Source organism: Apteryx mantelli, chromosome 5, assembly GCF_036417845.1.
Source record: "Apteryx mantelli isolate bAptMan1 chromosome 5, bAptMan1.hap1, whole genome shotgun sequence".
In the NCBI taxonomy this organism is placed as follows: Eukaryota; Metazoa; Chordata; class Aves; order Apterygiformes; family Apterygidae; genus Apteryx; species Apteryx mantelli.
The window spans coordinates 70,550,243-70,694,421 of record NC_089982.1 but is presented as its reverse complement, the minus strand read 5'-3'; the positions used below and the strand labels follow the sequence as shown (position 1 = coordinate 70,694,421).

At 38.2% G+C, this 144,179-nt stretch overlaps 2 protein-coding genes across 10 annotated transcripts in view; both read right to left on the bottom strand.

Moving 5' to 3' along the window:
• The window catches only part of PROM1 (prominin 1), a 64,025-nt gene extending 9,217 nt beyond the window's left edge, over positions 1-54,808 (bottom strand). For 5 of the 6 annotated variants that reach the window (XR_010884463.1, XM_067298204.1, XM_067298206.1 and 2 more), the window contains exons 1-19: positions 54,722-54,808; positions 48,442-48,853; positions 33,236-33,294; positions 28,551-28,756; positions 22,592-22,712; positions 19,953-20,016; positions 17,464-17,553; positions 15,591-15,808; positions 15,098-15,172; positions 13,880-13,943; positions 11,959-12,118; positions 9,713-9,865; positions 8,732-8,855; positions 8,199-8,302; positions 7,680-7,764; positions 6,148-6,294; positions 5,806-5,877; positions 1,618-1,710; positions 228-281 (exon numbers count right to left, since the gene is read on the bottom strand). Coding sequence is in view for 5 of the 6 variants with exons in the window: in XM_067298204.1 (XP_067154305.1) it covers positions 228-281; positions 1,618-1,710; positions 5,806-5,877; positions 6,148-6,294; positions 7,680-7,764; positions 8,199-8,302; positions 8,732-8,855; positions 9,713-9,865; positions 11,959-12,118; positions 13,880-13,943; positions 15,098-15,172; positions 15,591-15,808; positions 17,464-17,553; positions 19,953-20,016; positions 22,592-22,712; positions 28,551-28,756; positions 33,236-33,294; positions 48,442-48,661 (2,109 nt within the window). In the remaining variant the exon portion in view is untranslated. The remainder of the gene's footprint in view (positions 1-227; positions 282-1,617; positions 1,711-5,805; positions 5,878-6,147; positions 6,295-7,679; positions 7,765-8,198; positions 8,303-8,731; positions 8,856-9,712; positions 9,866-11,958; positions 12,119-13,879; positions 13,944-15,097; positions 15,173-15,590; positions 15,809-17,463; positions 17,554-19,952; positions 20,017-22,591; positions 22,713-28,550; positions 28,757-33,235; positions 33,295-48,441; positions 48,854-54,721) is intronic. The other variant, XM_067298208.1, reaches the window with a different exon arrangement.
• Positions 54,809-86,683: 31,875 nt separating this feature from the next.
• Positions 86,684-138,627, bottom strand: TAPT1 (transmembrane anterior posterior transformation 1). Of its 4 annotated transcripts, none has more exons than XM_067298200.1 (14): positions 138,294-138,627; positions 132,511-132,641; positions 128,677-128,795; positions 114,791-114,953; positions 111,137-111,272; positions 108,740-108,837; positions 108,393-108,462; positions 101,297-101,377; positions 100,291-100,400; positions 98,577-98,636; positions 97,084-97,152; positions 95,532-95,608; positions 91,631-91,791; positions 86,684-88,848 (listed from the first exon to the last, which is right to left on the bottom strand). In XM_067298200.1, the coding sequence occupies exons 1-14, from the start codon at positions 138,625-138,627 to the stop codon at positions 88,619-88,621; spliced, it is 1,839 nt and encodes a 612-aa protein (XP_067154301.1). In that variant the 3' UTR covers positions 86,684-88,618. The 4 variants fall into 4 exon arrangements, with proteins under 4 accessions (XP_067154301.1, XP_067154302.1, XP_067154303.1 ...); XM_067298201.1 differs by having other exon boundaries at positions 111,176-111,272; XM_067298202.1 differs by lacking the exons at positions 132,511-132,641; positions 138,294-138,627 and adding exons at positions 124,114-124,137; positions 124,826-124,892 and having other exon boundaries at positions 128,677-128,708.
• Positions 138,628-144,179: the final 5,552 nt, after the last annotated feature.

Here is a 144,179-nt window from a genome sequence, read left to right as displayed (position 1 = left end):
ATAAATTATGCATGGAGAGCTCTACATAGTGAAAGTCAAGATAGAGGAAGCTGTGCAGAACAAAACAGGTCTCTAAATCCCCGTTACTACCTCAGTGTATTACAGTCTTTTTCTAATAACAGAACAGCTAGAAATAGAAAAAGCTGTATTGAAAATATATGCCATGCACACACAGGAGATAGATTTAAATCACAAAAATGCTCCTGTTACCAGAAGGAAAAGCTTACCATAAGTTCAGATGATGTCCTCTTCAGTAATCTAATGCTGTGATTTAAAGTGCTCTATTAGAAAGGTAAAAAAAAAAAAAAAACAAAAAAAAAACAAAAAAAACACCACTTAAATCTTCACTACAGGTAAAAGCCAACTTGATTTAACACTGTGTGCATGCTTAGAAACCAAAATCATCTATAGAAAATCAGATATAACTTATCACTTATATAGTAGCAACAGTTGTGTTAACTTAAAACTAACATTTACTGTTTTTATCCATTAATTCAGTATTTCCCATACAGCACTAAAAGTTATAAATTGTGCACGTAGAAAACTTCAAATTAACTAAAATTAGTAGCAATAAATTGAGTAAAATGTATTTGGGAAAAAAGAGAACAATTAAAATGAGAGCTGTGTTCAGAATACTTCATCGGAGAATTATATTTTGTGCAATTTCAGAAAGGAAGCAGCACTTACCCTAGCTTTAACATATTTCTTGACAGTCAGTTTTGTAAAAGGAAAGAGAGATGAGAATAATTAGGAATTAATTAGGAAAGAACAGCATAGAATCAACAGAGTGGAACAGAAGACCTAATGCTTTTCTACAAAAGGTATTTGATAGGGGCACAAATATAGTGCAATTTTGAAAATGTTAGAATGCTAAATTAGAGCTCAATTGTGAGATATATGGAAAACCTCCAGAAAGAGGTTAAGTACACAACATTCCTAAAAATTTCAGAGGAACACTCAGCACTTTCCAAAATACATGCTTGTTCAATTATCAGAACTATCTTACATACTAAGATAAATTGAAAATCTTCACATTATATAGCGGGAAAAACAATACCTGGCCTGTATGAGATATATCACAGCTTGACACTATACAAATCAGTGCCTGGCAAAACCAGTCAGAAAAATCACTTTCACGTTTTTCATAGCATCAATAAAAAAAATTTTTTTTTCCTTTGGCTGTAAACACTATTGTCAGGAGTTTCCAACTCCAATACTGTCAGGCAATTGCTTACTCCACAACATAAAATGTGAAAGTGATGGCTGTTTTTATTACTGAAGAAAAATGAAAAGGAAGAAGGAAAATGTGTGATAGAGGGTTAGAAACTTGGAAAGTTCTCCCCTGCTTTCTCTTTTATTTCTATATAATTGCTAGCATAATATATAATTGCTAGTAGAAAAAATGGGGAAGAAAAAAGGTCATAATTCTAGAGAGTATTACAAAGTACAATAAAAATTGATTAAATACATATTTAACCAGATGACTCTTCAGTGACACAATGCATATGCAATCTGTTCTTAGATAATGACAATAGTTTAGCTTTCTAAACAGTATTTAAGAAGTTTATAAATTCATATTCCTTACAAATATGTTTTAATAGTGCTTTAATATTTTACCATAGCTTGCTCCAGTGGAACAACTTGCTGGTTATGAATCATTCGAATGTTGTTTGCATGTCCCTTTAAAGCGTTTTCCAGGGCTCCTTTTGGCTGCAAAAAACCAAAACTATTCAGTATTGCTGTTCAATAGTTTTAAAGCTTTCAAACAGAGCAAAGAAAAATGAATTGCAATGAAAGTGTAAGAGTACATTTTACTCATATACTGCAGAGCAACTGATGCTAACAATAGGACGTGGCAAATTGAACTTCCTAACACAAGAGGAAAAAAACACCATAATAATTCAAGCCTCAGTAACCAAAACAGATATATAATATGGCTTCTCCAACAATTACAATATCAGCACCTATTTAATAGAACAGAATTTTCACATAGTGCGCTAAAGTCATTTTCAATACAGAAAAGCGAATACCTCCATCTTTCTCTCTACCCTCTTGGAAAGGCTGATTTCAGCACAAGAATCCTGTTTATTTAAGCACATGGCAGCTAGGTGCAATGGCGCCCTCCGATGGGATGATCATTTTTCATTTACAGATATTGATGATTTTGTTTTACACAGTGTGGACGTAATTATGAAGCCATCTCTGCTTCCAGAGATAGCAGAAGAAAGTGTGGATAGTGTAAAATTTTGAATATTTTCCAGTCAGTAACTTGGAAATGAGACTGGGATGGGAAAGAGACATTTTGTCATTTTTACTGGCTCCCTCTTATCAGAAGACATGAGTTTGTGCTCTAATTTTTAAGTCTGAATGCCTGTCTACAGCTCACTCTTGTTGCAAAATACTGTCAAATTTTATTTTATTTCCGCAAATATATTTCTTTTCCTTTTTTTTTTTGTGGCAAATCACTTGGCACCCTGAATACACACTATTAACTCTAGTGGAAGTAGAACAATTTTACTCACAAAAAAAGCATTTGCTTACACCATCTTTCTCACAGAAAACAGGATTTGTTTTTGCATCAGCCCATCTGTTCGTACCCCACACCGCTTGAGTAGTTAACCATTTTGCTTGCCTTTTTTCCTCAGTAACCTCTTTTGCTCCTTTAGGATTACAGCCCATGGGAAATGTACGCACCTCTATCAAATCACGGGCTACTAAGCAGGCACATGTCAGGCATCAGCATGGTCTTGCATTAATGCCCTTGACTTCCTTGCCCTCTGGGAACAGAAGCCCATCTGGGCCATCTAAATCCTCACCCACACAATGAGGCAACACAGCAGCAGTTACCTGACCACACGAAGAAAAGAGCATAAACTGGTCCCAGGCCAGCGCCATACTTGGAGGAGTGCTCTAGATGGAATTTAATTCCATGCAGGAGATGTCCTCCACCTCTGGGTGACTTTGCAGAGCTAGCAGCTACATTGCAGGGCCTGCTACCTAACCCCTGCATTTCTGGGAAACTGTTAAAAATTAAGGATGGTGGCCAGGTAACTCTGGGCCCATTTCCACAGTTGTAAAGACTCAGAAACTGATGGGATCCTAGGAAGAATTAGCACAAGCAGAAGACCAGACTAGAGAGGAGATCTCTTTCAGGAAAGCAGGATTCAAGATGTTTAATTTGGGGTACCATAATAGTACAATTGTTACTAAAAAAAGCTTCTGCAGATACTTTTTATTGTACTGGCAAATACAGAACAGAAAGAGCCATTGTTTCATTTTGTTGGAAACATGCTTTTTCTCAGCATGAAGCATTACAAGATTATCTCGGGAAAAGATGTGCTAGTCAAATACTGGAGGAAATAAAAGAAACTGTGAAAGGCCACAAATCCTGCTTCCCTGCTTCTGTACATTGAAAATTACTTATTTTGCAAGGTGTGTTTTAACAGTCTCTGTGCACTGGGAAAGAGAATAAATCCAAAGGCAGCACTGTAGTTAGTAGCATCTCTCACAGTACTGGTTCCCCTCCATTGTTGCCATCTATTCTGAGAGCACCATCTTGGCAAACAGCGGCAAAACCTTTTCCTGAGTAGCCCCATGCTTTTTTAAGGGAAATTTATCTTTAGGGTGCGCACTTCTGCAACATTCTTCCAGGTTATCCCTCCAGCTCTTCCCAACTTTGCCTATTCCTTTGATAACCAGCCCTTGTCATATCTACCCATTTTATAGGTACGGTGACGAAATGCTAAGAAATATACGTATTATAAAGCCAAACAGCAAAAGAATGTCATTTTTAGCTGTGTGTCATGCAGGCCCTGATGCTCAGAGACCCATTTGCCTCCTGTAGTGTTCATAAAAGTGGTCATTTCATATTCTCACTTCTGAAAGATAAATATGCTTAATGCTGTTGGTAAGGCACTGTGCAACTTCAGGATGCTTTGTCTCCTGTACAAGCTGAATCCACCTACCTAACAACACTTGGGGGAAACATTGTTCCCCCCTCCGTACTCTGACCTCTTGGTTTGATGCAGTTTTATTCCATTTGCTCCTCCAGCGTTAAAACATACTTTTAATTCTGCATAGGGTGCCAGAAAATGCAAACTATACACTCAAAGTCAATTAACTCCAGAAGTTCCTTTTTGTTTATTCTTTAAATGATTGTACTTGTGAATTTGAAGAGCTATCGCTAATCATAAAGTATGAGTATAAAACACTCGTGGAAACTAGTATAAATTTTAAAACAATCTAACTTTTGCAATACATTGTGCTGTTTTATTAGGCATTTCATAGAGCAGAATCACAAGGAAGAACTGAATACATATACTGTGTCAAGGAACATACTCAATATTGTATTTTTCTTGGCCCTTTATATGAAGAAATGCCTTCGCCTGATCTGTTCTCACTTAGAAAGCTTCCTTTAGATTTCATTACAAATAATAATGAAAAACCAACATATCAGCACAGTATATCTTCTTTAAAGGTACATTTTACATAGCTCCGTAAAAGAGACATCTTGCATATAATTTTATGAAAGATACAGCATGTTTGAGGAAGCTCAGTTTTTAAACATAGAAAATAACCCCCAAACAGCAACAAAACACCTCCATCTGTGCAACCTTCAAAGTGGCAAAGGAAAAAAAAAAAAAAAAAAAGAGAAGTGTGACCAAAGCTATTGGTATCTGTCCAAGTTAGCAGACAACCTTAATCAGTAAACAGACAATGTGTAACTTGCCCAAGGTGCTTTAAAAGGATGCTAACTACAATACAAAAAAAACCATGACCAGCCTACCCTGGACACACGAGTGCACCTCTGGCAGGAAAAAACTGCAACTTATGCAAACAGCGGGACTAAACACCAGGGAGCTCTGCTGGTGTGCTTCTCTCCTTCAGGGGATGGAGATTTGATAATTTCCAAAGAGCATAGTCTCATTCTGCTGTCTGTGCCTCTTTGTGACCTGAGTGATGGTCCTGCATGTGCAGAGCTCCCACTGCCATGCTGCAATGCAGGAATCGTTCTCAGGCTAGAGTATGGCAACCTAGTGCCCAAGCTACAACTTCCAGTTTTGAAAAATAAACAGGACATGACTTTGACATACATACAAACATAGCACATACTGAATATTCAGTTGATAACACAGCTGTGTCATTCAGCAGATTCACTTGCTGGCACGTTGTAGCTATACCCTCTGACCATTGTCCACGTGTCTGCATTCAGCAAGCCCTTCAGAACAGGATCTCGTTTGTGTACTGCTCCTTCCACAACAGAGCTGCAGGCCTCACTAGAGCCTTTAAGAGCTGCCACAGTAAAAAAATTTATTGCTAATTGTAAAATCTTCTGCTCACTAACTGAAAGAAAATTAATTCAAATCCTTTTGTCCATCATGATCTAATCAATTTGTCTTCCAAATAGGGCCCAAAAATGTAGGCAGCACCACAGGAAATAGAGTCAGCAGGCAAACTGATTTCTTAATCAGTGGAACACAATAAATTACACTTCAGAAGCAGAAATTATACCATTGTCGCAAGCAAAATCAAGAATTAGCAATTTTTAAAATACAGCTCATATGCAATGTTGCTCTTGAAAGTTTTTCTTTATATGACAGTGCATACAAGTGTCTGAAATGGAAGAGCTTTCCCACAGAAAGTCTAAATACTTAGCATGAAATGCTGACTAAGCAAAGCAATGCACATAATGTATACAAACCACTGAAATCTTTCTAGAATTCTGGAAATGGGAGCAAACGTGTTTATTAAAAAACCACTGGCAGTACTGCATTAGGTATTATTATATTGGTCAATTAAACTTACCAGCTGGTCTGCTCTTGCTTCTAAGTCATTAGCAAATGATAAGAGATCAGCCTTGGTAACGCTTTTACTGATCTAAAACAAGATGTGAATAGCACAGAAAGAAAAGAGTATGTTACTATTGCATTTACAGACTGTTTACATTTAATCACACTACTTAAGCTACCCTTTATTTCTTCAAGTGTTTATCGACTTTTATTTCTGAAGTGCTTTTGTTCGTTTTGTGACTCTTCAAAATACATCCTCCTGCACAAAACCATATTTTTCTCTATTTTGCCTGTTGTTCAAGAAACATTTGATATTATACTTTCTTCCAGCTGTGCCTCCAGATTACTACAGTCTCACCTCCATCAAATATGCTGCAAAGTTTATCCCTTCTATTCCTGAAGAGCTGAAATTCAGAAGATTCTCCTTCCCAATTTCATCCAACAGAATGATTTTGCTGAGATTTATCTGAATATGTTCAATTTTAAGTGCTACATCTTCTGTATACTGAGAGGAAAAAAACAAAACAAAAAAAACAAAAGCAGTTGCATCCAGTGCATATTCCTTTATATCCCTCCTCTCATACAAAAGCATCCGGCTTTTGCTAACTCATAATCATTTAAACATACAAAGAAGCGCACAACCAATTTGATTGTCTTTTACATCAGGGCAACATGATTGACTTGGACAGAATCCAGGTAGTTTTTCCCTTTCCTGCAGTATCCACGCAGTCTAACCATGCAATGATCTCACCTACCTATGCATCTTTCACACGAACGGATTACTTGCCTTCCATTACCTGTTTAAGCAGGTTTCTCTTTGGAGGGAACTACCTCCATTCACAGGAGACAGAGAGCTAAACAAAGAATTCTCTTTCCCCTCCAGGGAAGGCTGTCCTTAAAAATGGTAAATTTTACTACTGGCATTAAGAAAAACACAAAACTCAGCATCTCAGCCAGGCAGACACTGTCTACCATACTAGCTAAAGTCATCACCACAGGACCAGATGAGAACTCTCTAAATTTGTTCAGAAGTGACTAAAGAAGACTTGCTTATTGTGGGCTGAAGTTTTCCTGCACTGCAGCCAAATCTGAAACGTTAACTGTTCTGCACTGGAGGCAAGGCAACAGACAAGGAATTCTGAAGCATGACTTCCTTTCCAACCACTGGGCTGTTGCAGAAACTCAAAGTAATTTTCCTTCTTGGTGAATCTTCCTTGTTGATTTTAATTGTGTATTATTTGGGACAGGAGCTGTACCTATTAAATGCAAATACAATGCCTGGCACAATGGAACATGGATCTCCTAGGGGTTGCTATAATACAGATTTGTATTACAGATAACCAAAATATTATTAGTCACGCAGCCAATTCTAAAAACCTTAGCTGAAAGGATTTTATCTTGTTTCCCCTCCGAAATCGGAAGCGTTTTTAGGAGCACAGCATATCATATACTGGACCAACATAAGCCTGTTAGGGATCAGAATTGAACACACAAAGGCAGGCATTTATATAAAGAGCAAAACTCGCTATTAACACTATTAACAATGTTAACACTGTCAGCAGCCTTTGGAAGATGTTAGACTTCATTCTTCTACATAAGTCTCAAAATTAAAAAAAAAAAACAAAATTATTTCAACATCCATAATTCAAAACATTAGTAATCCTTACAAAGGTCTCTCTACAATCCACTGAGATTGATAAAGCATGTCTTATTTGGAGAATAGAATCCTTTATTTCAAATTAGCCTGGACAGTTCTTGTCTCCTAGCAGGATGTATTGTATATAAAAAATAAAATCCCATAAAACACACATGCTATACAGTTTAAGAGCAGCAAACACCTCTCCAGCCTTCAAAAATAACCACGAACTCATTAATATTTTCTTTACTTACCATACTAATGTTTAGAAACTCATTGATATTGAACAGGTTTTCTAGGTGAAGGGAAGTATAAATTCCTTTGTTTTCCTTGCAATCACTATATATATAAAAAAAAAAACAACAAAACACACAATCTGAAAACTGCTCTGGGAACCAAGTACTAAGAGAATGATTAATGTTTTCATATTTTAGGAAAATCAGCCCTTTTAAAAAAACGCTTTCTTACAGACTGAGCTTCAAAAAGTAAGTATTTAACTATTTCTGATGGTCTCAAAGATGCAAAGCAGTTTTTCAGAGAGCTCAGCTGGTGCTGTTATACAATAATATGCAAGATTACCTCTAATAACTCATATATCTGAGAGAGAATCACTTTTGCTACTGATTCACTAGAAAACCAAAATGTTGTCTTCAGGAACACATGAGATTTCTGAAAGTGTTGGAAATCTGAAATATGGAAGGTATCACAAAAACAAGGTGTACAAATTTCAATTAAATCTTAACACTTAAATCTTAACAATTACTTTTTTTTACCTGTAAACTTTTTCAAAAGTCAAGTTAATATTTGGATTTTTAAACAGAATGCCAGAAAGGTAGTTTTTCCAGTGCTGATTTAGTAAGTAGGGAGTATCCAAAACCTAGAATACAAAATTCAGTGATGTTACCATAATTCTGCATTTTCAATTCATAAATTTATTCATATGCAATCTTTTGACACATATCCACATCTAAGCTCATCACCCACTGATGGAAATACTGGCAAAACACTGAATTTAACCTCTCTGGTGCAGAAAGTGAATATTAAAGTTCTACATGTCACCAAGAAATGCTGAACTGCAGAAAAATTTATCTCCAAAGGAAGACAGGCATGCAGTATTTATACTGCAAAGCAAATTAAACCAAGAAAGGATGACTGTCTCTATGCGTAAGTGGAAAGTAAGACCACATCCAAACTCACTTGAGGTGCCTCATAAAAAAATAATAAGCCATACATAACTGACAAAGACCTTCAAGGACTCATAGAGATTTTATTCATTGTTTAATATCTTAAATATGAATAATTTCACCTTGAATAAAGTTTTATCTTCAAATGGCTCACAGACCAGTTTTTCTACATTTCCACCTGTGACAAAAGTGAGCACCACTACAATCATCAGCACCCAGGAGAAAAGGAAACTGAATCCAACACCACTGAAAAAGAAAGAAGTCAGATCATTTTTTAAGAATGAAGTAGACTTCAGGTAATAGTGAAGCCAGTTAGTAGCTATAGCAATGACAAAGATATAAAACTTGTTTGATGGCTAAAATACCACCCTTTTCCCCACAATGTTCTTGCACTGTGAATTATCTTGTATGTTTCAGCCATGTAAAATTTTCAATGAAAGTACTGCTATAATGGGAAACTCACATTTGCAGTTGGCACACAACCCTATTTAGAGATAAATCTAAGATGAACAAACAAACAAATAAATAAATAAATACAATTTTCTTTTTTAAAATCCAAGTCACTAGACTTGTGTTCTCAAAAGAGTTTAACACATTTCAGATGAATCTTCTCTTGCACCCAAAAAAAATGACACTAAAGCACCACTGGGAACTCCAGAGACCATCCCCAAACCTCAAAGTGCTCTGAGGAAGTCATATGTGTCTATTTTTCTCATATGGTGATTTTTAGTTTTTTTTTAAATATATTTGAGCACTCTCTCAAAAAGACTCACAAATTCCCTTTATACTTTCAACTGACACAGTTCCCCATTTTTGCAATTTCCAAATGAGTTTACACAGATATCCATTGGCTACAACACTCCCCTAACAACAATAATTAAGATGTTTTATCTTCAGCTACGATCCTCGATAAAGGAGCAGTCTAAAGTCCATGAGTGCCTCAGCGGAAGTATATTAAGTTAATATTTATTTTATTCAATTTTTTTCAGCACATACAGTAGGTAACAAAACAAATCCTCTTCATATATATGTCCTTCAAAATCAATAGAAAAATCTCTAGGTACCTGTACGTGTTTCATTTTTCATAAATAAGAGAAACTCACGCCATGAGAAAGTTTCCTCCAGTGTTGGAAATGCAGCCTCTCGTCGTTGGAGAAGCATGCTTATCATAACCACAGGTACCACACAGCAACCCAAGGTAGTAAAAGAGCAGAATCAGGATGACCATGCAGCACAGAATGAGACAAGCCAGCCATCTAAGGAATAGAGCCAAAGTGCTTGGTTATTAGCATGCAAGGAACACACTAGAGACCGGCAGAGCAAGCCAGGCAACAGCATATTCCCAGCTGGCCCATTTGTGGCTCAGGTTCACAACCAATGTGAGCAGTGAAAAAACTCCTCTCCTACACCAGCATATATTTTGGGCCATAATACAGCTGCTGTTGGAGCAGCGGCAGCTGCTGCTGAAGGGTTGGGAAACAAATCCTGCAGGAACAGGGTGTCCCAAAATCCAAGACCCAGTTACTGCAGGTGGACTGTATTAAAGCATCAAAAACTTCATGTGAAGCAAGCAATGATTCAGAAGGGGCAGATTCCAAAACAGCAACTTTTGCAAGTAGCAACAGAGAAGTTTACGAACGTGGATTGGACATTGGTTGTGAAGTTCAAAACTGCTCTTGCTGTAACACTTACTACTTTTCTGACCTGCACACAGTACATTAGGCCTGAAATTGCAAACAACTGTATTTAAGGCTGTTAAAACCTAGGTTATGAGTATTTGTGCTAGAACATTTTTAATGTATCGGGCAGTTAATGGAAGTTGATCAGGAGAAAGATTTTTGACAGAAATTGAATTTTCATTCTTATTAATAACACCATATAACAGTTCTATCTGTCCACATATATTGTCCACATATCCATTTACTCAAACAGCCTTCATATTTCTTTCTGACCTTTCACCTTCTCCCAATTCTCTCTCCCCTTGCATTTCCCTTGGTCTGTCCTCCCTTCTCCCAGCTTATCTTTTTTATCTTCCCTTTCCTCCTCCCTGCACTTTTGTACTGAGTGAGCAGGAAGGAGAAAACAGATAAAGGAATATCGGAGTGAATAAGCACAGCCAACAAGGGGAAAGAAAAACATTAATGCTGACAGGTTCATAGCAAAAGAACACTTATTCAGAGCTACAAATGATGCGTCTGTAATAAAGAAAGGGATGGAGAGAATAATTTGGACAGTTACCGGCTTTTAGTTTCAGTAGTAAAGTACTAGGTTAGAGTTCAGAACAATGTCTTTTTAAATGCTATGGAGATAGATTTTTTAAAAAGTGGAGAAATATAATACAAGATTAACAGAGGCATATTGTAGCTGAATGAAGCAGTATATATTATTTGATTAAAGCAATCTGAGCTTCAAAGAAAGTGTTAATAAACTTAACAAATAAAGGCTCAACACAAAAACTGTCTGGCAGGTAAGAAATGGGCTAAAGGGAAAGTTACGAGTACAGAAAGAGTTCCTTGAAATTCAGTCTTCTGCTCACTCTTATTTAACATGGCACTAAAGCCACTCGCATATTTAGTTTATAGCAGTAAAACTGATGACTCAAAGATGGAAACAGTTATCAATATAAGGACAAGAACATCATATCAAAATGTAGGGAGAATTTGATGAGCTTGAGGATTGAAATAACACAAACTGGGCAAAATTAAATGGTCTGAAATGAAAAGTTTTATGCTTCAAAATATGAGATTATTAGTCAGTTACAGGAGTCCCATGAGTCTCAAACAGGAAGTTTTTTTCTGGAGGTGTAAGTGAGCCATGCATGCCCGAGGGCCAGTACAACACCTGCAGGAACAAGCACAGGTGCGCAAAGCTTAGCACAGTGCACAGCAGAATCCCTGCTGCTTATTCTCGGTGGCAGAAAGGCCTGCAATAAAAACAGACTGGCTTCAGGGCCCCCTCCACTCCTATGCTCTTGAAGTGCCTTATCTGCAACCCAAAACAAACAAGCCCCAAATGAGGAAATAACCCCGGCTTTGTGAAACAACCCATTTCTTTGTGCATTACATCTTTGGCATCTGCCTACTTCTATCCTGCCTGAAAAGGCTTGAAAGGCTGCAGGGCAGATACCACCCCTCAGTCCACACCGGAGCAGCACGCAGCTTGATGAGCTGCAGTTCTGACCAGGACATTCACCAAAACGCCAGTAAAAAACTGTTGCCTCATAGTATCTTTGTTTCACTACCGTACATCATTATTAGTTTTAGTGCCTTTATAAAACAAAAATATTACAAAGTATTAACAATAGGTAGCACTTCCCTCCTGCCTTATTTGCTAAATAATATGTACATACCTGTAGAAATCATACTGCTCCACTACTGGGAAATAATCTTGAACATATGTTTCACTCTGTGTAAGATATATTGTCAAATCAGCTAAAATCTTCTCAACAGGGAGCGTTTTTGTGAAGCTACTGATATTTGCACCAATGGATTCCAACACACTTTTGATATCTAAAACAGCAAACATGGGGTTACGTTGTTACAGAGTCATAGTAGAAACATGCTCCATGTATGCACTATAAAATGCTATTAAGCCATTTTGCATATGTAACAAGGCAAGCCATGAAGACGACAAGTGTGAGGAAGAGACAGGCAAGCAACAAAGCACTTAGCTTCCAAAGTAACACAATGGCATTTTAAGACACACGCACTTTATTTTTAGCATTCAGTTTAATGGTGAATGATGTAGATGTCAAGCCAGAGTTTTCTTTCTTTTTGTCATAATGAATGTGTCACTTTTTATCTAGCCAGTTTAAATCTTGCTTTTCATGCAATATAGCAAATGATAATACTTGGCAAGACAGTGAGCCACTGGTTTTATGAAGCAGTTCAGAATCTATTTAAACTCCACCACTTGGGAATACAACACTGTGAAAGAAATTAGACTGCCTATATTAAGAATTTATAATAGTTGTTTTCAATCTTATTAGAAAGGATTATTTAAATAAATTACTTCCAATTAGTTAGCAGCACTCTTGAGATAATGATCATTTAAGCCAGATTTTCTCTTTCTCAAATTATGAACAAACCTGCTGCCCTATATATACAATTCCTACTTAGATACACAAAGACATGTTGTATTCACTTATTATACCTGTATTTATAAACTGCAGTTTCTATTTATTCTTCTCCTTAACTTTGAAAATACTTGAAACAGCAGCATGTATGACTACAGGTTGCTATTTGGTAGCAGGTGGCACCTTCCTCCTCCTCTAATCCAATTAGAAGGATTTTTGTTTGTTTATTTTGGTGTTTACTCTTCCAAAGAGGTTTAACCAGGTACAAAAACGTTCATCTTTTAAAAGTTTACAAATAAACATGAAATTGCTCTATTAGAATTTTTTAAATTCTATTTGTAACTCATACTCAATTTTTATAAAAATTAAGAAGCAGAGACCTAATGAACAAATAAATTCTGATGGCCTGCCTGTGTTTATGCACTGGGAATGAGTAAATCTGCACTGGAATTCCTAATGAAAAACAACATCACAGTTTTAGAAAACTCATTTTAGGCAAGTTCACACAGTATACTATGCTTGTATAAATACTGTGTTTCATTTTGCCAAAAACAACCCCCAAAACTTACAAGGAACAGCTGTTTATATAGGCAGAACAGGTCCACAATGCAAGAACAAAAATTAGAACAGATTAGTATACATACATTATGCTATGTTTCAATGTAAAGTGTCCAGGTATTGCTAAAGAATAACAGTTTAATGCCGGAGTAACAAAACAATTAAAGACAAAAATTTAAGTAATCCTTAAGGGATGTCGTTTTCCTCCCCTCCCCCATCTACTAAATTTTAATAGAGCAACAGATAGGGTCAGTTTTTTAATGTCACCTTCCTAAAAACGTCATAGACAAATCCATCAAGCATAATTAGCCTTTCAGACACATAAAGCATCAATGTGCAGTTGGGAATCCTAAGATTTCTCATTACTCTACTTATTTCTCATTACAAAAGCCCTCCATAAAATGCTATATAGTCTATTTTTAGATTTAATTTTGGGTCTTCATTAAGACATACTTGCTTTGTATGTTTATTTATGGCACCAAATCTTAAAAGCTTGTAAACTTTACATTTCATTTTTAATGATCTTTAGGATAGAAAATACATTAACAATAATGGAAAACAAAAACATCAGTAAGACTGACGTAAAAACATAAGCAGTAAACAACCAAAATGAAAAAGTAGTTTCTGCCAGCCTCACCTGACAAAATGTTCCTGGTTTGATTCACCACTAAGTCTGGAGTATCATTAAATGATGCATAACCCTAAGAATAAAAAAGTTGAAAAAGTTAAAATAAGTAAGTTTTTCATTGCCAAATTACTTGCAATTTTTTTCCCTTTTATACAAGGTCTAGAAGTATATAAATGGTAACATATGCATTATGAAAAATATATTTTATTATTTCACATTAAGAAAGATCAAAGCAAAATGGGAAGTTGAGTGTATTTCAGATTTGGTTTGCTCTCCAGAATACTCCTTGAAAAATATATAAAATTAAATACACATGCATCAGTCACAGTCATCTCAAACTTTATAGTACTTTTGCCTGACACATCTAACTTGGAGAAAACTGAGAATGCACATATGAGTACTCAAGAAATGGAGTTACTGAATACAAATAAGCTAACACATGCTAACACAAAATGCATGTTAAAAACAACAAAATTCAACCACCTCTCAAGATATGTTTCCTTCAGGGAGAAGGGAGGGAGACCAGTTCAGGACAGTGGGGACCAAGCTTAGCAGATCATCAGGACAGCAAGCAGGAGCCACTGCACTTGAAGTTTTCTTTCCTGCAAGCCTGATCACTTCAAAAGCAGGCAGGGGTCTAGGCTCACTACATACAGCCTTTGGTTCCAGAAAGTGCCCTTCTATTCCTAGGAAGCATTTTTCAAAATGCTGGGGTTTTTAACTGCTCAAACTAAGCTGTTTGTTCCCAAGTGAAAGTCATGGTATTCTGTGGATAGTCTTGCAAAAATATTAAGTCATTACTTCCATTGCACCAGATTTAATATCAAATAGGCACTTAAAGAATTTGAAGAACATATTTCAAGATAGCTGGAATACAATACAACTAATTAGGAGAGAGTGGATGTTTTTCTTTAATTTGAACTGAAAATACAGAGCATGCTAGCAGATCCCTGTTTCTGCCTCTTTGATTTTTAAGGATATTTCCTTCAAAGAGGCAATTAGCATTACATTTGTGATATGTAGTATCCTGGGGATGTAAATGACTACACTCATATTTTTAGATATTAACCTTGGCCAAACAACAGACCAATAAAGAGAGATATCCACTATGAGGCAGCATGTGGTAGGCACAGGAGATTCCTACTGTCTTGAGAAAGCCATGGCAAAATGAGTGATACGCAAGTAGCCCAGTTTATTAACACTTTATGAGCCTGTCAAGAAACATACCTTTTGAACCAGACTAGAAAGGTCTATTTTAAGGACATCATTGACCTTGGCAAGCTGCGAGCTCACTCCCGGCAACTAGGAAACAAAAAGCATTATTGAGTCAGATCAAAGTAGTAGCCTTGCTACTTTACTAAATATTTCAAAGATGGGAGAGAGGATAAAGAGAAACTAGAAAGAGCATTTTTAACATAATCTTTCTAGCACCCTCCTGAAACCTTTGTTGTACAAAAGCAAAACTTAACCTCAGCATTTTTGGGAGGGCACATTATTTCACTGCCCAGAGCAGCACTTCAATGTAACTACTTGACACACATCTTATTCTCTTACACATTCAAAGTGAAAACAGTGACTGCAATTGCCCAGAAACACAGAATGAGGGAAATGCACTTTTATCTCACAAGTGACTGCACAAACTGAGCTATTAAATTGCACAGATACTACTGGGCTTATCCAAGACAATCACACTGTAAGAGTCTGAAAAATATTCTCTTACCCCAGTAAAATTGGCATTGATGTTCAGTTGATTTAATGAATTCTTGATGATATTGCAAGTTGAAGCAGCCTGAACTGCAGAGCATGCAGAATCATTGAGGGTGTTGCTCAGGTGCATTTTAACATCTGTCAAATTTGCATGAAGCCTCTCGGTGCCTTCCTGCAAAACCTCTACAGAGACGCTCACGTTTTCCAGTGCCTCCTTCGTTTCTCTGATTGCTGCAAGGATGTGAGTTTTTTTTTAAAAAAATTTACTTAGAAACCAGTCTATAGATACAGATATGGAGAGAGAAAGTGCATGTACACATGTGCAAATGCTGAGCCTCTTAAAGATACTGATTTAAATATAATCCCTTCCCCCCCTCAGAAATACACTCTAGCACAAAATATTTTACATTTATTGCACATATAAACACATCACTTATGTCTTCCTACCAAAAAATGAATATATTCAAGCTATTTTTATTGAGATTCTACCTGTTTCCCAAATTACTCTTTGGTACTCTTTCCCTACTTCTCTTGACTCAGTGCTTTCAAAAGAGAACTTTAAGTGTACATAATCATTACAAATTATAAAGAAAATCCACATCCACAAAACAGTATTTTCAACAATAGTATTATAATCCAAGTCACAAATTATACAGCTGCAAGATGAAAGTGAAAGAGATCATGTTGTATTGGCCAAGCATTAGCATGTGTTCAGTACTGCCTGCCTTTAGATTTCATCCCAATCACACAAAACAACATAACACAGACAGGTGATTAGTAGACAAAAAAAAACAACACACAGATACAGCTAAAAATGCACAAGTGTACAAAAATAAAGCACACTTCACACAACACAAGGTTTTGTCACATCTTTTACCTTTGATAGCCCTTTCCACTTTGACTTCAAGACAAATAGAGAAATAAAGCAAAAAGGAGAATGATGACGAGTGAATAAGAAAGAATTCTAGTGATGGATGAATAGTTTCATGTTTATGGGCAAAAAAAAAAAAAAAAAAAAAAGAAGCGACTCAAGTTCACAGATGCCTTTCACTTTGCTCTGTAATCTGTACCTAATTCCTTAAAAAACCCTTTCTTCAATAGAATAAAGAATAACAGAATCTTTTCTTTAAAGACAGACACAGAACCAAGACACGAGCAATGCTAAGCTCAAAGACACAGTCAAGAAATGCTAGTTGTTGGCACTCTCATGACAGACTAGGTAGCAATGAGGCCAGTCTATGTTCATTGCCTGACCTGTCTGAAGAGCAGTAATACTATTCAGACAGTCTCCAAAAAACTGAGCATCTCCATCAGTCTCTACAAAGAACAAAATCTGTCTGACAGATAAAATATTAAAAAATATGAAATCCTCAAAAAAGTGAATCCATCTTCATCCAAAGAAATTATAAAGCTGTGGGTCTAATTTCATGTTTCATGGACCAATTTTCACATTTCTGCAAGCTCACTATTTGTACAAATTCAGTAAACTATTGATACTTAAAGAAGAGATAGGGATAAGAAGATTACTTCACAAAGATCCATGGACAGATCTTATCAGTGTTTAAGAGCACAGTTTTCCTAGGCTCCCTTATATGGAAAGGGAAAACCACCTGGAGCAGGGCATTCAGATTTCACCTCTCTTCAACGACTATTGAAACTAGATACTAACATTAGCACTTAAATCTTGTCTTATTTTTTTAGATACATTTATGTGTTTCAAAATACCTGATATCCTCAGTTTAAAAGAAATATCATGGCATACAGAAAAATGGTAAGTTGAATTATGGCACTGCATAAAGCCATTCTGTGCTGTGCTCTAGAAAGACAATGCCTGTCTTAACATGACAACAGAACATTAACTAATGCAAAAATATACACAACTTTACCTCCTGCCATTGTCAGAGCTGCATCAAGTGCAGGACATACTTCTTTCCCCAGTTGTTCTTGAACTCTGCTACCAAGCAAAGGTCCCACATCTGTAGTACAAAGAGATGAAAAAACATTACATACCAGTTCAATCTAAAATACCTCTCAGCAGAGGTGCTATCAGACTCTTGCTTAACAAAATATATGTAAATTATTAAAATTTCTGTAAGGCCTGACAGTCAAAACTTAGTGACAGAAGAGGATGTGGAAAGAAAATTCTGGTTTAGCTAACTACAGACTTATAAAAGAAAGCAGTAAACCAAAATATGGTGCAGAGTATTCACTAGTATTTGACCACATAGGTAAGGATACATAACATTCCAAAAGACTCCAAAACACATACTTCATCGCATCTGAAAAGAGATTTTTTCCACAATCCATCTTAAAAAGGTCCAACATCTGGACAAGAATTTTGTGCCATACACTCTTTCATTACAAGCTATGTTTTTGTAGTGCAAGAGTAAAAAAGGAAATGGATTCTTCGCCTTCCTTCCATTCCCCATCTATCCAGCAGTGTCAAAGTCACCCACAACCCAGACCTGCCAATGATCTCCACTGAAATCCCTTAAGCACGTTTAGCACGTCTGCCAGACCTTACTGCCTCGTGCAATGCATTCAGCACTGATGCCCACAGCACCGGCTTCAAACCCAGGAAGCTTACCCATAGCTATCCCCAATAAGCCCTCCCGTCTCACTGCCCACAAACAGAAATGAATCTGAGTTCAGCAAAAATGAGAACAGGTGTGCGTGGAAGAGACAAATGCAGGGAAGGGTTTAGCATCTTAATGTAAATATTATCCTTCAGGTAGTCCCTAGGTCCTCTCCATTTTCAGATTACAGCAAACAGTTAATGTAGAGGTTTGGGGGGGGGGGTTGGGTTTTTTGGGTTTTTTTTTGCTTTTGAGGAGATGAGAATAGCAGCACATTACAGAAAAATCCATTACTGTCAACACTGTCATTTCAACTTGGGATGGAAATTTTTAATCAAGCAGAAAAGACTTTTCAGCATTTCCTTAGGGTTGGCAGACTGAACTCATCTACATTTCTCTAGAGGTTTATTCTACTGTTGATCCCCTTAGAATGAAATCCTTTGTCCCCAGGTGTCACAAACTTAATTCTAGTCTTTCAATACTATACAAGATAATAAAAGCTATCTTTATTTATTGATGGGCACTCATATCACAGATCCAACTATGTCCCTGTTAACTAACCAACAAATTAAATTACCATTGAAAATGAATAAATATTTTATTTGGATGTTCAGTTTTCAGTAGCAGGGCAGCTACAAACTAGTGCTTGAAATGCAGATGTCAATTCAGTTTTTTTTAAGACTTAAACCTGACACACAGCTTTTGGGACCAGAGTGTTCTTGTCTAGAATTAATTGGGAAGATGTGATATGGCTACTTTGGCAACGGTGTTTTATGTGCTTTAGTAGTCTCACATAGACAAGACACACTGACCTCAGGGTAATGCCAAGCTGGTTACACTGAAAAATCAGTTTTAAAATATTTTTTAAACATACATTGAAGCACAGATTCTAGTAACCATAAGTCAATCCATGATAAGCACCATGCTGCCATAATTACATAGCTTTCTTCCAGCAGCAATACTATTTAAAATTAGTTTTGGTATTTCTACATTTCACTTCATTCTGCAATGCAGACCTGTACATGAGTCAACATGTTCATTAACACATGCTAACAATGCACCTTGAACTCTAACTGTACTGTACATGGTTTGCCTTTTTTATTATAATTTGTTTTAAAAAGTGAAGCGTAAGTTCTGAAAAAATTCAGTAATTTGTATGTTTTTGAGAGGTTTAAAAAGATGATGCCTTGTACCGTAACTGTGCTGAAGGGTAAAGTGCAGCAAAGTGCAGCAGTTGTTTTTCAAGTTTTGTTATCTCATGCTCTTCAGTTGCTCATTCTGAAATGCCAAATACCTTAAGCAGCTTCAGAAAGATGATAAATTTTTATCTCAACTTCTAGCTGAGTAGAGGATAAAGGTACAACAATAACAAAAACAAATACAGGGGAGTTACCAGTCATTGCAACAGTGGCAACAGCTAGCGACTTTGTTCCTTGACATTTGTCTTCATAGTTAAAAACTGAAAAATAATATTCTAAAAAAGCATTAAGTACTACTGGTTACCGATCTATAAAAAGGAAAATAAAATATTAGCCTGACTTATAAGTCTTTTGTTAAATCACTTGTAGTATATTTCAGAAAATAGTATGCATTACACCAATCCTGACACATTTTATGAGAAGAAAATCTTAGGTTTTAGTTGCAGTTACCACTGAGAACAGCAATTCTTCTTGAAAACCATATTCTCATAAACCATATTTTCATAACTAAAATTTCACTTTGCATTATGAGCTATTTGCATCATCTTATTACAGGTTTTAAACACACATCATTAACTGCTTTTAAATCAAAGTACTTACTATTTAGGTCGGAGAGTGCTTTATCCTTGGTTGTATTGTACTTGCTTACCAAGTAGTCAATTTGCTGAAAAAAGATAATTTTTAAAAAAGCTATTTACAATAATTGGAAAAAAAAGTTTTTTTTTATAATGAGACAGAAATCACCACACTTTGAAACAATTCAAATATTTGTGCAAACCCCCCAAATCCTGGAACTCTACTGTTTTCAGCTAACAAAATATTTTAAATCCTTGCTCAGCACAACTGCACATACAAAGAGATATTTAATTGGGAAATCTACTTAATTGGAACATCACTGGGAAAAGATTAAACTCAAAATAGTTAAGTAGCAGGGACTGTGGCTTTATGAAGACTTCAGGTTGGTCAGTCATAACAGGTTTTTGCACGTCTGTCTCTACTATTTGATTTTCTAGGGGTATTAGTTCCTCTCTCATTGGGAGACATGCAGCAAATTGATGGACTGGTAATTCTGATGCAATTCTACCAATGAGGTTAGCTCGCACTGGGGGCAGCCTCTGCAAGGCTCCACTGCAGAAGGGAGCTGGCTGGGCTGTCTTAACGCAAACGGGTTTCTTTACCCCCAAATGGATTTGGCCCAGTCACAACTTGGGCTGCACCAGGAAACAGAAATAATAGAAAACACCGACTTAGCTATCACCAGTTTCTGGTTTTGGACAAAAGGCTATCAAAAAGCCATCTTAAGTGGAAATCTTGCTTTACTGTATTTGAAGAGACATTAAGCAACCTACATGGATTTCTGCATGTTTAAAAGAATGTACTATGATCCTAATCCCAACTCAGCTAAAGGAACGTAGAGGTTAATACAGTTGACAAATGGGGTTCCAGTTCCAATAAGTGACTCAAATGTGCACCAAAAAGCATGGCTTGCATTTTCAGGTTTTCAGTGGGATTAAAAAAAAAAAAAAAAAAAAAAAAAGCAGAATGGCAGATGTCATTAAATGACAAATTTAGTATTGGGCAGATTCTCTTTTTTAACAAAGGAGGGGGAAAAAAAGAGCCTTTCTTACCAGGAAGGTTGTAGGGCTATTTTGGTTTTCTAGGCTAACCTGGGGACTAATACTTTGTAGGGCTGCAAGTTTTGCTTTGTCTCCAGCAATGTCATGGACAAAATGCGATTCAGTATAACTAATAGTGTTATCACTCAATACTCGCACAGTCTGCAAATCTTCTATGACAAGAACTCTAAACATGTGACTTCTTTTTTCAAATCCTCTTATATGTTATACACCTCATCCTGATGAGACAAGGACAGTTGGACACCAGCTAGGATTTCAGAGTTTTATAGCCAATGAATTGGATTCTGCAGCTTTTGCAAGAAACTGAAGGCTTTCTCTTATTCTCAAGAAATTCTTATACATGATATAAACGTATCTTGTCTGTCAAAAATAAGATATATCTGATGACTCTGCAATTAAATGTCTAGCCTGAGAAGGAAAACATAATAATCATGCACAGAAACTAAAAACTCACTACATAATTGAGAAGAATATTCAAGTCCTAACACTACTTTTAATTTCAAAAATTCAGTGTTTGTTTGCTTTTTAGCTAGTATCAAACTTTCTCTCTAAGATAGTTACTTTTACAGAAAAAATTTTCTACTTTGACATTTCCTATCACAAGCACTCAGCAGGCTGCAAAGAGGAATCCAGTGGCGTCTGACGCAACTGGTTTACATTTTTCAATGCCAACTTCCCTTCCGTGCCCCGAGTCAGGCAGACTCACGAAAGGCTCTAGATTTCAAGACAAAGACTCATGACACGACTGCTTCCTGCCATACACCTGCATCACCAGACCGTCCCGATGCCATGCATACAGGAATAATGGTAACTGGAACAACTCCAGATATGGAAAGATTTAATGACAATCCCCAGATGCCTCCTCTTCTCATATAGTTTTGTCAGCAGAAAAACAGCTCATAGGTTATGGCAGCCCAAAGCTACTGTGATGGGGACGTGGCCACAGTCATGGATCCCACAGAGTCATGTGAATTCTGTTTCAAGTTTCAGTGACACCGAAGAAAAACACATAGATACCGTACTAACAAGTTAATTAAAGACAACATAACTGGACAGTAGGGCTTTTTTTCCCCCAATCTAGAAAGAGTAAAATTTGTATAGGGGAAAGTACACAAGACTTCCATAGTCTTTTTTTTTTTTTTTTTTTTAATGCAAAAAAATATGCAGAGGAGTCCTTCCACAACTTTAAGGAAAGTCTGAAATTAGAAAGGACAGAATCTTTCCTGTTCACTATGGCCCAAAATGTTTAGAGAAGAATCTTATGCAGTCAAAACATTTCTAGAAAAAAATTACTGTAGCTCAGTCCTAGGAACACAAGCTCAAAAGACAAAGAAACAAGAGTGCAATGAGGAATCCAAGTTTCCACGTATGCTGATTCATCCGAATAACTCAAACATTTTTTATTATGTGAAAAATTCTTACCTTGCATTTTTTACTCTAATTCATGAGATCGACACCCAAAGAATTAAAAAAAAAAAAGCGCAGCATGCTGCAGGTATGATTCATATCAAATAGAAAGAAATAATTATTTTCTGCAATATTTCTTACTTATACTTCACACACACACACACACACACACCATAAAGAAAAAAAATTCTTTACCGCTGGAGTGTCGTTAAGGAAAATTTTCAGATCTTTAAAATTACTGTTAACCAGTTTCTTTGCCCCTCGAACTTGACTCGTTAAGTGCTGGTTGGCAGCATATGCACAAAGCACTCCAACACTACAAAAAATACAAATAATGGATATTACTTTATCACTGTTAGTACCCATTCTGACATTTTAAAACAGAAAAAAAAATACAGTAAAGTCAAAATTATCAAAATAAAAGCCTCCATGAATTTACACTTTCTCTTTCTTACTCCAAGTTCTTATATTCACCACTAGGTGGAGTAGAGGAATTAGCTGTATGGGCCAATATTGTACTACAAATAAAAAAAAATGAAGTCTTCAGAAATTATTAACATACAGTTACTTAGAGATTTGCACTTATGCTGTCAGAAAATGCGTATAGCCTATGTGAATGGTATAAATGACTAAAATGTTAGCCTCTTTCACAGGTATCATTAACCCTGACATATCTACAAGCAAATGCTCATTAAATAACTATGAAAAGGAATGATTTACATCTGAAAACTTCAGCAACGTTTATTGAAAATGGCCCCATTCATTTACATAATTACAGATATCTTTTAAAAGCACGTGAATAGTCCCTATTGACTCTAAAAATACATAAACATTTGCTGATAGTAAAGCAAAAGGTGGAAAGCAAGAGAGATTACCAAGCAGCACCACTGGTAATTTTCTGTTTGATCATTCCCACTGCACAATTCTAATCATAACATGGTAGATTTGCACAAGCATTAAGTAAAAAGGTAATTATAAGCCCCATGAGAAGCTTTCACAAGCTCTCAGCATACAGGAGACTTCTTTCTTTGTTTAGTTCAGGGGAGAAATAGACTTATGGTAAATAGAAAGATGAATTTTTGTCTTTAAACATCTCTCACATTCACAACGGCTAAACATGCAGTTAGATAAAAATTTCTACAGTTACAGGCACCAGAAGATCAACATGGTAACTTCATGTAGGAATGCAGCGGTAATAACCTCAAAGGAGGCTTTAACCCACTTCATGGGTTAAACCCACACTTCGCTCAGATGCTGACCGGGAGCCAGTTGAGATGCACACGCCATGAGCAGGATGCACCTGCAGCAGGAAACACCGCCGGCAGGCTGCAGTTCGTGGCGTTGCAGGCAGTTTCTGGACAGCACATGTGTTCAGTTTCTCAGTTTGTACTAAGTAAAGCAGCACAAAATTAGGAACAAGAAAGGCAGTATCCTGAAGAGGCCATTATGGCCATCCGAATGCCAGGACATGGGAATTGACCACTAACACAAATGGTGCCATACTCTTCCCAAACTGACAAACTTTGTCAGTCGGGGTAAAGAAGACCTAAGCACTAGTATTTTTAAATAGCCAAGCACTTGGAGAAAACCCATACCAGGCTCCCTACTTGACAAAATACATACAGTAAGTATAACTCTTGCTCCAAGAATGTATGCTTGCAGGAAGCCATCATATAGCCATACAAATGAGAAACGAGATGGTGGAGAGCAGATGGGTAACTAGAATAATTTAATAGGCACATCCTAGCAAAAGAGGAGCAAACACCCTGACAAGGCTCATCACCTCTTATGAGGGGTCCAGAAATTAACCTTGTCTTTATTTTGACAGTTTTTCCCCATTCTTACCTTCCCCAACCAAGGTAAAGACTTGTCCTCCTAATAAGACCAGTCTCAAGTACAAAAATCTTTGCTACTCTGACAAATGCTCTCTGCAGAAGAGGTCCGGTTTGGGAGCACGATACAGAAGCTGATGACACTATATGCTACTCGTCTATCAGAATTGCTTCATTCTAGAATTGCTAACATTTTTCTCAATCTCCTAAAGTAGAATTAGGAACAGGACGACAGAGTTTGACATCAAGAGATTGTTTCTCAATCAAAAATTTCACAACTGTTTCCCTAAAGCAGGCTATCATCTACTTTCCCAGAAGTCACTATCGAAAGAAGGGGCACCAGCACCCACTTTTCTCACTGTTTACTTAACTAACAAAGGGCATAGTTTTGTTTCCATTAAGGCCAAATGCTCCTTAAGGATCCATTATCATCAGCTACTACCCAAGGAAAGGGAACTTAAAAGCAAAAAGTTCCAAGAAACTGAGCAGCTTTTAACAAAAATAAGCTATCTGCATTTTGGACACATGCAATATATTATTTCTTTTCAGCCTATAGTGATGGCAGTTGTTTTGAAAACATTTTTTCTATCAAGGTAGTCAAAGAAAAAAAATTTTTTTTTTTTATTTTTTTAACAGTGAAAAACAAAATAGCTCAAACCATCAAGAAAAGTAAATATCCATATGTCACTCTGGGGCCCGAGTTTATAACATCCTCTTTGTTCTTTGGACAGTCAGAGTTTTTCTATCTTCTCAGCGTTATGCTGACCGACCAGAAAGGTCAATTGCAATCCAACAAAACGGCACTTTGTAAGATTTGAGCATGATCATTTTTCTCTTCAGTCTGCTAAATGGAAGGAGCGGGAGGAAACAAGATATGGGAGATGCTTTAAACAGACAGTGCACTCAAAACAAGCACGCCTATATTCTGAATGTGGCTAAGCAAATACACAACATCAGAGAGGAAAGTTCTATTCATTCTATAACTGAACCTCGAGCCAACGCTCAATAAGCGGCTACAAGGAGAAAGGAATAAAGCAGTACTAAAAAGGACATGCCTTTCCTACAACAGATGAGACAAACAGTCTCCCCAGGAGTGAGATATTCCATATGCAAATTATTGTGAGATTTCACAATTTGATGTAAATTTTATTAAACCAGTTGCAGGGGGGAAGGGGGCAGCAGACCTAAGCTTTTTGTTTCGCTGTGTTTGCAGAAATTTCAAATCACAGTACATAAACACTGAACAGATCTACATACTGGGGAAATGCCACTCTCCTCACTACTAGAAAAATGAATTTAAAAAAATAATGGGTTTTCTGTACAAACCTTTTCACCAATTCCTTTAACTGATGCTGGTTCCCAGATTCTCAACAATACCCAAGAGACCCTCTATGATGCCTGAATGAGGTACTTGCAAGATACCAAATATAATTTCTTCTCCTTTGGACATAGCTTTCCCTAGCTAATAGGCACTTCATACATAGTAACATCCATAACTTCAAAAAAGAGCTTGCAACACAAGCTCACTTGGAAGGACAGAAAACTGGCTGTGTGCTTTTCCACCTAAAAGCAAAGACACTTTCTGTGAACAGTATTAGAATTGGTATTGCAATGTACAGTTTCTTAGAACAAAATGCCCCTCCCTTGTTCTTATGATGCAGAAGAATTAATAAAGTTACATTCCTTCCACAGAGAAAATGTGCATTTGCCTAAGCTTGCAGATGACTAGGAAATAAAGTGAAATAGTAGGTCTCTGTCCCTCAACTATCAGTGAACCTCTGAAGAAAAGCACATAATCATTTTAATAATAAATTTAGCTAAGTAGGCTGATTTGATATGGACACAACTTAGGTAGAATGTATTTACATCCTGTGCTCTTTAGCAACAGAATCCTACTTTGCATGAAAATATTCCTATACCAGAACTGTTAATTACAAGAAACGCTACATGTATTTCTGACTCAATCTACCAAAAGAAACATTTTAAAACAGAAATACATCTACTGGAAAAATATATGCTTAAGGCCTATTCACTTTAAGATAAACAACCGTGTACATAATCACAAGACTGTTGACCTGTTTCCTTATATCTCTCCTTGAGAAAAGCATACCTAGCAATTATCCTGTTCCTTCAGAAAGCAGAGATTTAGGGAGAACTTTTTTTTTTAAGCTGTCATCTTTATACATCCTTTACACATCTTTCTAATCAACTTAATATTATGAACTTATCCCAATAATAAGAGCATTCTATCAGTGGAAAAGTGAGAAGAAATCATGTTCTACTAACTAAAATCTTCTTCTAAAATCTACATTAACAGTATATATATCTCAGTGTGAACTTGCATGCTGAAACACAGAAAAGTAGGCCATCCCCCTGTAACTACAGTCTTCAGGGGATATTGGCTATATGCACAATCTAGTGCAAGCTCAGTGTCTTTCCTCTAGTAATCTTATCATGCAGAGAAAGAGTTACAAGAAAATTTCAGGTTGCCTCCAATTTTTTTTTGCTGAGGCAATGGCTACCAAGTAGCCTGTCCTTTTGCATTTCAGAGCAGTAGCAAGCAAGCTGTCACGAGTTTAAATAGATCCGGGCATGGCATCTTCTCCTCCCTGTGAAAGATGATCTCAGAAGGGCAGCAGAGTTCTGCTTTGCACTGATGTGATCCAGGAACCAGGCCTGCCTCACTCGGGCTGGGGTCAGTAATACTAGTGGTGTAAAGTCCCACCTTGCTTTGCACAGCACTTGCAGCATTAGCGACTTAGGAAGTCATAGAAGATTATCTCCGCCTGTGGGAAGCTGCGGACAGAGCTCAGGCCAACCCCTCCAGTAAAAGGTCTGATACTCCTTCTAGATGACTTATACAAAACAAAAAAGGATGAGTTCCAGAGGCAATTTTCCTAGTCCTTCCCAGGCATGTTCTAGGGAAAGGATCACAGATCTCCCATTTATGATTTGGGGAGATGCACCTGCCAATTGTGGGTATGCTTAAGACCACAGGAATAGCTGACAGCACATGTCCAAGTTAAAGAAACCAACAAGGAGGAAGACGTCTTAATCCACTTTCTACTAACAGATAACATCCACCATCAAATATAACCAGAACGTAGTGTCCTAAAACATGATGTAGAGGTCCCTGGCAAGCTCTGTGAACTACCTTCAGCTTCAGGATGCTGACAGGTACATAACTTGCTTTCTCTGAGGCACTACTGTACTTGGAAGAACTTCTGTCCTGTCATCATAGCAGGCATATATCTACTACCAATCTATACCATTCGGTTTTCTGGTCTTCAGACTACTTAAGTGACATGTTTGTTAGCGATGACTTAGAGAGAAGAACATGATCCTATATTTGATATTAGCATGTCTACATTTGAGCATAAGAAAGGCCTCAATTTGTCATGACAGAAAGTAGTCAAAAACCAGAAAGTCTGGGTTACAGTGAAGTGACAAAGCAAGTCTCACTTGACTGAACATTCATACATTACAGATCAAAAGACAACATTTTGTTGAAGAATAATCACAAACTAAGAAAGTAGGCAGGTGAAGAACCAAAGTTGAAGATGGAAAATAGAAAAAAAATAAGAGCAAACAATGTATTTTGAACCATCAATGGGATAACAAAACTAAACTAAACCCAACAGTGTGGATAAAACAGCAGGAGCACTGCCCTGAGCCATCATAGCTGAGCAAAACTATGGAGTGTGAAGAACAAATCGACCATTATACACCCAGGACAGAACATGGTGTGCTCTTAATACTACTAGTGCAAAAACATCTCCAAACTCAAGTAATTTACAGTGAGTGCACACATGGTTTAAACAACTCAATCGGTGTCCAGAAGAAAACCCCTTATTTTGAACATACAAGAAATCTGAAGGACAAAAAAAAAATACACAAGGAGGTCACACAGAATTGCTTTTCTCACCACCACTACACTATCAAGAACAAAACAGTACCTTGTACCCTAAATACTCTGTGGAATGGTAATTGAACACAAAACACAGTATCTTCTGTTCATGAGTTTAACGTAACAATCTAATTGCCATTTCAATACTGGCAAAAGCCTCATTTGCTAAACTCTAGTTTAATAATATTTCATGTTTCACAACTCAAAGCCTCTCAAGAAAGTATATAATGACCACTGAACATCAACAGTAGCATTTTTATAATGCAGTCATATTTTCTTTAATAAGCATGTATATTAGTCTAAAAAAATAATTTCTGCACCTGCAGGCTAATACAGTAAATGAAACATTATGTCATGTAACACTGCAAAATTAGGGCTATACCAATCTTAGAATTGTTCTCTTTATTACACTTGCCTTATTATTAAAGAAGCAACAAAAAGAAATGTTGCAAAACAGCTCCTCTGACAGTCAGCATTTTTCTTCTGTCTTTGATGCATTTCCCCACCACAGTTGTCACAGCAACGACACATACAGAAGCAAAGTCCCACAAGAGGCAGTAACAAAATAAATAGCAGTCCCAAGGCTGCGGAGACTATAAAACCGATTTCATAGTAGATGGCCTGTAATTCAGACAAAAATAGTGGTAATAGATATCACACAGTAACTGCAATCAATATAGAGGAAATAATTAAGAAAAAAAATCATATTAAAGACTAAAGCATCTACTAAGTTACTGAGGTTATGGACTTGGTGCTTTTTCAATAATCAACAATTTTTCTAACAAAAAGATACATAACATTGTAGATACTGATAGCTAATAATTATTTAACTAGAATATTAGATAGGCAAACTGCAGGAATGAATTCTAAGAGAGAAATATGCTCAAAGGAAATGAATGCAAACTGATGCAACTGAAACAGATTAGAAATGAACACACTGGATTTCCCGGACCACAGATCTATTGTTTCTCATGTCTGGTTCCAGCAAGCCTGACTAGAGCAGTACTTCGCCAGGGTGGGGGTCACTCGTTTATGCAGTTGTGGGCAGAGAGATTATTATGAACAGTAAAGGGAAGGTCTTCACTGGGACACAGATTGCGCTGGTGGAGTTTTCTCCAGAAAGCAACACTACTCAAGGACTGGAAAAGAAAGGAGTGGATTTTCAGCCATCTCAGGTAAAAACACTTATTCTGTTGCCAAATAATAAAACAGCAGCAACTAGAAGACGGCTGTCAAGAGCATGAAAGCACAAAGCAGGCTGGGGCAACGCGACAGCCTTGCTGGCGTCTCCGCCGGCAGCAGCACGGGCACCGGGGGCCCAGCGGCCAGTCTGCCAGCCCCAGTCCCTTCGCTTCACACACCTGCCAGCGCAGGGGCAACCTGGCAGTAGCCAGACGCCACGAAGGCAGCACATCATCCTGCTAAATGGGCTTTGGTTCCTCACAAGCTCTGGATCGTGCTCCAGTTCCAGCCTTCCCGACGCCCTTCCTCACAATCCCTCGTGACCAGCTGATCCAAGTACAGCAGCCATCACCATTAGCAGAGCTGCAAATTTCTGACCTAATTACCAATTCTGGGGTGAAGCCTAGTTTTATTATTAACCGCTGCTTAATAACTGTTATGCCTTCTGAAGAATATGAATTAGATGCTTTGGCAGAAGAATTTGGCTAGATTTTGCAAAATAATTACATAGTAACCCACAAAAAAATATACTTATTCTCTTTTCTAGTTAACTGAGCCCTTAAGAAATTTTTGGTCAGCATAGATTTTAAAATACGTTAGATGAAAAAACACTATTTAAAATAACATTAAAACCGGTTATGGATGTTTTAATAGGAGTAGTGCATATAGATGTTAGGTTTTTTTCAAAGCTATACATCTACCAGATACACCGTAAGACATTACCTGAAGAGTCAGGACAACATTTTCTGGCTGTGGAAGTCAAAACAGACGGAGAATGTGTACAATGCACAGGCAGCACGCACAAAAACAAATCATGAGAGCAATGAACAATTAACTGTAACTGAAAATTAAAAATACAGAAATAATAATAATAAAAAAATAAAAAGCTACTAAAGTAAAATAACACATAGAAGCGCCACTAAGTAAGGAAAATTATTCACAATAAAATATATAGCAGAGGATTTCTGGTTTGCTTGGTAAGTGAAAGGAATCTAGGATTTGTCCAACATAAATATTTCCAACTTAAAGCAACAAAAGACCAATTATTTCTGTACTGAAAATCTGTTTCTTATAATTCCCAAGACATCTCACAGAAGAGAAGGCCAGAGATTGAATTACTTTGCAGTTTAACAATTTCTTTGTGAAATCCACCTGTCATAACTGTTCCATTATACTCCTGACTAACTTTGTAATTCTAATTTTATTTTGGCATAAGAAGGATGAGCTGTTCCAACAGCAGTTTTGGAACACACAGCAGTTTTTAAAACATATTACATACAAAATTCACCTACACTTTTAAGAAATTACATAGGGGTTTCCTTTGAATTATTCAAAAGTAACAAAGAAAAGGCATTCAAGAAAGACCTAAGAAGTCTATTTAGCAGGTTCCTAACTGATTTCCTCATCTGTATTTTCAGAAAAAAAAAATGAAAGCACAGTTTTCAATGACAGGAATTTCAGAAGAGCCTCATTTCCCTTTGCTTTCACAATAAAAATAGAATTTATTGCATTTTTCCCATTCATCTCTATATGACAAGTTCACACCTCATAACAATTTCCCTTTTCTTATAAGTGGAAGAGAAAAGGGAAGCAGAATAGCGAAAAACTGAGAGAACCCTCAACCCAAAGTCTGATGTGTTAATGTGTGAGAATCAGAAGTTTTACCAAGTTTTAGGAGATATTTTTCTCAAGTATCACATATATCTTTATGAAACTTCTACTGTACAATATAATTAAGACATTCAAAAATCATATTTGGTATCATACTTTTATGGGAGGAATATAAATATTCTCATATAAAAATATGGTACCAAGTATGATTCTGACTGTTTTAAGCAAGCACGTGTCCCAGCAGCACTAAGCAGGGCAGCAGCAGCGAGCTGTCTGCCTTGGAGGACACACAGCAGCTGCACTCAGCTGCCAGCTCATCCCAGCAGATTTCTATCCCTGACAGAGGCTGTGAAAGCAGCTACGGTGCAGTCCCATTGAGAAAGGCCTCCTGGATCACTCGCACAATCCAACAAATAAGTAAAATGATAAGGAGAAATGACAGCAGAAATTTAACAGAATAAATATTAAATGCAGTTAAATTTCTTGTTCTCGCTATTGAAGGGTTGTTCCTAGCAGTCAGTGAGTTAGCAAGTCTGTTCCTCTGACATGTATTTACACATGGCCTGTTTCTGCCCTTTTCTTTCTATGCTAATACCATCTTTTGCCCAAATAGTTGTCCTTTCTTCCTGGTGTTTCCCCTCCACATATATAATGAGTAATCACATCCCCTCTTCAATTTTTCACTTAAGCTAAGCAAACTCTTCCAGTGTCCTCTTAAAAACTTTATTTCCAAAATCATCCTAACAGATATTCTCTGAATATGTCCTAGTCTGAGTTCATTCTTCCTGAATCTAAGTGACCAAAACCACATGCAACATTTCCAATTACTTATCAGCACCCTACAGTGACATTCTTATTTCCCTATCCACATTAGAAATTCCTCAAATGATACATCTGCAACCATACTTACCTCTACAAACATATTTATCTCCTTATGGCCACCTCTCACTGATGCTTCAGTCTTATGATGCACTTTTTATGTTCTGAAGTATTTTCTTTTTTCAAATTTGTTTTAAAGTGTTGCATTGTATTCATGTCAGAACTCGGACCTGTAAATGGCCTGCCACTTTTCTTAAGTAAAGCCAATATTGTATTTGCCACTCTATACTCATACAGTAGTTTAACAAGTGCTTTTACTACACAAGATTATAGCTTTCACTGGTCTCAAAGTTCCCACGACTTTTGTACTAGTTACTACAGTATTATACTCACAGTACTGGATAGTACATATGGTCTAATAGTTTTGTCCAAAGACTCTGCCAACCAACTTATCCTCCGTCCCACCTGAGGTGGGCAGACACAAACTGTGATGCATCACTATCACAAAGCCTCACCAAACAAGCACACATGATTAGGAAAAGTCTTGACACAGCATGAGGACAAGGCCCATGCACTCGGATGTCATGAAGAGGACATCAAACTACTGGAGTGATAGGCTGGTTATCAGAAGAACATGGTAGCCCAAGGCCTTCCACTTTCAAATCCCAAGATTATTCAGGTTATCCTGATCCAAGGCAAGAGCTTAGTGACTGTATACCAAATTCCATAATCGTCTACCTGACATGTACAGCATATTGAAGGGACTGCAAGCAAATAGCTCACACCAAGTAACTTGTCCATTGTTTGGTCCTGCTTAATGTTCCTACTGCAGGACCTCGACCAGCGGCACTGCCTGAAGGATGGGGGTACTGTCCTTGAGAAAGCCCTAAAATTACATCCATGCTAGATTCTGCCTTCTCCTGCTATCAGATATCATGAGAATTTCAACTGTTACAGGATAATCACAAACCTAAAGAGAGAATGGAAAATGTACTTGATATGAATTTGCACATTACATAAACTAAAATATACTTGATAGCAGGCTATGGAAACTCAGTTTTACAAAGGCATCAGAACCAGCATATGAATTCAGCTTTTAGAGGGCAGTAGCCGAAAGCCACATGAGAACTGAGCCACATGAGAACTCTCTCTTTAAGCAATTTTTGTGCTGAAAAATATTGCTTTTATCTAAGAGCCTTCAATCTTTGTGCAACAGACACTACAATCAAATTACAGCTGGAGTTTATAATGGAACTTTAATTATGCACAGAGTTCCTTTAGACTGGCTTATGAAATTTCCTTTGTTACTCCTCTTGAAAGGTTTTGGTTCCAAGTTTTATATGAAACCATCAAACTTGTTACAAATTTCACTCTTGCATCTAGTTGTTCTAGGTTTAAAATATTATTTGCTACTTCAGGTAAAAAAAAACCCTGAATTTCAAAGTCAATACTTCTGTTATTTTATGCAGATATACATAAACAATTTACCTTTTGATAATCGCCCTGTGTATTCCCAAACTTCTGCTGTGCTAGTTTTCTGATGAGATCTGAAAATAAGCAAGAATATTCCAGAGTTTTAAACTGTACAAATTAGAAAACATGGGGAGAGAGGTTGGTGTGAATTCTACCTTTAAATAGGCACGATGAAATTAAGAACAAACATCAACAGGATAGGCAAGCACATTAGTGTTTCCATAAACTTGTTTAGTACCAACATTTTCAATTTAACTGTATATTTTATGAGAAACCTGGAAGATAACCAGGTTATTAGTACTGTTAATCAGTTCCCACTGAAATGCAGTAAAGGTTTTTCAAGGTCACCCTCTGTATATTAAGCATTATATTTGAAAAGTTCATCATGAGTTTATCAAATCACCTGGACAGATCTGGGTAGCAGTTTTGCTTCATCATGTTTATGACAGGTGCATAGATATGAAATTATATACATAATGTGCAAAATCAGTATATTAACAGTAACTTCTTGACTGAATGGTACAAGGAAGAAGGTCCTTATCTTTCCAACATTACCCTAATTTCTCTTCTTATCAAGCAAACTTGTGCTCTCTCTGGGACCAACAGATCTTGTATGAGAGTATGGAACACAGCCAAAACAAATCAGGAAGCCTAAGACATGCCAAGTTACTGTGAATGCAGCTCCATCCAACAAGCTCATTTCTACCTCATTCACAATATAGACATAGTACAGCCACCACTAAAAAATAAAGTAAGGGCTTAACACAAATAGTGCCACTTAACATTACAAATAACATTTCACCACACTAGTTTCTTTCAGTAAATCCCAGAAGCTGCAAAGAAGGGATCCCAGTTTTGGGACACTACCAGCCTGCCCTTACAGAGCCTTCATTAACACTGATGGCAATGCTGGCAACTGTGGCTCCTGGCCATGCCTGTGAGACCCTGCACTTCAAAAGGGCCCCTGCAGCTCTGCAAACCCTCTGCCACAGAGGGGGCATCAGCAGGTCCAAGTCATACACAGCCTAGGATGGAGCAAAGCAGCAACATCTGGGCATTTGGGAGAGATGACTGACTGAGCCTCTCGCCTCCTATTGGGGAAAAGGAGCGGATTAGGTGGGAGCACTCTGTCCCCCCGCCCATCATGTTCGTACAGAGCTGGGCTTGGTGGTGCTACTGCCCTATCACTAGACTGGCAAAGGACTTTTTTGAGGAAACCTGAAGTTACCCGTCCTGTGCATCAAAAAAGGACCCACAGATTCAAAAATAGTTATTTACCACCTAAAACAAAATCCAAACCCTCTAACAAGTTGTAGCACTCATGAAATATGTTCAGTGAGTTCACAGGGGATGTGATCTTACTCTGCTCCTCTAGTTCTACACAAGTCTCACAATAATAACCACCCAAGCAAATAGCTTCTCTGGTCTTCTACTCCATCTCCCACCCCAAAGGAATATTTACTTGACAGATCTGTAGTTTGAACAAACTCTGGTTGTGAGAAATCCTCACAGAAAACTGTTTTGAAGGAAATAAAACACGCAAAGAACTGTAGCCACCAAGACTGTAAATTAAAAAAGAAAAATAATCTGTTAACATATCACAGGACTGTCAAGCCACAAGTCATCAACAGAAGGGAAGTGTATTCTAAGATGCAGAAAGGATGCTAACAGTAGATGACCAAGGACTCTCTGTAGTGAGGCAACCTCAGTTTGGGAAGACTATACACATGCTAGAAGATAAGGCTGAATCCCTCACTAGCAGAAATCAGACTAAAACATATGTAAAATAGCCATTCTGTAAGAACAGAAGAGTTACAATCCTTGCAAATATTCTGAAGCACTGCTATTAAGCATCTTGAATATCAAGAGATCACTGAAAGAAAGGGCACACAACCTCACGGGCAACACACACCTGATCCACAGCTGCAGTTCTCAGGTGTCTCACACACAGGGACCAACCAAGTCCTCCCTGCATCGAGGGCAGAGGGAGGCCATGGTACCTCACAGCATGGGCATTTCGCAGGGGGGGTTCAGCAGCAAAGTATGTAATCAAATGAGGCAGTGTTGCACAAACTCAAAAAGTGTAATTTGCACCAACTGTGTTAGGCAATTTCTTCAGCAGAAATCAAATTTCTTTCTTCTTTTTGTTTAAATCTATATACCTCCCAAATGAGTAAGTTTAAGAAACATTTGGTGCACAGGATATATAATGCAATGAATTTTCTCTACAGCTAGATGTCTTTTAACAATAGGAAAAGGGCTAAAAAAACAACCCTGGGTTTACATATTCATTCAACCATTTAGCATTGTATAATAATACACTGCAGAAGAGTCACTAGAGAGCTACTTCTACAAATTTAAATCAAAATTTGATGGGAAGGAGGAAAAGGAAATAGCTTCTACGATCCTCAGCTGCATAAGCTGGCACCGACCTGCTGTGTGAAGGTAGTCAAATACTGGTGCCAGTTGCCCAGAGAAGCTAAGGAAAAGTCCTAAGCAACCTAACTTCCACATTGTATCTAGCTTTGAAGCTGGCCTGGCTTTGAGAAGGATTTGGATGACAAGACCTCCAGAGGTCCCTTTGAATCTAAATTATTCTAAAATATTCTATAATTATGCTTACTGTTTATTTAAAAATAAATTATTTAATAGGGAAATGAAAACATCACCAGGAGGCACGTAAGAAAGCTAATTTTTGTTATTGACAAAACCTTCAACACATTTGCCATGCAAACACAAGCATCAGGTTGTGACACTGCTCACTGTAGCACAGGGAGGAGACACCTCAGCTAGCATTTAATTCACTCCTCTTCCCGAGATCTTGGTTTGCTTTTATGGATCTCCTTTCTTCCTTAGCTAGAACAGCTCCAGTATTAAAATAAGTTTTTATTTAAACTTGAACTAAGGTAACTCCCCACGACTCTATTCTGCATTACTGGCAGAGTACCTCATAGCTGATTCACCACCTCGAGTCCGATTTCCCTTTCAAATATAAAAAGGCTAGGCAGGTGTAGACAAAGAGTGGTGTCCTCTATTTCCAAATTAACTGGATTACTTCTCAAATCTGTGATTGGCCAGCTGCACACATTGTTTCAGAGGACCAGTAATCCAAGGCTTTAGAGCAGAGCACATTTTGTCACTAGGGTTAAACAGATTTACCTTGTGAGGCTCATTTACAAGGCTAATTACATTACTGCTTTACTCTGTCTCCTTCTTGCTCTCATCGCACATGCAAAATGCCATCTGGCCTAGTAAAACTAACTAGCCAGATGAACTGTTAATTTACCAGTGCAATTTGTGGCGAAATACTAAGCACCTCCCTGAGGAGCTCCGTTAAGAAAACATCATCACCAACTGCTTGATAGCATGAGTACTGTGCAAACACACTCCATATTGTATTACTCAGGCAAGAAAATGAGGTCACTACTAGGCTTCCTTCTTAGAACCACTTTACAGAAAGGAATAGCAAAAATAGAGTTTTAAAAATAAGCTGTCTGGCTATTAAGTACCAAGATAAATTAGTTATAAAATCTGCCAAGAAAGCTTTTCAAATCTAGGTGACAGGAAAACAGTTGGAATAAAACCTTTGGGAATGCTACACTTGATCTTCACTCAAACAATTCCACTGAGTCAGTTCAGTCATAGTGTAACTCCAGTATTATTCAAATTATAACTGAAATTAATTTATCCTTTTATGCATAATACAACATATTACGCTTTTATTATGAAAAAGCCTTCAAGCAAACCAGTAACTACCAGGACTGAAGCATTCAACTCATACTGAATGGAGATCTTTGTAACAGCAGTGGAGAATTAAATAGATAATACACATAAGTTAATAATCATTTTAATACCATCTCATTCTAACTCACATCACAGTATTTCATCCCATTTCCCTTCACCTATTATAGAGTCAACAGACTATGCACACACTTAACAGTTCAGTGTTTCTCTGAATATGGGTCAGTTTGACCACATTTAGTGTCCTAAATAAATAGCAATATTGGAAACTATCTATTAGTCTGAAATTAATGAGTTAAAATGGTTTCAAGCTTGTTTTTTTTCCTCTCTAATTATGACTTAGATGTATAAACAACTGCAAGTCCTGTAAAAACGTACACCAGAAAAGCTGTATGGCATGTAGTTCAGATTCCTCAGAGACAACAAAATCTTTTGGGCATCTTAGAACAAGTTTTACTTAAGTTCAGTTTAATGATATTTTAAAATGCTTCATTTGACTTCAGTGTGGCTTTGGTTGCTACCCCCCAAACTTAGAAAGCCTCTTGCCATTAACTTTAATCTATGGTCAGATTTAACACCCATTGAAGAGGTGTCTCCTCCAGCAGGTGACCTAGGCTCCTGCCCTTTACTGCCACATAATTACTTAATGCTTCTGCTCATACTGTCCCTAATCCTAGAGCTATCATTCGGCTCCAGTTCTACTGCAGAGCTAGGTGGGAGCTCAGTCACGTTGACGGCAGAAGAATCCAACATGCACATTAATGCAGAGAGCGCAGAGTGGGTCCTGTTGCGTTGCTCACCCCATGAGGAGGATCCTTGCCTCCTTCCACAGAGCAAGAAGGAAACTCACTCTGTAGGCCAGATGGGAAGTCTCAGAGCTGAGGAGGTCTTCCCACTTATTGCACAATAGGAGACCACTTCAGCCTACAGATGAGGAGTCTAGTCCATGCATTCCCTTCTACAGTCTATATCATTCCTCTCCACCTCCAAATTCAAGCTGTTTAAGAGCTCTATTAATGGTCAGAAGAGTTCACTCCCTTCTTTACAAGGTCTCCTTCAGGCAGACTGGGGCCACAATCCCTGTCTCCGAACTAAGAGGGGAAAAATTGGCCTTCTCTGACAGCTTGCCAAAATGTTGAGGGAAGAAGTTTTCTCCCTATGCAATTCCCAGGTTTTCTTCTCTGAGTTACCAGAAACATCAAATTGCTTCAGCTTCCATCCTTTGCCTCTCTCTGGAGAACAGTGGGTCCCTCTTCTCTCCGAGCAGAACTCCTGAGCTGCGTCTCCACTCCCCCTGCTCTGAAGCTCTCGCATAAGACCACCTACTTGTATTACAGAGATGGTAAAAGAAAATTCTCTGTTCAACTGCATGTTTATTCATCTGCATTAAAGAAATACTTGAACCTCATGTTCAAAACCCAAAATCTTAGGCCATCAGCCATTTCTTTGCGTAAGGAAAAAAAGGAGCCTGGCAATTGTTCCTCCCTGCTGACACGCAAAATGATGTCCCAGAACCTGTTATTCTAACAAAGGCTAGGAGAACTTGTTTGAATGGAGGTTAAACATGACAAATGCATACTAAATTGCTGAAGCATTTTTACTTCTCATCTGCTATGGTAATCTGCCCTTTCACCCTCTTCTGCCTTTACTATGCTATTTCCTCTCCCCAGCATGACCATCTTCCATTCTCACTGACTCTTTCTCCAGTTAGAGTGATTAAAAGCAAAAGAAATACTCTACATTTCCAGCTTATCCTAGAATACTCTGGCCCTGCCTCCAGCAACACATAAAATGAAACAAGAGGCAAATACAAGGTAAGTGCATTTAAGGTCACAGCAGACTTGGAGCATGCACTGCTTTAATCATAGTTTAAAGGATGAGCTACGAGACTGCCTAGAAATGAGTCTCAGGTTATACTGGGTGCAAAGAGGGGTAATGTGAGAGAGGGATAGAGCTGCAATAGGAAACAGGACAAGGAGATGAACAGCTATGAGCATGATAGGAAACTGTAGGAGTCATCTAAACAGGGTGCACTTTAATCAGAGAATAGGGAGCTAAGTGAAGTGCAATTACTGGAGATGTGAAATTGCGGAGCAGCAACTGCTGCCAAGGGAGCAGGCTACAATAGCAGGGACATGAAATTAACCCTCCTGACAGAAAATATCACCATTCCAATGAAGAAATTATACAGCAGTGGATCAGATAATAGTAATGATCAATGAACTTCTTTCACACGTACAAAAAGCTCCCTAATTTTCTGAAACGGTAGTTGAAAGAATGGAAGTTTTATAATTAGCTTCCTCAAGGTTGTTATTAGTCAGGAAGACCAAATAGATAATGCAAGTCTTCTACAGAAAATCCTCACACACTGCAGCTACCCAAGACTAGGTTTATTCCTTTAGTGCAGTAGTCACATTTTCTGTTTAGGCACTTTCCACCTTCCATCAGCATGAAGACAAAACATGAAAGAGTTGGACCAGAAAAAGGTTTAAAGAAAAAGAAATAGCCAAAACATTAATTGTTATGGGACACCTAGAATGAAAGATCTCTCCTTTGAAAATAATCTTTGCAGGGACTGGTTCTTCTTTGCTACAAAGAAACTTCTGTTCTTGTTGAAGTATTGGAAAAAGAACAAAAAGAGAGATGCCTTTAGAAAAAATTCTCTGCTTAGGAGTCTGAAATAAATTTGCATATATCATGCAAACAAAGTCAAGTAGAAAGCTTTGAAGAAGTACCACACACTGAAACTGCATTCTGTCATTTTCTTAAGACACTGAAACTTCTGTAGTGCATTGTTTATGCCACTGCAGCTATTCTTTGCTATTCATTTTGTTTGCAGTAGCTACCTAAAGTTCTCTCTAGGCCACCATCTGGTAAGGATTTACAACAGATTAAGGGCAAAGATTTAACTTGATGGACTGTATATGCTTGTCTGGTTCAGCACACTGTACAGACTGAGCAACTTCTTCATAGTTAGTGGGCTATGTAGATGGACCAGACTTACAACTTTGATCAAAGTAATAAATATTTAGGCTGCATGAACAACAGTGTTTTCCTTACAGGTCAAATTTCCTGCTCCTTGCCTCCCCAGAAGTTCCCTGTAAACTGAGAAAAGCACAGAATCTATCTTCATACTCCATAACCTGAGCCTATGGAAATATAAATGCAGATAATTGGGAGCGACACACTGGAGCCCTGCTGCTACTGGCTTTTAATAACCTCTGCAACTGGCTTTCTGGCAACTTCACTTTGATTTTGCAGAATTCCAGCTCTGTGTTCTTTGATTTTGCAAGGGCAAGAATTTTCCACCTATTCAGTAACTATGCATGTATATTGGTTCAAAGTATTACAGAGATTGCTGCTTCATTCAAAAGAAAGCGCTTTTATTTGAAATAGGAAACGCACTCTTTCCTCCAAGCAGGTTTCAGGGACAAAGTCATCTTCCCTGTGTAAAATCTGACCAATGTGTGTATTTTCAACAGATGAACGAATATTGCTTTTCAATATACACTGCACAGCAAGGTACCTGACAAAGGTGGTGATAAAAGTTTTCCCTGATGAGAACTTCCAAAAATCAGCAAGGCTGCTGCTCTGAAGAAAGGCTTTAAGTTTGTATTTGTTCTGTACAGGTGCACCCAGGCACCTTTAAGCCGAGTTAGACATCCAAAGCAATACATTTTATTAGTAAAATAAACAACTGTAATGACTTTTAAAGCTCACAAAAATAATTTGGTGTTTTTTCAGAGAATAGAAAGATTCTGACTTAGACAATACAGGACATAATCGCAGAACTGTTTTTAGATAAGAAGATAGGGATCTGCAAACTGCAAAAAAAACAAGAAAACAAAAGAACACTTATCAAAACAGTTTTTTTTTTTTCCTAGGTAACTGGTAACCTTTCTCCAAGATGCATATATTGATAAATTAATCAGATTAAACTACAATGGCTGATATCTGTGACAGCTAGTTTCCTTTCTAACAAGAAAATAACTTGGTTGTGGAAAAGGAAGATGACATACTCAAAGCTTCAAGATCAATATGGAAAGATTTGATACTGTTAAAAGAAAACAATCACTAAAATATTAAATAATACTTGTACATTTATTTTGCTGAAGTAACTTTTGAATAGTGCCTACCCACTTTGAAAAATGTGTAACTTGTTCAGATCTGAATGTTACACAAAGCAGCTTAAAAAAGCAGTATACAAAAGAAACAAGTTGAGAACCAATAAAAAGGGGGGGGGAGGAGGAATTTATAATTCTAAAAACTTTAAATCTAACTATTCACTATGAGAACTGCAGAAACAAGATTTGTGGCCAAGATTTATCAGATTCTTGTTACTTTGGCTGCCATCATTCAAGAAACACATCCATCACCGAACAACAATTACGAGTTTATTGCTTTTAAATAACAACCTAAATGACTTGTTAGGGCAAAAAATAATAAAAAAAAGCCTAGAAGGCTAGGCTAATCCTGCTAATTATGGAGATAAAGGCCTCTATAACAGAGAAAAGAGAAAGTCAAATGATCCCTGCTTTTCCAATAGCAGACAATACAGAATCTCACATGATTCATTCAAAATGCTGCATAACAGGGACATAACAGCCAAAATGATAAAAGGAACTGAGAGGTCCCTTAGACTTTTGGAAATGTTACCCCTGAAAGAACAAGGACATTCCCCCTCTACCAATGTCAGTTCCATGAACTACAAGTTGTACTAAAAAGAGAATGAAATTCAACACTATGTGGCTAGATAAGCTTGTAGCAATTAAATGGAGCAGAAGGATGGACACCGGAGCACCAAGCCAGGAAAAACAGGGAGCCTCAGCTGAGTGGTCTGAAGACCCACAAAATGCCTGCAATAGGAGATAACTTTCAAGAGATTCACACACGAAACACACTTGCAGAGAATCTGACTGATAGGAAACCTACTCTAGCCCATTTCTAGCTATACGAGATGCTGCAGGCATGCTCTGGAAGTCCTGAAAAAGCTTTCGTACCTCCAGTGCTTCAGATTTGCTGAGCACAGTTTTGTTAACAGAGAAAGGGACACCAAGAACTACATTCTTCACTCGGTATATTCTCAGACTGTGATGATGCACTGGCTTCTGAAAGGCAAAATTTAGGCTTTGTCCAAGTCGATACCCACGCTACTTATCTCCTTGCTATTAGATGCTACATGGGATGGCCAATCTTTTACAGAAACAAACAAAAAAAAATTGTACACAAATTATTAAGGGCTGAATTCAATATTTTACTGCAATTGCGAGTGCACGGGTACCACGCTACAGCCAATGTAACTAATGTTAACCTCCCCCCTCAACACATGACACATTTAATAGTAATAATTATCCAAACAAATGCATTTCTAGGTTATAATAGCTTAGCTTTTTTCTTTAAAAATTATTTTATATTAGGATAAATGCTATCAATGAAGGTTCTTTACCTATAATGATATGGAAGTCCTACCACAATACAGTCCTGTATCTCCCCCTTCCTTGTAGCCCGAGCTTCTGGATCCAGCTACAGCAGAACTTGCAGCCCCTGCACTCTGGGGAACAAAATACTGCCTATCACCTCTTCCATTATAGCTTCTGTCTCCCACTAATGCCTAGACAAACAAAACAAGGCCAAGACACAGGTTCAAGCACTGGCCTGTGACTGCCATACTGCAACTATTAGCAGGGTTCTCAAGCCAGATAGTGCTCTTCCAGAAGATACCCAACCTATTTGCCAGAAGACATCCCCAAAAGACAGAGAGGATATACATGTCTTACTTGGAAGGGGCTGAAGGCAGTTTAGGTTTGGGAAATATGAGCTGGGCCTCAATACCAAAGATTTACCACCTGTGGTAATGTCAGTTCTGAACAACTTCTCCACAGAAAGTAACCCCACTCCCTCAGACTCAGTTTGAGGTTCATTTGCATTAATTTCTCTCTTAACACTGTTGAAGCTGTGCAGCTGGATTGTCATTTTCCAAATGCTGCTGAGGCCTGTCTTCTCTCCTAGGCACAACTGACAGATAGTATTAAAAGAAATCTAGGACAAACTCTGAGGATAGTGTGGAGAGAAGGTCCCAGATGTAAGTATATTGCAAAATTTTCAGATGATCCAGCTATGCTACACTCTGATTAAACAAATCATATTTTCGACATAAATATCCGTCTCAAAAACAGAATCCTTGTTTACATAATCCAAAAAGAGTGGGCTGGAAGACATCAGAGAAGTGTTAATGTCTACAACTGTATTTTTCTATTGTGGCCTTTAGTAGATAGTATGTATAACCCTCCCATCCCCATCCACAAAAAACTCCTTTTGACAAGTAATCTGTTAAATCAGTCTACAGTGGGGAATAGTTGGGGAGAAAGGAATTACGTTTCTGATGCATAAGAAAGTACAAAAAAGTAGAGCTCAAATCTGCTTCAGAAACATTTTCAGAAGCATTCCCTGTTTACATATGTACGTCATCACTCAACTTCCCAGAATGAAGTGACCAATAATTTTTTAAACACTATTTCCTTAAGTGTATATGAACAGGCAGAGGAAGGAAGATGCCAATTTACCTTGTATTCTCCTGCTGCTCAGTTTTCCACAGTATTCCCAGCCTTAGACGCAAGGCATTTCTTTCATTGCATACACCATACTACCAAATAAAGGTGCACTCCAAGTTCCCCACTTATCCCAGCTCTACCCAAATGACACCACTGCTGCTATGCTATACACAACCTCTATCACCATTGAAACTCGCATTTTTGATATACATGCTTCAGCTACTACTCCAAACTAACGTCACAGCTCTAGCCACGGTGTGGAAGAAACAGTGAAGGGATGTGGTGAAGGCACTGACTATACAGCGTACTGAAACTGCCATTTCATAATACAGCTTGGCCAACCTACGGCTAACTTGCTGTGAGGCAGCTCTTGCTCTCCCTCTCCACCTCCCAGTTCCTGCACCAGCAAGTGCATCAGTGCTCCTGACCCAACTCCAGAAAGTAAACTTTAAGAAAAATAATCATGTGTGCAGGGCATAGCTGTCAAACACTAGCTTCAGAAGCAGTGCATCACACCTTTGCACTTCCATGCCCAAGCTAATACTGAGACTTCGCACAACTGGAAAAGGCTATCATAATTAAGTTTTTACAAAATGCCATTATTGCTTTGGGAACCTGAGCAGTATGTTACATTGCCAAAGTGCAATGTTCGCACATAGCAGCTTGAGTCAGAGCCCAAGCGCAGTTCTTTTGCTGCTCACTGGTGCAAACATGAACAACATTTCTGGGAAAGTCTCAAGTCTAAGAACAAAAGGGGACTTCTAGATCTGCACCACTGAATTTAGCTCCAGTGCCACCACCTCAGTCACATGCACATCTCACACAGGTATCACTGAAACGCTTATACAAATGATGCAAGGAAATCAGTGCCAAAAGCCATATTTTGTCTACTATCAGGTTGAAACTACCCCCCCCCCAAAAAAAGTATTTATTTTACTGAGCTTCTTGAAGCTATTCTGCACAGATACCAATCAGAACACTACAAATCTTATTTTGAATTTGCCCAGATGCTTTTTTGGTAGGGGAGCTGTGGAAGATTTGTTACTACCAAGAAGCAAAACCGAAGTAGAAATAGACAATGAAAACCTAAAGAGTAGCCAAAAATAAAATTAATTTTACACAAAAAAATAAAATTCTGCTTAACTGAGTTTAACTGAGTAGGTGATAAAGTGTCTTGATAATTAGCTTTAGAACCTCACATCTAAACACAGTTAATGTATAAAAAAAAACACACCCTAGGAGCTCATTAAACCTACCTCCGACAAGAGGGTTTTGCATATGCTTTCTTCTCTTTCCACATAAAATTATGTGGAAATAACTAATTTTTTAATGATTAAAATGTTTTAATTGCTCAATACACTCATGTGAGATACTAATTTCAAAGACAGGGAACACAAGGTTAAAGTGCTAAACTCTACAATTTGCAGCTGCTGTGAAAGACTGGCCATGGCATCTTCTCCAATATTGCAGGTGAGATGAAAGGAGGAACGAAGGGGTCAGAGGCAGGACTTGCATTAAAAAAAAAAAAAAAAATACAGTCAAGCTCCGAACTTCAGTCTTATACTCAAACTATTCAACAAATGGCACTCAGCAAACATGAAAGAATTTAGAAGTGTAGCCCAGGCCTAAAAAAATGGCTTGTGTTCTCCTTCCCAACAAATGAATAGTACACTTAACTCTTTATACTGTGTTTTGCCCAGGAAGGGCCTGCATTCAACAACTTATTTTTACGCTACTTCAGCAGGAGCAGGGCGTTCTGAGCCCGGTGCTTCCAGAATAGAAAGCAGAAGCTGGAATAAAGGAATCTTGTAATTTAACATAAGTAACAAGACTGTCCTGCAACACATTCAAGTACACTACTGCACCAAACATGCCTCTAAGTTGTTGTCTGATTTCATCTAAAAAGAGGGGAAAGTTTTATTCTTAGCTTGCTTCCTTCGTGAAGGCTTCGCACTTGAGTTACAGGACACAAGCTGCGAAGCCGAGGAGTAGCTGTGCGTGCTGCTGGCAGGTGGGCTCTCGCATTAACACCCTCTGACTGCAACTCGTTTCCGTGGCAACGAAGACAGGCCACACTAAGGCGCTCAGGTGCCCAGAGCGTGGCGCTGACCATGCGCCCTGCCCCGTCTACAGCAAGGTCGCACCTGAAAGCCTCTAGCGCAACAGGCAACGTACACCGCGCCACAACCACGCGCTGACTTCGCTTCCTTAATTAATCAATGCCTCAGCTTATAACAAATTCTAAAGAGGAAAAGACAAAAACTGACCATTCGTTTTGTTAGACAGCCTCTTAGCTGAGTGGTACAAACAACCTGGAATACACGACAGCATTAAAATTTTAGGTAGCCAATAAAAGTATCTAAATAACTTTTCAGACTTGCCAGCATGCAAATACTTTTAAAATAACTTTTCCCAAAGACTCTGCTGTACTTCCTATTTTGCCTTATCATAAGGACTAAAGCTCGTACCAGCTTTCTTCCTTTCTTGGGCTTGCTTAGGACTGAAGGAGTATAACATTGATACTGTTAACATACTCAGCTTCATCTGACCACTACTGCAAACGCAAAACCGAGTTGTAAATGCAGGAAGGTCTACATGCAATTTGACAATCCTGTCACATTCCCCCCCACCAAGCTAAGAGTACTAACAGTAGACTCAAAAAACCAAACATCAAATACTTACTAGTATTAGGAGGGAAAAAAAAATAAGACTACTAAGATCAAAGTACAAATGATTGATGCAGAGTCCTGCAGGTGAATCACGTTTCTCTTCTACATTATGCTTCTCTACATATACACTGGGGAATCAACCTGGAGTTAACGCTTCGGAAGCACCAGACTCATTGGAATGACAAACATCTGAGATAGAAATATTGACAGGGCTTGCTTAAAGATCCACACACATTTGTGTTTATCTTTGTTTTCATCTCTGAACCAGAACAAACTCTGTTTCAGTTACATATTTGAAATGTTTTTAAACTGCTAACTACACCATTAATACACTGAATGTGAAAATAGAACAGCATATGGCAAAAGAGATTATAGGGATTAACCAATTACATGGTATGACTCAAACCTACATGATCCTTCAAATCTGTATTTTGCAGTGAGGTATGTGGGGGCATGGGAAAAGGACTTCACATAATGCAAATTTAGAAGACAAACTTCTAAAAATAACTGATTTGTAAAGTAACTGCTGGGAAGGAAGGAGAGGTGTGAGATGTTCTTAGCTTGTAAGTTCTGAACAAGTGATTCACTTTCGGATCTCTCCTTTTTCTTCTGTGCTGGATTTTACAAACACCTACTACTTGTTGCAGAACTTACTACAAGCAGTGCTGGAGGACTACAATCTTGCTAGTAAACTCTATTATTTACAGACTTAGGCCACATAATATTATATTTTACATACAGGTTTATAGACCAAATTCCTGTTAATATAAAGACACATGACATATCTCACTGAATTCAAATATTTCCACTCATAAGAGAATAAGATATTCAAGGGGGGGCTTTAGCAGAAGGAAGGCCTGTTTCTGAGAGTTGAATGCAGAGGACAACCTTAACACATCAGGTCTCACAGAGAGAGAAATAGTTCACCTGCACATTTCATAGAAGGAAAGAGGCTACAAAAGCAGAGGTATCTGCAAAACAAGCTCCTCCAAAAGGTGACATTCCTGCCAAGCTTCATGCAATTGCCCTCACCACACTATGTGCAAGATCTGCTCAGAAGATGGATCCCACAGGAAACAGGTCAGGTTTATGTTCTCCAGGTTAACACCTGGGACTCTGGGCATTTGTCTAAATATAATTTTAACTCATTCAAGTTCATTTGACTTCATTCTTCTGCAGCTACTGAAAAAATGTCAAAAGCAAAAGCACATATAGTTTACAGGTATCATACAGGTATGTGACCAGAGACTTTTTTTTAAGAGCTATTTCTTACTCAGACTTTAATTTAAAGTTTTCAATTATAACTGAAAGAGTGTGCTACAAAATAACATAAGTTTCTTCTATACACAGAGCTAAAACATCAAAATGAATCAGTAACAAACCAGTCATTCTTAGATTTAATCAAAACTTCACCTCAGCATAATTTTAAATGCTAATATTATACCAATAAATTTGCATTTTCTTTTAATGGCTAAATGAAGCTAAAAGCACGTTGAATAGTTAAATCAATTCAAGCACCAAATCCACAAACACACATTTCCTCTAACGCGCTTTCCTATGAATGCAGCCTCAAAAAGCATACACGCTTCTTTGCCAAGATCTTAACTTCTCCTTCAGAACAGGAGACAACTTAGTAGAAAAGGAATGGAAAAGTATCCTAATAAAACAAATGCAGTCTCAAGTCTTAACCTTCAGCTCACAGAGGAACAAGAAGTTACATGCAGCTGTATAATGTAACTGCCCTTATGTATGACTTGACCGTATACACATGGATAGGGAAACAAATCAAATTTATTTTAAGTTGCTAGGTTTTTGTGACCCTTCCTAGGCTAAACCTCATAATAACGTAAAAACCTAAATGCTTATCACAATACACAACATGCAAGTCAGAGATCTACCTACTTTGGATTTAACATTAAATGTAAAGCAATTTATGCTTTACTCTTACCCCATGTTTCTGAACATGCGTAAGAAAAAATTTCAGTCAAAAAAAAGCCCTAAATGCATCAATGACAGCTTTTGAGATACATAAGAGTCATGTCAAACTTCTATCATTACCTCCTCCCCCACAACAATTCAAAAAAAAAAAAGTTATTTTATGTGGAACTCCACACATTCCCAGACTACATTATGTGCTACTAACATTTACTTATCTCTATATCATTTACTTCTAAAGTGTGGTCTTGTTATCTACACCAGGATAAACACTTTGGCAGTAAGTCCATATAAAAAAACAAAAACCTAAAATTTATCTACTTACCTTGAGGAAAAGAATTGGGTTGCACTAAATAAAGGAAATCATGGACTATTTTAAACAAAATTCCCATTGGTCCAGGTTCATGGTATGCACCTGTATCATACGTCTTGGCAGGTACAAATCCAAAATCCAAAGTCCCAGGAGGTGGTTTGTATATAGGCTGAACCTCTGAAATAGTATTTCCACAAAACAGCAGCAGCAGCAAACAGAGTTCCACAGCCATAGCTAGCAGTATTCATAAAACTGGAGGTAGAGATATTTGTTCCACCAAGCCTAGAAATCTTCAATACATTCACTTGGATGTTAACTTTCCAGCCAGGAAAACACTGGTGTCTTCAGACCTTTTACTCTTGAATGTGTTCTTGCTTCAGAGTGGTACAGAAGCTTCTTATGGAAACCACTCAACACACCATCTCTGGCAAAGAACAAGAAACAGCTCGTTAAAGTGTGTGCATGCAAACAGGGAGGCGCAAGGTACCCGCACTCTTCTGCGGCAATTGAGCATAGCAATAATTGCAAGGCAAGCTGGATGGGACAGAAAAGAAACAAACCTGAAGTTTGTGAATAGAAGGGTCTGTTATATACACAGTACTTGAAATAGGTTAAAAAACAATTATGCACAACTCCAGGTCAGTGAGCTTTTAAAAACAAATGAAGGACAGCACTCAGACATCTACAAGGGAAACAAACAAAATCAGAGGAACAACATCTGAATTGCAGTTCTAGCCAAGTAAGGTGTCATGTCACAACAGCTACACAATGCATTTAATCAACAGTTCACTTAAAACACAAGGCATTTAAACAGCCACCTGATGCTACTGTAGCTGATGGTAATTATTACAAATCATATCCTGAAGCTCCTTTAATATTTAACCTAAATGTATTTATATTATATTTATAACCTTCCAGTCTGTAGAACAGTTCTTTTCCTTGACCTGCATGAGTTAGCACAGGTCTCACAAGGGTTCCCAACTAAGGCCCCAGGTTCCACCTCCCGGAAGAATTTAAGCTTCCCTTCATTTTGCCATGTCAGCAATAGCTGGCTACAGGAAAGTATTGTTTCCATAATTCCTACTGTTGATAACTGCAATGTCCTTCTGGTACCCGAAACACTGAAGAGACAGCAAGTAATATATAGAGATGTAAAGATAATAATTTCTAGTCAAAAACGAAATATGGACTACAGCATTGACAATTTTTTTCCAAAAATAAGATAACCTGAGCAAAAATATCCTACATATTTTGTGTTACACACGCTCTTTTTAAGAAGGCAAATAAAATAACAGAAACTAGCCCACTCTTTCACTAAAAGAAAGCCAAATTACTTAATAGGGCCTGATTACTCTAGATTCACTCACCGGCTCTGCCAACTACTCCTCGTCTCCTAGGCATCCTCAAAGACAGAGCAAAAAGAATTTATTCGCCACTGCTAAGTAAAACACCTTCCCTGACAGGTGAGGACTGGTCTCATTAAATATTTTCTATTAACTCAAAGTATTGAAAGACTATCCTCAGGAGACTGCACAGTCAACTCAACAACTTTTATTTGCAGCTTTTTATAGCTGAGTGACATTAAGATGACTTCTAATGCATATGCATCTTTGAGAAAGTTGTGAATCTACTAGACCTCACCAGTTTTATCTACTGTCACGTAAAAAACGCAAGCAAAAAAAATTCCCAAGTTTCAGACAAAACATCTGACCAAATCTCCATCTACCTGGGGCTTGGCAAAAATCCTTCAATTCAGCCTGGGCCCTGAACAAACAAAAGATGACAGAGAAGCCTCTGCCCTTTTTTGACTTTGGAAGTTGCACACATTTGATGAGTGTGTCAACTATCACCGCAAAACCCAGGACTTTCCTATCCATCAGGCTGGCCTCCTAGGAAGGATCTGCAGGGACCTACCAAATGCCACTAGCGGGGACGCTTGGGAAAGTCACCACCCAGGACGAGCTGCCCACCTCAACTGTTGTGCTGCTGTGCTGGGTGCTCCAACGGCCTTTGCTCAGGATGTTCTGTCTCTGTCGCCACTTCAGTAGCGCTACCTAGTAGAAATATGTTTTTAATCCCCATCTTAGGCTTCAGACCATCACTTGCAAGAATGATGGCAAAATAATGCAAACACCTCATGGCTTCAGTCAGCCCCATCCTACACCAATGCTTTGGCTTCCAAGGCGCTTCCACGTCAAAGACATTCGAAAGACAGAAGACTGCAGTGTTAGTGGTAAAGAGAGACTTAATCTCTCTCATCCTTTACAGTCTCTGGTAATACACTGGCTACTTTTTAGAACAAGCAACAGTAATCTGGACGGACTTGCAACAGCCGACCTCGCAGACTTATTTACCACTCCTTCCTGCATTCAAAGGATAGATCAGCGTCAAGGAAAACATATGGAACAGAAGAATACAAGACCAGACCAAAGAGCTGGAACCAGTTCTGTTTCCCTAAGGTCCAATCTAGTTACAGAGAAAAACTCAAAGCTATCTTTTCCCCTCATGGCTATTGAAAAGGAGAAAAGAACCAGCAGTAATAATCCTCTGAATATCAGAATTATCCAAGCCATTTTCAAAAACGCGGTGTTCCCAACCACTCCGTAATGATGCTCAACACAGAAATGTAAGACTTTAGAACACATTAAACCATGAAGAGTTTCATAGATGGAAGAGCATGTTTTGTGAAAGAATAATGAAAGAACTTGTGAATAATGAAAGACAAAAATTTCAAGATCTAACATATTCTTTTTGTTCCTTTAAAGTTTTCTTGAAACTAGTTTTCTTCAGCCGAAAAGATATTTTTAAGTAGATTTCTCTCTTCTATGCACCTGGCACTCTAGGGTCGAACACAGCAATTGAAAATGCTTAGGTTGCATTTATTATCAGATCTACAGAAACTCTATAGGAAAAAAATATAACAAGACCAGAACTAAGAGCAAAAGATTATTTTTATATCCTCTTAATGACAGAGCAGTCAAGATTGATGCAATACAGTTCAGCTTGGTTTTCTTTAATAAAAAAAATTTGAACACACTTTTTCTGAGCAAAGTTTAGGTTTCTGGATATTTTTCAGGTACAGTTCCAACAATTAGGGTCTAGATCCAACATTTCAGTGAATCAGGAGAAAAAGCTCACACACGGCAACCAAGCCTTGATTCCAAAAATTAAGGAAACACAGATACCATAATGTATAGAAAACAACACAGGGAAATTTTAGGTGTGTTTGTGGAAGATGAAATTGGAGAGGAAGATGACCTCAGTAACTGGCATCTTTATTAAGGCAAAGCTAGAAGATGGGGCATGTTTTCCAAAGTGTGCTCTGTTATACTAGAGAGAAGGTAGAAGAAAAGAAAGTAAGTAGAGCTTTTTTTAAAAAAAAAAGATTTAATTCAAATTTTAGGTTAAGGACAATTTAAAGGGAATCTAATTATACAACTAGACAAGTAAAGCACTATCAAAATGTTATAATGTCTTCCCAATGAAAAAAAAAATAAATCATCATGTCTTGTAAAGACATGAAGTCATACATCAACCAAGACAGAGAGTTGGCAGTTTTAAGACAAGGATGCTGCTGAAATTGTAAGGACCTGTATTGGAGTTGCAAACAATGTCCTGCAAAGCAGAGACGTATAACCATCCTTCAACTCCAAAGACACCACCGAAATCTCCAATTCTACACAATTCTCGGTTAAGCCTATATATAGCTATTTCACAGAATATTTAATCCTATAGGGCAACTCTTTCAGGCTAACTCTGTATCTTCTCTATACTCAATAAAACAGGGGTACATTTTTGGCGGGTACATTAATAATGATCAGAAATTTGCACAAATGCTATTAAACCTGTAACTCCAGACTCCTATAAGCATCCAATGCGTATTCAACCAACCTACCTAAAAACAACTTAGATGTGAAAAAGCTGCCAGCAGTAATCCTCATCTTGATATACAAGAAGAATCTTAGTTGGGATTTTATTAGCAGTTAAGTATGCAAGTTAAACAGCGCTAAAAGGGAAAAATCTATCCATGAAATTTGTAATTGTGAAAGCTGCAAGAATGACATACATACTTAAAAGATGCATATACTTGAAGAAAATTATATAGCATTTTATGGCAATCTTCACTGCAGCATGGGACCAGCTCATTTCCTTAGAAACAGTATGACATCACTGCAATCAGTGAGCTTACAGTGACTGCCAGTACATCTCTCCCCAAGTTCTAGTAAAAAGTGAGTGGAAAGGAACTGTGTGCACCTTTGAAATATTTTCATTAATTATTAACATGCCCATTTCATTACTGTGTTTTTCCATGGGAAAAATCTGTCAACTACATGATAAAATATATAACAATGAAATCATTTATTTTCTGTGTGGCTTGCAAGTGCATCTTTAAAATACTAAGTATTTGCTTTTTATTCTGCATGTGTCACTGCAATATTCCACATGTGCAAGCCACTAAACATAATTCTGGGGTTTCTGACTGCTCTCTGGGAAAACATCATCACCCTTTCACCAAGTATGCTCCAGTATTATCACATCTCCAATATTAAATTTATCTCATTTTATATTTAAAAAAAGCATTGTTTTCCAAAAATCAATAAAATGTCAGCAACCCCTCTGCAAATTTACAAAAAAAGAGGGGGAGAGGAAACAGACTGAAGTACGCAGAAGTTAAGTAACTGCTTGCAGGCTACATCAACTCTAAATACCAGAACTCGGAAGCGGCATGATGTCCAGCCCTTCGTTTTAACAGGACTGGCCTCCTTCTATTAAACACTGAAATCCATGCAAATATAATATTGCAATGCAGTGACGGCACCGAGATCACCCTGTGAACCAGAATTCAATCAACCAGAGGCTAGATAGCAAAAGCTGAATGTAGCAGCCCCCAGCAACAAACCAAGATGGGAAGGTGGAAGAAGCAGTTGTCCCTAGGAAGCACAGATCAAGGATCTGGCTGTTTGTTACATTTTTTACTTAGTCATTTTAAAATGCATGTCCAAAATTGCCTTTGAGGTTCCAGTGACAGCAACCACCAAAAGAATGAAGTGAATTAAACTGTCACAGCCACGGAACAGGAATTACAAGTGGACTACAACTCCTGAAAATCTGCAATAAAAAAAACCAAAAAACAAAACACAAAAACCACCTTCCCATTCAAGAGACATAATAGAGTAAGTCAAGCTAAATGGTGGCAAGTTAAAAGAGGTACAGTTTTCTGTTACAAAATCTCTCCTAAGCCTATCAACAATTACAACCTGTTGCCATAGGAAGAGCAGGGAGTAAGTAAACCTAGTAAACACCAGGGACTGCAGAATAGAGCCTGGCAGCACCGACACGGGAAAAAAAAAAAAAAGAAAAAGAAAAACCCCACAAAGCAGCAAGCCGCAGCAGGGAGCCCCAGCGCGCACCCGACACGCTTGAGAAGAAGGGCTGGAGTCAGAAAAGCTGCATGTCTGGAGCCCAGGAAGGCTGTGAGCAGCTACTTAATGATTTGGTTTTTTTTTTTTTTTTTTTTAAAAAGAGGCTGTTTCACAAGTCGCAGCAGCTAACAAACAAAGCATACTTGTAAAAATAAATTCCAAGGAAGGGAGATATCTTCCCCAGAAGATCAGCAGGTCTGGATTTTAGCTGACTGCCAAATTGTTCAAAGCACAGTTTCGCTAACTGGGAGGGAAGAAGGGGGCAAGGGGGGGGGGGGGAGAAAAGCCAGCCTCCCCCAGCCCCACGGCACGTTCACCCGCCCCCCGCCGGGCGCCCCCTCACCGGGGCGCTTTCCCGCCCCACGCGGGCACCTCGCAGCCGGCAGAGCCCCGCCGCCCCTGGGGTCGCGGCTCGCCCCGCGGGCGCGCAGGTTTCGTCCCGCGGCTCCCGCCGCCGCCGGCCCAGCGCGCTGCCCCGACCCGGCCCGGCTCCAGCCCCGCTTCGCTTCGGGCGGCCGGTGTCGCCACCGGGCTCTGCGCAGCGGGCGGAGCCGCCTCGCCCCCCGCCGCGCCGCAGCCGCCTCCCGCCAGGCGAGCCGAGCCCGGCCCGGCCCGGCCCTCCCCACCGCCATCGCCCGCGCCCCCAGCGCAGCCCCTGCCGGCGGCCGCGCTCCCCGAGCCAGGGCTGCCGCCCCCGCGGTCACCTCCGCCTCCCCCCCCCGGGCTTCCGCAGCGGCTCCCCCGCCGCGGCCCCCGCGGGCAGAGGAACCCCCGCGCTCCCCGCCGGGGAGGGGACGGGGAAGGGCCCCCGCCCGCCCCCACCTGCCGCCCCCTCGCCCGGCGCCGCGCCCCGAAGCGCCGCCGCTCACCGGCCGAGGCGCAGAGCGAGACGGAGGCGCCGGCGCTGCAGCCCGCCGGGGCACGGCGCGGCCCGCTCCGCTCCGCCCCGCTCCGCTCCGCCGCCTCAGAGCGCCGCGGCGGTGGCGGTGGCGGCGCCGCGGCGCGGATGGCGGTGGCGGGCTCTGCCCCGGCCCGCGGCGGCGGGACCACCCCGCGCGCTGGGGCCGCGACGGCCGCGGGGGGGGAGGAGGAGGAGGAGGAGGAGCGAGGGGCGCCGAGCCCCGCGGGGAGGCGGCGGCCGCCCGCGGCCGGCCCCGCGCAGCGCCGACCTGTTGCTGCCCGGCGGGGGCGGCCCGGCCCGCGGGGGCTCCGCGAGCCGCGGGGGCTCCGCGCCGGGCGGGCGGGGGCGGCCCGCAGCTGGGGCAAAGCTTCCTTTCCGCGCCAAAGTTTGGCCGCCCCCCCACCCCCAATATCCGCGGATTTCTCCTAGAGCTCTCCTGAGTCCAGGTTATTCTGCTTTTCCTATCAATCCCGTTGTTAATGGTTACCTCCCCCCTTAGCTTTTGGAGAAAATCTTGTCCTTTCTGAGGGGTATCCTGGTTTCTGGACTAGCTCCTAATTTCCTTCAGGACTGGTGTTCTGGTTCCTAAGTGGTTTTGCCTCTGAGGCCCAGTGTCTTACTGGTAGGACAAGTAGCACCTTTCCTGTGGGTCAGTGTACAGCCACTCACATTTCAAAGGCTCCTGCACTTTCCTCATCTGTTCTTTGTATTTTTTATTTGCAGCTTTCACACTTTAATTTGTTTCTTCCCATTGCAATATTGAAACATAAGATATAAAGATGATTCTTACCTCTCTTACTAAGCCCACCATTATTTCAGCATCACTGAAGGCAAAGCAAGAATTTACACTGGATGTCCAAGGTCATACTGGTTCCTTAGAGGTCCTTAAAAATATTGATGAAGAAGGCAGTTACCCTCCCTTCTGGATCTATGTGTTGGTAGGTAGAAGGAAATCAGAGCCAAAGCAAAAGACACTCATTTTATTTTGGATTACTAATTAATGCAAGTAATTGGTCTACTACAAGTTAATGGTACGCATCACAATTTGATGAGAAATAGCTGTGGTTTGCATGCACAAAGACATGGAACTGGAGTTACAGGACAAAGATACTAGGTTTCGCAGAAGGATTTAAACTAAATCAAGACCAACTCTGTTAATGGAAGCTTTTCTTCAGCAGAGTAAGCCAATACCTATTTTCTGATGAGTATTATCCACATGTAAGAGTGGAGTACTTTTCCCCTTTTTTATGGATAGTGCCATCAATGTAAGAGACCTAAAGCTTTCCATTCACATTTGAGTTTCTTTACCTTGTTGGTATCCAGCCCGAGACATGGAGTTCCCCTGAGGTCTTTGGAAGTGACTGAGTTAAGATAATTTATATTGTATTATGAACTTAAAATGTGTTTTCTGAAAGCACCTGGTTAAAATGTGAGAGCTTGTCACCGTGAGATGGTACGTGGAAGCATGACCACTTCAGCTGCCTCCGATTGCATTGCTGCCAACCCCAAGTGTACATCTGACTTAAAAGTGCTCTGAGCAGCTGTTGACCTTTCCTTGATGTTTCTTCTCTGCTAACTGCATGTCTCGTAAAGGTGAACAACTGTAAAGTGGGAAATGCTGTATGGGTTTGCAGCCCTTTCCTTTGCTCCCTGTCTCCCCACCATCCAAACCACAACTGTATCCGGTCTTGCTCAGCTGCACGTTTACTCGCGTGGCATTTGGCTGTGGGCGCTGTGAACTACATGCTGTTATGTGATTTACATGCACAGTGTAATGCAGTCACATTAGAAAAATGGAACATGTAAAAATGGTAAGGAATTTTAACAGGCTTAAAGAGAATCAAGAAAACCTGTCTTCCAACAATTGCACCATATCATTTCTGTGGTCATTTCCTGACTAGGGCAATTGGACTAAAATTAATTGAGATGCCTTCTAGCTTTATTCTTTGTGGCCCAAACTTTCAAATGATCTCAGCACTCAGAGCTATGCTCAGGTTCCTAAGGCCGCTAAACCCCTAATTACTCACATAAATAAGGAAGTGGTCTTCCAAACCACAGCACAGTAGCTGCTGAGGCCTTTGAAAACCTGCTTATAAGTGTCCAAAACAGAAACAGCTGGGTGAAAAATCATGGCCCTTATTTATTGCTGATGAGCATTTGAAAATCTCCTATGTATCAATCATTTCTGTTATCTCAGAGGAAAATCCTCAGATAACAGTAAGATACATGAGATTTAGAGCTTAACTATGACAGTTGTATCACGTAATTGGTTTTTAAGTAGACCTCACAATTAAAGGTCTATTAGATAGTAGACTTTTTCATTAGTTTAAGCTAGGTGTGGTATTGCCAGTCTGATCTAAAATCTTAAGTCAAACCTTCCCCCTGCCCCAAAAAGAAAAAAGAGAGAGGTTAACAAAAATGTTGTGTTGTGTTTAGCCTGTCTCTGGCCATTCGCCGAGTGTGTGTTCAGGGAGAGAAATGTGCATGGACGTGAGGGAGAGGAGCACAGTGCCTTGCCTGCAACAGGTCGATTGGGAAAAGTGTTTTAGGGTACGCAGCACACGTGTTTTCACACTGTGCTCTGCCTAAGGGAATTCTGCCCGCACACCGCAGTCAACCCAGTTTATCTAGCCGAGCTTTCTGGGGGCTATACCCTCCGAGTCCTTCCCTGTCCCACCATCAGTTCTGCCTAGCTCTGCCCAGCCCTCCTGCAGCTCGATGCCGTAGTCACCTTCAGTTCTGGCTCAGCCCTGTATATTCTGCCAACCCTCATATTTGTTCGATGCTCCCAGGGCCCTCTCAGACATACCCCACTCCCCGCTCCTGCTCTTCTCCCTGTCAGTGTTGTCTCTCCCCTCTCCGGCATGCACGGTTCCATCCCTCCTTGTCCTTAATTCTCCTGTGGGATGCAAGGCTTAAGGGATTAAGGACTGTGGGAGATCACAGCCCGGACTCTGAGCTGTGAACTCTTCCAGACTGGAGTCAGACTAGCCCAAGCTCTGTAGACTCCAGGAAAACAGGGAACTGGGGTGATGGGAAGCAGGGAAATGGTCAGAGGAGGAACATGTTGCTCTGTTAGACACAAACCACAAAAATTCTGAAAGAAGGATTAGGAACCCTAAAAACGGTGGGAAACATAAGTACAATTACAGTATGGTGTATGCTGCAATGTATTTGCTTAATTCATTACTCTTGAAGGAAAATAAAAAAGGAGACGGACAATCTTACTCACATTCATTCTCAAACTTAGTAAATAACGTGACATTTCATTGTGGACTTTTGATTCATGCCAGTTTATGATATTTCAGTGAGGATTGCCTTTATCTGAACAAAAGATTTATTCTGCTTTATATCACTTTACAATGCCTTCAGAGAGCTGATGTTTTGTCAGCTACACCCATCTTGCTATTATACTCTGCTGTGCCCCCTTCTCACAGCTGTGATAGATCTACATGACAACGTATCAAGGAACTTAAAAATTATAGTCATCTCTTTTCAGCTGAGAAAACTGCTACTAGTTGCTGTAACAGATTTCACAGCTAAACAAAGATACAAAATGACAGGGATTACATGATGCATGTACCAAAGGAGCGTGTAGCTCCTTCTATGAGCTCCCCCCCCACCCTGTTTTTCTGTCATCTCTGTGTTTTATTTCTGCTTGCAAGCTTTGACGCTTGACATTCTGATAAATTAGTATGTCAGGAATGCTTGAAATTAAAATGAGAAAGGCACATCTCTCTTCACACTGGGACAGAAGCAGCATGACTTGGTTCTGATGTTGTCTGATAGAAGAAAGAGGAGCAATGGCCAGCTACTATATCGGATTTTGGTTCCAGCTCCAGCACCTTATGCTACTCGGTCACGCAAAGTGCCTGGATAGCTGCTGTCAGGTTCTCTCTCTGTGCAAAAGAGTACGTAACAGTACGTAATGAGCAGTCTGATAACCACAGTACATAGCGGTTCGCCGTGAGCAGTCTGATAGAGGATGTGGCCACATCAGCAAGGGGACTTCAGTTTATTAGAAAGCAACTTATGGATTTAAATAAATGCATTCAAATTAAGTCCTGAAAATCTGCTGCACAAGGGTACCCTCACCTTGTAGAAAGAAAAGATTTTAAATAAGAATGCTACTATTTACCAAATTTGCTCACATAATTTGGTCTCCTTCCCCTCTAAAATGAGGGTATGGCCATGAAGCACATCCGTGCTCAACTACTGGTATTTGCTTGTTTGCAACCAGTTAATAGTTCACTACGACTATGGCCATTTCTTCTGGTGTATCATTTATCCTGTGGTAGCACATGGAGGCTTCAGCCAGACTGGGTCACAAAGGCACAGTCACAAAGTCGAATCCTGGCTGAATAAGTTACCTGTGAAGGTGATGGAAGCGGCCAAAAACTGTGCATATTACAGCACTGGGCCTAGTCTCTGCCTCGCCTTGGGCCAGCAAAGATATATCCAGTGATTAGGACTGATAGATTCTTTACTATCTCTTGTGGCTTATTTATTTGATTTGATTTTGTTTTAATTAATGCATTTATTTACCTCATTTGTAAGCTACCTGAGTAGTCCAGGCAAGAGAGGCTGCAATATATGGTTTAAACAAGCAATTCATCTAATAGAGTATCTGTTTGTCAGTAAGAACAAAATGCTGCAAAATTAATTAATGAACCAAACCAAGTACACTCGTGAAAGCTAGCAAAGACACAAAGTCTTTGATCTCACTAGTCAGTTGTCTGTCAAAAAATGAATCAGTTTTCATCTGTGTTTGTGACCCTACCCCTTTTGATATGATAAACAAAAGTCTCCCCAACGCAGGGTAACTGTCCCATGCCTTCTGCAAAATGTAATCCTTCCTTATGAGCTTAGCTGCTGCAGTGACCTTGCTTTGTCTGTCTGCCCTGGAGTAAATTGTGTCTGACGTGAGTAAAGAAGATTGGAAGAAGGTTATTCTTAATATCGATACAGAATGTCTGTAGCAAAACAAAATAAAAAAAGGAAGGCATTCATTCATTCTGTTTTCAGGGAGAATGACAACACCGCCCACTACATTTTGCAGGAAGCGCGTAAACAACACACATCACAGAATTAACCTGACAAGACCCCTTCGCTCTAGTTTCTATTATTAACTTTACAAGTAGTGCAAGTCTGCTCAAGCGAGCTATATGAGAGAGAACTATTTATCTCGTACAGACTGAAACTCAGCTAAATGAAAATTTATTGACAAGATAGTTAAGAGACCTGTGTTCTCTATGCTCTTTACAAAGGTGTGCTGAATGTCTCACTGCTAGGTTTCTTATAAATATATATATATAAATATATAAATAAATATATATTCTTATATATATATATAGAGTGGGTAGAAAACAATTTTTATTCTTACCTAGTCCAGTCTTATGGGTTGGGTGGTGAACTTTTTCCTCCCTTAAAAAAAAAAAAGGCATTTCTGCCCCCTCTGCCCCCAGCCCCCACTCCCCATTGAATGGTTGGGAAGGCAGCCTACTATCAACAGGTTTGGCACAAAAATGTTCATTAGGGCTGAAAAGGAGAATACTGCAGCCCTGACGATAGTGCTCCAAGCATAAATGCCATTTTCTCCTCTATACTGTATTTTTTTTTTTAATTAAGAAAGGTGTTTTCTGAATTTCATAGAGGAGATTGGCTTTTTTTTAATGTTCTCATTAATTTACTATTTTCTGTATTCCACCTCCCTGGTGATTAAAGTATGAGAGGCTAAGAAAGGAAAAAGTACTTCCACTGTTGAAGCATATAAGACATGAAAAAGAGAAGCTGACCTTTAACTCCTGTCCTTTGCCTTTTTGCAAGTCAGACATCAAATGATTTTCCACATTATAACTATTTCATGGCAACATCAAGCATCTGAGAACAGGAAACACATTTAAACTGCTGGAGGTCTGCTGCCTTAAAGCTAAACTGTAGCCTTAAAATCTAGCCTGAGTTAGGGGTAGCACATAACTATATTTGTGTAGGCAGCACAGCAAGAACCAGCCTCATGCTCCAAGAGCCAGAGTCTGCTCCTTTGTCCTGCCCTGCTGCAGGCTAGAACTTCCCTCCGTCTTTGCCTGAGTTCACAGTGATGCTGATGAGTACAGTGGGGGCACATCTACATTGTCACGCTGGTTTGCTCTTTGCTCGGGTTTCTAGTCTCCAGCTGTGTGTGTACTAGTTCATGCGTAGTCTGTAGACCGGCATCGTGAAACCTGGAGTGCAAGCCAGTTCATTTGAGCAGGTCCCACAGTCTGCACCCTTGGCCTGGGGATGGAGGCCCACTCTGGCACAGATAAGAGAGACATTGCGCACACAGTCTGGGTGAAACAAAGCACAGCTTTCATCCTGGTACTTGCTCTTCTCCTGCTTTCATAAAAAGGACTGCAGCAAGTCTTGTGTTCTTTGGTCTGCACTGCATCTGGTGAACAAATGACTGATCAAGTGTTATTTCACAGGCTCCTTGATTTGTAGTTTTTAAGTTCTGATCACCTTGCATACATGAGGCCATAAAGACTCACACAGTAGTTTCATCATCAAGCTCATCAGATAGAGCAGACTACAGCATTTCTTGTGGAGATAGATATCTAGGTTTCAGATGACAGTGGATCTTTGTTGGATTGTAAACTGTCTGAATGGCTGTTTACTCTCTTATTAAAATTTTAACCATTGTCTGAGTTTGTCTTGTTTCAGCTTCTAATTTCTTTTCTACTTTATTGAACAGCCTCATAGTAGTGATGGGCAATATACTGGCTCCATAGGACTAAGCAACACCAAAGAATTATGTGTGGTACCACTCAGGTATTGGTGATACTCATCTTAAAATCTACTTTTCAATTCTTGGCCCAGCCCTGTTTGGTGCCAGACGACCTTTATGATGTTCTTTTAGTCTTTTTGTTTGACAGACTAAAGCTATCATCTTAGTGTAGCACTCTTCTTGAAGAGAATCTTGCTAGGTAGAACCTCAATGCTTTTCTCCCCTTTTTTTTCAACCAAATATTAAAAAGAACTGTGTTAAAGAATATGTCTTAACACCCAATACCATTGGTATTGCCTGGTCACCTGATGAAAATAGCACCTGTGACTGAATATTGTTGGCTCTCACTGCATCAAGCCTACACTGTAGAAAAGGAGAGTCCACGCTTGGAAGAGGCTGTGGTACAAAGAGGACACGGCAGACAAAAGATGGGGAAGAGGGAGCGTTATTAACAATAAGAATGCCAGCTAGAAGGTAGTTATATACTCTTCAGTATGTAAAGCCTGCAAATCCCACACAGCTCCTGAGGTAGAACAGGTCTTTTGACAGATCTGGAAGCTGTTGTTTATTACACTAATACTTCGTCTATAAATCTGAAGCTGACTTCTATTGTGGCAGTCTTGCTGCTCTTTAATTCCCTGAACGTTGAGTTGCAGACATTTGAAGAGCCGGAGTCTAATAGCCTGAGCTTAGACTGCAAACTCTTATTCCCACTCGTCTCTCCAGCTGGACAATTCATTTAACTCCTCTGCGTTTTATTCTACCCATCTGCCCTCTCACTAGCTGGGCCATCCATTTAACTCCTCTGTGTTATATTCTACTATCAGGAAAGACAATCAGAGAAGGGCCTTAAAGAGCAACCAAAGCCATCTACCTGCTAAACAAATTGTTCCCACAAACTGGATGTGCGCTGTTTTGTCAAATTTAATTTTACGAGTCCAAATGATAGGATTTTTTCACCATATTTTTGGAAGGCTCCTTCCAGACTACCGGATCTCAGTTTCTGTTGCACCTTGCTCATCCTAGCATTTGCCTTTCTACAGCCTTAAATATTTGCTTTTGCAGATTTGTTGTATTTACCCTCTGCTATTGTAGTAAGTAAAAAAAATAAATTCCCAATTTATGCTTCAGCTGTAAAAGCAATCATCCTATAAAAAGTAATCCATAATAAACTATAGTGATACATATTAGTTTATATATTCTATGAGCTATCTGAGGGTTGATACAGTACAAGTATGCAATTAGAAAGTGTACATCAGATGTATGTTGAGCTTTCTTTAGCAGCTGTTTCATATTACCAAATATGCACATTGCTGGCTAGTTTTATAATTGGATTTAAGTAGCTTGCAGAATATCTTTATACACTGAGCAAAAAACCCAGCAAAACATTATAAAAGAGTGAGTATAGCAATTCCACCCAAGAATTGCCAAACCAAGAGCAGAGAGATCACATGAAAGATATTTCCTGTCTGTGCAAAATCTGTGAGAATTCCCAGAAAGATTAGGAAACAAAATCTGTCCAGGGATGGGAATGAAGTTTACACTGAACCCAACAAGAGGAGATACATATGTGTGTAGCTGTCAGCCAAACCTGAATTCTGGTGTACATCAAATGTTATTAGTTTGTACTTAGTGACATAGCACACCACATGAACTTGAAAAATCCTTGCAGTTGAATTTCCAGCACAAGTCTGTGCATATTAGAACCATTCCAGTGTGTATCTTCTGCAGTCACTTGTATTGAGCATCCAAAGAACTGTAGATTAAATGTGTTGTCTTTCAATTTTGACTGAGAAGCCCATTTTCTCTTTTAATATTGAGACTCCTATGATGGAGGAGTGAGGTAGTATTATTATAATTAGATGCTTTAAGATTTTTAGCATCTATTTTCACACCAGTTCTGAAGGGGGAGAAAATCTATAGCATTTGTGCTGCTGAAGCAGGATTTGCAGTACTAGCAGGGATAGCTGTTCTGTTTATGAGCTAAGATTACTCTCAGTGAAGTAGTGCAGCTCCCTAATGTTCTCAAAATTCTAGTTATTCCTTTGCTAGATGCACAATGGCCTCACATTTGTTCTTTCACTAAGAAGAAATAGAAAGGAAAAGCATGTGCACAGATGAAAGGCTTCCAGTGGATCTCCACCAAATATCTGTGCACTGAAGAGCAGGGAGTATCATTTGCCACTTAACCAGGAGTTGTATGTCTCAAGGCTTGCACAAAGGATGAGGGGCCAGCCGTCATGAAGCTAAAACATTTCTCTATGGATCTGTCCCTCTCTCTCTAACCTCAAGAAAAACACTTTGCTTGCTACAGTTCAGTTTACCAGTTTACAAAATGGGTATAATAAGACTTGCCCTTTTCACAGGCTGTTGTCAGCATATATTTCTGAAGTGCCTCTGGAGTCCTGTTTGAAAAGCACCGTACAGTACAGTACAGTGTCTTGGGAAATGAGACAGATGTATGCTGTGTTTAGGAATGATTTGTCTATTAAATGAGATCATAATTGGTTATATTGCCTAGTAATTAAGGAATATTTGCTCTTCATATTAGATAAACAAGCTTTTTATTGCAAAGCAGTTCTCATCATTCTAAATCAGTTCCAGGAAACCCTATAATGTCAGTCACTATTAGCTTTTGGAATAGCATTAAGAGATTTATATGAGCTCATATTAATCTGTCTAGGTTAACCTTTGTATCCAGACTGCCTCAGTTGCTGTATTTCAAAACCACAGAATGTCAGTTCTTCTCAGTGGGCAGGAAAAGGTTTAGCTTGGATTTAACAGTGCTTTGATTGGCATATGAAGTCTTTTTGAACTAATTTGTGACCAAAAATTTTCTCCGGAGCAGTTTTATTCAGTCTTATCAACTGAGTTTCTTAACCAGTTGGAGCAAACTTTTAGCCTCTATCTTTCACTTCTAGAAGCTGCTACGAAGAGCGGATGATTGTAATATAGATAATAGCATCAAGAATATTGCATTTCATTTGGGCACCGAATGTCAGAACTTCAGAAATCCCATGTAGTCATAGAAACAGGGTGGGAAGGATCCTCGATTCCAATCCCATCCACCAGGAAAGCGTGCCCACTGCATCCCGAGGCACTTGGGCAACCTGCACGCCAGGACCTCCAGAGAAGGCAGATTCCCTATGTCCCTTAGGCAGCCTGGTCCAATGCTTAATTATGCTCATAATTAGAAAGTTTTCCTAATATCTAACCTAAATCATCTTTGCTGCAAATTAGGTTCAGTTCTTCTCATCCTACTCCCAGTGGACATGGAGAACAATTGATTGTCGTTGTTTTTATAACATTGTTCAAAATACTGGAAGACTGTTATCATCATGTCCTTCCCTCGGTCTTCTGTTTTCTGGATCAAAATCCAGTTCTTTCAAAGATATTCTAAGAGGCATGTTTTTTAACATTTTCATTTTTCCATCATTTTCATTTCTGTGTTCTAACCTCTCTCCAATTTGCATATATCCTTTTAAAAAGGCAGTTCCCCTACTTATGTCACTTACTGAGGAAAATAACCTAATGACTTCCCATACCATAGATATAATATTCTTATTAATGTACTGCTGAATCTGCCTTTTTGGTAAGAGCATCCCGTCATTCGTTCATACAGAGTGTATAGGGTTTCTGGCAAATTTCAGTATCTTTAAGCAGTACTGCTGTCCAGACAATTATTCCATGGTTTTTTTTATTTGTGTTTGATTTTCCTCCTTTTTACTCATCTTTCTTGAATTCCATACTTTTGATTTAGGACTTTCCTAATTTATCAACAGTATTTTGAATTATCCTGTCTCCAAAGTGTTGCTGTGTCTCTCAGCTTGGTTTCAGATGGGTATTTCATAAGCAAACCCTGCAGTCCCTCACCTGTGTCATTGAGGATGGTATGGCATAGAGCTGGGTCCAAAAAGACCCCACTTGAAATGCCTTCAAGGTTGTTGCTGAGCCATTGATATCTAACTGCCACGTTGAGCACAATTAAAGGATCGACACGCCAATCCGTTTTCTTGAGTGCATGTGGAGCAGGGATAAGCCTAGTTTTGTGGTCATAGCACAAAAGTAGGAGTCAGAGTTTGATTTCTTTGTTGTTTTGGCACAGTCTTTTAATACATATGATAGAACGTTATTCTAAATTCTCTTTTCATCTATTTCCTCGTCTGTGAAAGGGAGATGAAGATGCTATTGAAGTGCACAGCTCCTCAGGGAGAAGCCGCTATTGAAATGCAAAATATTGTGTATCTGGTCCTATCATCACTCATGCTAGTTTGAGCAGGGAGTTCAGAAAGTAACACTGCTGAATTCAGTGGAGTCACCACAGGATTTATACCTCTGAGATCAGACTCTAGAGCTGCAGTGTGCTGGCTGCTGTATTGTCAGGACCCTTTGTTTTTATTTCCTTTTCCAGCTATCTGCAGCAGGGAACATGTTTTGTGTTTGTAGGGCACCAGCACTGTGTGAGACACAGCTGGAAACAAATTCTAATTACAGCGCTCTGTGTGTACCTGGCACAATCTATTGCACCATTAAAATGTACCATAGTCACGAGTGGAAATGGAATATGGGATGAATCTTTGTTAATGGTTGTTGTTATGTTTTTGTAGGTCAGATTAAAACAGTCGACTTTTTCTTTTTTCCTTTTGAACTTTGTTGCAATGATGCAGAACATTTTTTTAAAGTGTGTTTGTGGTAGAAGGGTATAATAATACAAAAGCTTCAAGCTACAGCAAGATTTGGAATCACAGAAGTAATCAAAATGTATTCCAAAAAACGAAAAGTGCCGAAATGCCTGCTCAGTAGTGTGAACAGAACTTGGTAACAGTGTGAAACAGCTGCACCGAGGGCCAGCCCTGCAGCCTGACAGAGGGAAACACGCTACTGTTCCAGAGATTTATTTGCATTTTGGCCCCAACGGGGGTCCCAGGCTCTGCTCCAGCCTTCTTGACCAGCAGGACCTGGGACTCACCCACCCGCAGCCACCTCTCCTGTGCAGCCTGGCAGACACTGCCCAGCTTCTCCCAGCTCCTCTCCACCAAGGGGACTGCATTGCTGAGCCTTTGAGGAGAAAAGAGGAAACGCAGATTATCCTGAAGCGATGGTAAAAAATGTCGATGTTTAGAGCTGGCTGCCTGCTTGCTGCTTAAACATGCAAGGAGACATCTGATAAATATTTTAAGTTGCACCGATTTATTTAGTGCTGTACATGTTTAACAAGCTGAATACTAAAGAGGCTAAATAGATTAAGCCTCTGGGTAGCGAGGATATTTCTGCCAGTGTAACTATATATTAGTACACTAATAAACCTTGTGCTGTGAACCCTTAATGAATTTATCCTGCACTGAGGTGGCCACACTGAAGTAAGCACTATTTTACACCACTGCAATGCATCCATGGTGTATCTGCACTGACAAAACATTTTCAGATCAGCGTGTGCTGAGGTTTTGTGTCTTTGCTCTGGCCATCACCTAGAATATCTTCATTCTCACCTTGAAAGGCTTTGCTTTTGCCCGAACAACACTTGATATTGCCCTTGCACACACGCACACTAGTCACACCAAACTGACAAGGAAGTACACGTGTACGTACATGAAGAATTTGACACCTGTGTATTCTGTATCAGTCACATGTGGTGGGAAGTAAGTTTGACTGCAGATTAGCTTGAAGTACTTTGTATGACAAATAAAGCCTTGCTGATTCTCACTTGATTAGTTCTCCTGTCCTGACCCTAATACAGAGGTAAAAATATTTAATGGCCTGTACTAAATTAAGTAACACCAGCCTGTGACTCAGGTATGCATGACTAAATCGAGTTTAGTGATTTTTATGCTTAAAGTGTGTCACCAAGCTACCCCCAAAAGAGAACGGTAAATACAGCATGAGATCACTTTGCAAGGAAAGAATCACTCTTGAATATTTGTTTATGTTAGTCACAAGACATAATAATCATGCAAGAGCCCTACGGCAGTGTTAGGCTTTTGTTTCATATAGTGGAATTCACATTAGATATGAATTACAGCTTCAGTATCTTTGAGAGCTTTTTTCCTTTTGTCATATTTTCATTGAGAGAAGGCCTGTTTCAGCAAAACATTGTGCAGCTATCATTGTCACATTAGGGCAGAAGACTGCAAATATCAGCTTAGCCACTGTTTTATGCTTTTAGCTACTCCCCCACAGCACAGGAAAAACACAGCTGAGATGAGCCCATTCGTGGTTACAAATGCAGGCACATACCCTGCACAGAGATTTGACTTCACACAGCTCAGGATGGGACAAAGCCAACGCAAGGCTTTGTAACAGCATAGACAAAACTGAACTTGTGTGTCTTAGCCATGAATATTTCTCAGATACAGTTCGTTAGACCTGGTGATGCAGGCTCCCACTTCTGCTGAAAAACAGGAGCAGAGGTTGTTGTTACTGCTGCTGGGAGAAACTCTCTCCTGCTCCCCCTCAACAGGAGCAGCCCTCACCCCGCACAACTAAAACCCTCAGTAACAGCAGCAATTTCAGTTCTTGTAGGGCAAAGGCTGCCTCTTATAGGTTTTTTTTTGTTGTCCCTGTCAGGCTTCTGCCTTCAGCAACTGCCTGTTTTGCATTAAGCCACTAACAGGGTGGGGAGGCAGTTTCTACACAGCCTGGTGAATCATTTTTTGAGCAGAACTGGAGCTATAAAAACCTTAAAAATGCTTTAGAATTTCTGCTATCATGTATGAGAAATACAGCCTATGCATCCATATATAACAAGATTTCATATTAAATGTATTTATCCTCATTCTGTCACCCACACAGTTATTTTCATCATTAAAGCTATGTTTGACAACTTGTTTATCCGTTCTAAGTGCACTGGACAAGAGCTGGATTTCCATATCCAGAGCAAAACATACATCATCTCCAAACATGAGATGCAATTCCTTTATCAGTTGTGTTAGACAGCTTTTCAGAGAGGGACAGAGCTTCTCATTCTGTACTGTGGAAAGACCTTCCATAGGGCTTATTAACATGCTGTAAGAGAAAGTCTTTTGTTGGGGTTCTTTCAACTTGAAAGAGATTTGGGGGTGGAGATGGGTACTCCACACTCTGTGCCAGCAAAGCAACAAAAAGCCTAACGGAGGCTACCAACGTCACAGTGCCATTTTGTTAACAACTTTGGGAATGACTAGAGGTTTGGGAGAGCCTTGACAGGATGGCAGGAGTCATGCTGTCTTGGAGGCTGGAGACAGAAATATGACCAGAACGTTGTTGTTCACTCAAAGAAAACTCAGATTTTCAGCTAAGTTCCCCAAGCTAGTCTGTGGAGATCAAGGACAGGGCAGAGAAGGTTTTCTACTCCTCTGTTATTGAAATAGCATGCAAAGTAGTTATTTTCTCTGGTTTTCACAACACTTGCTTACTTTCACTTACCAAAATGTTGGGGATGAGGGGGTCTGAAGAAAGACTTCCGAATGCGTGTCTCTCCTTTGCACAAATCTTGTATGCTCCTGTATGGCATGAATCTTCCATGCTGCTTGTGGGCAGTGTTGAATGAGGTTCTCTTCACCCGCAAGACCACTGAATTTACCAGAGTAGAAGGATGGTAGACAGGATATTGGCATAGGAAAAAACTAGTTGCCTATTGCCTTCCTCAATTTACAGTCATTTTGCCCCCAAAACACATATTGTGTTCTATCACAAAGAGCCATTTAGGAATATGAAAGCGGAGAAAGAGATTAGGGTAAGTTTGTGGTGCTTTTGATTGAAGATTTCAGTAGTATACAAATACTTGCAGTCCTTGTTGTCTTGCTGTGAACATCTTTCTTTCCTAGTACTGGGGTGGACTGCAATATGAGATATAGCCTTTAGAAAAACATTAATTAGTATTTCCAATCTACAGGGTCTTGCTTGAGCCAGATGTTCTTTTAGATTCATGCACAGCACATGTCTGTGTCTCTGAGATTTTATAAACAAATTAGACTGTGTATGCACTTGTTTTCATTAGTACGCAAAGAGGGCACACACTTTATGTGAATTTGCCCTTTGGCAACTGAAGTTCAGTATTTAAACAAGTCATGCGTCAGAAGCCCCCATCCATATAGTCACACACACACACACACACACACACACACACAAAATCACAATGAGTGAGGACGAAGGTGAAAAAGAGAAGATGAGAAAGAATCCTCAAAATAAAATTCCCAAATTGTCGGAGTGCCTTTTTAACGGCTACTGGGAAATGTATATATTCTTGTGGCTTAGAGACATATTTTGAGCATTGTTGTCAGGCTCTTTCTGGTATATTCTCCTCTGTTTTAGAAGCAATGGGTCAGAGTACTAAATGTATGTGCAGTATTTACACATCAGTTCTCTGCAATTTCTATCATCTGCCTACAAAAAATACCCAAATTCAATAGCACACTTCCCTATTCATTAGACATAACTTTCCAAGTCTCATATACACACTTCAGGCCATGCTTTCCTACATAAAATTCTCTTTTTCCGTGCACTAATTTGTTTCTCCTTCGCCCTGCAAATATATATAATTATTTTTGAATTTTTTATCCAAAACGCAATACTAATGGGATTTGAGTCTTGCTGATAAGGATTCAGGTTCCACAACTGATATTCACACAAAACTTACTTTCCATGTTTTAAAACAGATGCAATTCACAGTGCAGGGCACCTTAAAGGCACAGAAATAACAATGTTTAAAAGGAAGAAAAAAAAAAAAAAAAGAAAAAAGAAGGAACAAGTGTCATCCATGCAATTCCCCAGAAATTCTTCCTGCAGAGGGAGAATTTCTTCCTCCCCAGGATGATGACCATGCTGAAAACTCTTCCATTACCTACTTGCAAGAGTGTGAAGAAAGGAAATGTGGTCCATCCTCAAGTTGCCTGCTGGATCATGCTGCAACAGAGTGAGTCTTGTCTTCAACGCACACGGTGTTCACAGTTCAGTCTGTGGCCAGTCTAAACAGGGAAGATGTACGTCCTCCCTCTTGTGTTTTGGAGCAGCATTCACCCTGAAGCCATAAGAAAAGAGGAGTTTTCATTCCTCGTTGCACAGAAATAGAGATATTTTTGGTGGACCTGAAACTTTCTCTCAGTATTTCCTAGGTATACACAGATACATTTTGCCATGAGAAAAAAAGCACAGGGTGGGGGAAGGATCTGAACAATTTCATTGTCTCTTTCTGTCTATCTGCACTTTGACTACCTAGAGAAAACTGAGTTTATTTGCTCTTGTATGATACTGTCATTCAATATGATGTCTACACCATACTGTACACTCATCACCCCTTTATTATTATAAAGGGTGGCTAATGCCTTCGTCATGCTCTTCCCTGTTCAGGGGGACCTTCTGCTTGCTGGTTCCTTTCAGGAGACAGCCATGGTCTTGTGGCATAACCCAGCCTCTTGTCCTCCTTCCACAGAGATTATTGGCACAAAGCATCAGACCCACAGCAGCTACTAATAACTTATCCACATCTCTGACTTGATGACAACAGTAATGGTGAGTCTTTGCCTTGGAAAAAGATGCCTCATCACCATCAGCAACCAGTCTTCTCTCTCTGACACACTACAGCTCTAACTAATAAATTATCAGGAACTCTTGGCATGGAGGCAGCACAGACTTGGCCTAGTTTACAGATCTGCCTATGGACTCCACAAAGGACTTCTTGGTGTCTCTTAGGAGAGCTAACTAGAACTTTCTTTCAGGCTATATGCCATATACTCCCTTCCCAGGTTGGTTATTACTCATCCATATGTCTCCTTTCTAGTGAGTATCACCTTGCCAAAGGAGAGGCAATCTTCAGATAATTTTTTTCCCCCCATGGCTTGTACTTATTTAGTTCAAAGACAGGTGCAGTTTTACATACCTTTCTGGACTGCAGAGCCAGGTTAATTCTCTTTGACACTCCACGACCACTCCCTTGTTCTTCTGTCTCCATTCCCTTCAGAAAAGCAAGCTAGAACATAAGTGGTCTGATAGTTCCCTGAGCTCAGTCAGAGTCTACCTGGGTGTGATGATATAAGATGTGATATATCCACGTGCTGCTGTGGGTTTACCTTTGGGGTTTTCCCTTCCGCCTTCCTGATGCTCTCTCGAGAGCTGACCCAGTTGTTCCCATTTGCTCAGGACGCAGCTCTGGGTGTCCAAGATGCTGGTGAGCCTGCCCTTTGAGCTTTAACATTGCCTCTATTTCACCTTACTTTTAAGCCACTGTTTCTTGTTGCAAGTTCTTCACTAGTGGAGTGGGAGAGATTCAAACCTTAACTTAGCTGCAGTCCTATACTGTGGCCTTTCTGAGGGACAAGGTATCTCTGCAGATCCATCATAAGTCCTTTTAGCTAAGAGATGGATAGATCTGTACTGTTTTCACCAAGCTCACATTCCTATGGCAAACACCGTCCTTCACACTCTCAAAAATCAAGGGAACACATTTTTATACCACAGGAACCAGACCCTCCAAGCCATGCTAATAGCCTTCCATGCTAATAACCAAACCAAAAATAATGGCATCTCTAAACAAAACCCATTGAATGTAGCACTGTCAACACTGCTACTAGACTGCCAAATTAGGTTACCCTTTATTCATCAGCACTTGTCTTAAAGAAGAGTCATGCTAATGGATGTCTGACATCCAAAAATCATCAGCCTAGTGCTCCATCTGGACCTTTTTCAAGCATTACATCTAAGACATTACACCCGGACCGTGTGCAGCCCTTGGAAAAACAGAACTACAATCCCATCTACCTGAAGAAATCCAGGACTCTCATTCAGACAGCTGTGGCTGTGCAGAGTTATGTTAAAATCACCTGGAGGGGAACTACTGCTTGAAAACAGAGAGGATAGCTGGTAGATAAATACACTTCCCAGATACACAGAATCACAATTTTTTGGGGACAGAATATGTACCAAAAATGTAGCATCTGGGAATTAACTAGGCTTCTTGTCAAAATAACATGCATTTACTTTGTTTTCTGGATCATTTGCCTGTTTTATTTTTTTTTAATTAATACAAACCTCAGAGAAAATAAAGGTCTGCTAGCAACAATTCTCAGAGACTCAAAAGAATTTCTGGTCACAATAGCATTTATATTTTTGAGTTAGACATCAAAAAATAACTGGATAAAGTAGCACATTATCCCAGAAAATTTCTCCCTGGAGGCCTTCACAGATATTCAGATCCCAGCTCAATCTCTCATGTCTTGTAAATCTGTGGGGATTACATGAACTACCCCTTGCTTATGTGCGTCTCCCCTGATCACAAGAGCTATTGGCAACATGGTAGGGTCTGGGAGACGAGCACAGATACAGAAGGATGGGTCCCAAGCAGCCTCCCCTGGCAGACCTCCAGCAGCTTCATTCAGACACTGCAACAGCTTGTGCCATGCTGACTGATTCTCCCTGCAGAGTTCATGTTTCCAGCATATGGTAGCCATAAAAGGACACAAACAGCTCACACTAATTGTGTGAGGAAGAAAAAGCAATAAAAAAAATGAGCAGATCAAAGAGTGAGAGATTATTTGCATCAGCACCAGGTGTTCTGGAAAAAGTGACTGGAAATGAGAAATTCTTGACAATCCTGTTCATGCACCAGTTCACACCTGCATTTGTTTCTCTCTTCACTGTTGTCAGTGAAACAGGGTTTTCTTTGGAAATGCAGCTGCTGTTTGGTATGCTCAGGCACCTCACTTTTCTCTGATGATCGCTGCTCTCTACCATGGTTGGTGTTCACATAAACACACAATGGGAAGCGTTGAGTTGAATGAGACATCATTGGGTTAAATGAGACTATTCAGGTGTTAGTCAGAAGAGCCTTGTAACAGGAAACTGAAATGGAAGGCTGGATGTTAAAAGGAGGATTGCAGTTTAGGAAGGGAAGGGTGTGCTGAAAACCCATGCAAAAAGCCCTACAGCAAACCTTGGAAGTCTAATTCAAATTCTTTTCTTTCCATCAGCTGCCAGAATTTACCCTGTTTGAATAATACTCGATGATAAAAGAGGATTGCAATAGTAAAGTTAGTGTGCTTTGAGAAGTGGTATCTTTTTGAAAAGAAAACCTTCTATGAATTTTAAAAAGAGCGAGGTTAAGCCAGAAAGCCCGCTTAAGTAGGCGTACCTATGAGCGTGAGAGAAGGAAACACTGCTTGGAGAGAGCCAGTGGGGAATGCTACTGGCACAGCTGCAAAAGCATGTGTAGCAGGACCCCAAGAAAAAGCCCTCAAAGACAGCACTTTGCGCCAAGGTGCCAGCTGCAAGGCTTCAGGGGTGTTGGAAGGGAGACTTTGTCCTGTGGCGTGAGCTTTCCTAGGCTCAGCTAAGCAACACTTCAGGGTATTTGGCAGCAAGCAGGATCACATTAAAGATGCATCCAACTTGACTTTCCTCCTGTTAAACGGTTTGAAAGACCTTTTTAAAATTTTTCACTAACTGTCTTGGTTCAGATGGGTAACAATCCAAAACCTTCACAGTCCAAAACTGAAGATGTCAAATAACTCACATATGAAATTTGCAGAGTGACTTTTCCTGTGCAAATTCACTAGGGCCTGTCATTCCATTATCACAAACTCGACAACGTGAAGATGAGTATTACTGCACTTTCAAACTCTTCAAACAGCATCTCCTAAGAGATAGAAGTTAATGGAACATTTAGTGCATTTGCTTTGAGGACTATTGCAGAAACCACGTTTATTCCAAGCAACATTACTAAAGCTTTGATCAGTTCTATATACTACAACTATACAATAGTGTTATGTTTGGATTTTGAAACAAAAGTGTTTTCTTTATATTTGTTGATTTTTCTTGAAAACAAATTTGAACTATAGCTTACTCAGAGTTAGTTGAAGAGAACTAGCCTATTAACTCCAACCTAAAACTGAGTTATATAGTTCTGATTTATTTTAACAAACAGATGAAAACTGTCTAATTCAGCATAAAAGACATATTTCTTTGTTGTTTTATTTTCATGCTTCCAGTCAACCTCTGCAGGTGAGTGCAGCTAGAAGCAAACAGGCTTCACTCATCCTTGCTAGTTTCCAGATCATCAGATATTATCCTCAACTGTTCTAGGCAATGATGGTCATTTCTGATATATATTTATAGCTCCCCTAGTACAATGTGACCTGAACTGTACCACAATAGTTGGCCTAAAGTCAACAGTTATAAAATAATACATACTACTGCTAGTGAGAAAATGCATTCAGAGCACATCCTCAACACACATGACCAATGCTGAATTTCATTACATTTTTAAGGATCATTTCTAGATGAGGACTGGACAAGAGACATATGGATTGATGTATTTTGGAGGATGTTGCTGTAACGAAATGAAGATAGAGAAAGGCTGGTTTTGCGGTATTTTCCACTATAGTCAATGACATTTCTGCAAGATTAACTGGGGAGCTCCAGTGGAGTACTGCTGCCACAATTAGAGCTTAATTGGCAGATAGGATTAATGCGCAGCTACTTTAGCTCACCAAAGCGGTACAATCTTTTTTACACTGTCATACTGAATTTGGTCCAGTGGTACATAAGATCTGGAGCAGACCTGCCTTCTCATCTCCAGCTGTACCATTGGAGGACACTGTAGAAATCATGAGATCAGGAAGGAGTAAGACATGAATTCTTTAATAAAAAAAGACTTAGATTTAAGACTTCCTGACATATACATTAAAGAAGGAAAGAGAGTATTGTAGTAAAAATATAAAGCAGAATAAAATATGGGTGCTATTTAGAAGTGCTAAACCAAAGAAATTCCTGAAATAATGGGATTTAAAAAAAAAAAAAAAATACAAGATGTCCTGTCATTTTGGGGAAACAGCAAAAGTTACTATAGAGAAATCCTCAATATCAACAAAGCTTGGGTATGTAGGGACACAGAAATGAAGAACAGCAACATAAAAGCCATTTAAAAATGTGCACTGCGTTAACAGCTATAAAGAGCAGTATATGGCTACAAACTCAACAACTTGTGATAACTTTTCAGTCAAAATAAGTTGTTCTCGAAGCCAAATATCAGAGACAGAAAAGCTAACTTTAATAAAAGGGCCTATTTAAATTGCCACCTTGAAATGCAGCTCCATGCACAGTTGAGGCAACATTCACTAGTGTGCTCCTGACAGAGGCGGGAATTGGGAGCTGTTCAGATCTTACCATGATTGCTCTTAATAAGACAATATAATTACATGGAAATAGTATGCATAACTTCTTATGTGGGTTTCTCTGAAATAGAGGAGGATTTCACCCCAGGAGAAAACATTGTGTTAAGGTGGCAAATCTTATTTTTCCGCTGCAGTCCTGTCAATCTCATAATACTTACAGTTGTTCTATTTCCTAAGGCTTGAACTCCCGGGGTCGTCTGATTGTATGGCAATCTGCAATTTATGTATTTATTTTAAAGAGTAAGCCTCCAGCTCTCAGGATTTCAGAGAAAAGCCTTGACCCCTCCCACCCCCCACCAAAAAAAAAAGCAGGGGGAGGGGGGAACACCCTAGAGGTGCTAAAAAGCACAGTGGAATCCAGACTGTTTTGTGTCTGAACTCTCACACTGTACACTGACCGAGGGGGTTCAGAGAGGGGTAAAACCTGCTCGGAGACTCTGGCCACCGGAGATGGACTGTGCTACCAATAATACTGATGCCTGGGCATTAAACACCCTTCCGCTTTCCCCTGATTAACTGAATAGCCCACGAAGAATTCAAGTTATGACCCCAACACAATCACAGTATAACAAATCATTCCCTTACAGCAGCCCCCCGAAACAGGGAGCTGCTGTGCCATAGGAAGGACCAGCTCTACTGGTCTTTCTGGCCTTGTTCCCTGCTATGAGACAAACCAAGAGTGATTTAGGGTCAGGAAGTTAAATTCCCTGTACTTCATTTCATGAATTTCTCACATGGAAATAGTCCTTTATGCCAAAGTGGTTCTGTGAAGCTTAATTGAGGTGTTTTTTTTTTTTTTTTTTTTTTTTTGAGATTACTGGCTGAAATGTGAAAGCATGGTATTATATTTGGTATTATATTTGCACAGGGATTTATTGCACATTTCAAAAAGCAGAAAAGATTGTGGCTTAAGTGAAAGCTATTATAGATTTGGGGGTATACATTTTAATATGTATATCACTTTCAAGCAGACACAAGCTTTCAAGTACTGCCAGTTATTTGCTAGGGGAATTGCCTAGGGGGAAATATAGTATGTTTCCTTATTCATTACTTCAGAATAAAGGTATTTTTACACTTTACTGCTTTGAGGGGCAAACTATATCGGTGCTTTCAACTTACAACCCAGGAATTATTAATTGAATTTGTTTTAATTAGGAAGAGTCAGCTAGAACTGAGGGGCCATCCTACATCATTTTACAGATTCTTGTCAAGTGCAGTGCCCTGGAAATTGCTATGATTTGTCTTAAAAAGAAGAATATTTTTAAAAAGTGTTTGTCTTTAATTTTTTCATTGGATGTTATTGAAAAGGGTGGGGGCTTCACCAAATTAGCACTATATAAATACATTAATTACACAGGAAACCTGTCAGGGTGAAGCATGTTTCTTTGACTCTTTGTGGTTTGCTAGTATTCCTCTGAGGGTATAGGCTCAGAGACTTAACTTCTTGCCTGAAGTATTTTATTTCAATTTTCATCCAAAAATATAACATCCAAATCTTTGACACCTCACTGGAAGTGTAAATGTAAAGATCATTGAAGTGAGAAGCAAATCAAACAAAGTTTGCACCTCTCGTCTCCTCTTTGCAGTGCTACCATCTAGGTTTCATGTCAGGATAGTGACATTGTAAGTGGAGCTGGTATTGAATCATAATTGCCTGCTCCAGGTCTCAAAAAGGCTGAATTCTGATTGAGTTATCTATAATCAAGGCCACAGGGCCTCAGGGCCATTAAGTGATATTTATGGCTGCTATGACGTTAATAAAGACAACTGATAATCTCCACAGAATATGCAAAGATCAGTTTTCTAAAAATATTCAGGTGCCTAAATAAAATTCATTAGCATCTAAATCCATTTTAAGCCTAGCCCAGACTCTGTGCAGTGGGCCATGCCCCTAAATGGGAAGTACCCAAAGTTTATGCTGACAGAGAGAACTTAATGAAAGATTTGCTCTGTCAGCTGTGAAGCTGCATTACTAGGAGCATCACACAGAAGGGAAATTCTCCTTCAGCAAAGCCTCAATAGGAGCACTGCGTCCACTCTGTGGGGTGACACTTCAAAGATGCAGACAAATTGGAGACTAGAGGAGAGAACATTAAGCTTCCTTAGTCTAGAAAAAAGATGACCAAGAAGAGCTGCAATAACAGTGTTCTACTAAAAATGTTGTTATAAAGAAAATGATTCATTGTTCTCCTTATCTTCTAGGGTTAGAAAAAAGGAAATGAGCACATTGTGAGCTTCCTTTAGTTCTGCTCTTAACAAGTAGCCATAAGATTAAAGACAGTGTAAATTGCTAGTCCAATACCCTGCTGGTAAGTGAGGATTCAGTCCTAGCTGCAGAAAAGGACATGTCACTCACTGAAAAACTGAGTTTCACAGTCGCCAGTCCTATCGCCTCTCCTGTGGCAATTGGTGACTTTCAGCTGAGTGTGACAGAAGGGCGCCCGTCTGGCACATGTAGTCTCCATCAGCACCGGAGTCTGAAAGTTACTGGACAGGCACAAAAACTCAGCCAAGACTCACTAGCCAAGTGACCTTGGGTGTTCAACTAAGATACTTTGAAGAAAGGCTTGAAGTGGAAAGAAAGCAGTGATGAAGTTGCTCTAGAAGACATGCACTAAGGTTTAGGGAATCCTAGTCCTTCTGCTCAAGGATCAGGTTGAGCCAAATGCATCCTGGAGACAAGCATGCAAATGGTGCATCGAAGATGGCTTTGCCATCCTCAGCCGCGGGCAATGTTGCATGAGCTATAGGGAAAGGCTGGAATGGTCTGCATGAGGAAAGCCTCTTTGCCTGCCAGCTTTCCAGGAAGGGAAGGCTTCAAATAAGACTTGAGAGGGAAAGAGTAACAGAAAGCCCATTATTAGTAAGCAGTAACAGTTTGATCTGGACTGAAGTCTGAAAACCAGGAGAAATAACATCCCTTTGTAAATCTGGAGGAAGAATGGGAAGGAAGATGGGGGAAATCCCCCAACTGAACATTGTAGATGCCTGTGTACTAGTGCCAGGAAACAAAACACAAGACCTTGAAAGCCTTACTACATATGCCAATTAAATGCTGTTCTGGTTGACAGAGAATTGATGAGGTATGAGTGATATCAGTGTAAAGGAATACAGACTGCTCAAGAAGACAGAAAAGAGGAAGAAAGAAGATAATCTCTTATATACTGGAGCAACCACTATTTCCAAGGCCCAATCCGCAGAAGAAAATAGACATGCTGGGAAATCTCTTTGCAATGACTGAAAGGAACATAGAAGTTAGTGGGAGTGGAGGTCTGCTAAGTTCCACAGGCTCACAAAAAAAAGGTGACTAGGGTTTTTGTTGGGCAGCTAATAGAGTGATCCAGACATTATCTGGTAGCAGTAGAAAAGTTTAGGTATTTGATAGGAAAGTTAAGACAAGGAGATGTCGCTTTTCCAGAGCTGATCCTAAGCAACTGGGAGGGACAATCAGAGTACGAGGGGACAAGCTGTGCGAGGGCCCATATAAAAGGGTAGTGTTCACAATGTTTTGGTAAAGGCAGTGGATTGCAAGAAGGCAAGCATAACTAAACAGAGGCACAGCAGGAAGATCCCCGAGATGCTGGTGTAAGCAGAAAAAATTTGTTAGTCCTAAAACAGTATTAAGACACCATAGCATTATAAAACTAGAAAAGGTACAGAGAAGGGTGCCAAAGTGATCAAAGGAATCGAATAGTTCCTTTAAGAAGGCTCCACACACTGGGAAAGAGGTCATTGAAGAAGAATATGATTGAGGTCTATAAAAACACAAGTAGCAACAGAGAAGGTGAACAAGAAGTAACTGGTCAGTGCCTACACTAATTAAGAACTGGGGGCAGTCATATGCAATGATCAAATAGCATTCAGAACAAAGGAGTTTGGGGGGGGGTTGTTTGTTTTTTAATACCAGTATCCATAGCAACAGCCTAGAAATCATTTGGCATTCTGTGAAGTTTCTCATTTTTTCCTGTTCCTCCTCAAGGTTCTTTGGTATTCTTGCAATAGGTTAGCACTTCCCTCCTTTTATCCCTACAGCTGCTTGAAGACACATTAGTAAGACTTTGCAACATATTATGAGAGCTTTTTTCTAGATTCATATCTGGGTTTTTTTGTGGGAACATCACCTGAAAACTAAGCACAGCAGTACAAAACCCCCATTCTCCCTACCAGAATACAGTGGCAGTTCCTTGGGGACTTCTGGGGATCCTGCCAGATCAGTACTTCAGTATGTGAGATGTCCTCACTCAGCTAACATCCAATGAACTTCACCCTGGGCACTAAAACAAAACCCCCCAAAAGTGGCTAATAGAGTCATTAGCAGTTTTCTTGTGAGCTTCTGGAAGAGTGGATTTACCAAAAGATTTAAAAGCAGTCTTTAAAACAGGGGAAAAGGAAACAATAGATCTAACTACAGCGTTCCAGAATTTTTCTGGGCAAGTAGTCAAAATTTTTTTTGTAAGTACTCAAAAGGTAACATGAGAATGAATAAAAGCCAACATAAATTTGTCAAGTTGTTTCAAACCAATGCATTTCCCATCAACAGTATAATATACCATAAGGTAAGAAGCACCAGATGTCACATATGTTGATTTTCATGAAGCTTTTGATACTGTCTCACAGGATATTCTCAAACTAGGGAAACAGTCCAGATTAAAAATTGCTTAGAGCAGTCATGAAGCTTGTTGGGAAACCATGGGAGTATTTATCAATAGCTCATTGTCAAAAAAGTAGAAATAAGATTTTGCAAAAATCTGTTTGTGGTCTATTGCCATACAGTATTTTTAATCAGTGATCTGAATGGCGTAGCAGGGCACTGTTAAATTTGAGGCAAATTATGCTGTTGCCAGAGAAAGGTAAGAAAAGCCTGTGAATACACTAGAGGACAGGAGTTCAAAACAAACTTGACAAACCACAGAGACAGTAAAAAATTAAACTGAAGCAGTTCAAACACAAAAGTCTACATTTTGATAGCGCTAAACTACAGCACCAGTCCAGGCTTGGGAAAAACTAAGTAGTTCTGTTGAAAGTATATAGATACCACAGTGCATCCAAACTCATATGGATCAAAAGTGACATGGTGTTTAAGTCCCATACCAGGATGTATTAACTAAAAGCTGACTAATGTAATCCTTTGGTTCAATTCAGCTCTGTAGGAAAGCCTCAGCTGGAGTTTTGTGCCCAGTTTCCACCTCAGGAAGAACATGGACAGATAGTCCACGTACAGAGAAACTCAACTCATTTGGGTTGTTTAGAAAAGGAGTCTGAAGGGAAACATGAAACAGTCTCAGGTGTCAAGGATGCAAAGAGAGAAAGAGGGGAAAAAAGGAATTTATTCTCCATGCCCAGGATGGGCAAAAAGTAGGCAGTAGGGAAGATCTAAATCAGACAGTCCAGAAGCTTTCTACAGGTAATAAATAGCCTTTACAGTATATGCATTTACTGTTCAAGGAGATTGTGGAATCTCCATTTTAGTTTTAGGAAGATGTTCAGCAAATATCTCTCAGGAACTACATGAATTTGACTCTGCACTGGGCAGGACCTGAGCTAGAACAAGTAGTTCCGTCCAGCTTTTGATACTGTGAAACAGGCTTGATTTACAGTTTAAAAAAAAAAAGTAGACTCTGAAGAAAAACAAGCGAGTGCAATGGTAAATCACTGGAACAAAACCTGCAGAAACAAGCCAAACAGCTTTGAAGGGACAAGCCTCAGCCTTTGATGGAGCCGCTCTCCACTCTTCTGCCAGCAGTGAGTCCAGCCACCAGTGCTGGGCTATGTAATGAACACAAACACAAAAGAGCAAGGAGGAAAAGAGAGGAGAATAAAAACAGAAAAAGATCCAAATTATGGCATTACCTTCTCAAAATACAGGCAGCTGTTGTAGTCTAGAGCGCTACATAATCTTCCATGATTCTTTAAAAGTGTGGCAAATATATTAGCTGGCTAAATAGCTTAAAAAGCCCCAGTAGTGGAAAGGCTAGAACTTGCCATACTTGTAGGATAACTCTTAAAAATATCCTCCCCCGGACTCGAGAGGAGCTGTTCAGAGCTCATACATCTGTATCACCATGTGCCACAGCGGGCCAGGCTGCTACATTCGCACACACATGCACAAATCCACCCCACTTTACAAGTGGCAAGTGGGACAGAGACTAGCTGCTTGCTTCCTCTGTCTGTCAAACCACACCATCATCATCATCACAGTAGCACCTGCCCTCTTCCCCCACCCCAGGCTCTCAGGATTGAGATGCAAAGAGAACTTCCTCTAAAATGATTCTCTGGATGCAACTGTACCATTTATTTATTACAACACAAAAGCAAGCAAATAGAAAACTTTTGTACTGTGATACAAAGGTGCATTATTTATAGTTACAAAGAGCACTTGGACAAAGGCCTCCATTTTCTGTTCCGTTCTCTATATGCGGTCTATACCTAGGAGAGCATGTCACAGTTTACTTGGGGCTATAGTCTCACCTTGGTGCCCATCAGCAGAGGGAAATCATACATGCTCATTCTGAGCAGCATAACAAAAGAAGGGAAATAGCTGCTTTTAGGAAGTGCCCAAACTTAAGCCCCCCCCTTCCCCCCAGCTCAGTGAGTCAGGGATTATACCAATTCATGAACAAGAGGGTTTATTTTTAATCTACATAATTAGATCTTATTCTATGAGGGCTTCTCGCGCAGTATCAGAGAAAATGCTGCTCAAAGGAGCATTTTCCCCAAGTCCTGAGCATGTATCTTAGAGACAGCTATATGCTTTGAAGACCTGGTGTCCAGCCTGACAAACAAGAGCATTCAGTAACCAATGTTACAGACAAATTTTGTTCAGGCACCATTTGGTTGGTTTTAATGGGCTAGGGTTTTAACAGGCTGGCAGTCAATCTCTCTCAAATAGAGAGGTGACAAAATACATGAACTATGAATGTGGAATCACAATGAAAATGTCTTGCCCTGCTTCATCCCTACCACAAACATGTACAAACACATCTCTGGAAATGTGCATCCAAATGCCATGTTATTTCTCCTGTTATACTTCATGTATGAAGTTCTGCATTTACAGAGGCCATTTTCAAAAGCCTTTTTTTTCCCCCCAAATGGTCAAAGTTGGCTTATTTTTATCTGCCCAAATTGTTTCCGTTTTTCATATACATATAAAAATATATTCTTTGTTGATCATTAACAACCATATAAATGACACAGACTTTAGAAGTCTGTCTGCTTAGCATTATCCCAAGGTGGCTGCAAGAAGCCTATATCACTTGCCTATGATTTTAATCTATGAAAAACATTACTCTGAACTGTTTCTTTTCAAGATAGTAGGAAAGACTTTCAAATGCTCTACAACATACTAAACAAAATTAACAGGTTTCAGGTGGCTTTCAGGCTACAGCTTCTCATTAATTAGGGAGTTCTGTTTATAGTCTTTGACAAATTATATTTTGAAGGTTCCCAGATGTCCTCATATTATCCAGGAACAAAATCGTAATACTGATAATTGAACACCTGTCTAACTAATTCACTACAGGCTACTGAAAGCTACTTGGGATTTTATGGCAAACCCGAAGACAGCAATTATGTTTGGAGGAAGAAAAGGCAATTAATATAAAAATAAGAAAACTAACAATTTTCTTTATAGACCAGGAGTCCTTCCCTTCTCCAGTTTTATTCCAGGGAGAATATTTTCCACTCCAGAGGAGAACCATTACCACATAGCTCAAGCAGAATTAGCTCTCCCTCTCCAGTGTCCCAGTCAATTCACAGGACTAAAGACAACTCAGAAGATAATTTTTGATCAGTCTAGTAAGTGGGTTCTTTGCTATCACATTAGGGACACTGTCTCAAATCAGTAGCTGATACCAAGTCTCAGTGCAAGATTCATTCTCATTACAGCTATGCCTTGCAGAAATCCAAAGGGTACCGAGCATCGCCTGAACTGAAAACAAGGCCCCCTAGCTTTGAGGATAGGCATATATATGCACACATGATACTTCAAGAACTGCCTCCAGTAGAGACAAGTTTAGCACAGCTCCTGCTGCCTTAGCTACAGAAAAAAGTTGGCTGACGACTATATTGCTATGCTGCCTTTAACAAGAATGTCAAGTTCAAACCTGACCTGCAGGCAAATTCTGGGCTGACAGTTCCATCACCAGGATCCTAGCTGCTAGCATCAACTCACATACTGATGTTCCTGTTCCAATTTTGTGTATTGAGACTAAGAATGTGCTGTCCAGAGTTGGATTTTAACAGTTTCGTTGCCACACTTCTTGGTGAAACAGAGTCACCACTTTCCAAGACCATGTGATCAGATTCTGAACTACCTATTTTAAACTGTCAGTATCAAACAAGATCTAGCAATTCTTGAACTTCTTTGATCCTTAATCATTTTCAGCAGGAACAGAGGATACAAGCACACGTGAGGACCAGGCATCACAGGAACACACTCTTTCTAATATTTGACATAGCCTATGTATAAATAGAAACTTCACCGCCACTTTAACAAACTGAGTGTGGGTGGAAAGAATTAATTCCAGCATAAAAGCTGAACCTTCCTTGAACACCAAATATTGCTCTGTTAAGAAAAATACACTTATCTTGCAACACTGCTCTAGTATCACCAATCTGAGATTGCCAAAGCAATTTTTTGTATATAAATATACAAATAGTAAGTGCAATATAATACAGTATTTGCCTGTTCAGTAACAGGATTTATTTAGCACAGATAGCTTACAACAGAAGAAAATGCACCAGAGTCATCCTAAAAAATTAGCACCCAAGGAAGTTCTAGTGCAACCCGGATCTTTGTACTCACAAATCATCAACTCGTCTCCATCCTGGATGCACAAGTTTCTAGATTTAGGCTGTAAGACAGAAGTGCCTTAAATGAAGGGTGAAACCTTATCTCTGTTTGATGGCATAACACTACTACAAAGTAGTAATGAAGGGAAGAAATGACAGTGTACACAGTCTATTACAGGTGGGCAGAGTATTTACAGTTAGGGCAAATTTTAAAATTGAGTTTATTTCACTGCAAGCATGACAACAATAGTATTTTTGGGAAAACTGAGCTATCAGTATTTTAAAAAGCTATTACCATTTTGGGTTTTTCTGTCATTAGAACTGCAAACTCAAAAACATTTAGAAATGATACCTCAGGTCTTCTTGAGAACCTTCATAGTCTAAATATATTCTACCATTATATGCAGAAAAACTTCCTTGAGACAAAGATGGCTCTGCTGTACAGCTTTCAACAGTGTTTGTTACAGCCCTCTTTGCTAGCTGCTTAGTACTCGCACACAACCATTTGCTTTCTTGGAGTCAGCAAAATAAACATAGCCAAATTATAAGGTAGAGCAATTACTCTGAAAAAGTTTTGAGAATACTCTGTGTAGTAATTGTGAAGAACACTTCCAAAGCCCTGGTTACACAAGATTGATATAGTTGGTAACTCCCAGTTTCCTCACAGTGGAGTAGTCTGACTTGTAAGACAAAAAAATTTTGCAATGTTTCAGAAGTTTCACAGTTTAACTATGTGCCACAGTTAAGAAGTTTCATTCGTTCTCTTGCCTATCACCACCAAAAAGATTCAGAATTGTACCCCAAGAGGTCAGCTGGCATCTGAACAGCCACAACTGGGCAAATACTGCCTTTTACAAACAGTAACCTTAAGAACTATGCTGACTTACAAAAACTAATTTCTAAATAAGCATTTAAAATTTCTCACGAAGAAGAACAGTAACGTTGAAAAGTTTCAAACTCTAAATTATGATCCATCTAAATTAACAGTGCCCTTGTGATTGTGAAACTACTTTGCTTGAGGGGAAATTCTGCTTTGCTGATGAACATCTGAAAGGCTTCAAAACCTTTCAAAGAATTATTAATAATCCTACGGAAAACATGTTTGTTACTAATGCTCCCATAATCCAGCTCATTACGAATATACACTGAATTCAGTGCGTGCTTTTGGAATTAATTTGGCAACTGTGACTTCAGTTGAAATATCACTGCTTCCATCAGGACTGTCCTGATTTTATTTCTGAAGGGATTTATAAATTGAAAAACTTCATTTATTCACTGTTTAACCCCTGATGTTCTCCATAGTTATCTCACTGTTAAGAACGGATCTTTCCAAGAAAACCTACAAAAATCAAGACATATCTACAGATTGCAAGTTAGGTCTGGCTACCTTGCTTTTTTGCCCAACAAACCACCTCTGGAGTTCCAAGAGGACTGCCCAGGGTTAGAGACGGAGCTGTGACCTTTCATTAAAGATGCAGAGCTAGATGTCCAAGGAGTCCCTATTAAGTCATGAGTGAGAACATGAGAACAATTTGAGAGCTTGGAGCAAGTGAAAAACAATGAAATGTCAAGCCCGCTAGAGCCTCCATGAAGCTTCCAAAGAGTTTAAGGGAACTTGTTGTTTGCAAGGCCCTCTTATCAATGCCTCAAACACACCTTTAAATTATTCTGATTTATGAGTGAACAAAATCAAGGTTATGCCTATACAGCAAATGGAAATGCAACTGCCATACCCAAAAGCACAGCTAGACTACTTCAAATCTAGTTAGCACAACTATAAACAAAAGCAGCAATGCAGGATCTGGGCCAGGACACAGATATAGAGTGGTTAGCTGTTATGCTTTAACTATTACTGTCACATGCCACGTAAAGCGTTTGCCCAAGCACACTAGAATTGCATTTGGCTTTGCTGTGAAGGTGTAACAAGTCCTACTGCAGTAACCAACTACTCAGATTAGGCCATCCTTAAGACAATTTTTCATTTGCATTGTTTTTTGTCTTTAACCGACAAATTATTAGTAGGTTGGCATCAACATCTTTTTTCTTCTCCCTACAAGAGGCAATAGCCAATTGCCATTAAAAACAGAAACAAATGCAGAAGTAAAGCCAGTAATAAATCAGTTCTAACACACCTTCTTGTCCCACAATTGCAAGAGTCTTAACATATGGAAACCAGAATTTTATACATTGCAGATTTACCAACTATGAATATTAACAAAGAAATGCTGACGCTGTACTTTTACTTTTTTTAAACAAATATTACAAAATTGATTTATTAAGTTTCACACAGATGCACTTATAAAATTGTTACAGAATGTCATTCAACAGAAAAAAATGAAAGCAATTCCAAGCTTCCTTTAGCAACTGCTAAATAATTCAAAAATAAGATACACCAAATCGACAGATAATTTCAATGTGTGAACCTCTCCAATTAGTATAAAATACACCAAAAATTAAAGAATTTCAGATTTTTCCCCAGTGCAAGTCCTCTTCCTTCTACTTTAATCCCTGAACAGTATCCATGGATTTTGGCCATTATTCCAACGTCTCTTTATGGGAGAGGAAAGGCTGAAAGATTGCAGCAAGAAGGTCCCACCAAAGCAGACCATGTTAACCTGTACGGCAAAGCTATCTCATTACTAAATCTGCTCAGATGCATATAATTCTGTGCATTTATCCCCATTTGCTATAATAATGTAGTCCTGCAAATTTCAGGGATTACACTGAACTTTCACATTTTATATTCATAAACTAAATAATCTCTGCCTTCCCACTCTGATGAATTACGAAATTAGTGAAAAGTAACTTTTGTCATCATTCATTCAGCACTGAAGCACCTGTATAATAAGTTTTCCTTGGAAAATGAAACTGATGCATACTTAGATATCTGAAAGGCATCTGAAGATGTTAGTGCTGTGTTTTAACAGTATATGCAGAATTTACCATTCCCTAAAGGGTGTCTTCTGATGCCAGTCTCCAGCCTAAAGTTTTGAGCTGAAATTTATTTCATTCTTGGTTTAAGGATTCCATATCATCTTTCATGAATTCTCCCATTATTTCTGGTGTGAGGAGAGCTTAAGATGCATTGTAATGCTTAAATGAACTTTATAAGTCTAGTCCATCTACTTAAGTTTGACTAAAACTCATCTATTAAAATGGATAATTCCAATTTGATTGTCCATTCGAGCTATCATAGACATTCTCAAAAAAGTTAATACAGAGACATCATTCTTAAAGAGTTAAACCCAAAATGCAGTGTAATGATTCGTTTCTGTTGCATTAATGCCATACAGATCCAATGCAACACTCCTGCTTGCGGCAATTAACATTGCCTTCCCTTAGTATATAGAAGTGCCCTTTTATTATTTTTTACATAGCAACAAGAAGTCCTCAGCTTTAAAAAATAATTTTATAAATAGTTTGCTTGGCAGGACATAACTGAACACAAGAAATGATTATGCTTCATATTTGCACAGTTAAGCAGAACCTTCACTATATTTTTTATTTATGATCTTTTTCCTCGGTGTTTAGTATTTAGATAAAATACTATGCAGTATATCTTGCATTTAAAGACAATTTTATTCTGAGTAGTTCAGATACATCTTGAAAAGATTTTTCTGATGACAAGAATATCTGTCTTGACTTAGTTTAATGTACGAGTGCTTTTTTATGTATTCATTGACAACTACAAGTTTTGAATTCTGTTTGCAGATGTTTAATAAAACAACATAACTGGGAAGGCAAGCTTCCTGTAAAGTTGTCGTACATTTCCAGGAATATCCTTACATTGGAGGAACCTTCATGAAAAGTAGTATGTTCTGGAAGCATGGTTTTGTAATGCAAAACAGGACTATCGTTTTCCCAGTCTATCTTCCAGAAAAGCGATACTGCAGCTCTGCCACCAGGCTAGAGACTCACGATCCACCACATTTTCCGAGAGGCAAGTTAGAGACTGCTTACTTGACCTGACACCAAGCCAAGTTACTTGTAGAAAGAAATTAATATTTGTTTGCCATTAATAATTTAAGTTTTTAAATAAATATTTATGTGCCTTTTTGGCAACTGTCCATTCTGGTAGCATCTGCTGTCCCAACAGCTCAGTATCCTTAGCACATTGATTTAAAAAACAAAAACAAAAACAAAAACAAAAAACAAACAAACAAAAAAAAAATTAGTCAATTCTGTTTCCACAGATAGTAAACCTGTCTATCTCCAACAAATCTTTCTTTGAAGACCTGTGTTTTAATTCTGAACTTTCTTGGCTTATATCTTTTTCTTCTCCATCAGGAGTTGTGAGAAATTGATCAGAACTGCTCGTTACAAGTAAAGTTGGCATATTCTCTTTCTGATGCACAGGTTGATTGGTAACTGATGTAGACCCGTTTTCATCTGTGAAAATTCCTGTTGGAAGAGGAGACAGATAATTACAAAGATGATCATGAATGTGACACAGGCATACTGATGCATCATCTAATACAAACTGATGTAACATCCAGATTCATCCAAAGTTGTCCTGAAAGTGAGATGCATCAAAGCAGCAGAAGCAACAGAAGAATAATTTGTGGAAGCCAGGTAACTTTAATAGCTACCAAGTCACTACCTCTTCTTAGTTTTTACCAGAAGGCAGATTTCCTTATTAACCACTCTACTTTCCTAAACTGGTAAAATTCATTTTTATCCTTTTACAGAACTTCAGAGAAGGAGCAAGAGCCTAAGAAGCAGATTATGTAAGATATATAAAAGGATACAATAAAACAAGCAGTCAGAAGTTGCACTCTGCCTTCTTCTGGCTTATGTACTTATTTTCGTTGGCTTATGTGGAAAGATTTTCTACAGTCACTATGTGAAGCGCACATTTTCAACTGGAATGTATAAAAGGAGTTTCTCTAGAAGAAACCAAATATGTCTAAACCTCTACATATGTAGAATAAACCTGACTGCTCTAGGGATAACTAATAAATGACTCTGGCCGTGCTACACTTACAGCACTGGATTCTAAAGCAGTTCATTGAAGATGTCTATTTTTATTGCAAGATTCCTGCCTCTTACTTCAATGGAATTCAACGCTGACTCCATTAAATTAAGATATTTGCATAAAATCCATGTGTTGTTTCTATGTTTTACTAAAAAATTTATAATACTTAAAATGCATAGGAAAGTGAGGAGATCACATTTCATTACTTGCTTGCTCCTCTTAAAATCTGAGTTATTGTCTCTAAAGGAAACTGAAAAAATCTGACTGCTGTTGAGAGTACTGGAAACAAATCCAAGAAAACATTATTTGACAGGAACAGTAGTAACTGGAACAGCTATTTTCAGAGATATATCAGCACTATATAAATTAAGCTACTATAAAAAAGAAACTTTCTTCTTTATAGCATCACTTCACAGTATACCATCTACTACTTCTAGGCAAATAGATTATTCTTTACACTTTTACGCAAGTCAAGGGTACTGCATTTGCATCAAGAAAGGAGACAAATAATGCTAACTGTAAAGCTTCATGACAAAGAAGTATTTTCTAACCAAGCAACTTCCAGAGAAGTAACTGGTCAGCTACAAATGATTACCAGTGATTAGAATTCCCATTATTCAAGAAGTATGAAACTTTATCCCTCAAAATTTTCAACTTCCTGGGGAAAAAATGGAAATTCTCAAGAAAATAAACTAACTTACATTATAAGCCCCTAGAAAGTGGACTACAGATTAATTCCCTTATGCTCATTGTAGTGAGAGATTGGTACAGAGTTTGTACTGCACAAACCTGATAAGTGGGCACAGGGATTAATCAATACTGCAGAACCCAGCAGTAATGGAGACACAGAAGCTGGGGAAGCTGAAATCATTCTTTTACATAATTGAGGTTTCTAGTAAATAAAGACCTATTAAAAGGTATATATTACTGGATAAACTGCTGAAAGCTCAATTTTTAACACTTATGAAAGTTAAGAATAGTCTAAATAACATTAGCAAAAGCTTATTGATTGCTACTTTCTAATTAAATTTTTTTCATTTGAGGGAATAAAAATCTCTGCTGACTGAGCTGGTAAGCTCGCTGATGCTTCAGCTAAAAAGAGTCTTCAGGATTTATTTACTGTGAGCAGCAGGTTTTTCAAGGGTCAGTCTTTAAGTATGGCTTATTAAGTTCCATATCCAAGTGTAATATTAACATGTTTAATTAAAACATTATCAAAACCTTTATTAGAGCCCTCTACTGAAATGCAAAAGGCATTCAGACCAATACATATTACATTCTTTCATGAAACTAAAGTAATTCTATGAATTTAAAACTATCAAAAAAGTATGCACCAAGTTTCAGTCTGATGTGATTTGACTGAGTTCAGATATAGGGATTTATGACTGAAACACTAACAGATTCTTAACTCTACTATTGCTGGCAAGACACTATGACGACTAATAAGCACCTTAAATTTCAAGCTGTTCAAGTCTTTGGCAAGAAACAGAGCAAACACAATAAAAGCCTTACTGTTATGTTCTCTAGGGATCTCACATTGAATTCTTCACAGAGAAGATATACAACCCAACTCAGTTGACTGCAACAATGAAGGTTTGTTTTCCTTCTATAATGTGTCACAGGAATATAATATAATGCCCCATTACATTATTAACAAGCAGTGTAACAGTACTTTAACAGCTAACGCTGAGGACCCAAACAAGAAATCCACACTGCACAACAGACTTGAGACAAGAAGGGTGCTCTCAGAAATCATCTGAAATTCCTATTCAGATTTCATAAAGTTTTTCATTCCTTCCATTCATTAGCATTATAAATTATATCTATTGTGTACCATGTTTTACATTCATTTCCATAAGAAATGCATGGAACACTTCCTCAACCTGCCAGGTGGTGACACTTAAATATTTACTTATTTGTGTAGTGATATTTTCGAACAAAACATGCTACTGTCCTGATATTTCCATCTCCTCCATGTATCAGGGTGGGATCTTACAGAGAAGAAAATCATATGCAAAAGATGAGACATCAGCTAGAAGTTCTGTTATACTTAGAGACAAGTGTTCACAGCTGCTATATTGTACAACCAAAGTTCAGCAAGGGGCCTATTGTCATAAATAACGTCATACACCTTATTTAATATGAAGTTTAATCTGGAAGCAATTTGTTTCATTACATTTGAAAACAAAACCAAACAGTTAAGTTTACCTTGGGTAGATTTAAATTTGCTTTGCGGTTTACTGACTGGCTTCCCTGGGGTGGCAGTCAGGACAGGATTGAACAATTTCTCCTCCATTTTTGCCTCTTTTACGTACTGACATGATTTCCCCAGCAAAACAATACTATTAAGGACTTTTAGAGATATTAACCTGAAAAACAAAAAGACTTATTTATATATCTGCAATACCAAGTATTCATAATAAAAATAATTGCATATGGTTACTGCTGTCTTGGAAGGATTATCTAATAAATTAAATCCCTTCAATAGCAAGATCAAAAACATAACTTCCTTTTCTCAACAATTTGTTTCAGACCTAATACTTAAAAAAAAAAAAACCCACCACCTTTTATTCCAGAAGGCATTTAGAAGAAAATGTTAAGTTTTATACTGTTTATCATTGTTCAACAAAATGACTAAAAGGACAGTTCAGCAGCCATTTAATACATCAAAAATTTAAACACAGAACTAGAAAGGGCCCTTGAAGGAGCAAGTCCACTATTAAATGTGCTACTGTTGAAACTGTAGCCTTCAGTGTTGCCCAGCCAAGGATCACTAGTGGACTTAAATCACAAGAACTCAAATACCTAACTTTAATAAACTGCAGGCTACATTAAGTCCTTCTTCATATTACAAAAGACATCTCATAAAACTCAACAAATTCTAAGAGGCAGCACTGCACTGTCATCATAGCACGGTCCAGTTGATAGCAGATTCTTTTTCTGTTGTCACCAATTTGCAGCATGAAGTTCAGCAAACCACTTAAATCCCTTAGACCCATCTTCTCATTTGAAGAACAGGAAGGTTTGTCTACCATCTAGCACTAAGATTACAGCTCAAATGGGTTTTGTAAAATATAAGTTCCATTAATGTTACATTATATGCTAGGCCTGTAGCAGATCAATGTCCACTCCAAAGGTGAAAGCACAGAAAGCTCACTACAGAAGAACACTGAAATAGCTATCTATCCTCTGTAGGATAAATATAAATATTCTCTACACATATCAACCTATATAACAAAAAAAGGATCCAAATGCAGAGTCTAAATTCATTCTCCACTCCCTGAAAGTGTTTATTTTAGACGTAATAGACTAAAAAGATGACTTGGAGATAAATGAACATTTGCAGATTAAAATCCATGGAGTGGGTCTAACTGCTTAATCATAAAGTGACCCAAGCATACTTCAGCAGCAATTGCACTATCTCTCACTGCATTACCGTAGTCAGAACATGTCAAATAGAAAAATGAAGTACCCAGCATTTCTAAGGGAATTTTATGCAACACATTCACTTTCAGAAATAAGGCATTTAGAGAAATGGAAGAACAGGCAGAGCAGACCATTTTCAGTGTTCAAAAGAAACTGTCATTTTAGTTATCCTAGCAACCATAAAGAAGATACCATTTTATACAAGTTGAAAGCCATGGTTCTCTACAATCTTATTAGGTTATGAGGACAGATTTTGTTACTGAGTTGAGAGCAGCTCTCCTCCATTTTTAATAAGTTTGAGCAATATGTGCTTTCCCCCCCCGTAAAAGTAGGTGTTTAGGACATGATCCTATTTTGATTTAAAGAAATCAGAAGCTGAAGAGGCAGTAAGTCAACTCTTCACTGTATCAGTTGTAGCATCTCATGGAAAACTATATAGAATTTTCTAGTGATTCTCCCTCTTTCTTTACCCTGATCCACCCCAGGCTCAAGTTTCTAAACACCAGGTAAGTCTGAAATTGTTCAAAGTCCTAGAAAAAGAAAACTCAGGTTTCAAAAGCAGGGCAAGAGTCCTGAGTACTGTCATATACAGCATTACTATTGCTAAATATCAATACAAAAGACAAAACTGAAATTTGTGTTCAGAATACAAATTACTTGGAAGATGTAGGAGCTGAGTTAGCTCCAAATCTGAAATCATGGCAGAAGCTAAAAAAACCCCTTTTCACTTTTCCTTAGAGTGAAAATAAGCCACAAATGTCTTTATTCTTGCAACCTAAAGGTAAAACTCTCAAACTGCAGGCCTGAATCCAGTCCAAGACAATCTTTTTGGCCCAAAGTTCCGAAGTCGGTCCTCATTGCTGCCTCTTCACCTTTTCTGACAATTCTCCCCCATCCCAGAAAACATACTGTCCTTGACTCCAATTTGTGGCACACTACAGCTTCCCCACGGATGTAATGAGCAACCACACTTCCAAATAGCAGCAATTTATTCTGCACGCTAATAACATTACTTCTTCCTGCCCTCCAAGCCACAGAGACTGTGAAAATCCAGGACTGGCCACAGAACCGAAGTAGTAGATGTAGAGGATTACATATATTGGGAAAAACACTGAGCAATATGAAGGTGCTGAACCGGGTACACCATAGCATGAATGTGATGATCAGGGGCTAATCCTTTCAATTACCTAGGGCTAGCTTTGGGGATAATATGGGCACTGCACGTGCTATGCTGGGGAAAACCTCAAGGTATGGCAGAAGAGCATGGCTAACAGTTTAACGTCTGGCCTGTTTACAGTATCTTAAGGTTCTAGTTATCCTACACTAAAGAGAAGCATCTCTATTCTGATGTACACTGGACACACCAGCCCAAATTCTGCCTTTCCTTCAAATTATGGTCAGAGTAAAGAAAGGAGTGAGCTGGTATGATTTATCTAGTCACAAAAACATGCAGTGATCCCATTCTTTTGATACGGTATTCTAAACCAGCAGACTTCTCTCTTCCAGTGAGCCTGAAGAACCCTCTGCGCCAGACTTAGAAGTCTTCCACTTCTGTCTCATTCCCAAGTCTTGCTGCCTTCAAGTACAAAAACTACTTGGCGGGGCATTGGGAGGGACAGTTTCTGCAATTCTGAGCAGGTATGAATAGCCACTATGTGAATTGCCATGTGGATCACTACAGAATATCCTTTATTCTTTGTGCCCCAGCCATTTGAGTCACTTAACTCTTCGCAGTCAGTTTTATGGGCAATCACTCTTCCAGAACAAATCAGTACTGAGGGAACACAAATGCTCATGCAGGTCAGTAAGCAGCCTTCCCAGAAACTGGTAATCACCATACAATATACAGCCAGTTCCTCAAGACAGGCAAAGTAGATTGGATTTAAAGTGCAAACACACATCTCATCTGTCAGTATAACTTCTTTCAATTAGTTTCCCATTAATTTTTTTGCATTATTGAAGTTATTTATTGAGGACTCTAATATCCAAATACTCAAATACAGTTGTGGTACTGAGGGTCCAGTCTGAACTCTATTTCAATGTCCATTTATGAGTGAGAGTCTTTTATATTTACTTGCAATCATTTCTTCCATTGAGGAATAGTTCTGGATGAAAACTTGAATGTAAAAAACAGACTGCATGAGTATCTTAAAAGCAAAAGCATGGCACGCAGAGACTACAGGCAGTAGTATACAGTCTCCTGTCAATTGAGAGAGATTCTATTCAGATCTAGATGAAATGTACGCTAAAACTGGAGCTTTCTCAAAGAAATGCCCTTCTATTCACAGTTAGGCTAGTATCTGCTATGTTACCAAAATTCAACATAAATCAAATCCGCCCTTTGCTAAACAAATTCCTACACTGTAATTTAAATAATTTTTGTATTGCACAGAATTCTGAGAGTCCTTGCAACAACTATTTGGCTATAACTACCCTCACCACAAATTATTACAGCATAGAATAACTCAAAATTTACCTTAAACATGTTTACTAAATCTTCTATATTAAAAATGCACATATAAAATGCTCTATTTAAATTCAGATGTGCATAACTGTACAAGGATGACACCTTACATACTTGCCCACGTATCTTAAAAGGCACAGATTTTCGCCTTTTCTTGGCCACAATACTTATTTATACCTAGAAGTATCAACAAAAGTTCAAACAATGGTAAGTACTTACCCACAATAGAACAGCACAACACAAGCATAGGCTAAGACTCCTTGTACTTTTATCGAGCTTGTTACAACTCGGATAAGCTGTTTTAAAGATAAAAGTTAAACAGTTAAATATACACCATGCAATTATTAACAGAATATTATAAGGGACTTTTCACATTGGGTAAGTTCAAGACAAAAATAGAAACATTGGTCGTAATTTACTCTGTTTCCCTTGATAGCAGCGATTATTCAAGGTTTTGGTTTGAATAAATATTGTACTAGCATCTGCTACTAATTGACTTTGAAGACCAGTTGTAACTTTGTCAAAACTAGTCTACTAATTCTTACTTCAACATTTTGACTTTGATGTAACATAAACCAAAAAAACACCAAAAAAATTAAATAAAACAGTAAAGTGTGAAACACTGGTTATAATAATTTGAATATAGCACTGTTTTGTAGATGCAGCATATAAATCCCAACTTGTAGCAGCAGACCATCCTAAAAATCTCAGGTTTATTGCAGTTTGTGGTGGTTAGGGTTCCAGGTTAGCAAAGCATTTCAGTTCATGTTAAATTTATTATCCAAGATAACATTTAAGAACACAATTAACTTGAGAAAGGCATTTCAATCCAATTCTGATTGGAGGTACTTCAGACTTTTTTTTCCTAAGAAATCATGATTTTTTTTTTTTTTAAATCCTGGATAAAAACTAGACAAAAAAACTGTCAGTAGTATCCTTCCCCATCTTCAAGGGAAAACACTGTATTTAAAAAAATAAAAAAAGGCACAAAACCCCCCACCCCACACAGCAACTTACATTGCCAGTCTTCCAGAAATATTATAAATTAACACCTCTGCTGGCAAAGCAAGGACACATTCCCAGTATCATGACAACTACTGCTTGTCTACATGTGTGTACAGAGAAAAATCATAGCGACGATTTACAGAAAACATTCTGCAATAGTTAATTCAGAACAGACAGCACATGGACACCATTCCAATAATGAAGTGATTCATTTTTTTAACAGCATGTCCATGTAACAGACGGGGCAAGTATTTCAGAATCATTTATGCTACCACAGCTCAGAAGCTCAGTTTCCCCATAAAAAAGAAAACTGAGACATTGAACATAACATTGCAGGGACAACTACAAGGACTTTTATAAAGAATATGAAAAAACAGTGCAGTACTGCTAACCTTCTGGCAGCCAGCTGCTTTGACTATTCTGAGTGAATGAACAGGATACTTGCCAAAAGGAATAAATGTTTAATAAGCACAGATGTAGTGCAATTCCACTGCAACAATCCAAGTGCTTATAAATTCTGTAATATTAATCTATACTCAGCCTTTTATGCCCAGTGTGCTATAAACAGTAACACATTTATGAAATCACAATTAGTATGTGATGTAGGTTATACTGAACGCTAAATCAACCTTGTAGCATCCTTTCAGTTATTTAAAAAGGTGATTGTTTCATCCTTACAAAGTGACCTAGCTATCTCACAAGCATGTGTTCTCAACAAAATGAGATATTGACAGAAAATGGCGGTAGGAAAGAAGATATGACTTACTAAAACAGCCAGTGGAAGAGGAATAAAACCCATTCTTCTGGAAACCGAATCACTATAATCTGTATATGCCTAGAAAAGGGAAAAAAGAAAGAGGAAGAATAGTGAACTATTTATACAAAGGAATGAGCTTATTTTAGCTTGGCACACCCTCTAGATAAATATCAATCTCTGCTAATAAACACTACAGTAGTATAAAGTGTGCCTATTCAACTTTTGAAATGTAAATGCAGATAACTGTACTTTCACACAAACAAATAATACTAATATGACTGGTAAGATTAGCTACAGTGCTCTGAATCAAGAGCAATTAAAGTATAATACAAATCTCTAAATCAAGAGCAATTAGGACATTGAATCCAAACACACTATTTCATCTATACATTATAACCAGCTTATTTAAAGATGTTTTTTGTATTAATTTGACTTTGATCCTCAAACACTAAACAGATAAACCCACAACATGGATAAAAATGCAATTATCCATCACAGTAGTGATTTTAAAAATCATTCTACAAGCACCTATAATTAGCCTCAAGATAACTGTCTTAAAAATCATTTTAAAAGTATGTTTACACTTGCACTCAAATCACAGCTGCTCTGCATGACAACTTTCATGCAGTATTGAGAACTCCATGCTGGAATTAGGTAGAATTGTAAATGCTCATTTTCCTCAGAGGGTCATTAGAAAAACTAATACAATTTTCAGAACTTTCCAACTGATTTTTTTTATTAACAAATTATTAATTAATTTGTGTGGTAACTGAAGCTGTCAAACTTTTTATGAGGTATAGCTACTGCATTCCTAGAAGTAGCTATTGCACAGGCCCAGGAAAGCTACATAAGTTAAGTTATAAATAACAAAGTTCATTAACAGTTAGGGCAATGCAAGACTCTCATCCAGGAAAGGTGCATTGTAAATAGTCTTCCAAAAACAAGTAGTAGTAAAAAAAAAGAAAACCTAAAACAAACACTATGTTCTGTAAATACCCATACCATAGGAATAACATGCATGATAAAAGCATTTATATCCTAAACATCCGTGCATGCTATGTGTGAAAAAATAGTATAAATTCCTAATGAACACTGTATTTTGATATAACGTAGTTAAAAATAAAATGGGAAGAATGGGTGTTTAAAGTTATCTCAAGAGTCTTGTTGAGCCTACTTAATTCCCACACCTCTCAAAAAATGTCAAAGTTATTCATCCTGACTATCAGTCTATTTGGAAATCTTCTCTCAAAAAACAACCCCACTCCCCCACCCCCCCCAAAAAAATCAAGTAAAGTCTATTGCAATTGACCTGAACAATAGGATAAAAATGAGAATAATATAATTACAAGGAAATATTCATGTTATCGCTTGTTTAAAAAAAAAGGGGGGGCACAATGTCAATGTTATAGGGGTGAAAGAGATCCAAAAGTATTTTTGTTCTGGTATTTCCCATAACGATTATGTTAGTTAATAAAAGAAAATGCCTTCATTTTCAGGCTTACATTTTTCTGTCGGCTGCTAACAAGGTCAAATGCAAGACTGGCTCTGTACTCACTGTAGACCTGGAAAAAATCCAGCACAACAGATGCGTGACTAATTTTTGTTATCACACTATATAGAAGCAACAGAGTTTTATTAATGAAATATTTCTGTAGTAAGAGTATTATAAGTGTTTATGCACTAACTGAAGGAGTCAGACCTAGTTTTCAGGAGGTGTAACTGCATCCTTCACCCACAGATGAGTCTGTATTTCTGCGATAAAATAATTTGAGTAATTTTAATATATACACACAAACACATGTATATAACACACCACTGTAAGGTTTTAGGATTTGAATGAGACTTTATGAAGTATTTCTTACCAATTTGAGCATAATCAGTAACACTATAAATGAGAGAAGTAACGTTCACCTTTTTCATGAAATTCATTTGTTTTAAGCTACATAAAAACAGCACTGGGATCAAATTAAACAAATGAACAAACTTACTAATAGACTAAACAAGGGACCTCATAAAGAAAGGGCATTGCAACAGGAAGATGAAAGCAGCTTTTCTCTTTTCTTTTTAAAATAGTTTTGCCTATTAAGACAGCAAAGTATCTATTTTAAGAATAACTGGCAGGGCAGCTTGCACTACAGGTGCTCAAAACTTCGGGGGGGGGGGGGAGAGATAATCGGGCCTAGCAGCTGTAAATCTTTAAAACTTCATACTATAAAATAGAAGGTTTGTTAAATAAACCTTGCAAAAAACTGTCACCCTCACCCCCCACAGCCGTTTCAGCACACTGAGGCATGCTGTATTTTTGGCTAGCATGACTTCATTATTTCTCTTTTCTGCACTTTCTGTATGAAAGTAGGGCATGCATAAATGCCTCTGGCATAAGGGAGCTTATTAAGTACATGTATTAAACTTGTTTCTACACCACACAATACGGTTACTTTAGAGATGCTGAAAATGATAGCACTTCCAAGTTTTGACCTCATTTACTGAAGAGTGATTTTAATAGTGAAAAAAAACACTAATTCATCTCTTCACAAATTTATCAAGTACATTTGAATTCACACATTAACATTCAAGACAAATGGCCAATGTATCATGCCCGTTACTACACAATAAGTGACCTCATCTACTACCTTAAAAAAAGGACTGCATGATATATGTCCTAAGAAATTATACGAACAGGAAACAAACAGCTAACCTACTTTATATTAGTGCTGCAAGGACAGAGGAAAACGGAAAATATTTCTGTCTCTAGATTCCACCTTTCATATACAGGCAAGATTCAGCAACCTCACAAAAAAAATTTTTTAAAGCCTGTATTTTAACCCACAATAATTTTTGTTTAGAAAAAAGGTACAAGCTCTGTGCAAAATATATATAAAAAAGTAAAATTCTGTAAATTTAAATAGCAATTGCTTCACAAAATGATCTGCCAGTTATATGAATTGTGACTATTATGTGAATTGTTACACACCTGTTTCAACTAATTTATGGATCTGGAACTACTAATTTAGAAGCAGAGGTGTTTGTTGCACATTAAAGACATCCTCAAAAGTACACTCTATCAGGAAATTACTACCAAGCTTTCCCAAATGAAAAAATCCTATATAAGAAAGTAACAAGATTGTTACATTTTCTGCCCTGGATTAAATCTTAATATTTAAAAAAATATTAGCAAAATAAAATAGCATTCAGCTTTCCAAACAGGATACCTACATCTGCTGTGATGTCATTGAATTTTGTTATAAAGGCATGTTTCACAATATCCACTGCAATTTCTGAAGCAATCACCATGCAAACATCTGGGAATAACACCCAAAGATGATCTGAAGGTTGGAAAAAGCAAGTTAGACCATTTAAATTGACACCAATACTCAAAATGACAATTACAGAACTTGTGCTCAGCAGACAAAAATCCTCAGAGTCTGAAGCAGTATCTGCAACCTTATGCCACCCCTCAGCAGTTACTGTGCAAATTCTTACCCCATAATTGCTCTAGAAAGAGATCAGCACTATGCAATTATGCCACAACAAGGATCAGATTCTACAGCCTTTAAACTGTAAAGCTTTATTTTGACTAGGAAGACAATCTTTACACATATTAGATAGTAGGTGCTTAGTGTATAGGAGTAATAGACAAAGCACCTGCAGTTTTAGCCTCTTGGATGCTTAATGTAAGATTTAGGTTGATTGGTAACATTCAATCAAAATACATCACACAGACATGGGCTCAACATTATTAAACTAAAGTTTTAATACTCCTTATTAAAATAAAATCTAATACTGACCCAATATTTATTCAATATAGTATTAAAAACCCAAAGTATTATTACTATTACATTACAAACAAGTTTTTACAGAATCTCACACATTTCCATCTCAATAGCCTCACAAAATAAATTTGTCTAGGGTATCCTTCATCCTCAGTGCGCTTTCAGGAAAGGGGAGGGGTGGGAGGAAATCACTCAAGACAGTGTTTGAAACATAACTCTGCTTGTTTGTAGTGTAACAGCACAGTGATTCCATCCCATTTGATAGAAGCATATTACAAGAAAGCTAAGGTTTGAAAAACGAGAATATTTAATATTTGAGAAGTCAAGATTCCTCAATTAAGAGTCACCTTTATCCTAAGTCTTTCACATTGCCAAGGTAAGCAAGAAATATAGTTGTCTTAAAATGTTACCTATACTCGTGAATTTTATTTTTATACTGGTGTACTTACCTGGATTCCATGAGAACTGTTCCATATTTCTTAGACATACAATTAGTAGCAGCACATAATTGGTGAACCTCTCTTTTATATCTAGTGAAAAAAAAAGCTGTTAACTCCAAACATTTATTCATTTATTTGCATCCATAGATATGTATGCATGTTTATTCTGTATCATTTATTAAATCTTAGATTGATGATGTTTTCCACAGATTATTTGATCAGATTTTGGAGACAAAACACCCGTCTCCTTTCAAGCAATTTGCACAGCAAACACTTTCTATAGATTTCGGATATCAAAATTGTTATATACCAGACCAGTAGTGCAAAAAGGGGTCTCAAGTGAACTATTACACCTTATCTAGATGATTCCTACTAGTCTTTCCCACAGCAGCCTTAAAAAGAGAACAGCAGGATACACCAGTTAAATTATTAAAACCATAAAAGTCCCGTGACTTGCCCTCACAGACCAGACAGCTTTTTCCTCTAGTTTGGTACCTTATTTCCAGCAACAATCCATACAGAGTGCTCCAGGAATCAGCAAAGTTCTCCACATATTAAAAATACTTTCTGAAATTGTATTATTGAAAGATAGAATAAAACTTAATCCAAAATGTAAGGGTACCACCAATTAGGAAGTCTGACCAAGTCTTTTTAGAAGACAGTTATAATGAAAATCTGTGACGATATTGTTATTGTTTGTGACACATGTTAATGTGACAGTATTTCTCTGTGGGTACATCATCTTTGAATCCAAAGGATTCAAGATCTCCATGAGCAGTTCAAACAATCTAGAGTTTTCTACCAACTGATTTTAGTCAAAAATGAAAGGAAAACAAGGAAAGAAGAAAGAAATGTTCAGAAGAACACAAGCACCAAGTTGGACAAAGCACCTCTTGGTGTATGCTTAGTAATTGTTAGGAACTTCCATTTCTAATGGATTAGAGACCAAAAGACAATGTTGACAGCAGCAGTTACTATATTCTAGTGTAGCAATGTTCCTCATTTTATCACTTTTCTTAAACCCTCAGTAAGAAGTTTCAAAATATTGGCAACCCTGAAAGAAAGAAGCAAAAAGAAAATAAGAACAACCTCCCTAGGAGAGGGGGAGGAAGAACACACAAAATTCAAGTGTAAAAGAATGAGATGCATGCACAGATGTAAAAAGGCATATTCTTCAGTACATACACTTATCTCTTAGTATGGTGTGGAGGGGAGGGTCAGACAACACAGAACTAGTAGCAAATAGGGTGCATATGTTTGTGGAACAGACTGGGGAAGAAACAGGGATGACCTGTATAATAAAATTCAACACTAGAAAAAAACCCCACCACGTATGTGAAGCACTGGCCCTAATTTCCTGGTTTCCTGCAGATAATACCAACAAAGATTAAGCAAGGAATGCTCTTCTGTGCTGCTGAGTTCACCAAATACTACCCCAAATTACCAAAAGAACAGATTATCTTCTGATAAATCTAGTTATGAGGTATCAATAAACACTGTATATTCTATATTGCAAGTTCTACACTGCAATCATTAACAATATGAAAGCAGTCCCTGAGTTTTCAGCCTTTCACCCAAAATCTCTACAAAAATTTCATCCCGTTTTCCATAATGCATACTTCCAAACTGTTAAGTTTCATAACTGATCAGTATTGCTTAAGACAACACACAGATCCCATCTTCAGTATTTCAGATCACGTGGAAGCCGCTACAAGCAGGAATTCCAAAGCGTGAAGGAAGGATCTTAATTCAGACGCAAATGCTAGAAGCATGACTTATGCCAGTCTTTCCGGCCTTTGTTAACTTTTCGGTATGTGTTTGCTCACCAGTCCCCAGGATTGACAAGAAGGGACAAATCTGGGGGCTTCCTTTTCTCTTTATAGTGCAACAATAAGCATTTCCCCCTCTGTCACTAGTTTCAAGTACTGGATGTCAGGCTGATACCTGTTTTCTCCTCTCCTTATTTTTCCTGTTCTCACTGCCCTCTCCATTTTATCTCCTGACACAGCTGCTCAAGGCTACTCAAAGTGAGAGGAATGAGTGAGGCTGCTCTTTGTCTTAGCATTTCTCATCAGCCGAGTAATCAGAGAAGCAAGCAAGGGGGAAAGGGCATTTTACAGCAGCTTCAACAGTAACCACAAATTTATAAATTCATTTCATTTTCAGCCTCAAAGCTAATGGCAGAAGAGGCTCTAGGATATCTGGAACAGTCAGTGGTGATCACTTCTAAATCCCAATTAAAATTTCCAAACACAAAGTATACACCAATAATATTTCATTAGGAACCCCCCCCCCCTTTTTTTTTTTAAATAGGGAAGGGGAGTTCCCTTTACTATATAGTGCAACTTTTCAGGTCATGTGACGAACTATGGAGCAAGTGAGGCTATGTCTCTAAGCTTATTCTTAGAGACTTTACACTGCTAGGGAGCAAAAAAAAGAAAGGGAAAGCAAATTACTCCAAGAAGCCTGAAAGTGTATGGGGGAACCTGTGGGAACACTGACAAGTCACTGCTGTTGGTGCAGTTGTGAAGGTCATAGGTACTGGCAAAAGGAGATACCTCTTTTCTGCTTTAGCATGAAGAAGATTTGGGGGAGGCAGGGGGAGAGGGATCTCCAGTCCTCATTCTCCATCAGGACGATCCTTAATAACATACTGATATTAATAACATACTGACATTTCCATTTGGTTTCTAACATTCCATAAAGCGTTGGTGATAAACACACTGGAAACTGATCTTCAGTTAGAATACAGTGTAGCTTTAATATCCCTTTCCATTACAAGACAAGGTTAAATGATGGCTAAAACAACCAGCAGAGGACATTTTAAATGGTCTTCAGCTACCTTCACAAGCACATGATTAAGAAATTTGATTTCTTACTGTTTCTCTTCCTGAGTTTTGAAGAACTGACATCTACCACTAATTCAGATATGCTTATTCATTTCTCTGACTGATCCCTTGTCAGCACATACCACACATAGGCTATGTGTTAACACCTTGCTTAAACTCTCCTCTTAATAGCACAGGCCCTGAGTCTGGCCATACATCATACAATATACTCCCCATTAAAACACAGTTTAGACTGTTTCAAAACATGACAATTATGCTACTGAGTCTGCTTGTGATTCCGTACATCTAACGGTGGTGCAAGCGACTAGGTATGATTGTATCTTTTCAGTTTTGTTGAAAGCACATACTTCAGTATATTGACAAGGGAAAGGAAGAATCAGACCTTCCAAGACTCACTGTATTGGAGATTAGTAATCATGGGTTACAGTCTAACCATTATATTCCTTTCTCCATGAGGCTAAGTCATATGAGCTTGTTAGGGCTGTCATATAAATGCACTCAGTACACATTTATTTCAAAGCCAGTAAGGTGCATACTACTGTAAATGCAATAGGAAAAGCAGCAAGTAGTAAGTTCTTGCCATTAGTTCCATGAAGTAAAGCCCAAAGCAAAAGGATTGGGCAATATATTCAAACTAGATTTTAGATATTTTCATTCTGCTTCCATCATCCCTGCTTCCATTTCAATTGGAATGGAAATCTGTGCCCATACTAATAACACATTCTGACCTCCTATAAATCATTCAAGAAAATAGAGAAATGTTGTCCAAAAGGCTCTGATAGCAACAGAGACCCCAAATTTAATTGACAATCAATGTGTCAGAAAAGATCGTCACTTTTAAAAAACATGTAAAAGATTTCAGAAAAAGAAGCGGCAGGGGAATAAAAGGTGTTCCTCAAGCAGCACTGAATCTAGTGTGGACAAATGTTATTAACTAGCCAAAATCCCAGTCAACTAATTACCGGAACTCAGTCATGAAGGAACTGAACTCTGAAGAACAGAAGTATTTTCCAATGATAATCGGAATGGCAAGGAGACCCAGAATAAGCACAGAGATCCAGAAGTGACACTTCTACACATTTGCGTAGAAAAAAGTCTTTAGAACAGTCAATTATTTGTTTCCAAATTCCCTGATACATCACACTGGAATCCTGCATCAGGGATTATAAATTGTCTTTTAAGAAGTGACTGGAACACCAATGAGCTAAGAAAGATCAAAGGCAGAACAAGGAATGAAGTAAAGAGGCATTGGATAGACTATCTTTAAACCTACCCCTGCCTCCAAAATCCTTATCCCTAAATTGAAAAACTAGATTAGAAAATTAAATAGCCACATTAAGAAACAGTCTGAAGCCAAGAGACTAAAGGTAAACTAAGACTTGAATATTTTGACCAAAAGTAAATGGAGACTGAAAGATCAGAAACAAAGCAGAAATAACAGAATTAAGAAAAAATATACAAGAATTAAGATGATAAAAAAAGGAAATGAAATAACTGGCAAAGCTGAAGGAAATTATAAAATATGGAAAAGGAACAAACTGAAGTTCCAGAAACACTGTAAATAATGTTAAGCTTTTAAGATACGAGATTTAAAAACATGGAATAATCTAGCCAATTAGTCAACTGAGGAAAATAATGTATGTGTCACGTAAGCACTTTATCATATGAGATACAACTGTGCTTTTTAAAAAATTAGTTTGGAGCATAGCTTGAAATTAAAATAAGGCAGATTTAAAAGCATAAAGAAAGGCAGCATGCTGGGCTTTCAACAAGTAAAGAGTTTCTCTTGGTAATTATGGTCTCCTCATTCACTAATCCTGAACTCTACAAAAACACAGCTTGCAGGTATTTATTTCAAAAAGAGACTATACTATTTAGATTTAGTGAAATCTTTTTTCTGCTACAACAAAAACTAAATTTTAAGTCTCCTGTATAATAGTTTTCTCCTATGGCTACAGTGCTTAGATTGCTTGAGTGCATGCAAGTCCGCCAATAAATCAGGGTGACAATGCAGAAGTAGTTTTGCTGCAGCTGACAAGTCAGAACCGCAGAAGCAGATATGGCTGAAATCACAGATTCTTTAGCTACTGTCTCCAACAACTATCCAAGCCACAAGAACTGTGTTAACTTCCAGCACCGAAAGTAAATTTTGTATTTATTAGATAACCAAGTTATATCTTACGGTCTGTTCAGCTATTTTTTATGGACATGATTCCTAGATCCTTCTTGAAGGAATCCTTTTAGTTCTTAAATTCTATTTGAATTAGCTGACAAAGAAGAATTTTAAATAGCATCAGAACACACATAGTATGCCAATACAAGATGCACTTCTGTTTCAGTTGCAGGAAGTAAAACATTTAAAGGATAACAAAATTACCACGAAAATGAACAGATTTATTGCATCACACTGTTAGTAAGAACTGATCAATATTACTTCAGTTCAATTTCCAAAGATATGAAAAGCTTTCCTAAAAACCTGTCTACGTCCTATGTCTATTAAGAGAAAAAACACTATTTGTGAGCATTCTAAGGAGCGTTCCAGGAAAGGTAGTTATCAATTCGTAGGGAATAAACTAGCTTGTTCTGTGCACTCTTGTATGTACTCATCTACTTTCACATAATGAATGGCATCACTTTTTCCACTGAGTGATAAACAGAGACCTGATATTGCCATTATGGGTCTTCAATAATAGTGCTTAGCAATAAAATATTGATAAAACATCTCTTCTAGCATACTATCACTGGTGCTTTTTATGGAGAAAATTACTAGCCATTTCTACTAGCAGTCCCTCATTTATTTCAAGACTTAAATCAATCAAAGAAAGAGGACTCGTCTTTACAATAGGAGAGTGCATACTTGTAAGATGTTTTCTGAGTTCTCTCATTGACGAGAGACAACTTAAGAGAATGTCTATTTGTTTTCTGTGAATATTTCAGCAATGAATATCACTTTCAGATGTTCTCACTGGGAAGTTACACTTTATAGTTTTAAATGTTTAAACCTTGGCATAAGAAATGCATACCATTAGAAAATGATGAACATCAACCATACTGGGAAGATTATTCATTTTTTGGCTTTTAAGAACTTATGAAGAAGATTTAAGAGCTAGTTTTTCTGTTACATTAAATATTTACCTTTCCATATGAGCCTTTCATCCAAAGGAAGGGAAAAAAACCACAACCCCCCCCCCCCCCAAAAACACACACACAAAAAACAAAAAAAATCCCACACATCAAGAGCCAGATTTCAAAATCTGAGGCAGGCCTGCTAAAGACATAACTTGAAAAACATCTAAATTACCCATCTTTTTTTAAAAAAAGCTACATTATTTTTTCCTGTTAAGTGTTTAAGTTTTCAGTTTTAAAAAAGTAGTTGGAATGAAAGAAGACATTCTATTTCATTTACATATCTGTATAAATATTTTTTGCTTTTTTTGTCAAAAGTAATAGAAATAAAAGCATTCAAAGTTCAGAAAAATAATAAAAATTAAAAGTTCCAGCACAACCATAAAGTGCTATTGCTATTATTGTTTTTTTAAACCAAGAATGCAATATTTTAGGTGGCTAGTATCACTAATAAAAAGAACCTCCATTAAATGACACTTAAAACATCTTTTCCTGATGAGACACTCGGGCAGAAAGTTTGCAAATTTTATACTAAGCAGCAGTATCACAGTCCAAAGTGCCAGAAGCCTAACACTTATCCCCTAAGCACCACCTACTATTATCTTACTAGCATGTCAATTTAAAATCATCTCTGATATGTCCTAAGAAACATGCTTTTTTTAATCATTCTTTTCTTCACAAGCCAGCTATTTCATTTTATCTCCTTACATTATTTTTGGAAAAACATGGTATTTCAAGATGCATCCTCAAAATTGCCAAACAGTATGCATTCTGGGACCACTGTAAATACAGTACAAAGTCAACTTTACAAAGAGATGAAACTCTTCAGAATGTCTATACTCTGAAACTCTAGATACTGTAACTTATATTTGAAATTACTATTTAATAAATAAATTGAGCACAGAGCTGATAAGTTGATTTAGAGCCTTAAAAATAAAAACTAGCTATTTAACCAGTGTTCCTAGAAGTAGAATTCCATTCTCATGCTACTGAACCAAGTAGTAATAGGGGAGACCCGGAATTCAAGTCAGAATGCTCATTCACATGAAGGTAAAATTATTTTTTAAACAACAAACTAAAAAAATCAGTTTCTTATTTCATTGTCCTCTGATTAGCATAGCTATACATACCGCTATTTGACATTTGAAAAAGATTGTTCTTCTCAAACTTCTTGAAAACACTTCCTTTTATTTCAACAAACTGCAATTTTTAAAAACAGTTGGTTAGTTCTTATTGGTAACAAACCAGTGTAAACTAATCAGACAAAGATTATGAAAAATATGCAATATGATACACTAAGATGAAGAATGTTGAAAAAAATTTAGAGCGACTATAAAATAAAGCTCCTCCACACTCTATGCAAATATATGCCACAGAACAAAGTGATGCGGAAGCATGGCATACAGGTATTTCAACTCTTGCATTTATTTATGTAGCACAATAATATTCAGAGCTGTTAAACTCATGCCATACTTACATTATTGGACATCATGATGGTAAGCAATGATTTATTGTGGGAGTTGAAGGCCACATTAAGGGTTGTTGCTTGAACCATTATAAGAATGGCATGCAGGACTGTAGATAACAAGGTTAAGGAAGCATATTTGGAAATGATTTTTATGCACAGCAGTATTAATTAAATGGCATCAAATCCCAGATTTCCTACTTTGTTTCCAAAATTCCTAATAAGAAAAAAGTTTCTCTATCTCCCTAGCAACCTAGATTTGCAGTAAGACAGCACTTAAATCTTTGAGTAAAATTCTGCATTACTTCAGTAAGTTTGAGACCTCATCCAGTATATGATAGAAAACTAGCTCAACACAAGAATATTTCTGTTCTAACATTCATACATACATGCTATATTTGTTCCAGCTCTGCAGCACGTATAGTGTACCCAGAGTGCTTTATAACATGTAATAACTATGTTAAGTTTTCCTGTTCTAAAAGAGCTCGATGGCATCAGAAAGGAGAAATAGCAATATACACTGAAGAAAAAAAATTTTGAGATAAAGGAATAGCATTGGGATTTCACAGAAAACAGGGGAAGGCACAGCAATTCTAGATTTATCACCACATCTATCAGACTATGTTTTTCTTTACAGGCCATCTTTATCAGTTCACCTTAAGGTTACTTCACTGCAAACTAGTTAGAGTTCCTTCTTAGTATGTGTTTGTCCCTTCATGCACTTTACTATAGTAAGCATATTCTCCAGCTGCTGAAGCCTGGGCATCTCTAAGTAGTATGTATTTGGTCTTCACATACCTACTCTTACCCACCAACTTAAATGAGTTAAATGACCTGTTGAAGCTAATTTCCCAGTTGTCTGTATTTACCATTCTTTGGTTCACATCATGAAGTGGTTCTGAGTACAAAAAAAAGTCATATTCCTTGCAGAGAAAACTAAACCAAAATACGTCCTCCAACCACTAACGGTTTATGGGACCGACCAGGTTAGGACGAGTCTGAAGAAACTTCTGCCTCCTGAACAAACATATACAGTGCAGACATTAAGGCCTCAGCATTAACTGATCTCTACCAATCTATTTTATGAGCACCACTTACTAATGTAGACACAGCCCAAGAGAGCATGTTTAATGGAACAAGTCTCATGGTAATATCAAATTAATCTCTCACTGGCTTTTCCTTAAGGACTCCATATTATCTCTACAGGCAAAATTTTAGCTAACCTGACCACTGAATTCTGACAGGAGCTCTTTACAAAGTCCTGACTCCAAATGCTCCAGGATCAAACTCAGTATATTTGATCATGTTTGCTGCAAACAGATATACAGACGGTTAGCCCAATCACTGAAATATCAGCTATCAGAGAAACAAGAAAGCTGCCATTTGTATTATCACAGTAAAGTAGTCAGTGTTCTGTGCACCTAGTAAATGAACTGCTGTTAAGATTATCTGAAGATATCAAAGCCTTGCACTACTTTATTGCTTCATCCAATGCATAATTAGGAGTAATGAACTTCCCCTTGTTTGTTTGTTTAATGCACTTTGCCTTGTTTGTTTACTGAACCGTGGTCATCTTGTGTCACATAACTCGAACTGGTTCCGAGTCAGTGGAAAGCAGTGCTGACAAGCCTGAGCACTGCTAAGAGCCGATGCAAGACAGGCTTTTAAAGTTCAAACACCTCATAACTCATTCTCATCTGTATATGCTCCAGTCTACCCCTACAACCATTGGTTATTGTTGCTTTGGCAGTTAAAGATGAAAACAAGACTGACCTATATTTATGCTAAATATGAGGCAATTAGTTCCCTTTTTGCTGAAAGAAGGGAAGTACCCAAATTGTATAAAAAAGCCTACAAATATCCACCCCCCCCCCCCCCCACAAAAGACAGCTTGGTCCTCACACTGAGAATTAGGCAGTTCTGCTGGCATCCTATTATAATCACTTTAGACAAATTAGAAGCTAACAAGAAGAAAGCATGCAAGCATTAAAGTTGCTACACTTTCAAGAAAATACTTTCAAGCTAGATGGTTATAACATTCCACTAAATAACAAATCCACTGGCTTCAACACCTCCTGTGACCCAAAAAATATTTAGCACAAAACAGAATTAAGTTTCTAAAAATATCCAGCTACTGTCTTCTACTTACTACACTTCAGGTATTAGTAAAGTTGTCTACTACTACAGTAGAATACCACTACAAAGGATTTTCTTTTTTTTTTAAAGCAGGTAAAAGTTTTTTTTGTTTTTTTTTAAACATAGCAGTGGCAATTTATTTTGAAAGTAAATGAACATTAATTCAGGAATATAATAGGTTTGTCAAATATATTTAAAAAAATAATTCAAAACAATTACTGTATAATTTTTTAATCTAGAAAGTTTTGTAATTTGTTGAAGAAAAAAGGATACAGACATAAAGCACTGCCATGAAGAAGTGAGGAATCACACCTATATGAGCTCTTTTTCTCTCCTTAGGTTCTGTAGCTGTCCAATACAGAGCATCCAAAATATCTTGTCCAAATGAAGAAAACAGACGATCTGCCACCTAAACAAGAAGATCTTTTTACTTCCTAAAAGCAATGTTTCTTTTCCTTTAAGACACTTGAATATTCCACCATAATACACCCCTACCTAAAAATAAATAAATAAATGAATTTCACATCTTTTTCATTTCTTGTTGCCAAAAGGGAAAGTTAGTTTGGAAAAACTACAAACATCCAACGTGTAATCCAAAGAATATATGCAGCAAGTAGGAAAAAACCTAGACAGTGGTAATGCTAAAGATAGGAAAAACATGGACAGCAAACCAAGTTGGTAACTCAGTACCACAGCAAGAAAGGTCAAATGGAATTCCACCAGTTCTCAACACTCCATAATTAGCAATCACGTAAAGCTGAAGATCATTAAGAGGAAAGGCTGTGAAGCACTTTTTTTTTTTATTCCTACATGTTCAAGTTTGGTAATATTAAATTTAAGCTGCATAAGACAACAGGGAAAAAAAACCACTAAAAATCAACTCTGCATTACAAAGCACATGTCCAGCTAAAATAAGAGCAATCTTTATCTGCTTACAAAACCAATCAAATTGAAATAATTAAGTATGACAAACTCATCACCTCTACTTAATAAACACAAATAAGTGATGTTTCCTCTGACTGTCTTTTTACAAGAGAAAAACAGTTTTAGATATGTTAAAACAGCAAGTAGCAAAATAGAACTGAGTATAAGATGTAACTGTAAAAACTGAACCATACCATATTATCTAGAAAATAAATTCACAGGACAACATAAGTAACCAGATTTAATTATTTCCTGGCTTTGCTAATTAACAGTTTTAAACGTAAGGATACTGCAGAGAGAAATCATATGCTTTAACTTTTTCAAGTCAACATTCACTGAGATTTCCTAAGATATGAAAAAATGAATAAAAATAATTTTACTGAATGCCTCGACCTGCACTACAACCTGCTACTCTAAACATAATCTATACATTAAAATGAACTAAGCCATGAGCTGATGAATTACCATAAATCTGAAGGTCAAAAATGTTAGTTCAAATGATATTTACAACGGCATAGTTTTCGGCTTTTACATTTTGTGAGTTGAGGTAGTCTGCATTCTTTGGTTCCTGCTCATTGTGATTAACCACCAAGTAACCATAGCTGGTGTGGTAACACCCACTACAGAATGCTTACAGAGTTTGGTAAGTTTGTCCACAATATTGTGAGGGTTTTAATAGGTAAAAATGGTGGGTTTGTTTTCCTTTTCATTTTAACAATTCTGTTTCTTATTCAATGGGATAGAATATATTAAAACCCACTACACAATATTGTTGATTGCTTTTCCAAATGTGACTTACCTAAACCCTACATGCCGGCTCCAGGCTCCAGCAGAATTCCATGGTGAGTGCTGTCACCAGCATAACGCACACTGGGGCTTCACAAGGAGCAGGAGCCGGTGGGTCTGAATCTAAAAAAAGAGAAGTGCCATTTAAGCCAATTGTGCTGAATGCTCTCCTTAGCCTGGCTATCTGGAGCATTCAGCACATAATTTGAAGATTTTGCATTCCTTTAAATCTGTCCAGGACAATACCCTCTGGACCTATCAAGAGCCGAAAACATTAGGACATTGTAAACATCTCAGTCAGTAATTTAACTAAATTAAAAATAAAAAATAAAAAAAAATCCTAGTTTGACAATTTGTGAAAGTGTAAAGTTTATTATTTTAAGAAAATGCATATTTAACATGTTCTAAAAAAAAGCTTATTTCTTGCATTAGTAACAAACATTTATAACAAAATTCACTGAAGCAGTCTCAACAAGGCAATATTCAAACTGTTGAAAGCAGACTTTCAACCAAATTTTTCAGTGGGACACCATGTCATTTGCTACCAATAGTGCAGCTGCAACCTATCCTTTCAAGGGAGACAAAAAAACCCCAACAAAACAAACAAAACCCCCCCCCAAAAAACACTCCACAACCCATGCCCTCTCGTTTGGTATGCAGGGTTTCATAACTGACCAAGGAAATTAAGTACTGTTTCCAGCTTTCAACTTCGAAGTCTAATGTAAATCTAATAACTATAGTAACTGAGCAGTAAGAGACTTCCTTCTTTCCTGCTCCCAAGTTAAGAGAGGAAACTCATGTAGTACTTTAGCTGAGAAACACCTCTGGTTTTGCTAAATGTAGCAAAGAAATTCAACTTCTCTCCGTTTGGAAGAGAATGGTGGGTGCCTTCCACTGAAAACACTGCAGTCTGTTTTCAAATTATGAAGTATGTAGTGCTGTACTTCCTTGGCATTTACAGAAGTGACTTGAAGTCTTCTTGAAATAAAAAGAAATTACTATTTTGAGCACTTGGATTTATTTGCAGAATGATAATCTCTTAGATTAAGGGGGGGGGGGGAAGAGAGAGAGAGAGAGAGAGAGAGAGAGAGAATGTTCCCTACAGAACTACAATCCACACAATAACTCAGTGCCAATTTAATATTTTTAATTTTAGATTTGCTGAAAAACATGCAAAAGAAACAAAACTATTATGATTAAAAAAAATGAGGTGGCTTGTATGACATTTGCTTCATGTAGGGTATGAAGTCTGTTCCTTATTAAATATTATCATTTCTCATGAGGAAAAACAAGTGTCTTTAGACAAAATATTTAGATTATGCACAAGGTGTAGCTCAGTTTTAGTAGTCTTCAAGCAAAGGTACCACAGATGCTCAAACACAGATTAATAGATTATTCAGAGATCCTGAATCACTGGTAGAGTAACTCTTGTACACAGCTGTGACTGAGTCCTTTTAAGAGGTTGTATCACTAACATGTCCTTTGTTTGCAGGTCTGAGATAAGACTGTAGCCATAAAAAGCCTACCAAAGACATCATTTACTTTGTGAATTACTGATCACAAGAGTGGAAATAAAATCTAATGTTTTACATTAATAACAAGCTAGAAGTAGTTAAGTTTTTCCCAGGACTTCTCTTTATCTTACCTCCCAAACCAGATATTTCCTTTTCTTGTTTCTCTACATTCATCTAACTTATTACTTATGTACTCAGGCTTCTGTCTGACAGCCAGGACTGAGAGAAGTTAAGCAGTAATTTGTATGTTCTTGTTTATAAGGAAAGGTATAATTCCATAATGAAGGGTTTAAAAAACGCAAATTCCATGTCTTCTACCATCTTCCTTCTCTGTTCTCAAAATCTTCTCACTGTTTCAAATCAACAGTTTGTTTGTCTCAATGAGTTTTTGAACCCATACATTTGATTTCTTACATTTCAGTTTAAGATATTTCTTCTTCCCTTCCCATTTCTCAGTTCTCATTCAACTGAATTGATCAATGAACTACAGACAATATGTAATATGAAACAGGATCTACAAAATTTATTTTTTCATTAACTTGTCTGTTATACTACATTTACATTTAATATAATGGGGATGTGTGTGCATTTGTGAGAATGAGAGACGGGCCAAATTTTAAATACTGTACAAATATTCTAACACCACAATATTTTAGATATCCTGAAAAAAGCATGCTTGACACTTTGATACCAACATTCTTACCTCAAGCATGTTATAGATGATGTAGAGCTTTATGACAGACTGTCCCCTTATCAGATGATACATCATAGAGTAGTCAACATAGTGCATCATGAAGTAGCAGATGACCAGTATAACTCCTTTGAGAATGTCACATACCTGAGCAGGTTGCAGCAAACGTCTATCACTAAAATACAAAGTGCAGAAAGTTCCACTAAATGTCACATACTCACAAAATAGAAGTGTCATCAAGCCAACATGAATTTACAGAAGCTGTTAATCAAGAATATTATGCAGCTTACTACTGACTCTTCCCCTCCCCCTCACTTCCCAAAACATATGGAACACCCTACACTATGAGACAAATTTATAGATCATACTTGTTAACGGGATCATCTTCTCTCAATTGCCAAAGCCACATCCATTTAGTTAATATTTTGTATTTGTTGGGTAAGAGCTCTGCTTGGTAAGAACCTTCTGCATGAATGCCCTTTGGCTTTTAAATCACCTTCCCTTTTCCAGCCAGTTCTGCTTATCAATTTGACTTCCTCAGTTACAAAAATGTTTGACTTATCCAAAAGAAAAGAAAATGAAGCAGGCATCTTCAAACTCAGTATAATTGATCAGATGCTGAGAAATGGGTTATGAACAGTGCAATTCCATATCTCTTTTCAGCCTGCAGCATCCTCAACAGAATTTTACAGAGCTTGAGGTTGATCCTGAAGCAATGAAGTTTTCTATCTGTAGTGCCAGGGATAACTGAAAAGACTAACTGAATCATTACACAATTTAATCACATAAACTAAAACTACGGAAAGCATGTGGCTTTACCTCAACTGCCACAACACCAGCCATCACATCAGGCATAATGTAACTGTAAGCAATATTTACCTGTCAATGCTCACTCTCAGTTATTTAGTATTAGTAGCATGCTAAGCATTTTAAAAGTCTTCAAATTAAATCAAAGAGTTATTTGAGAATTAAATATCAAAATACAGAAATAATTTCTATTACATGTATTTTTTTAATATACACTGAAAGGCTTTCACTGAAGTTGCAACTAATTAGCAGAATATAAATTATGAACTTTAAATTTCTGTATACTTAAGCACAGAGATGAGACAATGCTCCCAAAACCTGGTAATGTGTTTGGAGAAAAAGTTTAGAATGGCCTCCAGGAGTCAAGACATTTTAGAGGCCTTGTGGACATGAGTCAAAAATCCCAGGTACATGATTCACATCCTATTTAAGTACAGCATCATTTGCACTAGCAGGAAAGTTGTACTTTGGGTTTCTTTGGTGCCTTCCATTCAAAAGGAGAAAATTTCAAAGCACACAATCGAATCATACATCACATCACAGTATCCAGGGAACCACGCTGAGTTTAATTCTATAATGGGCAAGTATATTATATTCATTCTAGAAGTATGAGAGTAAGAAAGGTTCCAGGACTCCTAGATCTACAGTTGTTATTCTGATCAGTGTAACCACTACATTTAATACACACTTTCTGTATAATCTCTGTATTAGAACTACTATTCTATTAGAATAGTAGAATTCAACCTAGTCCAGCACACCAGAACTCTTTAGGGTGGCTTTCTCATCCTATCTCACTTTTCAAAAGCCATCAAGTAACAGTAAACCAACCATGTCACAACATTTTTTCAGACAGTCCTTGACATTAAGTTTCAGTGAAGTTTCTTCCATTTTTCCCACAAGCTGAGTTTTAACTGAAGCACCTTGATTTCTAGACAAGAAAAGCTGAAAGTCTGCACTTTCTAGCACTTCCAATATTCACCTATTATCTAAAGAACCTATGACTATTCTCTTCTTACAGAACAAAAAAATGCACCCTCTCCACTCAAAAATTACATTTTAAGCTTTATTACTCTATTTAACTACTTTTAAATGATTATTCTTATTTAAATATATTTACACGTTAAAACGTTTACAGATTTAAGCAAGCCTGTGCTGATGGTAACTATTCACAAGCTGAGAACACAGCATGTTCCCTTTTCTCCAGCCTACTTCACTTTTGGAAGTGTACTCAAAGAGTTATTACAGCATTAGCCCTCTGACCAACACTCATTCTGCAACATGGACTGAGCTAAATTGGAAAAAGATATTTTTACTCCACAACAGTAATGCCAGAGCTTTGAACTATATAGAAAAATAGCTCAATCTGAAATTGTTGTTCAGGAGCTTGGCTTCTTCACTCTTCCAGCCAACCCCTTATCATTAGAGAAAGAAGTATTTGGTAGAGAGACATGGATCAGCAGAGACACCCCCACACAAAGAGTCTCTAGTAAAGTGATACAACATACTACAGAAACAAAGCAACACACAGAAACAATCTGCTGTCATAAAACTTAAACAGTTTACCTCAGCAAGCAAATCTCTCCATTTGTGTTCCTGAAACAAAGTGTATGGTATTTAAATAAAAGGGAATTCCTTTACTAGGTTTATATAGATTAAATGTATATGGTTTCCACTGCTGCAGAATGCTGCAGTTAACAAAATTTCTCCCTGCCCCCCACTGCAACCAAACCACAAAAGCCTTCACTTTTCTCATATGTCCACAGTTTAAAACTATTAGATTGAACAATCAGCAACTGTAATCAGGTTTCACCAATAAATTGTATGATTAATACATATGAAAAGATTTCATAAATACTAGTTCGAGCAGAAGAAAGCCTTATGTTTTCAAAAATAATTGGTGTTAAGTAGCTTTTAACACAATGTATACTCTGTTTACAGATTACCAGCTTAATTTACACTACAAAAGTTAAGAACAGTCTGACTGAGTTCAGGAAGAGGTATACCCAGCCCAGTATCCTGTCTTCTACCTGGCCATAAGGGAAGAGTTATAAGAACAAGTCACGCAGATATTGTCCCTAATTAAGGTTATTTAGTATTAATTGCTTATTGTTAACATTATTTAAGATGCAACCAAAGCATATGTCAAGCCTCCCAATCACTCCCTGGCACTAAAGTCTTATAACAGGTCCAGTTCTAGTCTATTAAAAAGGATTACCATTAAAAAACAAACACACACACACACAACTGCTGTTAGAAGAGTTGAGCAGTCATGTACGTCAACATTCCTGAAGATTGACTTTCTTAGAGCTGCTAGTGATCAGTGTCCTCTACCTCCTTCTCTGAAGACCTACAGTCACAAACTCAGTACTTCTACAAATTGTCCTTAGGGACTGCTGGAGGCACCACAAAAAGGGACTAAAATAACCTCACAGCAGATATGGCCCTTCTTGTCTATCAGTACTCTTACCAATGTGGCCACACGCTAACATATGGCAAAGGAAGCACGGCTAGTACTATTTATGCAAGAAAGAAAATGGAGAAGAACCTGGAGACACAAATAATGCTCAGCTACTTCCCAGTTTTAAAAGTATGGCAAGGTACGAATTTTTATGATAGAATGGCACCTTGCTGAAACGCACTAGTAAGCACAGCATGCTTATGAAGTTTCTGCAGCAGTCTTTCAGGAACATTTTCATAGGAAGAATGCTGTGAGGTCCACATATCAATACAGACTGAGATCTTGTTTTTAATCTAGAAAACCTTTAACATAATAATGTTCAAAGATGTGAAAAAGCTCAACCACAAGTTCAGCTCTTGTTAAAAAAAGAACAAAAAACAAAAAAAGTTCTTCTATAGCAAGTGTTTCTTTTCCACGTGGCTCCCCCCACTTGGAATATTAAGCAACAGCAGTTCCTCTTCAAAGGCCTTTCACACTGCTACCTCCATTATTCAACATACAGGAATCTTATTCTTGAGTTAGTGCTTTACATTTGAGCTAGTTGGCTCAAGTGCTGCTGCTGTTCAAGACCACAGCGCAGCAGAGACACAGTTATTCTGTGCTGTTAACCCTACCACTCTCTTCTGCTTGTGTTGATTTTCCGCAGTATGGCTCCTCTCTCTTGAGTAAAACTAACACAGAAAAAGTTCATATCAAAGTAAATCACCACCACCACAGCTGAAGACAAACTCTAAAAAAATAGATTACAAATGCTCTTCTGAACATGGTATCAATTCTGAAACCTAACTTCGGAGAATACTATCATACAAAGGTGCAAAGTCACAGACAGCTTTCCACGTACTGCAAAGACAAAGGTATTCTGAAAATATGCTGGGTACAGAACAAGCTGAATAACTATCACTATGGTTCAATTCAAAGGCTGCCCCAAAGGGTCAAGCCAACTGCAACTGATTGCTGTGCCTTGCAGGAATCAAGCTTTTAAGGAGTAGAGTACATTCAAATAATGTATTTAGTGAATTTTACTTTTCAGTCTTCAAAGACACTTGATTTAGTTTCTTATAAGTCTGTAATAAGGAAGGACTATAAAAACTTAAGTAAACATTCCATTGATTGTCTTCAAAGTTTTAACTAAAAAAATAATTAATTTTCTATTCAAAGTTGTGCAGTAAGTCATCCACAAGAGAAGCAGAACCAACAGTAACATTGTGACAACTTTCAAAACACATTTATTTTAAAAGAATGCACAAAAATGTCCTTATAGTTTCAATTTCCTCAGTTCGACGACAGAAGAGCCTCAACTCTCGGTATTTCAAAGCCATAACCAGCACAAGGAATTATTGCAAAGGCAGACTACAGGAAACTGCTTTCTTGTAAGTGAAAAAGAACAAGATTCTTTTGGCATTTAAAATCTATTTCAGTGTTATTTTGTTAAACACACTTAAGAAAACCCTTTAGATTGACTAGACAAGTAATCTGGAGTCTACAGCTAACATGCTTCCGATTAAGAGACACTAACTATGACTACTTCATAAATCTATAAAAGCATTTCTTGTTCCATTCCATTGCAGCAGGATCCTTTTCTGCTTTGGTTAATAACATTTACAAAAGGATTTGGAGGTGTGGCTCTGAATATAATATGGGATAGGGATAATTGTTTCCCACAGAGACAAGGAAATCCAGTAATTAAGGATTAAGTCTAACAGATTTGTCACCTTTCGGCAAATATGCAGAAACACCTGCAAAGCCTGCAGTTATGAACTGATGTAGTCACTGTTCTGTGAGCACTGAACATTACTGTTTTAGTATGTAATCAGGCTCCATATACCTACTAATTACACTAGTTCAACCTGTATTTGTCACAAATCGGTCCCATCCTTCCCATGAAACTATTTAATACATTTATGAACACACAGGCCAATGTGTTTTCATGCCTCACTCTCAGAACGTCTTAGCGATCTCATTTTGCACAGTATTTTCTGCAGTCATTTTTCCTCAATACATATTTCCATGTATTGTCACCAGTAACTCAGTAACTATGTTCACACTCAATGCCACCACTGGAAAATACTTTCAGAACAATCTTGAACACTAAGTAATTTCTTGATTAATATCACACACAATTTGATAATGCTGTATTCATCATCAGTGAATTCTAGAGAATCTTAAAAATTGAAGAAAAAAGCCAGCATTGTCCAAAACTGTGATAACTATACAAAGATCCAGACACGGACAAGAAATAGAAAGCATAAGTTCTGATGTTACTTTCAAAATCTTGCTTGAAGGAAGGGAACGAAGGGGTAAAAAATGGACAATACTGAACTACTGAGGAAGTCCAGAAAACACTGAACAGATGAGAAGCTGAAACAGCTTAAATCAACCTCTTTCAAAAAAGTTGGCTTTTTATTTATAAACATATATATATATATATATATACACACACACACAGTTGTGCATGAAGGATGACAGAATATAGAAGGGAAGATTTCACATGAAAATTAGTTATGTTTTTTTCTTGTGAGTGGAAAAGGAGAATAAAAATAAAGAACATCATGACAACCATTTTATTTTATATTGAATTATTCCTGTTATAAAAGATAAAGCAATAAAAATCTTCCTATAATAATCAGTGGGTCTTTTCCTTCAAAGCTATCCCAGACATACAGTGAGGTAACAGAAATAAACTAAACAAACATGTTTGTTTTAGTGTGACTTAGCTCTCAAAAGATAATATCTAGAGGGCCCATCGTCCAAGATGCAGTACTTCTAATATTTTATTGGATTCTAGAAATGAGTTATGTGAATTGCTTCACAATTTGGCTGTTTATTCAGCTAAGTATCTTTCCAATCATAACTTCCACACATCACAAGCCAATAAATAAGTGGATTCAGTGTACTTGCATTGTCCTCCAAGGCTCTTTATTAAGATGCAAGATTTCTATCTTTTCACCTCCTTTTTTTCCTCCCATTATTTCATTATTACTTCTAACATTTTTGCTCTAAGTCATACCGTCTAAATATGCTCTTCTCAAAAATAAAAAAAAAATTTACAAGTGATTTCATTATGCTAAGCCTCAAATTCTCAAGTTTAGCTGTACTAGACTACCAAGGAATCAAATTTAATTAAACTTCTTCAAAGTCTGTTTATAGGAAAGAAAAGCAAGAGTCATCCATTCTTTACATTATCTGCTATATAAAAATCTTGTCTTGCTTTATCACCTCCACTAAATACACTGAGCTGTTTAAACATAAGATAATCCTTCAATATGCATAAATTCAAACTGAAAATCCAAATATTCCTCCATGAAGAAGCCTACAGATAAACTTTCTGACACTGTTTAACACTAATTAGTAAATTAAGACAACACACAAACACAAGCAGGGATTTCAGTGTTCTACAGCACATATTTAACAAGATATTCAAATTACTCAGTCTTTGGGTACCTTTACCATTACGCGTGCTAACTGCCAAAAATTCCACTGAATCTCCACTGAAACAAATCCTTATGCCTCCAAATAATAAAGTTATACAACTGCATGCTTAAGGAATATACAAACTCATTACTCACTTTAATACAAGTAAGCAAGACACAAGCCTTCCTGTTACACCTCCCTATTACACCATCCTGTTTCTGTCCGGTCAGTTAAAAGGTGAGGATGGCACAGCCCGACGCTTACCATGCTGCGTCCGAGGCAGCTGGCCCCATGGACCTGCATGGCAAACTTGTACACTGCGCTGACTGGCAGCGGCCAAGAACTGCAATTCAGAAAACAGCAGTCTACTCTAGCAAAAGTGATTTTTCCGAACACTATTCATAAGCTCAAGATTCAATGCTCATTCTTTACCAAACTTGCCAGTTTATGGTCTCTTCACCTTAAAACACATTTTGAAAATGCACAAATCTAAGTTTTGCCTCCATTTATAAAACCCTGCAATTTGTAATATGTTATCCTTAGTAAGGACTTGTTAAGTGAGAAAAAAGCAATTTCCCATATAAAAAATTAGAGAAAGTTATTTTGTCATTCTACAGACAACCTCAGTATATCCTTACAAACAAAATACCAAATGTTCTTGCTACAAGTTTGTTCTATATATTTTATGAACAAATAAAACTTAAAATTTTTAGCACAACTATTGTAAGAAAAGCACGACATTTGTGAGAAAATTCACTCTAAGTCTCACAAAATTACCAGATGAGCTTATTCCAATATATACACTGAACAACTACCCAGTGAAGAAAAAATCTGGTGCAAGAAGTGTTTTTCATGAGCAATCTCCATAAACAAGTGAAAGTTTAAGGAAGTAGTTACTTGACTGTCATTTTCAAAGTACGTCTGTTCAATGTCATACTCTAAAGTTTCTACACTGCACTTCATACGCTACTGAAAGAGCTCTATCTCCATCTATCGGTTGGAAGAAGTTAGGTTTAAACATTCATAAGGGATATGATCACACAAATGGTGCTATAAAGACAGTTACAAATACATAATGTTTGCTTCAACCAAAAAGAATGTTTGGTTGCACAATATTTTCCCTCTATTGTTATTAAAGAAGCAAAATAGTCCAAGGCTTTCAGTGTATGGCATCTGCCCACCAAACCCTTTTTTGTTCCAACAACTGTATGATTAATGTTACTTCACATTCAGTAAAGTGTTTTAATATTCTACTTAAATGTAGCTTTATTATTAAGTTACAAATCACAAGCAATTCTAAGGTGAGAGTTTGATAATCAGCTGGCTTCTAAAAAAAAACCCCAAGATCAGGTGTTAAGTGATTTAAATTCAATAAGCATGACTTTTATCAAAGTGGTTAAACAATCTGGAACATAAGATATACTACAGGACATACTTGAAGTTGTTCTTCTACAAAGCCTCATAACAGACTAAAAATCTTATCACAGTTGTCTACTGTATGTATTTCAGCAACTACCATTGCAGTGAACTGGATGTTTCCACAGCATTGTCTACAGTGAAATACAGATCCGTTTGAGTACTTGGTTACTTTAGCATCTGATGCATAAGTAGTCTGCATATATCACTTTACTCTTAACTCTGCACAGACTATGAGTTGCTATCATATAACTGACTGACCTTTGTTTTTTCAGGCCTTCTGGTGCTCCTCAATTCTTTGCCAGTCTGATTATATACAGTTTTCCTGCCACTATGCAGAGTGAATTGTTACCAACAGGAATTCAATATATTTTCTTGTCCAATTTTACAGCTTTAAAATGTCAAGAGGATGTCTTCATTTTTAATTGGTTCCTTTAATATAGCCACACCTAAATTCAGATTACTCTGAACAATTGCTCCTTCGTAGTTAGTATGGATAAAATTTCCAATACTAATGTCATGGACAGGAGTTTACAGATTTGAATAAACTATAATTGTGATAATGAGTTAGATAGACATTTTAACAAAAAAAATCATGAATTTACTCACTTTTGCCCTACTTAAAAAAATCTTCTAAATAGCCTTGTCTAGCTAATGATGCAAAGTGTTTTAGCACCAAGGTTACAAATTTGAGCAAGTATTTTAGTGTAAATGTTTTCTAATCTTATTTTATATTCAATATCCAACACTTTTTTAGAAGTTAGACAACCACAAGCTCTGTGTATTATACTTATTAACATACTTAAATCCAAACATGGATAAAAGGAGTCATCTAGTTAAACAGCTATGTTTAGATGTTTGTTTCTCCATTAAGTGATATTTGTATGAAAAATCAAAAACTGGGATTTTTTTTTTAAACATATACAGTTAGTCTTGATTAGAGTCTTAATCCTTCAATGTACACCCTCATTATTGAGTTGTGGTATCACAAGTTTCTAATCTTATGTGAGGCATTAAGAAGAATGAACAGATTAACACCTAAGAAGGGGATATTATTTTCCAGTTAGTATATCAAGTAGAGATGCCAGGGAAAGCAAAACCCAAGCAAGTTTGCTTGAAAGGCAAGAAATGGAGAGCTAAGTTTGCCCATAGAAAATGGCGTTTCATTTTTTAAACAATAAAGAACTTCTACATGCACACAACACAGCACGAGATCATGCTAAGAATGAAACAAAAAACCAACCTTGCTGTTAGGCCCCCATGAGAGCTGTCTCAAAACAAATAAAAAAAAAAGTGTTTTCAAATAAGTGACAACTAGAATTAGCTTTCATTAAGCATTTAGTTTTTATAAAAGAAGAATCAACTCTAACTGAAGTCAGCAATGAATATAGGATAGTTTAAAGTGCTGTATTTACTATGCAGAGAATCAATTTAAAGATACCTGGCAAAGAATTTTTAGTCAACTCCCCCAAATTTCCCAAATTAAGCATTACAAAAATGCTTAAAAATGAAGTATACACAAAACATAGCTATGAACTTGACTAAAGTATTACTTAGTATAAATGTAAAAAAAGCCTAACAAGGCACTATAAACCATTTACAGCAGGGGCTATGATTTTCCCAAGACTTCCTGTTTTTAATTGGACTGAACTGGTACATATGCATTCTATGTAAACATTTAAAATCTATTTGTTTTAAAAGATCACAACCTATTTCCACAGTGAAGCTAAGCCATATAAGAAATTATGCCAATCTCATGTTGTCTTGTATAGTGCTATGAACATCCTGGGTATTGAATATTAAGTGTTGGTTTCTTTTTTGAAGTATGTTGGTTAATCCAGCTATGCTATTCATTTGTAATCAGTCTGCTTACTGATTACACGTAGATGTGAATTTGGCTGATAGCCTAGAAGAAAGGAAAAAAATAATAAAAAAAAAAATCAGGATTTACTCACCAAGGAGGAATCCCTGTGACACCACATTCCATCCTATAAAGGAAGTGAAAGTGCTCTTCCCTTCGGTCTGATTTACAAGAAAGAAAGAAAGAGAAGGTTGTAATGTTGCTACACTATGCACTGTTATGGAGAGGAAAGAGGAGCACCAGATCTGAGATTACTACAGAAAATACTGAATGCACCTGCCTTTTTCTGCTTGGTGGAATGCCACACATTTTGGTGAACAAGTGCATTATTTTCTCACTGAACTTTACCAGACAGCAGGAAGCGTATGTCTTTAACAGCTAGAAATAGTCCCTAGCAAAAATTAAGCCTTGGGACTAAGTGTGCAACACAGGGTTCAAATTTATTTAATCTGGTAACACAAATAAAGAAATAATGTCCATAATAAGAATGGCAATATTTTTCTCCTAAGAGGCTTTTCTTCTGCAGTTGCCTTCTTGAAGTAATACTGCTTTATTTCCTCCTGAAATAGGTAAATCTATAGCTTCACAGGAGGGCAATGGGAAATTTAAGTAGTGCATATAATACAATTAAAATTTACTAAATTATTGCCAACAAGACCTGAATCCATTTATTTCAGGGAGAAGAAAGAGTAATAGACAACACAAAACACAAGTATGTATAGTATATATATGTACACAAAAGTTTTCACACAGAAGAAAGGTAAGGGTCTTGTAAATCATTCTAAGAATGTTTCTTCATGTATAATAAGATTCATAATCTACTTCTGTGTTTTCTTGAGAAAGTCATAATCTTTTAAAAAATCTCACTTTCATAAACATAAGTCTTTAGTCATTTTTATGGATAAGCTGTAAAACGTCTACAAATTTAATTAAATTGGAACTCCTTTCAGTCTTAGCTAACAATTTTTAGCCTTCACATCATGGCAATTGCTTTGTTTTTTTAAACACAGAAGCTCTTCTACATTCCTACAAGAGCTTTTATTGTTGTGAAAAAAGCTTTCAGGAAAAACAAAAGGTTAGCTCTATTAAAGTTTTTCAAAAAAGGCAGAGAATGTCCCCAAAATCTCTCACTCTGACCTACTAAAACCGTCTCAAACGAAAAAAGAAGCCACTAGGTGGCTAAGGGATGTTTTAGGAACCTATCAGCAAGGACTAAATCGGAATAGAACTCTGGCAGGTCCACATCTCTCTACCTTAGATTTGCTCTTCCAAAGTACATGCTTCAAATTGTCAAACAATATTTTAACATAATGAGGATTAATTTGATAAGATTTGCAGAGGAGAACCACATTTAGGAGACTTCTTTCCATTAACTTGGGGGAAGATACAGCAGAGCTGTTTGAATTTTTTGTTGTTATTTTGGAATATCACTTTTCTGATGTCATTTAATATTCTGGAGGGTTTTTTTAAATTAAAGAGAGCACCCTGCTATTTATAGAGCATAGCAGTAATGGCGTTTCACCTGCCAAAATCACCCCAGTAAGATGATTCAGGCACTAAGTCCTGCCAGTTTGATCATGACAATGTGACCAGCAGGGTATAGTTTGCTTCATGACAGACTCTTGGAATCACCACGTTGAAGTTCAGTTGTTTTAAGCCTCTGTAAAATAGCTATATTAATACCAGTAGAGCTCCAACAAGTATACAGAACTAAATTTATTCAAAACAGAAGATCAAGGGATGAGCAATTTTGGCAGTCGAATCACTGAAGAACTTATACAGCCTATCCAGAAAAAGGAGACACATCAAGATGTATTACTCTTTGTTCTCTGTCAGATAGCTCTGCGAGACGAAATATTAAAATACAGGTCGGAGAGGTTATCCATTGCCCGCCTGCATTTAAGCACTGCACACAATACCATTAACAGGGATGAGCCCAGTTTATATAGAATGTGCTTTTACTGCTTTAAAGAAATAAAGGGTAATATAATCTTCTTCTAGGTTGAAAAGAGCAGAAAAGTTGTGAGAAAAAAAAGGAACCAAAGAGTAAAGTGGAAGGGAGATCGAACCCTGCTCAATCGCTTCACTGAGATGTTGATAAAAAAGGCAGGATGAAGGGAGGAGCACTTTTATTTACTACACAGAATGGAATATGATGTGACAGGTCTGAAGAACAGCCAGTCATATCTCTCACTCACTTGACATTTGTGAGGAAGGGCATGTTCAGAGATAATCAGCCACCTGCATTTGTCAGTACCTTTTATAATTACAGATGCTTTACCTGTTGAACTGTATTTTGTTACAAACACATAAAAATATTATTTCCTGAACAATAAAAAGCCCAAATCTTATTTTTTGCCAAAACAAAACAAATCAGCATAACTTAAAAAAAAAAAAAAAAAAGCGCAAAGTACAGACTCCGAATGTTTGGAAGAAAGAATCACTACATCTGAAAAAAGTTTCTTTATATATGAGAAACATGAATTGCAAACATTATTAATGTTTTAGAGCTGATGATTTAAAAATTAGACAAAGCCCCAGGTAGTGAATAAGTAAAGAGAGTCTAGGGAGAGAGACTTCATGTTTGAGAAAACCACAACACAAGAATTTATTTCAAGAGTTGTTACCAAAACAAAATTTTCTTCACTCAAGAAGGTCTTAGTTTCTTTGACTCTTACCTGCAATATTTAAAATTAGCACAGTCAAGTTGAATAAATTAAACAGAAGTCTATCCTGCCTTACAAACTCAGAAACATTTAGATATTTGCAAGCAGGCACATAATTTGGCTGGTCAAGTTAGAACTGAATAGCCAAATTGTTCTGTACTACAGGACACAGTAAGGAAACATCTCCTCACATACTAAAAGCCTTGTAAATTCAGCTCAAAATTAACAGCATAATAAAATGTTGGAGACTGCCATCTAGTGTCTAATTTTAAGCAGCACCCAAGTACAGACCTTTCAACTTAAGACAGTATTTTAAAAATAGCATTTCTTACAATTAGATTAGTATTTCCTCTAATCAGAAGATACATTCTAAACTATGCATTTAAAAACATTTCACATAAGAGAGACCATATTTATAATGCAAATGCAAGCAACTCAACCCCCCCCCACAACCATGCATTAAGTTAAAGTCCATGGAAATCCAGAATGAAAATCCCAAAGTCGTTATTTATTCAAGGAAAAATTACATCAATACAAAGACTGCAGTTCTTTCAGGTTACACAAAAATTTGCATAACCAGGTTTCATTTGAAGGGCTGGCTTCTTTCAAGGAAATTAATTTACTCTTTTTGATTCCTGTGTCACAAAGCCAAGACAAGAACACTATGAATTAGCAACTTTCTTAGTATCAATCCAAGCTAATAAGCAAGGAGCTAAGACCTCTAAAAATCTGTTAAAATTATCTTAATTAGTAAATTCCATCATACTTTTTTTTTTCCCAAGCTTCTTCGAAGGAAAAAAATCATGCATTTTATATGGTTATCCTTTGGGAAAAGGCTACTACGGGAATAAGAAAAACTCTATTTGGTAAAGAAAAACTAACTTCTGTTTCAACATTGTGTCAAAGTGTCTTTCAAAAGAATTGAAACAAGTCATCAACTAAAGCCTAAGAAAACCTAAAATAATGTTCAAATAAAGGTTAGTTAAAAGTATAAAACTACAAGATAAGGTTAAATCTGTGTCCTAACCTGAATGTGCCTAAGGGCCACTGTTATCAAACTGCTGCATGTGAAGGAAACGATGATTAGTGACCAGTGGCAAAGCGTAAGGGTACCACCCCCACCACTTTGCTTTGGCCGATTTAGACCAAAATTTCTGTTTTATAGTGACAGGAGTCATTAGTTCAAACAGCACTGAATAACCACAAAATCAAGCACACAGATAACAAGCAGAGAAACATTATTTAAGGATATAAACACTTTCCTCTTAAATCAACTTACCGTAAGCCATAGCAAGGTAGAGTAATGAACTGGAACATGGCCAGAAAAACTCTCAAAGGAAGCAGGGTGAACACATACAGAAAAGCATCCAGGCACAAGAAGATTCCAAAAAACATCAACTAGATTATAAAAATAAAACAGAAGTACATTAGTAGTTTATAAAGAGCTTTTAATAAAACAATACATTTACATAAGACTTCAATTAACCAAATAAGCACAATAATCTCACTTATCTAATCAGCTGAACTGTAAAGAGACATGGCGCACTTGGAAGACGATTCAGCAAGAATTCTGGACCACAAGGTCCAAACAGCAGAGGCTTTTGCAGACTCCAGGCCTCAAAGTAAGGCTGTTCAGTAGATGAACTGCCCTTGGATACACCTGCAGTTCAATCACCAACTGTGGCTTTCCTCTAAGGTTATAAAAGTTAGTGTTTTTAACCTAAAGTGTGTAGAGCTGTTTGCGTATGTGCATAGCCATTTTAGGCATACATCCTTTTTAATATGCTTATTTTCCAAAAATTTTGCTTTTAGTTTTCCACTGCAAACCTAATTACAGCTGTAGTGGTTTTCCTTCAGGGACTACCCACCTTTATTTCATATAGAGAGGAATCTAAAATATTAAGGGGTAAGCTTACACAGAGAATATTGCTTATAAAGATTAAGGATAAAGTATTTAAACTAAGGGTGAGCACCCAAAACAGTTAAAGCCATTTCATTACAGCCACAAGCCAAACTACTCTATGATAATTAATCTAGATTCGCTCATTCAGCACTAGCAATGTCCTTTGATGGCACCTTTACAACCTAGAAAATGACTCTGCATTTTCTTGTTGATTCAGATGCAGACTTATTCTTTGCCTGAGTGTAATGACCATTTTTTCCACATTCTACAAGCTTATGTTAATATCTGCAGTTATCCCTCATGTCCTCATCTTCCCAAGTGCAATAGCACTTGGCTTGCACACTAACATCTGCCTGTTGGAATATTAGCAGTGTTGAATCCTTCACTCATTTCTGTAAACTACATTGAGTAGCTAATAGAAACTTCTACACGGCCTTTATGTTTTATATCCTCACAACTATATTTTAGCAAAAGAGCACAAAGACTATTTTTTCAAAATCAAATGCCCAAAGTTCCCCTAAGACAGCAGGGATAGGAAACAGCTTTTCATTTAGCATAGATAGCCTGTCACAACAAAGAGCTTCCACTGCAAACAGAAAAAGCCACAGTGGAGGTATTGTTTATATTGCAATATGTCTAGCTACTCCACATAAAAAGGGCTGAAGAATGCAAAACCACAAATAGAAATAGTACCCTTTTTACCGTCAGCCCTTGAGACACTCACAAGGAAGGCGTTCATAATCCCTTGTTGTTCAGCACCAAATCAAAAGTTACCCATATGCTTTATTCTAAAGTCTTTATGCCTCTCTGTTTTTAAGTTAACTATTCATTAAAACAAGATTAAACATGAGTATCTGGGGAAATTGGAGGTTTTACAGCAAATCTTATACATTTTTAGTTGTCTGAATGTATTCTGGGATATATGTTCAAGTGATGAGAAATACAGGAAAAAACACCCATTTAAAGGAAGAACGATTCAGATAAATTAAGTCCTTTCCACTAAGCTTAGAACCGTCACTTCTATTTCCACCTTTCAATTTCATCCATCACTTGAACTGATTTTTTCCACCTGTAGTTCTCCACCACTACTATATTAGGTTTACCCCCCCTGTATTTGGAAGAAGCTTTAGGGTAAAATCAAGACAATCATTCATGACCCTTTTACTGTCATAAATACAAGAAGTTGCACATAAAATGGACTAATGGACAAAATGAACTTTTTAAAATAACGTTTGTCATTTTTTCTGATCCTCTTTCAGAAAATCAAAAACTTGTGCATACATACATATTAAGTCCTGGTGTACATGTATTTTTAAGCATTAAAATAGTGGCAAGTATTTCATCTCTTCACCCACAAAATCTGCTTTGCAACTCCTCTTACAAACTCAAGTCTAGCCACTACTGCATTCCGAATCTTTAGCCTTTTTTTCTCCAGCTACCCAAAAAAGTTGCTACAGAGAGTAATCCAAAGTAGTACTTCTCTGCATATGCAGTTTTTTCTATAGCTACACAGCTTAGTGGGCAGAGGAGGGAATGACAGCGTCTGCTCCCTCACAAGCTTTGGTTATTACATCAGCCTGATTCTTCCATTCTGTCTGCTGTTATTACAGTACTCTCTCCAGCAGCAAATATTTTCACCTATTCTCTAAGCTGCACTCTTAAAAAAGATGGCAGTGGGAATACTTGGATGAAGTTTCTACAGTGAATATTATTTATTCTCCGTTAATTACTACACCCTGCAAAAAACAGATGCTTCTGAATCCCTGAAGCAAATGGACTTTCACCAACTAAGCATATGCACATGCAACAAGTGCATGTTAAAGAGTATCTTCGGATATTAGGCTTTGATCGCTTTTATTCAGTTTATTCTCACTCCAATTATGATTTACATTCTTACTCTGTAATTATACTATTAGGTAGTAAACAATACAACTCATTAAGACAATTCACCCTTTCCTTTCCTAGGATCTTACATGCTTCATTTCAATTAAGCAGCCTTTTGAATCACACAGTCAGATCCCTGCAACAGGTGGTGACAGACACAAGGAAAGGTGATCGTACTCTCCCTCCCTCCTCCACTTTCTACCCCTACTCCAAGCTATATAAGTCCTCTTCCTCCCTTACATAGACTCCAGCTTCTTGAGAAAACTGGCTGAGCAATTCAACTCACTACTGTAGCAGAAAAACTCAGCAAGTAAAGCACAATGTCAAAACATGAGCTGAATTAGTTCTCAGAATGGTCCAACAAGCAACAAAAGTCATGCAAAATAAGCAGTACGTACGAGGCAGGAGATGAAGTGGGAGAAGCAGTGGAAGAGGACTCTTCAAAGTGAGCGTTAGAGTGATTCAGCTCTACCATACAACTTCATCCCTAGAGCCTGCTAGGACTTGAGAAACTGAGCAATACTACTTCTAACCTTAAGGTTACACAGCAGCTTCACTCAAGCTAATTGTTGATGTTGCCTTACTCCCCATCTCTGAACATGTTCCCACTCCCTCCCCAGTTTGACATTGTCTCCCTTGAGAGTTTCAACATTGTTAAGCCAGAATAAAACTCTTCTACATTACAACGCTGATATTGGCTCAGTGCAGGTTCAGAATTACACTTAAGCTAACATAAAGGAGGTGGCAGAAATGCCTCACAGGATGGGGGTAGGGTGGCAGGAAGGAACAGAGAGAGGGAAGGAAAGGAAAGTGGGGCAAACTGTGGCAGGAAGCAAAGCATGAGGCTACAAAAATTAAGTCAGAAACCTCATAGACAGAAATTCATCCGTCACCATATTTGTAAAGAACTGAAATCTTCTGTTTTAACTTTTTAGATTGGAAAGGGCTTTAAAACAAATTTTTAAATGTAAAATTGCATTTCATAGTAAAATGTTTTCCTCTGATCATTCCTTAAGGGTCAGTTACAAACAATAGAGGAAGTGTTATCTTTTTTTTTGAATTTATTTATAAACCTCTGGACCTGAAAGTTAGTAATGTCTGTCTCTGCTGATATCAACAAGTGTCCATCCATTACCAGGAACAAAAAGCAAATATAGGAAAAATCAAGAATGGAAAAAAAAATGTTTAAGTTACTAACACTGAAAAATAATTACTGTAAGTGATGTTCAAAAAAAGCTTTGCAATAGAAGTGTTTGAAAAGTAAGTATTCCTTTAACTTCATATACTAGATTTAATTCGCAAGTCAAAACATAAAGAATACTTCACCTTTTCCAGTTCTCTTGGTATTCGCATGCACGTGTATACTCTCTCCCTCCGCTCTGTGTATTTTGCTTCATTGTGTTCTAGGAAGTAGCCTCTTGTTAGCTCAGCACTGATGAACCGCAGCAATGAAAGATCTACATTTGGGAACATAAATAAGTAGAAGACATTTCAGGCATTAATTCCAAAGAGAGAGAAAACTGCTATGCTTTTGCTACCTGCTACATGTTTCAATTCTACCACATCTACCCCAGAAGGTTTTTGCTGTTAACTAGAATGGCAAATAACTTGGTATGGAACTAGGTGTATGAGAACCAAGTCCTGTTCTCTCCCACTCCCCTACCCTTCCCAACAAGCAAAATAAGCTAATTTTGCCAGCCAAGCATTTTCATCAGACAACTTATTACTCCAAGATATTAGCCAAAAAAGCTATACTGAATGCTGCGTGGCTCTGGCCCTTAAATTGAGAGTTACTGAGCTCTTATTTTTGACTTTTTAAAACCTATTTTCTCTCAGCAACATTAGCAACTTGTTCTTTATTAAAAAAGAAAAAAAAACTTTCTGTGAGATTATAATGTTCATGGATACACAATTTTAAGTCACTCAATGCATAAACAGTAGAAGCATTCTGACTGATGAAAACAAGGCCTTTCAAGCCTTGAAAGGCTCTCAAGCATGTACAGATCTGCACTTTCCTCATAAAGCATTGCAGAAACTTAAAATATCTTCAATTTACATAGCTTACAGAAGTATTTGACACTTTCAAAGCACTTCCTTTCCAGTTAGGATTATTCCTTATGAAATCTACACACATATTGAGACAATGATTAGCACTTGCTGGACACTTAAAACAATCCACAAGCTAGTAAGTTATTCAAGATAAATTCCTTGAGCAGCAAGGTCAGTTGTTATATAAATTCCTTTGAGAAGCAAGATGAATGCTTTTCAGAAGCTTTCGTTGCACTACTGCCACCTAAAGGTTGTACTCGGGTCTTTTTTGAGTTTTAACATCCCGAGTAGACTCACCTAAGAAAACTAAAGTGGCTTATTGTGTGTGTAAGTCCGCTAGCATAGTTACTATGTGTTCACACTCACTGAAGTCAACTCAAGCTTTCAGCTGTCCATTGCTCAATTCCTTTCTTGCCCATACTGGTATGTCTATCAGTGGTTAAGGGTGCTCTCATACCAGCTAAGTCATTTTGAAACCACAGGCCCAGATGCTGATTTTACTCAGGATAATCAGTCTCCTTTACAGTGAGGGTATGTTAAATCACCCAAGCAATGATAATTTTCCAAAACAATTTCTCAATGTCTCTCTAGGAAAATGGGAAGACTTATAGAGTTCTTCCATAAAAATTAACAGAAGAGAATCATAACATCATTTATTTCAAAATAATGAAAGGTTCCCTAGCATCCCAGTGAGACACACCTGAGCACTACCTCCGAGAACAATCATAAAACCCAACAGATCTACTCAGCCACAGCAAAAACGTAACATAATAACAAGAGACAAAGGTTTTTTTTTTCCAACAAGGGGGAGATCTCTAACAATTTGGGGTGACGGGGGGGGGGCCACAACACCTGGACATATCATCTCAGGCATCCGAAGTCATGCACCTTTCATCTACTTTTCAGAAGCAACCATATCCCATCTCTCCCCAGCTATCAACTCAGAAAATATGGCTACTTGTATTTTAATGGCTGAAGGTGAATAATCTGAAGGCTGAACTAAGTTTTTAAATCAACCCATATGGCTGCTAAAAAAAAAAAAAGAGTGCAGAATAGGTTTTTTTTTAAAGGAAATAAGGAAAAAAAGCATAAGTGATGACAATTCAGCACAAGGTTGTGCTTAAGGTTTTACACTTAATGACAAGGTCTGACATCACCACCACCTCCTGGCCACAACACTTTAGAAGTGACAATACTGTACTAATGTTCAACATTTCTGGTTATTACTGGCATTTTAAAATAGAAACTGTGAGTGTTCACACAACATTTACCAGGACAGATAGGTGCATTTATCATGGGACAAGACCATACCCACCAGTAGTTACTACCTGAAAGGAGACAAATTGTAAATTCAGATTTTGTCAAAGCTTTAGTGACTTTTGGGTTGGATAACAACAGCTGCTAAGACAGGAATGCAAGTGTAGATGGTATGTTTGAACAGTGCACCCAGAACTGCCTGAGATGGCAGCTGCCCCTACCTGATCACACTGGAGAGGAAAATGACCATCAACTGGATGAAACAGTAACCAAGAAATTACTACGAGTTTTGAAGCAAAGAAGAAGCCAACTTCAAAAGAAGTAAAAAAGAAGCAGAAGAGGCAGGGTGTGCTTATAACCCACCCTGCTGGGCTGGAGGGTGCACAGAACTGTGTGGGTGTGATTAGAACTTTGGGGGATTACAGAAGGGTGTTTAGAAATGTGCAGTTGTTCACTAACATTCTGTGAGTGTCCAGTATTGTGGTTTATCTGTTCTTCTGTTGACATTGACCACACATGTAATTCACTAATCACTGGTTAATTATGCATCATTAATAAGTTCCATCATGATTTGGTTTAAACTATGTGAACTGGACAGTTTTCCCAAGATAATTTGCTTGGGTAGTGCCTTCTGTAATTTATCACTGATCCACTTCTACTAGGCTAAGGCTACTGTAAGTCTTAACGGTAGTTAAAAAACAAAAAGAGACATGTAGTTTAGTGAGTACTAAAAAAAATAACCAATATTGACATTTAAAGTTTCAATCAAAGTTCATTCCAGTGAAATAAAGACAGAAGTTCATACCACTAAACTATTTTTCAAACCTCTTGCAAATTTATTTTCTGAAGTCTTCCTTTATAACATCCTCACTTGGAACTTGTTTTTCCTGTATCCTTTCTTGTTATAAAAGGAAACAAAACAAAACACACTACCATGAGATAAACTTAGGTGTGGAATAACAGATCAGCTACTCTAACTGCCCAGGGGCATTTTCTTACACTACTGGTAAACCACCTTCTCCAACTTAGAGATGCATCTCAAACAACTCATGATTCCTGCAGAATAAATATGTGCATACAGACAACCATCAAGGAGTAACTAATGAGCTATTTGTTCCCACTCCACTTTACCTCACACAAACTCATTCATGTGCCTACTCTTGAGGAAAAAAACAAATGATCTTTAAGTTTCCTCCACCTGGCTTTCAGCTTTTTTTCACCTGGCCTCCACCTTTTTCTTTCACACCCCAGACTTAAGAGCTTGAAATAGTCAGTCCTTATGACTGAGGTTGATCAATACATGAGCCCCAGACTGCAACTGCAAATAATTTCTTCAGTCACAGGGGAAGTGCTGAAGTACATAGTCCCTCAGTCACATTCTGCTTGAGCACTTATTCCCACTCAGCATCAGCCCTAGAGCTATGCCAGCAAAGCTGTTTGTAAAGCAAATGATCCCGTAGGAAAAAAACACAACAACAAACAACAAAAAAAAAACACCCTGTAAGCAAAGGAACAGGACGAGAGACCAAGGAAGAACAGAGACATAAGTAGCACTTTTCAGACAGTTTAATTCAGCTATCAAAGCATTTTTTTTTTAAATAAGAAAACACAGTAATTCCAATTCAATTTCCTCTGCTTTGCAGTCAGAAAGTTTTAGACCTTGGCCTAAGATTAAACTGTTCAGACAGCACACTCAAAGTATTCTCACCCACTTCCTCACCTCAGCACAAAAAAAAAGCGCACAAGTTTCTTCAAAATATGGGGGGACAGAGTAATTTCTTCAATTATCTCTTGAAAATGATTTACCTAAGTTACACTTCAACACATAGATAACCATTAACCAGAAACGGAGTGCAACACTTGCCCAAATGTAAAATCCGCTGTGCCTCAATTTTCTATTGTTACCTTATCATTATGTTAATCCTAAATGCTACAATTCCAGACACTCATTTTGCTTCTACCAATCCTAAACACACCCTTCCATAAACAACCAAATAATTAATACAACAATAGTATAATACTAATTAACACACACACACACAATGGTTATTTTCTCCTCCAGGCAACTTGCCCAAACAATACTGGTCTTGCTTACACCATCTTGAAAAAAAGAAACAAAACCCACCACCACTTTTATGTAGTATAATACATATTGCTGCAGTTAAAGATGAGGAATTTTTAGTTGTGATTTTAAAGAGTGTACTCTTTTTATGTTTTCTTCTTCTGAAGAATCAGAATTTAAATTTAAAAATCAATGGCTGGAAGTTAGTTAGGAACATTTTCCACCTATCAATTTTTGTCTAAAGAAAGTTATTTGTTCAGTTACCTTTCAGGCATATCAGCATGCATCTTGACCATTTCTTTTTTTCCACTACAAAGCAATTCATAACTCTGTAATTAAGCCAATTCATTACAACCATGGGAATTACAGTGGTTTCATCAATACCGCAGAAGCTCAGTCAATGATGCTCTAAGCCCTGTGACACAACACATCTATCAAAACCCAAGACTGACATAGCACTTGTCAAGCTTCAAGGGAAAGCTTTCAGTTGTGGCAGACAATTTAAGCTAAATCCCATTTCCTTTTTTTTGTATTCTGATACAACCTGTGGTGCTACATGCAAGCCAACACTGAGGCAGAAATAAAGCCTAGAAATTTGAATATCTCTTTGGACGCTTTTCACATTTTCAGCAAACCATTCCACTAAGAATATGCTGCTAATAAAGTTACTTACAAACGTAGTTAAATCACCACCACCACACTAAATTAGTTTTTATTTTTATGAAAAAAAAGTAGGGCTAGTTTTTAAAAATTACACTGTAGATACTAAGAATAATCAGTTCAAGCATAAGTCTACAGAAAACTGTAGATTGATAGAAAGGGCCACTACATTTTCTCCTCTTGTTTTTTCCCCCTCCCTATAAAATCCTTAGGTAGTAAACTACACTTAGATAAAAAGGACTTCTATTAACCTGCACATAATTTCGAGACTCTAACAGTATTATTACTTTTTTCAGCAGAGGCAAGAACCATTGTATTTATAATTATGTGTACTTAACAAAAAAATATTAACCCACAAGTGTTTCTTGCACTTCAGCAAGAGCAAAAGTTAAGAGACTGCATCAGTCCTCAACAGGGGAGTTAAGAAAGCACACAATCTATTTAGGTCTGAACTGCTGTGCTTTTACACTGGAAAAAACACTGCACTATTTGCTCTGTAGAGGCATTCTTTGCCAAACACCACGGCTAAAAACCTGGTTTTCAATCTCAGCGTACAGCAGTTCAGTTGCAGATAGCAACTGATAACTGATCGTTATTTAAAGACGCCCTGACAGTTATCATTTAACACGCCACCTGACAGCACACAGGAACTTCACCGCGGTCGTTCCCCTCTACAAGCACGCTCGCATGGGCAGCAGGAGCGCGGCCGCCCAGGCCTGGGAGCGTTCCTTCACCGGGAGAGATGACCGCACCTGCTAGAGCTCAGCACGCGGGGAAGGGAGCGGGGCAGCCCGGCGGGGAGCCCCCGGCCGCGCTGCGCCGCGCAGCAGCCCGCCCGCCCGCTACACCCAGCTCCCCGCCGCGCCGCGCAGCAGCCCGCCCGCCCGGCCGCCGCACCCAGCTCCCCGCCGCGCCGCGCCGCTCCGCGCCGCCCCGCGCCGCCCCGAGGCCCCGCGCGCCGCCCGCGGCCGCCGGCTGCAGCGTGCCGGGGCGGGCGGCCCCGCGCCCCCCGCCGGCCCGGCCCGGCCCCGGCCCCGGCCCCCGGCCGCCGCTGCGGAGCGCGCGGGCCGCCCGCCCTCACCCGAGAGGCTCCGCTTCTTCCTCCTGCCCCGGTCGCTCTCGTAGAAGCCCAACGTCTCAGTTCGCTGCTGCGGCGACGGCTGCCCCGCGCCGGCCGGAGGCGGCCGGGGCTCGCTGCTCGCCCAGAGAGTCTTCGGCTCGCCCCTGCCGCCGCCGCCGCCGCCCTGCTGCTGCTGCTCCGGGGCGCCGCCGCGCCGCCCGTCCCCGCCGCTGCCCGGCGCGGCGGCGGCAGCGGCGTCGGCAACGCCAGCCATGTTCGCCGCCAGCCGCGCCGCCCGCTCCGCGCCCGCCGCCCCCGAGCCGCGCGCCGCGCCGCGCCCCTCGCGCTGAGTCATCACCGCGCGACAGTGACGCGCCGCGGCCGCCGCTCGAGTGCCGGGCGGGGGGCGCGGCGCCATCTTGCCGCGGCGCAGGCGCCGTTAACTCTCGGTGACCTGCCGCTAGCGCGGCAGCGCCGCCGCTGCTCTCGGGCCCTCCGGCTGCCGGCGCCGGGCCCTCCGGTCGCCTCGGTATCGGTGGGGGCGGAGGCGCACATAAAGATATTCGCATTATGAAACATCTCTAGCGGGTCCTCCGCCATTTTCATAAAGAAAGCCTTGCGTAATTGTCTCTCGGGGACGATAGTTCAAACCAGTTGCAAATAACGTGATTGAGCTGCACAACGCCATGTAAATAGAAATGTGGTTTGAAAAGGAGAGTGAGAGGTGAATTATTAACTACAAAGCCAACAGGATTTCACTAAAGCGCAATGCGCGTTGGACCAAAGCATGCACCTGAGGTCAGAGACTTGCTCTCCCGTGTTTGCGTAGCACTTGCCGCAAGAGGACTCCCAGAGTCATCCGCTATAGGGCTTTGTGCCAGGGGGAGCAGTGTTTCCTGAGCCACCTGGCAACCACGAAGCTCACAGCGCTGGGTGCAGGAGTGCACGCGTGTGCTCAGGGAGCCCACAGTCATCAACAACCCCCAACAGCCCAAAGAGCGTCATTCGACCCAGTCGAAATCTTGTAATTCATGAAGGGCTTAGGCTGGCAATATTATTAACTACTTACAGCAGACTACTAGCAGTGGTAGGGCTAATCAGAGATCATATTAATGAAAAAAGTTGTTCCAGCCTCAAAGTGCTTATGATTTTTCAGAAGAGGAAACAGATGAACATGAGAATTGGGGAGCTCAAGGTAACAGTGAAGCAGTTGTTTACAGAGGGAATTCACATTAGCGTGAGAGCAAAATACCAGCCTGAATTTCAAGTACAAGAGCTCCTTCACATTCACTTCTCATATTCTTATCACACATTCAGAGGTCACATTTGTTCAGCTTAATATTTAGTCACTCATCCTAAGAAATCAAGAGTGCTTTAGTCTTCTTTTGTAAGACTAGTGCATATAGTCTTCTCTGTAACTCAAAGTTAGCTGAACAGAGATGTATCTCAAAGAGCTTTTCAGACCTTGGATAGACTTAAGGTGCCCATTTCCACTGCCATTAATGGTTCTAAATGCCTAAAATGAGGTAGGATTAATCCTTAGCATTTTCAGGCAGTGGAGTGCTTTTTACAGGCACTCACAGTGTGTAATAAGAATATCACACAGGGAACTAACAGTGATAGCTACTACAGTAGCCATTGCCGGTATTAGCTTTCTCCTCCCTTTTTTTCTCCGCAGGTGTAAAAAGCAGGTGAAAAATAGGATGCAGGACAAAGAGCCCCAAGAAAGAGCTGAAGAATTCCTCTCAACAGAAATGCTGTTGCAGTCCGTTCAAAGTTACATGTCACCCTGAGAAATATTCTGCTTCTCTCCTCCCAAATGTATATAATAGCTGTATACATCCGTAAGATGCATTGCATGATCTTTAAGGATAACGAGTTGTCACAATCTTGCTATCAATCTTATACAGATGAAGGCATTTGCAACATCAAGGATCATCTAAAAAACAGCTGTTTTTCTTTCCTTCAGGCCCATGGAGAAGCTGTCTAATGAATTGCCTGCACCAGTTGTGACAGCATATTTACCATTCAGGGACTGACCCCAGATAACCCTGCTTAGTTTACAAGTTCTTCCAGTTTTCCGCTTGCGCAAGCTCAGCTGAAGGCTTGATAACAGTATGACTGCAGTGCAGTTCAGCTAGCAATTCACTCATGTTTTTGATGTGGCAAAGCACACTGAGCAGCCAACTTCATTTTACTGCCCACAGTGGCCCTGTGTATGTTTTCCCTGTGCTTTATATCCAGTATGTCATTGATCACTAGCTAGAATTTTAATGTGTTCTTTTCCATGTGCAAAGATGTGTGTATTTCAACTATTACATGTGATATTTTGTCCAGTTGGACATTTCAAGAAGGTCAATCCAACTGCAGCAAAATTCTTTTCAAGATATTGGAATCCTTGAAGAAAAACCTAAGACATTTTGAAGGGAAAAGTTGTTCAGTGAAAAATTCTAGTAGTGTTTACATAGGAAGTAGTGTTTCATTATGATATCTGCTCTTGGGAGTTGTCTGGGGTCATGTGCTGTTTGGGCATAAGAAGCTGTATTTTGTTGCTTTCCATAGCTTATCTGTTATGAGACATGCTACTGAGTGACTCTGCAAAGGGACTGAATCCAGTTTGCAGTTTCATAACCATTCACCAATCTTTTTCCTGAAGCAATTTTCTTAGAACAAGACGGTGTCCTGTATACATTCCCACAAGTGACTTTCCCTTCTTTTCCAGGATAGAATTAGCAGGTGGGGGGAGAAAAAGGGAATTATATCAAAATAAATGACTGTCTCCAAGGAGAAAAAGCAGTTTCATTCATACAATAGCAAAGAGTTTTAGGATAGTAATGGAGTGACTACAGGACTAGGAATTAAGAGTTACTTGAATTTTATTAGAAATGCAAGCACTGCCAATTTGGGGGACTTTGTGCAAGTTACTTCATTTTTTGCCTTAGATTGCCCATACATATATTAGAGTAATGATTACCTACCTATCTCCACATTTTCATTCATTGATATTTATAATGTATCTTATGCATAATCATCATGGAGGGATTTTTGTTAATTTGATGTTAGGAAAATTTCTTCTGACACTCTCATGTATTAAAACTTCTATACTATATACAGCACAGTTGTATTCATTGCTGCAACTACTCTGTCTCCTAGTGAGAATAGTCTGTTTCTAACATTCATTCTTATATGGTCTAAAACTCCTCCTTTTTTGGTAGTGGAAAAATTTTTTTGACAAGGCTAAGGGCTGTTAAGAAAACTCAGAAAATGGATAATCATTTTCTGCAGTGCTTTTTGCTGGCAGATCTTTGTTGTCTTTCCAGACCTTGGCATCTACATCATTTAGCCCTACCAAGTCAGATATCTTAGAGAAACTAAGATATCTTACATAGAGAAACTTAGAGAAAATATATCTTAAGAGAAAAGATCTTTCATTATTATTAAAAAAAATACATACATACACACTCACATGCACATAAAAAATATAAAAACAGATGGTCTGTCAGTGACGTGTGCTAACAAGACCTAAGAGCTTCTTTTTAGAGAGTAATACAAACATGGAAAAAAACTATCAATAAAACGATAACTAATAGGAAAAATAAATTATGGACATAGATGTAAAGATTAAGGAATATGAGAGAAGTCTTTGGAAAAGTATAGAAAGTCAGTGTACTAGACAGAACAAAAATAAATGAAAATTGAGAATACATTAATTTAGCCATAAAGAATAGGCAGATGTTAAAATGATGATAATAGCAATGTGATACTCATAACTATCTACAAAAACATCTGGTATCTATCTTTCACTGTAAGCTTTTTGTCACTGAGGCTTAAACTTCTATAGACTTCACAATATTGTTCAAAAAAGCCTACATACTAAAAATATCTGTGGTTTAATGGTTTAATTTCATGAGTCTCTTGCAATAATTTATACTGAGTTATTATAGTCTTCAATGTGATTTTCAGTCTTTCTTCATTATTAAAAATGTCGTCACTGCATGCACCTTCCATGAAGAGGCAGGTCAACAAAACTCATGTTGAACTCAAAGTGCAATAATACTATATTTTCCACAATTAAATCTTTTCAGACTCTTCTGTAACACAAACAACAAATTATTTTGTGTTGGGTTTGTGATGTTTAGCTCATCAATCCACTTAATATGTGGGTGCATATTCATTCTTCTGCTAGAGGCAGTGCATCTCTTAGCAACAACTGATATTAACAAACCTAGTTCTAAATCTTTCCAAATCGCAGCTGTCATATATTTGCAAGGTATAAAAGGATTGGTTGGAAGTATAGTCTAATTCTGTCTCAGTCAGTTCTGTTTGGTAGTTGAAGTTAAAAATATCTGTTTACGCCCACAGAAGAAAAAATCATGTAAAGGTTCTTTCCTCCATTTTATGTCTGACATCTAATCTGTACATGAATTTTTGTATGAGATAATCAGGATAATCTTTACATATGAAAAATATTCTGTTTAAGAAATTGCCTATATAGAGACTATCCAGCAGTCTATGTGTTTGTTAATTTTGTTTTCTTATCTATGATACAAAATATACAATAGATTCCCTGCTAGAGTATACTGCATTTTTTTTCTGAGCTGCAGGCTCAGTAAAGATTATGTTGATTCTTAGGTAAACTAATGGGCATTACTCAACATCAGCATGTCCTTGAATAATCCAAGTACAAATAGTATTATGCAATACTACCATACCTGAAAGTCAGGTTTATCTTTTCACTGGTATATTTCCATTATTTGCTTACTTTGGATACTGTATTGCACAGCACAGCAGCTGCTCCATAGTTAAAATCAATGGTGCTATCCAGTAACAGCATAATTTTCCACACCTATTGTCTTTGACATATTCAGAAGAAATCATTCTTTAGAAATGTTTATATGTGGCATCTTATCCTGAGACCATAGTTCAGAAGTTTGAGGAGGAATGAAGGGCAGAGGTACAGAACATTAGTATTACAGGCTTTTAAAAACAAGTCCTCGTTATCTTAAAAATAAAATTCATAATATTCTTTGGGGCTTTTGTTCAGGCTTCTAGGAGTTACCTGGTTTAGTATGTTTTGTAACTCTATCAGATATCCTAAGAGTTTTTTTCAAGGCATTACTTTCTTTCTGACTCTCAGTGCCAGTCTTTTCCTGCACGTGATCTGATAGTTCTCCATTTCTTTGTGCAAAGATTTCTTTGGGATTTATATCTCAAACAAAACCCCGCAACTCAAACTCCTGCCTGTATTGGAGCAGATACTTGAAACTCTGACATCTGTTACATGAGAAAAGCAGCAAATGGACTTTGCAGCCCCTACATAACTAAACTCAGTGATATATGGGACGTTTCCCCTCAGGGTTCATTTCAGAGTAAATTAGCAGGGAAATTCCTGTCTCTTGGATTCCAAATTACTTTGTCACAGCATCCTAAAGTGTCAGAAGAAAGGCTTTGTAATATTTTTTTTCCTCTTATTGCTTGTTACATATCTGTAGCTACACTGTATAACATTTGAAGATGGCTCTTTGCATGCAACAACACAAGTTGTTTTTAAGTGTTAAAAATAAGAGTGAAGCTGCCTTTGACTCTACCCTCAGCTACTGCCTCAGCAGAGCTAAGCCACAAGTCAGGTGTGAGGGCAGTAAGTGGGAGTAAATCCGTAAAGAAAATGCAAATGGAAAGAGCAGTCATGAGGGCTCCAAAAATCATGAGGTGGGAAGAGAAGAGCATGAATCTCAGCATGTAAACATGTATTTCCTGTACCTAAAAATGAAATTCCCAATATTGGACAAAAAGTGGGCTTTTTTAAGTGTCAGAAAATAACTTACCTTGAAGAATAGGTTTCCTGGTAGATAAGGTTCAGTCTACCATTTTTTTCTATTTTACAGATTTAGGGAACAGTTGTTGAGA

Bases quoted from the DNA above. Each gene is read 5' to 3' on its own strand.
- TAPT1 (XM_067298200.1), bottom strand. From the start codon at position 138,627: ATGACTCAGCGCGAGGGGCGCGGCGCGGCGCGCGGCTCGGGGGCGGCG. The intron at 111,273-114,790 runs GTAAGAATGTTG...CTTCTTGTTTAG, and splicing joins TCATCTATAACATGCTTGAG to GTGGCAGATCGTCTGTTTTC. The intron at 97,153-98,576 runs GTAAGCCTGAAA...TCCCTTTTCTAG, and splicing joins TTAGCAGCCGACAGAAAAAT to GCATATACAGATTATAGTGA.